Source organism: Patella vulgata, chromosome 1 (genome assembly GCF_932274485.2).
Source record: "Patella vulgata chromosome 1, xgPatVulg1.2, whole genome shotgun sequence".
NCBI classification, from domain to species: Eukaryota; Metazoa; Mollusca; class Gastropoda; family Patellidae; genus Patella; species Patella vulgata.
Window position 1 is genome coordinate 93,644,747 of NC_065879.2, and position 134,680 is coordinate 93,779,426.

A 134,680-nucleotide genomic window follows, 5' to 3' on the forward strand; every position below is an offset into this window, starting at 1 on the left:
CAGCACACTGTATGGCGTATGCCCGTCTTCATTAGCCCAGTTTAGGAGCAGACCGGTAGGACGTTGAACCCCATTTCATTTCATGATTTCACCTTGTTTTCTGTATGTAAGTTCTTTTATTCAATATCATTTATGCATGTTCAATTATAGTTAATTAGATAACTGTAGTGAACTGAATTAGTATATTAACTGAACATCGTGTTTATGGGAAACAATCACTAGTTCTATTCTGAAAGCACGACGTTTCGACAAGTATCCTCTTATCGTTATCAAATGAAATGAAATGTTGTTTAATGGCACGTCAGCTCCAACCGGGCTATATTGCGCCAAACATATGGTGAATCTAACGAGACAAATTAAAACAATATCACATAATTGAATTTATATATGTAAATAAAAACAAATATCACAGAAAATATATAATTAAAAATAAATATAACAAATCTTTTACATATATAAATATTTAAAACAATATACATGATTTAATATATACAATTAAAATTGAGAATAAAGGTTTGTCTCTTTTAAAAATGTTAGCACTTTATCATATAGCTCCGGTTGAGCAAATAGCTGACGTAATGACTGGCAACGGTAGTATTTAGATCTAATATACTAGAGATGTTTGCACTCAATCAAGATGTGACTCACTGTCAAAGTTATCGTTATCAAGCACAATGTTCTGTTAATTTGTTTCCCGATCGCTAAATGCCACTAAAAGATTGAATTAGTATAAATTGGCTTAGGTATATGACAGAGACGGGCTGTGGCTGTCCACTAGAGGAGCTGGGAAGCTCAAGGCAAAACGAGGGTGCACCACAATGGAGGCGAAGGTAAATTAGGACGATGGCCTAAGGACTACAATATGATATATGGTTGTTAGAATTATAGATGAAATATGTAATTATTAGTATGTGTTCCTGTACGTTAAAATCCACAGTCATCGTTAATAATAGATCCTTTGATACTATGTTACAATAATTGTGTTGCCGAATTCTTATTTTAATTGTACGCTAAATGAATGAATAGATATTATATTTTTATGCTGCATGTACTCCCCTCCCCCTAAATTACAATTCATACTTAAAGCTGAGGGTATTGCGAATACGCCTTTCTTTAGGACTCCAACGTGGGCTGTATCTCCCCCAAAGATTGATTTCGATCTTACGCAACATAAAAAGAGATATACTAGCTCTACGGTGTTTCAGTGTACGGTCTAAATATGGTGATTATGCTCCTATTTACACCGATGGTTTTAAAATTGGTGATCGGGTAGCTTCGGCTACCGTGACACCATCTGAGACTATATCTGTGCGACTTCCACCTGCTTCTTCCATATTTACTGCTGAACGCCAGACCATCTTTCAGGCTTTGGAGTTTATTCAATCATCGCATCTATTACAGCACATCTTTACAGGTTCCCCGTCCTCGCATCAAGCAATTAACAATAAACAGCTTGAACACCCATTAGTAGCGGCTACTATCTTATGTTCAACAGCAAAGACGTTGTCTTTTGCTGGCTCCCCAGTCACGTTGATATAAGGAGGAATGATGAAGCAGATTTTGCTGCTAAAGCCGCTTCAGATTTTCCCCAATCACCCTTTTTTAATACCATATCGCGATTTTAAATCATGTATAAATCATTTCATTTATGGCCGCTGGCAACGGCCTCTTGCAGACACAAATAAACTTCATCACATTAAGCCTCTCTTAGGAGACTGGCCAAGCTCCTATAGAACCAACAGGAGGGATGAAGTTGCCTTGTGTCGTTCTCGCATAGGTCATACTTTTTTTTAACTCATATTTTCATCTTGAAGCGAGAGCTTGTGAATGTGAACACTGTCAGGTTCTTTTGACAGTTAAGCACATTCTGATTGAGTGCAAGCATTTCAAGGATGTCAGATCCAAATACTTCCGTTTTCAGTCATTACAGAATTTATTTGCCCAACCGGGTCTATATTGTTAAGCGTAAGATTTTTTAAAAGACATTTTTATAGAAAGTTAATTTGTATATATACTGTTTTTCGATATTTTATTTTTTAAATATTTGATGTACATAAAATAATATTCATAAAATGATAATTAATTTTAATATGTGTTACTTGTTTTTTTATGATTATAAATATTTTGTGATGTCATTTAATGTCTCGTTAAATTCACCATATGTTTGGCGCAATATTACCAGGTTGGAGTTGACGTGCCATTAAACAATGCCTTTCGTTCTCTTTCGAGAGTTTGGATCTAAATATTGTGATTATGGTCACATTTACACAGATGGTTCCAAAGATAATGATAGGGTAGCTTCGGCTACCGTCACAACATCTTGAATCATTTCTGTTAAGACTTCCATCTGCAGCTTCCATATTTAATGCTGAGCCCCAGGCAATTTTTCAAGCTTTTGAGTTTATTCTGTTCTACCATGCCCTAAAAGAGAGAGGCCATTATCATTGTTTGGAAAGATTGTTTCAAAAAAGGAACAATTATGTTGGAATATAATTTAATGGTTTTTTTAAAAAAACCTGTACCTGTATGTAAAACAGATAAAGAGGGGCAGTATCATCCGTCCACAACAGCAGAACAGAAACAAATGCCCTCAATGTGAAAAGAATAACTCCAGTTTAATTTGAATAAACATATTTAATTTGAATAAACATATCAATCTTTCTAAAGACAGCAGCTTGCCTAATGCCGTCATAGATCGGACATCAAGCATATATTGGTTTCAACTGGACATGGGTGTGGTTGATCCCATTAATGTACAGGCTTCAACAACTGGCGAAAAGCAATATTTACATTGCTCAGAAGAAAAGTGCACTGCTACAGCTGATGCATTGTCTCGTGGTGGTATTGGAGAATTTGTGTTTTGCATTGTCTCGTGGTGGTATTGGAGAATTTGTGTTTTGAATGCTCCAAGTTTCCCACAATCTCAAAGACAAATCAACGTAGAAGACATTGAAACTTATCAGACAAAATGTCATTAAACGATCCAGTAGAGATGGTATTCTCGGTGAAATTCCATTGGCAGTTTGGTGGAATCCGTCTGTGTCCGTGCAATTAAGTGCATTTTGTTATATATCTGTTTTTACAGCAACAGAACTTTAATACTAATTTTCATAGTGTAATAGATTTAATGCAGAATCGGGACAATTTGATTGCCCTGGTTTACAAACGACCAAAGCCGATTGATCAGGGTGGGCCAATCTGACCTCCCGTCTAGGTGAACCATTGGCCAAAGTAATGTGTTGCAGACAAAGGAAGGAATGAATGAATTGTGGTTTTATGGTACGTCAGCTCCAACCGGGCTATATTGCGCCAAACATATGGATCCCCACTCAATTACCAGGACTCCGCCGACACGGGTCGCAACGCACGGGAAACACGTTGCCCCTATACTGGGGTCCTTTTACGACACGCAGAACATACGAAGAATTATTCCATTTTCTATAGGATGAAATTCTATAGTATTCTGCAGAATTTTGGGGGCCTGTAGACAATAATGGCTTCAAATATTCTGTAGTGCAAATCCCATAATTTTTCCTACAGATTTATGCTAAATTTCTAAAGGAAAGAATAAAGTATTCTATAGTGTTTTCTGTAGTAAATTATCTTTTTGTCTTTAATCAAGATTGTGAACCTACTGCAGTTAGTTTTCCCACTGTCTTCAGTTTTCCCACTGTCTTCAGTTTTTTGTTAATACCGGTACTAACTTCTATGAAGTTGTTGTACATGTACATGCAATTTAAAAATTTAAAATTCAGCTAATGCAGTCTTCTCTTGGATTAACTTTAACCAATCCGTTAGCTAACGGATATTGAAATTGACTTTCCACCAACAGAAATTTAACGCACCGTTAACAAACGACACTTTAGCAAGATAACGATCCGTTAATGGATCGTTACAATAACTTAAAACGTTTTGAGAGAGAGAGAAATGGGGTTAACGTCCACTCGACACAAACCAGGTCATTTCGGGACTAACGTATGGTTTAATTTTATTTCAAAAATTCGCTTGGGCGTAGGGATCTTTAACAGTGGGAGGACCCGGAGAAAACCCACGACGTTGGACAGGCGACCCTACTCCTTGCAACGTACAACCGGGGAATCGAAACCACGCCAGTTGACTCTGACAGACTTTATGATACAGCGTGCACACGCTAACCATTCAGCCATCCAACCCCCCACTTAGTTTTGAGCAACCGACTCTAGGTCTATAGGTGATCCAGTGGTAACAGATGATACTCTGATACATAGAGCTCTGACTTTCCAAAAGGTATGTTACAAAATGACATGTTACGCCCCCTGCCATCTTGACATGTGAAAGTAATTTGAATATCAAATCCACCTGCCGACCCCTGTAGATCTTGGTAGCATTATGTAACTTTAACTTGTTGATGGCATGTCTTATCTTACTTCTTTGTCTGATAAACTATACTGAACTTTAACTGATATGAAACATGATACATTATAGCAGATGCCTAATGAGATTCCTTTGTGTGTGGAAAGGTTTATAAACCCAGATTAAGAAACAAATAGACAGAGAGGTCCGGACAGGACACGAGAGCGCAGGCCATGAGCGCCTAGGCACGGGACGAGGCGGAATGAGGGAGAGCGTATACTGGAGTTGGCATGGCTCCCTCAATACAAGTTAGTTATGGAGTCTTTAAGTTTTATACATAATATGTTAGAAGAAGCAGAGAATAAAAGTATTATAAGATGTGAAACTAGTCTTGTCATCTGAACTTGATTAAAGTACAAATACTGTCACATATTAATTGGTGCCGTAGACTAGACCAACGTTTTGAAGTCCTACCACTAGATAGAAGATCACAGGCCACAGCAATTAGTATTCACAGGTAAGTCTTTTTCTGATCCTACCATGGCCACGGTTAATAACGACATTAGTGCTATGTATTATAATTTAACTGGGAAATCAGCAGTTTATCATCACGGGTCATTTAATATCATGGTGTAACTACTAAATTTAATATATTGCCTTTCAAGCTAGCAGTGGAAAATGACTAAAACAAAATTGTATATATATTGTTTGTTTTCCAACGAGTCATGTTGTTTTAGATTATAATTGTTTGTTTTTGAACACATAGTTTGGCATTCAAAATCGAGAACTAAAATGTTTCGTGAAATTTTTAACTAGAATCGAGTTAACAGTATGGTAATTTGGAATTTAACCCAATAACATTCACAAAGTATTAACGTGTTTCCTCTAAGTTTGTTGTTCTGTCTATATGTGTATATTACCCAAAATATTTAATGGGATTCCCGATATTTACGGGAGAGATTTTTATTTGTAATGCCCCACGATTTGATGGGATGCCCCGAAAGTTCGGGAGAGATTTTATGTATATTCCTCAAGAGAATTTGAGCCGCGCTGAAAGTAGAAGCGAATGTGAAGTTTTGTTTTGTGTTTTGTTTGAAACTTAGAGAAATAAACCGTTTTTAATTTTGCTAAATGTTTTCAAAAAAGGTCTTAGTCAAGATTTGAGAAATGTGTTCAGATCATTCCTTATTCTTTATCTTGAGATAAAACAATATGACACCCTAATTATAATTGTATCCATGTAAATAATAATGTAAAGATCGTTATCTAAAGTCAGTCTGTTCCACTTGCTAATTTGATTAACTATTAATTAAGTACACTCCATGATATGATAAACAGATGATAAAACTTGGGCGGGTGACAGTTATAATACTCCTCATAGCACATGTCATAACGCACCGTTCCGGCCAGACGGTATGGAAAACGAAAAGACTACCGATCAACAACAATGGTGGCAAATAATGCCAATAATGGGGCTACACTATGCAAGGAAAATATTGACCCCGCGCCATTACCGGAACCTCGAACGGAGGAAGAGGAATTAAAAGAAGAAGAAGGAAATCATTTGTACCCCTCCCTACAGTTAGCCACCAGAATAAAGTAGAGGATAAAGAAGAGGGTAATAATTCGTACCTCTCCCTACAGATGGCTTCAAGGATGGTATTTCGCGCTTCTCGAGTGTGTGCGAACATTAAAATAGTTTACAGTGTTTTTTTTTATAATTATAAGTAATTTAAATAACTTGCGTGTGTGGACGTTAAAGTAGTCTGTGACATATATGTATATATGTAATTTCATTGACTCGCTGGTGTGACCGATTGTGTGTGTGAACATAAGAATAGCTCTACAGTGGGGTTTTTTTGTTTATAATTATTAGTGATTCAAATAACTCGCGTGTGTGCAAAACAGAATAGTGTGCGTTATATGCGATTCCAGGAACTCGTGTGTGTGAACATTAAAATTATCTGCGACATAATGTATGAACATTCTAGTATATTTTCAACCAGTGTTTTATTCTTTGCCATTTACATTTTTATTTTTGTTTATTTAACTTTTAATCAGTATATTGTAATTTTTCGTATTTTTGTTTATATTTTAATTAGGGTGGTTATTCTCGACTCCATTTATATTTAAGTTTGTAACTGTCTTAAAATAAGTTATTTCATATAATTCATAACTTTATTGAAAAAAAGGGAAGGTATGTTACAAAATGACATGTTACGCCCCCTGCCATCTTGACATGTGAAAGTAATTTGAATATCAAATCCACCTGCCGACCCCTGTAGATCTTGGTAGCATTATGTAACTTTAAATTGTTGATGGCATGTCTTATCTTACTTCTTTGTCTGATAAACTATACTGAACTTTAACTGATATGAAACATGATACATTATAGCAGATGCCTAATGAGATTCCTTTGTGTGTGGAAAGGTTTATAAACCCAGATTAAGAAACAAATAGACAGAGAGGTCCGGACAGGACACGAGAGCGCAGGCCATGAGCGCCTAGGCACGGGACGAGGCGGAATGAGGGAGAGCGTATACTGGAGTTGGCATGGCTCCCTCAATACAAGTTAGTTATGGAGTCTTTAAGTTTTATACATAATATGTTAGAAGAAGCAGAGAATAAAAGTATTATAAGATGTGAAACTAATCAAGTTCAGATGACAAGACTAAAGTACAAATACTGTCACAGGTAGTAGATGGCACGCAACGGAAGGGAGTAATGTTGGTGGAAAGTAGTGGTTTTTCCTACACTTACTGGTCATGCAGTGTGAGGAACAGAAAAATGAAATGTGCTACTACTGTCCCAGAAAGGGGTAGCAACCACGTGCTTGGCTGTCACAGCCATATACACCCATGTTAACCTGGCTTGCTCCCTGCCACAATTGTCAACGCAGAGATCATTCGAAAGGCCATGGTTGATTTGTTTCGGTCGGCGTCGGCAATTGTCGGTGACGTGATGGCTGAGCACATTAGTGACACAACCCCTCTTTATTATATTCACCGTAAGTTTGGCGCAATATAGCCCGATTGGAGCTGACGTGCCATAAAACCACATTTCATTTCATCTCTCTACCTCTAACCCACACCATAAAAACCCAAAATGATAATACATGTTAGATCGCTTTTTAATCAGATAGGAGAAACACCAGACACTATTGTCACTGGTCTTCCCATGGCATATGAAGATGATATAATGTCTGTAGAAATTGGGGATGGGATCAACGAATATAGTCTGACTGCCGAAGACCCCACCGAAATAAACAATTACATCTTAAAGTAAAATACAACTAACCATTAAAAACAACCACGTATTAAAGTTCAAAGGTATGTTCACTTCAAATTGAAGATAACTGATCTATATTTTTTCTTTATACTTTCGATGGCCTCCGCACCATGAAGATAGGCGAGTTATTCGATTAACTAATTCGTGTGTGCCTAGTCCGCGGGGTCTACCGATATCTATTATTAGGGGTTGGGTAAGGGTTAAGGTGCACTAGTCCGCGGGTTCATTAGTCTGCCGATATTTATTATCAGGGCTTGGGCCCACGCCATTAAGAATTGACATCAATTATAACATCAAACAACGGGCAAGCGTATTATTGTTTCCCCAATGCTACACTGTTATAAACAACGAGCAAGGGTATTATTATTTCCCAGTGCTCCGTCTCGGAGAATTGCGGAAGCAAAGAAATGTACTGAATTGTCGGCGCTGACCGGCACTGTGATAGAGGTGAAACTTCATCTCGTGTGTCTCGATATTATTTCCTACGCCATTAACCGTGCAAGTCCATGCTCAACTACGAAAAAGGGGCAGATTATTTATTTTTCCTTGTCGTGTCTTAATGCTTCTTTTAAATAACTTGAATAATTCAACCTTTTCTTTTTTAGAGATCTCTTAAAAAAACAAAGCCACGAAAAAATAAAGTAGCTTTTCCATAATTATATGTTATAGTTTTCAAAATTTTCTAAACATTTTAGATATTTGGATAAGGTCACGTTCATGTCATTTCATAAACGTGGAAAAGTGTATCTCTAAAGACAGCAGCTTGCCTAATGCAGTCATAGATCCGACATCAAGCATATTTTGGTTTCAGCAAGACATGAATGGGGTGATATACCCCACCCATGTACATGTACAGGCTTCAAACACTGGCGAAAAGCAATATTTACATTGCTCAGAAGAAAAGTGCACTGCTACAGCTGATGCATTTTCTCATGGTGGTATTGGAGAATTTGTGTTTTGAATGCTCCAAGTTTCCCACAATCTCAAAGACAAATCAACGTAGAGGACATTGAAACTGTCAGACAAAATGTCATTAAACGATCCAGTAGAGCTGGTAGTCTCGATGTTATAACTAAATGTGGCGGTGACATTCCATTGGCAGTTTGGTGGAATCCGTCTGTGTCAGAGCAATGAAGTCCATTTTTAATAATGATTTTATTATATATCTGTTTTTACAGCAACGGACAAGTTTTATACTAATTTCCAACGTGTGATAGTGAGTTTTCAAGCCCTGGTTTAAAGTAGCCAAGTCTCTAACTCAATAACATCCAAATTATTAGTGATTTAGCTCCTTTAAAAAGGATATGTTCATAACTTAATATCCAAAAATTATGGCCTATATAGTGAATATTTTCTCCGAGCACGTGCTGCCAGTGTGCGCGAGCCTGTGTCGTCATCATTGAGAAATGCGTTTTTGCACAGTCAACACCTCTCCAGGTAAGACCAAAGAGGCTAAAATGGACTGCTCAGGGCACCCTACATATGTGTATTAACCGTCCAGATTTAATAACCGAGAAAGCTGTGAAACATGAGAAATCTGAAACCGATAAATATATACTTGAACACTCGGAATATAAAAAAAAAACAACAGAGAGAAATGGGGTTTAAGGTCCACTCGACACAAACTAGGTCATTTCGGGAGGAAACCGGAGGACCCGGAGCCAACCGACATTGAAGATTACCTAAATGAAGAAACTTGTGTTTTGTGGGGTACATTTGTTTCAGTAAAAGATATATAAAGCCAAGATCTATACAAGCCCGGATATTGTGGGGTACAATTGTTTCAGTACATACGAACAAAAGCCAAGATATATGATAGTCATCAAACTAAACAAGGTAATTCTACAGCCATGTTGTCGACCCCTGTATTATGATTGGTTTATTTGGGTCTACAGCACCAGTTGTAAAATTTGTGTGCACATTTGTTTATCATGCTTTAAAAAATAGGGAGTGATACATTGATCAGTGGGGGGAGGTAATATAAATTACTACTATACCATCTACCTTGTTTACAATATTGAAATGAAATATGAAATGGGGTTTAACGTCCTACTCCTATACTGGAGCTAATGAAGACGGGCATACGCCATACAGTGTGCTATGAGGGAAATTTTGCCCGGGCAGCGGCACTATCGTCTACTCTTATATCGAATTCCAACTACCAAGGGATCTTTTACGTGCATTCCAATGTATACACGGGACCTCGGTTTTTCGTCTCATCCGAAGGACTAGACAGCTGTCCTTGTCAGGCCCTCCGTTCTAAGATACATTATGGGAGATTAGATAAATGTTGACAGTTCTCACTGTAATAGTTCAAACTACATCATGTAAGGGGAATTTGCTGAAAATGTCCGTCAGATTGATCCACTATGAACCGAGAATTAAGCGATTGAAATTTCCGCCTAGCCTCGATCAGCATTACTAAAGTCGGTACAATAAAATGGATATTCGATATTCATTAAATCGTGAAGGGAATTATGCAGCAAATCGAACCATAATCCACTAAAGATCACAGGCTAGCGATGCCATCGAGAGTTGATTATGGTCTGGATAAAGTTAAAGATACATTATGGGAGATTAGATAACGAGTGGTCAGTTCTCACTATAATAGTTAAAAACTACATAATGTAAAGGCAACTTGCTGAAAATTTCAGTCAAATTGATCCACTATGAACCGAGAACTACGCGGATGCAAGTTCCGCTTAGCCTCGATCATCATTACTGAAGTCGATAAGACAAAACTAAGTCTTGATTATCCATTTAATCGTTAATCACCAAGGAAAGTTTTGCAGCAAATCGGACTGTAATCCAAAAAATATCGCAGGCAAGCCTTGACATCGAGAGCTGATTATGGTCTGGATATGCTAATTAATAGTTTTTATAACATTTCGGGCCTAAAGAAAGACCTACAATAGGCCGATTTTGCTCTTGCATAATGTATGTTTAATCAATGTCTAATTAATAATTGAGATAACATTTCAGGCCTAAAGAAAGGACTACAATATGCAGATTTAGCTCTTGCATAATGCATGTTTAACATCGCTGACTGCGAAAGAAGAGTCCTAGCACATGCCTATTATCCCCCTTGCTCCTAGCTTTATATATACGTATGTATATTTGTTGTATTGTATTGTATTAATGTCATTTTTGTAATTGTATGCTGCTCCCCGTGGGCGTTTTTATGCAATAAATGTACTTCACTTTATTTTACAGCTCGTAGATTGTGTTGGCAAGTAGGCCTTTGACAGGTGATAAATGAAATGTCCTACTTTGACAGGTAGTATGTTATACGCCCAAAATTCCCTGAAGAATTATGATTATTAAACCTTGTTTTACAAGATTTACTCCTTTCCCCTAAACCAGTGTGGCCAGCGCTAGTGTTTTAATACTAGATCTAGTGTTTTTGTCCGAATCTAGTGAATGTTTTCAAAAACTACAAATCTAGTGTTTTTATAATGGAAAGGTTTTTTTTTAATCTTCATTTCTATTTTTAAAAAAATTCAAGGGTAATAAATCATTTATGTTTGGCTATTTTAATTTTATTCTTAAATAGACCTATCTCTTTCTGATAAATTTATTTTGGATCGGGCAATCTAGTTTTTCCCCTCTTCTTCCTAGAAATGTTAACTAAGCAAGGAATTGGTTCAATCGCACGACGTCTTTCTTATCTAAATCCACTTAGCTAAATTATTTTAGTAGGATAGGCGATAGACGTTGACTAACGGCGGGGTTTAGGCCTACTATTTCAAGAAAATCGCCATTGTAACACAAACATGTAGCGTAGTGCATGTTACCTACCTTTTACATTACACCAAAGGTTATTATAATGCAGCAAAGTTTATTATAATGAAGAAAAAACCCACCATAATTTGTTAATTTTTTGTTTAACAAAAATGAGGATTTTTCGGGGGGGGGGGGGTGGAGGTATTGTTTTTATAGCTAAAATAGTGTTATTTTAACTCAGATCTTGTGTTATGGGAAAATTGTCACCCTGCCCTAAACACTATCTGCAGGTCAATAAATATACTATATTTCCCGTATTACAATGAAGGTTTTGATCTGTAGAAATATGGTAGTGTGAATCTACCAGTAACGGAGCAATTAAAAGTGTGGACTTCATCGTAATTAGTACATAATTTACACTGATTATAGTTACAAACATTTAAGACAAATTACAATATATTCGAATCAATTGAATTATTAGACATGATGTCACATTAAACGAAATTCCTCCCCACGCAGCCAATTCATCAGGGACCGGTTGCTCAAAGCTGGAAGTGTCGTGAAGTGTAAAACAGTACCGCGTTAAACCCCCATTTCATTTCGTTTTTTAACCAATCGTTATACGGCCGTGTTATAGTGTTCCTCAACTATAATTTATTCACAATAGCTCTGTTTATTCAGTCGTCCAATTATGTAAATAGGTCAACCTAGACTAAATTATACGACCTTAAACAAGGATAATATAATTTTACCGGCGTAAAACATTTGTGTTTTAAAAGAATAGAAAGGTTAAGATATATTTTAATATAAGAACTTGTATTATAATTTTTTTTTCCTTGTCTGCTAGCAGCAATCAATGTATAAGAATAAGGAGGTATTTTGGTCATATCACTCTCTCACTCGTCGGGAGAGGTCAACTGACACTTGCTAAACACAGGGTTGTGATAGGGATCACTTGTTGCAGCTATTTTGGTCATATCACTGACTCGTCGCGAGAGGTCAACTGACACTTGCTAAACACAGGATTGTGATGGTGTTCGCCCGTTGCATCTCATTACAAAGTAAATCTAATCGGTGTCCTTTATTTACCCCGATGTAGACACGTTAACCCTCGACTCAAAACATTATGCTATATTTTCTCATTTGCTTCCTCGGATGAATACCCAAAACCCAGATCGTCATAAAAAGCACGGAGTTTGTTGTTTTCTGTACCACAAATACCCAAGATACAATAAATACACACACTGTATGCCCGTCTCCATTTGCCCAGTCGGAGCAGAACAATAAGACGTTAAACGCCATTAATTTTAATTTTGAAGAACAGATGTGGACGATGGAATTATACATCTTTATATTTTAAGTTGTGTTAATGCAATGCAACTCCTTTATAGGTATATTGAGCTTTGCTCGGGCCTTGAGAAATCGTGTCATCACAGCAAATCAGATCAGCGCTCGTCTTCAAACAGACACTGGTGTGAGAGTGAGTGGCCAGACGATTCGGAATCGACTGCATAGGGGTCACCTTCGCGCCCGACGTCCTCGCGTGATCCCTTGTTTGAGAGATCATCACATTCAGGCAAGACGTCGTTGGTGTAGGGATCGTCAACACTGGGATAATCGACGCTGGAGCAATGTGATGTTTTCAGATAGGTTCACTGTTGATTTTTTGGACAGACGTAGGAGGGTGTGGCGTCGTCGAAACAAGCGCTTCCAAGCCATTAACGTCATCAGACATGATCGATTTGGGGGTGGTTCTGTTATGGTGTGGGGAGGCATCACTGTTGCTGGAAGAACGGCTTCACATGTTGTTGCAGGGCGTGTTACAGGCCAGTACTACCGGGACAACATCTTGGCAGTCCATGTTGTGCCGTTCGCACGACGTCATGGCCGCCGTTTCATCTTCCAGGATGACAACGCAAGATGTCACAGGTCCAGGATCGTTACAGGTTACCTCCAACAACAGAACATCACCACATTACCTTGGCCAGCACTGAGTCCCGACCTCTCCCCCATCGAGCATGTCTGGGACATGCTTGGACAGAGGTTACGTCAACGTCGACAACGTCCTGCGAATGTCCAAGAACTTGCTGCTGCGTTGCAACAGGAATGGGACAATCTGGACCAAAATGACCATAGACGTCTCATTAGGAGTATGCCACGTCGGATCAATGCTTGTTTGGCAAACAGAGGATGATTTACCCGTTACTGACTTGGTTGTGATGCTGTGGTAACTTTGCTGTTTGACCCCGGGTATCATTTTACCCTTATAATGGTCAGTCTGTGCCTTACTTAGTCTAACGATCATTTGGAATAAATCGATGAATGTGAACTTCATTTTGTCATTTGTTTCTTCGTCAGTTTCATTAGGTGACTTTAATAACACTTAAAAATCAAATATCCCCTACTTTTTTTGAATAGTATACAATGTACATGAAACAACTAGTCAAAATCATAGTAACAAAACCAAATGTGGGGGAACTACATGGCAGTTCAAAAACATATACAATGACATTAAATTAACATATTATACATATCAATTGGCATCTATTTCATAATTTGGTTTGATATATATAAATTAGAATAATTATTTTAATTAATTGTGATGATAGAAGGCGCAGTTCTCTTGCTGGACACTTCACGGGCATTGAAAATAAGCAGGATGAAAAACGCCTAGAAAGTCATAAACTTTATTACAAATAAATTTCAACGGAAGAACCATCCGCCGATGCATACTTTCACCAGGAATGACCCACGTTTCGCATTTCCTTTACACTACATTTAATAATATCGCAGTCCTCTACGCCATAGACAAGTTTTGACGATGTGGTCTAAACAAACACGTGATTGTTTTACACTCAGAGTATCATAGCAAGACGCACGTGTAAATACTACTCAGGTCGTCTCTCCACTGCGAAATCATTCTACCATGAAATGAAACGACTCGATAATAAATACTATTTTTCACATTATGCTTCACAATACTCGATAGAAATGTGATGTAAGTTACTTATTAGCACCTTTCCTCGGTGAATATCAGGACAGTTTTGGTCGGGAGCCGGGCCCCTCGACCAAAACTGTCCTGATATTCACCGATACACCTCGGAAAGTGTGCTAATAACTACTACTTACATCACGTTTGCCCAACCGGGTTTATATGGTAAAGTGTTACGTTTTAAAAGAGACAGAATTTTATCATTTTATTTTTACTTACTGAGATTGTGTTTTTATCACCATATCTTTGGTGCTGACGTGCCTTCAAACCATATTTCATTAATTATATTCGGGTCATATGCACTACAAATCCCGATTGACATCGTCCCAGTTCCAAACCATTATTAACATCTTTACCCCAATGGTTGTTTCAACAGGACATCGGTGGGGTATATCACCCCATTCATGTACAGGCTTTAACAACTGGCGAATGAATGAATGAATGAAATATGGTTTTATGGCACGTCAGCTCCAACCGGGCTATATTGCGCCAAACATATGGTGAATCTGAGACAAATTAAAACAATATCACATAAATGAATTTATATATGTAAATAAAAACAAATATCACAGAAAATATATTAATTAAAAATAAATATAACAAATCTTTTACATATATAAATATTTAAAACGATATACATGATTAAATATATACAATTAAAATTGATTATAAAAGTTTGTCTCTTTTAAAAATGTTAGCACTTTGTCATATAGCTCCGGTTGAGCAAATAGCTGACGTACTGACTGGCAACGGTAATATTTAGATCTAATGTTCTTGAGATGTTTGCACTCAATCAAGATGTGTTTCACTGTCAAAGGAACATGACAGTGAACACATTCCGGTTGAGGCTCTCGCTTCAAAATGAAAATATGAGTTAAAAAAGTATGACCAATGCGAGAGCGACACAAAACAACTTCATCCCTCCTGTTGGTTCTATAGGAGTTGGGCCAGTCTCCTAGGAGAGGCTTAATGTGATGAAGTTTATTTGTGCCTGCAAAATCCCAAGACCGTTGCCAGCGGTCATAAATAAAATGATTTATACACGAATTAAAATCTTTATATGGTATTAAAAAGGGTGATTGGGGAAGATCTAAAGCAGCTTTGGCAGCAAAATCTGCTTGATCATTCCCCCTTATATCTACGTGACTGGGGAGCCAGCAAAAGACGACGTCTTTACTGTTGAACTCGTATGATAATAGCAGATGATAAACATCTGCTACTAATGGGTGTCCAAGCTGTTTGTTGTTAATTGCTTGAAGCGAGGACAGAGAATCAGTAAAGATGATATACTTTAAAGATGAAGAGGATTGTATGAACTCCAAGGCCTGAAGAACAACTGGCGAAAAGCAATATTTACATTGCTCAGAAGAAAAGTGCACTGCTACAGCTGATGCATTTTCTCGTGGTGATATTGGAGGATTTGTGCTTTGAATGCTCCAAGTTTCCCACAATCTCAAAGACAAATCAACGTAGAGGACATTGAAACTGTTATCAGACAAAATGCGATTAAATGTGGCTGTGAAATTCCATTGGCAGTTTGGTGGAATCCGCCTGTGTCCGAGCAATGAAGTTCATTTTATTATATGTTTTTACAGCAACGGACAAGTTTCAACATGTGAGATTTGATTGCCCTGGTTTAAAGTAGCCAAGTCTCTTACTCAATAACATCCAAATATTAGTGGTTTAGATCCTTTAAAAAGGATGTCCAAAAATCATGGGTCTGTATAGTGAATATTTCCTCCGAGCACGTGCTCCCAGTGTGCGCGAGCCTGTTTCGTCATCATTGAGAAATTCGTTTTTGCAGTCAACACATCTCCAGGTAAGACCAAATTTCATAGAGGCTAAATTGGACTGCTCAGGGCACCCTACATATGTGTAGTAACCGTCCAGATTTAATAACCGAGAAAGCTGTGAAATCTGAAAATATATACTGGGACACAGGAAATATCGGAATATATAAAAAAAAATACCAACAGAGAGAAAGGGGGTTTAACGTCCACTCGCCACAAACTAGTTCATTTCGGGAGAAAACCAGAGGACCTGGGGACAGCCAACATTGAAGATTACCTGAAAGTAAACAAATGAAGAAACTTGTGTGTTTTGTGGGGTACAATTGTTTCAGTACAAACAACCAGCTATAGCTTCTGATATCTAAGACAAAATAAACATTTTACGATTGGTACACGAATCGTGTACCATAATGCGTTTCAGCGCAATCTGTAACAAGCGACTTGGAAGAACGAGGTTAGACATATTCCACAAGTCATGTCAAACGGTGACCCCCATATTCTTATCTGGAGAGCATGCGCAATAAATACTATCGGTGTAGACTGGAATAACCAGACGCTAGAGATTGCCATTTGATTGAGACCTCTGGCGTATTTCGCCGAACATAACTGCTTTGAAATTAGAGTGGAAACGATTGAATGTAAATCAGTTTTGTTACATACGTTGCGACCCATTTGCAGGTCCCAAATATTAGCTCTTTAGCTCCTTTTAAATTACTGCTTTACCAACTACCTTGTTTACAATATTTAAAGATACATTATGGGAGATTAGATAAATGTAGCAGTTCTCACTGTAATAGTTAAAACTACATGTAAGGGGAATTTGCTTAAAATATCAGTCAGATTGATCCACTATGAACCGATTGAAATTTCCGCCTAGCCTCGATCACCATTACTAAGGTCGGTACAATAAAATGGATATTCGAGACTATGCTTCTTTTTATTAAATCGTGAAGGAAATTATGCAGCAAATCGAACCATAATCCACTAAAGATCGCAGGCTAGTGATGCCACCGAGAGTTGATTATGGATAAATCAATGTCTAATTGAGATAACATTTCAGGCCTAAAAAAAGAGCTACAATAGGCAGATTTAGCTCTTGCATAATGCAGTTTAACATCGCTGACTGCGAAAGAAGAGTCCTAGCACATGCCTATTTATCCCCTTGCTACTTGGAACTAGCTTTATATATACGTTCATTTGTTATATACTCAGCCAAGTTAAAAACTTGACACTGATGAATTTCAAATTTTTTTTTCTACGATAGTAAGAAGCCTTTAATTTCATAAAATTGTAAGGTCACGTGACTTTTGAGCATATAAAGATGAAATACCTGAAAAACACTCGTGAGGTCAATCGATGCAAGTTTGCTTAAACTGCACACGTAACTAGAAAAACAAATTAAAATTGTTATTTTCATCTTTATTAGAAAATGCCGCGCCTTTCAAATGTAGAACGTCTACGTGCTATAGGTAGGCTCTATGCTGGCCAGTCTGTGGTCACGCCAGACAATAATTAATCTTAGAATGAGAGTGCTTCAAACTGGAACTATTGCCGACCGCCCAAGGGCGGGAGCGCCACGTGTGACGTCACTCCAGGAAGATCAAGAAATACGATTACGTCATCTTAGAAACAGATTTGTCACTGCAACCTCCACAAGTAGAGAGATGTTTGGTGGAAGGGTAACTGCACAAAATGTTCGAAATCGCTCGGAGGCCCTATAATGGACCAATATTGACACCTCTTCATCGCCGTAACCGACTTGTGTGGGCCACAAGACACATAAGATTTACTCAAAGACACTGGAATTCGGTTGTCTTTAGTGACGAATCTCGATTCACTTTGAGATTTGCCTATGTCAGGGTCCGAGTGTACCGCAGACGAGGTGAACGTCGGCAAGTGAATCCACCACTGACGTTGCAGGACTTTCAACATGCTCTTGCTGAGCAGTGGCGACGTCTTCCTCGGGTAGTGTTTACTAATGTTCTGAAATCCATGAGAAGACGTTGTGTGGCAGTACGAGACGCTAGGAGGCCACAACCGTTACTAAACACTATATTCCGATTGTTCTCCAAGTCTGTGAATTTCATTTTGGGGGGTACTGTGATATCACGAACGTTATCAATGTCAAGAACTTTTGGCGAGACGTATTTTTGCTTTCTGTTGATGTCAAGGTCGTCTGTGCACAACATAACACTAAAATAGTTGCCTTAAACCAAATATTAAAAATCTAGTCCCAAAAATCCCGAGTGCCAAGTTTTTAATTTGGCTGATATACAATAAAGGCACACACACTGTATGGCCGTCTCCATTTGCCCAGTTGGAGCAAAACAATAAGACGTTAAACCCCACACAATTAATTTTTTATTTGAAGAACAGACGTGGACGATGGCACTATACATCTTTATATTGCAAGTTGTGTTTAAAATTTAATGCAACGCCTTTATAGGTACATTGACCATTGCTTGGGCTGATGTGTTACATTCGGTTCCTATAAAACAAACAGGAGTGTGTCGCTCTCACATAGGTTATAATTTTCGAACTCATATGTTCATCTTAAAAACGAGAAATTCAACCAGAATGTGAACACTGTCATGTTCCTTTGACAGTTAAGCACATTTTGATTGAGTGCAAGCATCTCAAGGATATTAGATAGCATTCTTACCATTGTCAGTCATTACATCACGTTTGCCTATCCGGGTTTATATGGTAAAGAGTAGTTAGGGCCTGCCTACAGCGCCTTTGGCGCGCAGAAGCCCTAGCAACAGTGTTGCGCATGCCACTTCCGGTGATGAAGTCACTTCCGTTTCCGGCAATGACATCATACTTGGCAGCGATCATTTCCGGTGATGATGGCGTGACGTCATAGGGATTTCCCTGGGGTGATTCCCCTTTTCTTTCGTTCGAGTTAAATTTTCTCGCCCTTTCTCGGGAGTTCCCCTCCCTTTCTCGGGGATTCCCTTGGTCATCCCTGTTGGGCTTTCCCTGTTGAGTTTTCGTGTGGACCTTCCGTGTTTGCCCGCTAGTATATCTATTTAAGGTTGGATTTAGCGAAAATTCCCAACTAGTGTGGTATAGTATAATAATTAATCTATAATAGAATCAACTAGGAACAGTAGTAAATCTATTATTTTATACTAGAGACATCTATTATTCTATACTAAGGGTGTTCCTTGCTAAGGGGGATATAGGGGAACAATCTACATTGATGTAGGAGACAAGTTCTAGGTTCTTATAAAGATATAGAATATGAAAACTCTTTCTGAATGATTTGATGGCACTGAAAAGGGCCGTTGGTGGTTACTGTCTAGCCGAGACGGCTATGCTTGATGACGGGGAACGTCGTCCTGGTCGATCTTTCTCTTATGAGGTGTTGATGGTGGCGTGGCTGAGTCTGGCTGGTACCAGCTCTTTAACATTTCAATGCTGGCAAATGGCTCGAAAATATCTCGTGGTGGGGTGGTGGCTCTAGCTGGTGTAGAGGAAACGTTCGGCCTGGACGTCTCCTCATACATTCAACTATACATGTCATCAGCCATTTCGGCCAGGAATGGGTCTGATATCAGCCATTCTTCGTCCCCAAACATCCCCAAAAAACCAACAAAAAAAACCGGAAGAAATAATACCATACGAGCGACCTATTCTAAAAAAAACGGAAGAAATAATTCCATACTAGCGACATATCCTACCCAGACGCATTGGAAAAAATATTAGTGAGATCATTACAATTAAAAGTTTGTATCCCAATTGATCGCGTTCTGTCGGTACTCCCGGCGGACCTGAAAAAAAAAAGAAGAAAAATTGATTCCCGGTGCACAAAACTTCGGATCCTAATTAATCACATTATGGTTCCCGGGAAGCGTCGATTATTTGGTCCGGTTGCGTTCTGTCGGTACTCCATCCGAACCTGAAAAGAAAATTAGAATTTTCAAATTATTTGACAGGAGAGACGAACCCTACTCCACGTAGGACGGAGTCGTCTACTCCACAGACTGGGCACGCTTTTAAAAAAGCGGCTTGTGACTCACTGTCATTATATACTATTCAAAAAAAGTAGGGGATATTTGATTTTTAAGTGTTATTAAACTCACCTAATGAAACTGACGAAGAAACAAATGACAAAATGAAATGAAGTTCACATTCATCGATTTATTCCAAATGATCGTTAGACTAAGTAAGGCACAGACTGACCATTATAAGGGTAAAATGATACCCGGGGTCAAACAGCAAAGTTACCACAGCATCACAACCAAGTCAGTAACGGGTAAATCCTCCTCTGTTTGCCAAACAAGCATTGATCCGACGTGGCATACTCCTAATGAGACGTCTAAGGTCATTTTGGTCCAGATTGTCCCATTCCTGTTGCAACGCAGCAGCAAGTTCTTGGACATTGGCAGGACGTTGTTGACGTAACCTCTGTCCAAGCATGTCCCAGACATGCTCGATGGGGGAGAGGTCGGGACTCAGTGCTGGCCAAGGTGATGTTCGGTTGTTGGAGGTAACCTGTAACGATCCTGGCCCTGTGACATCTTGCGTTGTCATCCTGGAAGATGAAACGGCGGCCATGACGTCGTGCGAACGGCACAACATGGACTGCCAAGATGTTGTCCCGGTAGTACTGGCCTGCAACACGCCCTGCAACAACATGTAAAGCCGTTCTTCCAGCAACAGTGATGCCTCTCCACACCATAACAGAACCACCCCCAAATCGATCATGTCTGATGACGTTAACGTCTTGGAAGCGCTCGTTTCGACGACGCCACACCCTCCTACGTCTGTCCAAAAAATCAACAGTGAACCTTGACTCATCTGAAAACATCACATTGCTCCAGCGTCGATTATCCCAGTGTTGACGATCCCTACACCAACGACGTCTTGCCTGAATGTGATGATCTCTCAAACAAGGGATCACGCGAGGACGTCGGGCGCGAAGGTGACCCCTATGCAGTCGATTCCGAATCGTCTGGCCACTCACTCTCACACCAGTGTCTGTTTGAAGACGAGCGCTGATCTGATTTGCTGTGATGACACGATTTCTCAAGGCCAAGGTACGGATAAATCGATCCTGGGCTTGAGTTGTCGCCCTTGGTCGACCTGAGCGTGGTCTGTCCTGTACAGATTGTGTATCACGGTATCTGGACCATAGCCTGCTTATGACAGACTGAGAAACATTCATCGTCCGCGCCACAGCCGCCTGTGTTGTGCCGATCTGTAGCATGCCAAGGGCACGTAACCTTCATTTTGGGTAAGCCGACGCATATCAAAATTTGTTTTCTGGTCACTAAAACAATTAAACTGATGTTTCCACCCTGGAATTCAATGCCACAATGACTAACATTCAGAGTCGTGCAAATCTTGGGTTGGACCCCCATGATGATCCCAAGCATCACCTGCATTCCATGCGGTAGCTATTGGTGCGTTTGGGCGTCACATGTAACTGGAAATGTTTCTTCTGTTAGGTTCTATAGTGACTTTTTTCGTAGTCATTTGCATATTTTAGTATTATGCCCCCAAAATCAAATATCCCCTACTTTTTTTGAATAGTATATATTGCTATGAGGAAAATTTTGCCCGGACCGCGGCAGCTACACAGTCCTCTCTTCATTTCGAATTCCGATCTTCAAGGGATCTTTTACGTGCACTAGAATGAATGTGTATATTTTGTCTCGAATAATTCACCATGTTTGGCGCAATATAGCCCAGTTGAAGCTGATGTGCCATAAAACCACATTTCATTCATTCATTGAATGTGTATACGGGACCTCGGTTTTTGGTATATAAAAGAAAAAAAACCGTATAGATCTGCAATTTAAGACTGTTTATCAGTTGTATTCAATTTGAAGACTTTGAGCTGTAATATCTGGGGGGTTTTAACCGTAAGCTGTAATTTCTTGTTTCTTAAAATAAAGTTTTCCACTTCTTTGGGGTCATCGGTGATTAATTTATATTCATTGATCATGTCCCCAATCTCTAGGCACAAGATGTTATCTTCATATGCTACTGGCAACCCAGTTACTATCGTTTCCGGGGTCTCTGCGATCTGCATAAAAAACGAAATAAACAGGTATTATCATATTGTTTTTTTTATGGTGTAGGTTAAAGGTTGTTTTTTAAAATAAAGGTTTCCACCTCTTTGGGGTCATCATCTTCATTGATAATGTCCCCAATCTCTAGGCATAAGATGTTTTCTTCATATGCTACTGGCAACCCATTTCCGGGGTCTCTGCGATCTGCATAAAAAAAAAAAAAAAAAAAATGTATTATCATTTTGGGTTTTTATGGTGTGGGTTAAGTGTAGAGACATTAACGTCTTGGCCGGAGGGCCTGACTAGGACAGCTGTCTAGTCCTTCGGATGGCACGAAAAACCGAGGTCCCGTGTATACATTGGAATGCACGAAAAGATCCCTTGACAGTTGGAATTCGATATAAGAGTAGGCCGTAGTGCCGCTGTCCGGGCAAAATTTCCCTCATAGCACACTGTATGGCGTATGCCCGTCTTCATTAGCCCAGGTTAGGAGCAGAACAGTAGGACGTTAAACTCCATTTCATTTTTGCCCAAGTAAATCAAACTGCTTCTCTGTGGCGAAGCCTAGGTGTTGGCCCTCTCTCTGGAAAGTCATGCCAGCATTGCAAGTTCTGTGCTGCCATCGTTCACATCCGTCGCCCTGAACAGCCTCCTGTCTTGGGCGAACAACTGACTCACAAACTATACAGCTATCAGACATTTTGAAAAATGATACTGAAATATTTTGTTATTGTTATTTTTAAGAAGTAAATTGAAATAGGATTTAACATCCTGTTTTTCCGCTAGGACTGAATTGACTCAAGAAGAAGACGAACGTACGCTTTTGGGGAAAATTTGCCCGGACAACGCGCTACTCTTATATCGATTTGGAATGGCAAGGGTTCTTGTACTCGCCAGCCCTCCAACTTCATCTTCATCACTGACACAAACTGTCATTTCTGTACAAACACGTTTCATCAATCCGCTTGTTCGTACGGATCTTTATTAGTGGGATGAACTGGAGAAAACCCACGAGGTTGGACAGGCACGCCTTTCTTTGTGACAAACACGCTTGACATGAATATATTTGAAAGGACCTGAATTGGTAAAGTTGGATATTGAATCAATTTTTTACCCGTTGTTAAATATTTGATATTGGTCTTGGAGGACATTTTCCATTAGATAATTTATACAAATATTTGTGACTTGTCGTTTGTCTGTTTGGGGTTGGCGGCTACACTAGGTCTGCCCCGAGTCTGAAATTTGGGGTATAGGGGTAGCTCGGACCGGGGAGTAACATAGGCCAGGTGGCGTTAGTCTACCACTTCCGATTTCGGAGTTATGACCCCCGAGCGAAGCCGGGTATCCTGCTAGTTCATTAATAAGTATGTTTAATTTATTTGTGGTTTGTCTGCAGAATATAATTGTATGCAATCCAATTGATCACATATTGCATATTGCCATTGGTGTTTTAATCTTCCGTCTATGGCTTTATCGAGGTCACGGTGGGTAAGATGCTAGCCTGGGGGTCGGGTGTTCGATCCCTGCATTGGCCGAGAAAGTTCATCCAGATTTTCCAGCGTGGTGCTCCCTTGTCAGTGGCAAGAACAGCTGTCTAGTCGTTCGGATGGGCCGTGTACACATTGTCGTACACGTAAAAAATCCCTTGACAGTTGGAATTCGATATAAGAGTAGGCCACAGTGCCCGTCTTCATTAGCCCAGTTCGGGGCAGAACAGTAGAACGTTAAACCACCATTTCATTTTCTATGGTTTTATCATAAAGTACAGTAAATTTAATTGATCTCCCAACAGGAGAAGCCTTAAGTTGTAATAGATCATTTAGTCTTATCAACGTCATTTAAAGAAGGAATAAAATGGTAAGGCCATTTCCTTATATAGGTGGTTTCCAACGTGCATTACGAAATAATTTCAACCCGAAATACATGTAATAGTCAGGTCAAAATACCGTTTAACCCCCAAACAATTGCTACAAATTCTGTCAGGGTTTAGTGTACTTTATAACATACACGGAAAAGTGTTGTTTTTTTTTCAAGATGGCGTTTCGGTGGCCATCTTGAAAAAAACACTTTTCCGGGGGTCCTACTTTGGTAAACTTTTAGTATGTTATAAAGCACAGAAAACCCTGCCAGAATCAGTTGAGAAACCTTTTGTAGCAATGTTGAGGGGGTATTTTCCATATATTGACCGGACTATGATGCGATTGTTACCCTGGCGTTTGATAAATTACTACGGTGGCACAAATGCGGCATATGTCAAGTGCACGATTCCACTCTTTATATATTTTTTTCGTGAACGATCCCCACTCTTGCATATAATTATTGCGTTTATGAGTTTACCAACCTCTATGACTATCTTGTCTGTGTCCTCGTCAGGTCTTTCTGTAACTCCAGATATTCTTATGCCCTCTTTTCCCTTGTTAGTGGTGCAGAACGGAGGGTCTGACAAGGACAGCTGTCTAGTCCTTCGGATGAGACGAAAAACCGAGGTCCTGTGTATACATTGGAATGCACGTAAAAGATCCCTTGGCAGTTGGAATTCGATATAAGAGTAGGCGATAGTGCCGCTGCCCGGGCAAAATTTCCCTCATAGCACACTGTATGGCGTATGCCCGTCTTCATTAGCCCAGTATAGGAGCAGAACAGAAGGACGTTAAACCCCCATTTCATTTCTTATGCCCTACACAGTATACGTTACAATCTGAATGAACTTCCAATGATATTTGGCCGAAGTGTCACTACATTCAGGGACAGGACATAGCATCCCCCGCCCAAGGGATGATATCAAATATCACCATCTGATGACGTCACTCTGTAATGAAAAAGGACACAAGTTCTTTCTTTTAACATTTTATTCACTTTAATTGCAAAATTCTACTTGAAAATAATGTTGAATTATTATAAATGTGTGTCAGCTGTGGCAAGGAATGGTTCCTTTGGCAAACAAAGAAGAATCACGGTGAAAAATAGTCGATAAGGAATCCAAAATAGTCCTAGAACAGCGATATTTTCATATTGCAGCTATATAGGAAGGGAGGGGATCAGAGGCAGTTCTGGGAGGAACTTCAGTCGTAAGATCCACGAAAATGTCCGAGTTTCTAAAAAAACAAAAGTTCAAGAAATCTTCAAAAATCCCTCTTCAGTTTTTATACGTCCACAGTATATTGCCGTCGCCCCTGTGTGTGGTTCGACTACTGGTCGCAATTCTTACAAATTTACACACCTGTTCCTTTTACCCTAAGGATGAACCCGTGATGGGATTTCAAAATTTTCCCAGTCGGACATTTTGCCGAAAATAACGTTATTTAAGCAGGTGGGTTCAGACCACAAATAACAATCACGTGTCAACATCGGCGGTGTTCCATTCCTCTGATGCACTAATTTCTCTTGTGTATTTCACATGCATATGTTACCATTTTGTCTTTCTCTGAGAAATAACTACAAAATATACATATTACTTTGTATTTTTTTGGCTGATAGATCCCTCAAATATTCTCCGATTTTTAATGACATTGGGGTCGAAGTCTTCGAGAGCCGGTCCTTGTAACGATATTCTAATAAGTTCTTCCAGTGTAGTAGCGGGGGGCGGGGGCATCTCACTGTGCCCCCTGCTATTGTTCTCATGGGGGTATTAATCAAGCAAGGGGATTATGGAATACAATGGTGTTAAAAGTATAGTCTGTTTTTTAAACTACTACATGTATGTTTAAACTAATTAACAACTTTATTCACAATAAATTTCATAAAAGTAAAAACAAATACATGTATCAAACATAAACCCTACTAAATGTGATATGGCGTCAGTATATTCAATTGCACTTTTTACTCCATTTAACAGTTCGATTTTTAGATCATTAATAGATTCTTCTACTCTTTTATATTTTCGACTTTTAGGGGGCAATCGTCCCCCTTTATCCAATTGAACTATTGTATTTTCAGTAAAAGTCTGCTTTTTCAACGCAATGTTTATAAACGTTGTCTATATCACATAATCTCACAAATGGGAGGGTGGAAGCCCGACGCACAAGTAAAATCACAGCTGGACTGTCTGCGAAAGCTCTTTGTAGTCCAAATATCTGTGTGTTTCGCCAAATTGCTTGGCGAAAATGAAACAGGCAACCTTTCAGCTCGCACTGGAATATTTCAATAGCTGCGTTTTGTGCTGCTATTTCAAAATCTGTGAAGATGGTCACAGGTGATAAATAGATATTTCTCTGCTGCGTTTTGCTTTAAAACTTGAAAAAAAGATCTGTATGTGGCCTGCTTTTTGTCTGGTAGTAACGCATAAACCAAAGGAAACATTTTATTGTCGATAAAGGCGTGAATCGTGTACAATTGAAAAAATAGTTTCGGGTACATTTCGAAAGTTCCGTCACAAAAATACGTTTCGGCAAGAGATAAATGTCTCAAATTGTCTGTTGTTGAAAAAATCAGCATGTTGTCATCTTGGTGCAGAAGAAACCTGTCACCTCTGGAAGTATGGCTGTAGGCATGTGGCAGTTCAATATCTGAGCGCTGACTTGGAAGTCGGGGTAGATTTTTGGATCTGGCTCTGTACAACGATGCATGTAGGCTATATGTAGCAGGAGTTTTGACGGACAGACAGACTATCCGGCAGTCCAGGTCGTGGGTAAAGTTGTATAGACTAGTTGACTCCAATTAACAATACAACAGTATATTTCAGGACAAAATACACTTCATACACATAACAAAAACACTGAAAAGATACAAAATGATTATTTACAAAAGTGAACTATTAAATACGGTATCTCTGTTATAATATAAGTACTATATTATTATGCATTAAAATGAAAAGACTATCTATTTACATTGAACCATTCTAACAAAGATTCAAGATATAAATACATATTTCAAACATACCCTAAGACAGGTGGTTTTTTTCCAGGAAAATAAAGATGATTTCTAAAGTTATACACTTTATAGTCAACACAATACGAAACACTATAAAACAAATAGATATCACAATTAAAAGACTTTACACATGAGGGAAAAATATATTTAATCAACATTTACTTATGAAATATAAGGTTATTTAATTTCTATATATACTATTCAAAAAAAGTAGGGGATATTTGATTTTTAAGTGTTATTAAAGTCACCTAATGAAACTGACGAAGAAACAAATGACAAAATGAAATGAAGTTCACATTCATCGATTTATTCCAAATGATCGTTAGACTAAGTAAGGCACAGACTGACCATTATAAGGGTAAAATGATACCCGGGGTCAAACAGCAAAGTTACCACAGCATCACAACCAAGTCAGTAACGGGTAAATCCTCCTCTGTTTGCCAAACAAGCATTGATCCGACGTGGCATACTCTTAATGAGACGTCTAAGGTCATTTTGGTCCAGATTGTCCCATTCCTGTTGCAACGCAGCAGCAAGTTCTTGGACATTGGCAGGACGTCGTTGACGTAACCTCTGTCCAAGCATGTCCCAGACATATATATAATATATATATTATTATTAACTTGCTAATATTTACTTTAATAGTTTGGAATTATTTATATAGTTTAAAATGTCTAGTCCAGTCAAACAAATACAAAACCTACCTTGAAATAAATGATTAATTTGTGCTGTAATTAAGAAGAACTGTTTAAAGATGGGTAGAAAATAGAAGAGTGAAGTTAGTAACCAAAATCAACAAAGCAGGTTTCCAAGGGAATGAAATCTACTCACTACCTTATAACAATAGCATTTTTAAACTTTAAACTAAAGTAAATATCACCACTGGAAAGAAAAGGCTAGCTGGATACTCAAGACAATAGAGACTGACTGAAATAGTTAAAGTGGCTATAACACCCTACTAAAATATTTAAAGGGGCTAAAACACCCTACTACACTATCCCCCCAGCACAAGAATTGGCGTCCCGACACGAACAGACTTAACCAGCCTATACTCCACTTTAAAAAAAAAACAACACACACACATATATATATATACATAATGAACCAACCCACAAAACCAAAATCATTATCCATAAACAAATCCAAGTCGTCATCAACTAAAAACTATTATAGCAACTACATTTATTTCTACTTTAACCGAACTAATAATGCAAAAATGGGACAATTATAAAAGTAGATATAATCAATGAAAATCAAACCCAAACAGTATTCCCTAACCCAAGCATCGGATTTCATCCATCCCGGTGGTTTTCGTTGACGTTTTCCATGAACATGATCCTCTGACGAATTAGAATCAAGCTGTGAAAAAGAACTGTCTGACCCACTTGGACCAGAAGAAATATCCAGTGGTAAAATATCTGGAGCTTTATGCCAAGAACTATCAGTAGAACAGCGATCATCAGAAACCAAATTACTATCATTAATTTAACCCCAGACCCATTTGCATCAGAAGACTGAAAAACAACACTACCTGCATCAGAAAGAGGAATGACTTCCCTAATTACATCACTCGCACTAACCTGGCTTAAAGATTCGTCAGAAATACTGCACACAGTTGACAAAGTAGTATCTTGTGACACTTTCGATCGGGGAGCTGGAATAGGATGCCCTGAAGAACAAATAGGTAAGAGAAGATTTCTGTGAAGGGTGCGTCTTTCGGAAGTGCCATCTTTTTGAACAATATACACTGGAATGTTGAAATCAGGCTGTGAAATTACAGTGTAACAAATATTCTCCCAGTTATCAGCCAATTTATTTTTCCCTCGAATTTGCACGTTTCTTACCAAAACAATATCTCCAACATGAACAATCAAAAACACACTTTTATGGATAACAATTACTATGGTTTATTTCACTGCGACGTTTCAACAAGGTTTCACAAGTCGTTATCAAGCATATATACAAATAGATAAAAAATGAGAAAGATATGAATATAAATACAAACATCAGTCCGAACTATCCAATGGAATGCAAGGTGAGTGAGCATGATTAGCTATAAAAGTCACTATTTCTACATCTCATTAAGAAGGTCACACTGTTGCTTGCACGTATAAACTTATCCTCACATTTACTTATTTGAATAATAAGGTTGACAGCCACATCTCCATATTGATGTCTAATATATTCTTTGAATGGCATTTAGTAATTGGAACATAATCAAAAACACACTTTTATGGATAACAATTACTATGGTTTATTTCACTGCGACGTTTCAACAAGGTTTCACAAGTCGTTATCAAGCATATATACAAATAGATAAAAAATGAGAAAGATATGAATATAAATACAAACATCAGTCCAACATGAAGGTTAGCGCCTTTAACTTTAGTATCATAGTGAAACTTCTGTCTATGTTGAGCCTTTTCTATGTTCTGTCTTGCAATTTCATTAACCAAATTGAATTTATCTTGTAGCTGAGAAGCAAATTGTGTATATGAAGAATTAGTATCAGAAGAATAATTGTCACCAAGAATTATATCCACAGGAAGTTTCGGATCTCTGCCAAACATTAGATAAAAAGGAGAATAAGAAGTGGACTCGTGTTTTGTAGAGTTATATACATATACTAAAAATGAAACAATCTTTCCAGCGAATCTTCTGATCTTCAGTGAGTGTACCAAGCATATTTAATAAAGTTCTGTTAAAACGCTCACATAACCCATTACCCATGGGGTGATAAGGTGTTGTTCTAGATTTATTTATTCCCAAGATACTGCATACTTCTTTAATAATATTAGATTCAAAATTTCGACCCTGATCGGAATGAAGTCGTGCAGGAATGCCATATGGTAAGAAAAAATGTTGAATTAAGATTTTAGCGGTTGTTTTCGCGGTCTGGTTTCTTGTTGGTACTGCTACAGCAAATTTTGTGAAATGATCAGTTATGATTAAAATATTCTCAATACCACCTTTAGATGGTTCCAAAGAAAGAAAATCAGTACAAACAAGTTGTAATGGTTCCGAAGTTTGAATACTGACTAAAGGCGCTCTAATATTCTGCTGAGGAGACTTTCGGTGAATACATCTGTCGCAGGATCTGACATACTTCGACATTGAAGGCCAGAAGAAGCGTGATTTGACCAAGTCCAACGTGCGATCGTGACCCATGTTGTCATGCAGTAATGATAATACATGTTGACGAAGAGAAACAGGTAAAACAATTTGAAACACGGTATCAGATGAAGGTGAAGGTAAGTATTTCCTATATAAAATATCATCTTTTAAAATTAAATTATCCCAGGAACGAAGTATAGCAGCTGTATCCTTATCTACACTATGAAAATCTGTAGGTTTACATCCATTTCTAACAGCTTGAATTATGTACTGAATTCCAATACAATCTTGTTGAGCCTTGAAAACTCTTGACTTATCCATTAAATTTGAATATTCCACAGGAAAACCAACAATAGAAGAAACAACACAATCTAGAACATTAACATTCTGACTAAAAGAAAAAGTTTCAATTTTACCAAGATCAACGTCAGTGAAATTAATTATAGCAGATACAACATATATATCAAGATTTGAAACAGGGAGTCTTGACAAAGCATCAGCTGCAACATTATGAATACCAGGTAAATATTCTAAAGAAAAATCATAAGCTGAAAGATCGGCTAACCATCTATGCCCAGTAGCATCCAATTTAGCTGAAGAAAGTACATATGTCAATGGGTTGTTGTCTGTCTTTACTATGAATTTGTTGCCATATAAATAATCGTGAAATTTCTTGGTCACTGCCCATTTTAATGCCAGGAATTCAAGTTTATGTGCTGGATAATGTCTTTCAGATTTAGATAATGTACGGCTAGCATAAGCAATAACACGTCTTCTTCCATCTTGAACTTGATACAAAATTGCACCTAAACCATGAGAACTGGCATCCGTGAAAAGTTCGAAAGGTAATGAAAAATCGGCATAAGCTAAAACTGGTGCTGAGGTTAACATGAAATTAAAGTATCGAAAGCTTCCTGATGTTCTGGTAACCACTGAAAAGAATTAACAGATGATTTTGAATATTTCTTGGAAGTAGGCTCACCAACAAGTAAATCAGTTAATGGTTTAGCTATTTTTGAGTAATCTTTAATATATCTTCTAAAATACCCACAGAAACCTAAAAAACTACGGATTTCAGAAACGTTAGAAGGAATCGGTCAGTTTTTAAGTGTAGAAATTTTGTCAGGGTCAGCCTTTACACACTCTTCTGTAATAATATGTCCCAAATATTTTAATGAAGGTTGTAGAAATTCACACTTCGATGGTTTTAATTTCAGATTATGCTTCCTGAGACGAGAAAATACAGATTCCAAACGAACAAGATGTTCTTCGAAAGTTTTGGAAAAAACAATAATATCATCTATATATATAAGGCAATGAAATAAATGAATATCAGCCATACACCGCACCAAACACCGCTGAAAAGAACTAGGCGCGTTGGTTAACCCGAAAGGCATAGCATTAAACTCCCAAAAGCCTAAATTACCAGTTGTAAATGCTGTCTTGGGTTTATCTTCTTCAGCCATTTCTATCTGCTAGTACCCACTTTTTAAATCTAATGAAGAAAAATATTTAAAACCATGAAGTGAATCAAGAGTTTCTTCTATCCTGGGAAGTGCGTAAGAATCGTGAACTGTTCTTGAATTTAATTTTCTGTAGTCCACACAAAAACGAAGGGAACCATCTTTTTTACGAACAAGAACTATTGGAGAAGCAAAAGGGCTATTTGAAGGACGAATTACATCTGCTTTTATCATATCATTAATGTGATCTTTCACTTCCTGAAACATTGAAGGTGGTATTCTGCGATGTCGTTGTTTAAAGGGAGTATCATCAGTTAGTTGAATTCTGTGTTTAATAATATCTGTTCTACCAAAATCTGTATCGGATAGACTGAAAACATCTTTATAACTATGTAAAAGAGCTTTAAGTTGATTAGCTTCTTCTTCTGTACACTTTGAATGAATAGATTGAAAATTAAATAAATCATCGAACGGCTTTTCTGAAGAACTATTTGACGATAAAAATGGAGAATTATTTACGATGTCTACTTGCTGAAGTTGACAAAGAACTGCTTTACCAGGAATAGTGATGGGTCTGTCTGACGAATTTGTAATGTTAATTCTCACTTTATTAGAAGGCTGTGTAAAATTACATGTAACTATACCAGGAACAACATGAAGAGAACCAGGAAGTGATACATCATCTAACGCCATACCACATTTCATTCATTCATTCATTCAGGTAATGGTTTAACTAATTTTGAAGTACCAGCTACAAGCATTGACGAATTTGCAGGAATCTTAACCGAATTTGAGCTTGACTTTAAAAAACAAGGAATTTTACTGGATTGAACTTGTGAAGTGAAAATGTGGAATTCCACACAGTGGATTTAGTCTGAACATTACACAATCTAGATAAAATATTTGTACCGATTAAAAATGGAACCTTTAAATTGAAAGAACACGAAGGAACAATTAAAACTAAGGCTTGCAAATCCTCTGAAGTATCTGGAATACGAACTGGAACTGAAATGTACCCAAGATATGAAACCGGAACACCACCTGCAGCACGAACATCTAATAAATCGTTCAACGGATAAATCTGAAAATTGGATAAAAAACGACGATGAAAATCAGTAGAAATTGTCGAAACCATGGACCCAGAATCTAATAATGCAGAACATAAAATATCATTAATTAAAATCTGGGCAACGTTGGATGAACCAACTAAATCTGAAATAAAAGATGAGGCATTCTGTTGACATGAAACATCAGGACTTACCGACCGCCCCGTGGAATAAGTCCTTGGGAGTTTAAAGGACACTCTCGATCCCCTCTTCTGTGACCAGGTTGTTGACAAGCGTAACAAATAGGAATCACCCTAGGACGATAATCACCTATATTTGAAAATTGATTGGGTGGTCGAAATGCAGGATTGAATAAAGGAGGAGGAAAAGGAGGAACGTAAACTTGACGAGGTGGATCTCTCATATTTGAAGAATTAAACTGTGTAGGTGGCTGTCTATAGTACCTCTGTCGTGGTTGCTGCATCTGATATTCCATATCAGTTATACGAGAATTTACTGTCTTCATTTGCTCTGACAATCCGGAAATCTGTTGAATTTTATTTTGAAAAGTGTCTGAAGAACTTGAAGTTGTAGATATTACGTGAAATGATGAACTAGGGAGATTAGGAGTGGCTGAAAAAAATATGCATCTCTTCTTCAGCTTTCCTAACAGCAGTCATTAAAACTGAAAATGATACATCAGCATCAAGAATATGCGTAGTATTAGATTTAACTTGTGAATTGCTCAGGCCATGCCAAAATCTGTCCTTCAATATTTTATTTGAAGCAGGTTCAACTAGAATACCAGCATTAATTAACTTTGAAACAATATGTTTGATGTTACATGCCCATGAAGAAATGGATTCATTTTCCTGCTGCTTTGCTGTATATAATTTATTCATCAAAACCTCTACTGATAAAATATCACCAAATAATGGGTCAAAGTGCATAAATACCTCATTAATTGTTTGCGGATTAATTCCAATTAAAAATTCAGCAGCTGTGCCTCGCGCAGCTCTGCGAATGGTGTTAATTATAACAGACACAGAATGTGTACCTTCTTGCTGTAGACCAATAATTTCTAACGGCCATTGATTATATAAAACATCCCCCTTATTCCCATCCCCAGAAAAAGTTGATAATCTCGGTGAAGATGTAGAAGGTGAATACGAAACAGTCGGCGTTTCAAATCTGGATGCTGAAGATAATCTTTGAAATGTAGAAGTGGGGTTAATTTGAGCAGATGAAGTATAGGGTATGAAAACAGGAGAAGATGTCTGAACTGGAGGGTTTAACTGAATTGCAGCTGCTGGATAACTCTGCAATGGGGTTCTATTCGGTAAATCTGATGGTGTGTTAACATAAAAAGTCTCATTACGTAATCTTGAGGTTTTTCGTGAAGTAGCATCTGTAATAGTAGAAGTCGAAAAAGCACTGACCGTTGATCGAGGGCAATACACAGGAATACTTGGGGTTGACATTGGGCATGACAAAGATGAAGATTGGCCATATCCTAATACATCCCTACACACTGCATGTTGCATATCTAAATTTAATTGGGACATCACCACTTTTAATTCATTAATAATTTTACGAGTTGTGTCTTCATTTGCATTTGCTTCTGCCATTGCGTTAACTAAGCACAGATGTAACAAAATATTAATGAAAAAATACCACATAAATGACAAATAAAAAATTTGGAAATTCAAAATTACACACCATGTAGATGAAAATATCTAAGTGAAAATCAAAATCAAACAAAATTCTCGGACTGGAATGTGGAATTCAATACCGAAAACAATCTACAAAGTTGAAGTCACAACTACAAAACCAGAATATATATGAAGATTTATAACAAAAAATCCAAGTCCCCCAAAAAATACCCAACTGAAACTTGTCAAAACTCTTCAAAAATGAAAATACGAAAATGCAAGAAAAACAATCATCAAATACTGGAACGCTAATGTTAAATAAAAATCAAACAAAGTCACGAGCAATCAATTTCCCTTTATTAATTCAAGACGAGTTACAAGGAAAGAAAAACTGAGAAATAGAAAGTTAAGTGCAAGTGTTTTGCTGATGTTAAGCTATGAAACTATGTTGAATGTAAACAAATAAAAAATGGCTGTCAATGTCACTAGGTCAATGTCACCTATCACCTATAAGAGAAATTTAAAGCTAACCTAATTATAAAATAAATATGTCTGTTTTACACAGGATCTAATATTATAATGTTATGTAATTAATAGCACCTTAATTATTTTTAAATATTGATGTAATGTTGATATCTGTAATGTTAAAGATGTATTTTACCAAAAAACTATTTAATGATTGTACTAATATGTTAAATGAATATTTTTACTACATAAATGTATAATGTAAGATGTACTATGAACAATTATTTATAAAATATGTACTTATATACAAGTAGAGTAACAGTAAAATAACCAGTGTTTATTTTATTTATACACAACCAGGGACTTAGAATCAGTTTAGGAGCATTTCGTACATCTCCAGTGGACAGTTTAAACGTCGAGGCGCATGAGCCCTCACTACACAACAGACGTGATAAACTGGCCCTGCAGTATGCTACGAAAATTGCATCACTTCCAAACCATATTTCATTTAACACCATATTTAGACCTCTTCATGAACATTTGTATCTTGTTAAGACTAACGCCATTCCATCTTTCGGTATTCGTATTCAACCCCTTTTGTCTGAGGCTGGTATCAGTCTTGACAGTATCGCGAATACCCCTCTCTTTGAGACTCCACCATGGGCTGTATCTCCCCCAAAGATCGATTTCGATCTTTCGCAACATAAAAAGAGAGATACTAGCTCGACGGTGTTTCAGTCTCTCTTTCGAGAGCTAAGGTCTAAATATGGTGATTATGCTCCAATATATACAGATGGTTCGAAAGATGATGATCGGGTAGCTTCAGCTACTGTGACACCATCTGAGACAATTTCTGTCCGCCTTCCACCTGCTTCTTCCATCTTTACAGCTGAACTTCAGGCCATTCTACAGGCTTTGGAGTTCTTTCAATCATCATCTATATTAAAATATATAATCTTTACTGATTCTTTGTCCTCACTACAAGCAATAAACAACAAACAGCTTGATCACCCATTAGTGGCAGACATTTATCGTCTGCTACTATCATACGAGTTAATCAGCAAAGACATTGTCCTTTGCTGGCTCCCCAGTCACATGGATATTAAAGGGAATGATCAAGCAGATTTGGCTGCCAAGTCTGCTCTAGATCTTCCCTTATCCTATTTTTTAATACCATTCACAGATTTTAAATCTGTTATTAACAAATTTATTTATGACCGCTGGCAACGGTCTTGGGATCTGGCAGGCACAAACAAACTTCATCACATCAAGCCTCTCTTAGGAGATTGGCCCAACTCCTACAGAACCAACAGGAGGGATGAAGTTGTTTTGTGTCGCTCTCGCATAGGTCATACTTTTTTAACACATTTTTTCATCTTAAAGCGAGAGCCTCAACCAGAATGTGAACATTGTCATGTTCCTTTGACAGTGAAGCACATTTTGATTGAGTGCAAGCATCTCAAAGATACAAGATTACGGCATTACCGTTGCCAGTCACTTCATCAGTTGTTTGCCCAACCGGGTATATACAGTAAAGCGCTAGATTTTTTAAAAGAGACAAATTTTTATCGAAAATTTTAATTGTATATATTTGATTTTCACCTTCATGTTTTAAATATATATACATAAAGTTTATATTTAGTTTTATTTGATATTTACTGTGATATTTGTTTTTATTTATGTATATATAGATAATGTGATTATTTGTTTCTAGTTTGTCTCGTAACATCATCATATGTTTGGCGCAATATAGCCCGGTTGGAGCTGACGTGCCATTAAACAACATTTCATTCATTCATTCCAGTGTTTATTTTATGCTTTAGTCACCTTGATTATTTATAATAATCTAGCTGTCTAAATTACGATACGTGTATTTTACTTTGTAATTTATATACATGTACCTTAACACTAAGAACAAATATTATACGCTATAAGTACAAGATAAAGACAGATAATCTAGGCGTCCCCAGATATACATACACATTCACACCCTCAATAATAAATTACACAATATTACAATTAATACAAGTATAATAATATATTTATTGAAACAAAATGTTTACTTGGCCAAGTATAAGAAAAACAATTTACAGAGCTCTTTCGCAGAAATCCAGAAAAATCCAAGAATTCAACACAAAAACACAAATCAAGCAAGAGTTCACAAAACACAGGAATCAACTGTCTCTATATCACGTTGGGCGCCATTTTGAAGCAGGAGTTTTGACGGACAGACAGACTATCCGGCAGTCCAGTTCGTGGGTAAAGTTGTATAGACTAGTTGACTCCAATTAACAATACAACAGTTTATTTCAGGACAAAATACACTTCATACACATAACAAAAACACTGAAAAGATACAAAATGATTATTTACAAAAGTGAACTATTAAATACGGTATCTGTGTTATAATATAAGTACTATATTATTATGCATTAAAATTTAAAGACTATCTATTTACATTGAACCATTCTAACAAAGATTCAAGATATAAATACATATTTCAAACATACCCTAAGACAGGTGGTTTTTTTCCAGGAAAATAAAGATGATTTCTAAAGTTATACACTTTATAGTCAACACAATACGAAACACTATAAAACAAATAGATATCACAATTAAAAGACTTTACACATGAGGGAAAAATATATTTAATCAACATTTACTTATGAAATATAAGGTTATTTAATTTCTATATATATATTATTATTAACTTGCTAATATTTACTTTAATAGTTTGGAATTATTTATATAGTTTAAAATGTCTAGTCCAGTCAAACAAATACAAAACCTACCTTGAAATAAATGATTAATTTGTGCTGTAATTAAGAAGAGCTGTTTAAAGATGGGTAGAAAATAGAAGAGTGTTGTTAGTAACCAAAATCAACAAAGCAGGTTTCCAAGGGAATGAAATCTACTCACTACCTTATAACAATAGCATTTTTAAACTTTAAACTAAAGTAAATATCACCACTGAAATAGTTAAAGTGGCTATAACACCCTACTACATATAGTATGTCGGAACATGTTTGATTATATCTTCAGCTTCGCGTCGGAAATCTGGAAAATAAAAACCAACAAATACACAATAAATTCAAATGATAAAAATGAAATCTCCATAAATGAACATGGTTAATAACAGACATAAAAGTAAAAAGAATGATTTAGATAAAACATGCAATACTAAATATTAATATAATAATGTTACATAATTATTTGTTAAGTTAAAAAGAGTAAAATTACCAGATAAACATTCGGTATAAATGGAAGGAATTGGCTGACAAGTATGTTCAAGTTTGGCGTTCATTGAGGTAATGAACTCTTTTACACTAATAGCATTCTCCTCGGATGGATGGTTGTGGTTCTGACCGTAGCTTCTTACCATACCATTTGATGGGTTGATCGTTGCGGGACAAGTCGTTTTGCAACATCGCCAATGGGTGCTATTGGGTTTCGTATTTTTTACTCTGTACTTATACCCCAAATTAACTAAATTTGACCTCCTTGAGAATTAGGAATAAACCGTATGCGAACTTGAGCCATTTTAAAAGATATAATGTAATTGGGGGTGACAACTATCCTTATATAATGATACTGGGTTTCTATGTCACAATCAAATATCATATTTTTTCTTTTACATCCGAATTTATAAATATTTATGTTCACATCCTATTTGTCTGAGTTTGATCCCCCAAACTCAATTTTAATTGTCTAAGCTGTATCCCCCAAACTCATCTTGATTGTCAACTGCATCTGAGGCATGCAACATGTGCACAATATGGCTATATAAGCAGATGTGGATGGCACATCAGAGTCAGTCAGTCAGTCTTTTAGTAAGGTTCGTTCAGGCCGAATCGGATCGATTATGTAGGAGGGGGCCAATTTAACCTTTCTTCTTTGAATACATAACTGTAGTGAATATCGGACCATGTTTAATTAAATCAGAGGTACATTGGAACTGGGCCACGTTTGATTACGCCCAGTAGGTGAAACTTTTATGTGTGTAGATTATTGTTGGGCAACGTTTGATATGGAGCGGCGTTGGGGCCAAGTTTAGCCGTAGCTGATATCGTGAACAGAACATTTGAGATGATCCCAGAATAGGATCCACAGGCCTATAATTATCTCAACTGTGTTGTGGAGAACTGTGCGGTGTTTAAATGTTTTACGAATAACTTAAATCAGAATAGGTATTGCAGGCCTATGTTTAATGTTTTCGTTGGACGAATAATGTTTTTGTGAATTGATGGTTTGATTCCCACCGGAAGTGACCTATGGACATACTGAACTCTGAAAATTGATTGTTTTACTGATCTGATATAAATATATAAAGTATTAAATTATACTATTAATGCCATTTCGTTTTCTTTATGATTTTGAAGACGCGGCTGGGGGGGGGGGGGGTAGTTTGCACGAGTGGCAATTGGTCAGGTGCCAAATCGTGACAATTGGGGGCTTGTCCGGGATATTCAATTTTAATAAACTAATGACCCAAATGGTCTTCAAAACATAAAGTCAACTTGTCGCTTTAATAGGTTAAGTTTAAGTATTAACTTGTACTTGTGAGACAGACATTGGTGAATTTATATTTGGTAATCTGAACTTAGTTACACTACTATGGATGAACTAAAAGAATTAAAAGATTTCGGTGAAAGTTTAGGTTTCAAAGACGAGGAGCTTAGAAACTTTGTTCGCGAACAACAAGACAAACAGCGTGATGAGAGGAAACTACAACGTGAGATGCAGCAACGTGAAGCGGATTTACTACAACGCGAAAAGGATATAAAATTGAAACTAGAAGTTATGGAAAGGGAGCATAAACAAAATCTAGAAACTATGGAAACGGAATATAAACTTTACGGTGAGAGTTCTTTCAATAAACGTTCTGGTGATAATTTTATAAAGGGACCAAAATTGCCTCCATTTGATGAAGACCGAGACGATATTGATTCTTATTTACGAAGATTTGAACGGTATGTTACAGCACAAGGTTTAGACGCATCGCAGTGGGTACAGATACATACTTACCATAATAGATTACGCTACCAGATATCCTGAAGCTATACCATTACGTACCATAGAGACCGAAAGAGTTGCAGAAGCATTAATAGATGTATTTAGTCGTGTTGGGGTTCCTAAGGAAATGTTGAGTGACATGGGTAAACAGTTCACGTCGGATTTGATGTCGGAGATTAGCAGGTTATTGTCATTGCGTCAGCTAACGACTACACCGTACCATCCAATATGTAATGGATTAGTGGAGAAATTTAACGGCACTTTAAAGCAGATGTTAAAGAAGATGTGTATGGAGAAGCCCAGAGATTGGGATAAGTATATTAATGCAGTTTTATTCGCGTACAGAGAAGTACCACAAGAAAGTACCGGTTTTTCGCCATTCGAACTTTTGTATGGAAGGTCAGTGAGGGGACCAATGTCAATATTAAAAGAATTGTGGGTTAACGAAGAGGAACAACCCGATGTTAAAACTACCTACCAATATGTTCTAGACCTCCGAAACAAGATGGAAGAAACTTGTAATTTACCTCAAGAAAATTTGAAGGAAATGTCGGCCAAATATATAAAGTATTATAATAAAAAGGCTAAACCAAAAGCATTAGAAGCAGGTGACAAAGTATTAGTACTACTACCAACCAATCATAATAAGCTATTGATGCAGTGGCAAGGACCTTTTTCTGTGGAGAAAAAGATAGGTCTACTTGATTACAGAATCCTAATGAAGGGTAAATCTAAGATATTTCATGCCAATATGTTGAAACGGTTTGTAGAAAGGAACTCTAAAGACCAAACCTGTACAGATTTATTGTCATCGGTATGATTATCGATTTAGATGAAGATGGGGACGCTGTAGAATTAGCGATTATCTGGGCTGTAAGAAAATTTGAGCGTTACTTATACGGACGAGAATTTATTTTAGAAACAGATCACCAACCTCTACTGTATTTAAATAAAACTAAAGTTGCTAACGCAAGACTTATGAGATGGGCACTTTTGTTGCAACCCTTTAGATTTCGGATTTGTGCCATCAAAGGAAGTGAGAATATTGGTGCTGATTATTTGAGTAGGTCACAATAATTTGATATTTAAGGTTATGATGTCTATTTATAATGATTGTGTATTTTGAAAACATTTTTTAAAAAATATATTTTTCTATGGAAGGGAGGTATTGTCACAATCAAATATCATATTTTTTCTTTTACATCCGAATTTATAAATATTTATGTTCACATCCTATTTGTCTGAGTTTGATCCCCCAAACTCAATTTTAATTGTCTAAGCTGTATCCCCCAAACTCATCTTGATTGTCAACTGCATCTGAGGCATGCAACATGTGCACAATATGGCTATATAAGCAGATGTGGATGGCACATCAGAGTCAGTCAGTCAGTCTTTTAGTAAGGTTCGTTCAGGCCGAATCGGATCGATTATGTAGGAGGGGGCCAATTTAACCTTTCTTCTTTGAATACATAACTGTAGTGAATATCGGACCATGTTTAATTAAATCAGAGGTACATTGGAACTGGGCCACGTTTGATTACGCCCAGTAGGTGCAACTTTTATGTGTGTAGATTATTGTTGGGCAACGTTTGATATGGAGCGGCGTTGGGGCCAAGTTTAGCCGTAGCTGATATCGTGAACAGAACATTTGAGATGATCCCAGAATAGGATCCACAGGCCTATAATTATCTCAACTGTGTTGTGGAGAACTGTGCGGTGTTTAAATGTTTTACGAATAACTTAAATCAGAATATGTATTGCAGGCCTATGTTTAATGTTTTCGTTGGACGAATAATGTTTTTGTGAATTGATGGTTTGATTCCCACCGGAAGTGACCTATGGACATACTGAACTCTGAAAATTGATTGTTTTACTGATCTGATATAAATATATAAAGTATTAAATTATACTATTAATGCCATTTCGTTTTCTTTATGATTTTGAAGACGCAGCTGGGGGGGTACATGTAGTTTGCACGAGTGGCAATTGGTCAGGTGCCAAATCGTGACATTCTAATCACTGACAAGGGAGAACCACGCCGGAAAATCTGGATGAACTTTCTCGGCCAATGCAGGGATCGAACACCCGACCTCCAGGCTAGCGAGCTAGCGTCTTACCCACTTAGCCACGTGATCCCCTCCTGAAAATAGAAGTATTAGATTAAAATAAATATTAAACTGGAACCTGGCAAAACATTTTCTGCAAAGCATTGTCGTAACGCAACCAAGAAAAACTTGAAGACCATTTCGGATTAAATTTCCTGCTTATCTTGGGTGACGGCACAGGACTTGAAACTGAACTTGCGGTCAGGGGTGTTTCATCGTCGCCACGTTTTCGCTTGGAAGAAGACTGGGTGGTAGATCAGTTATAATAACTGTCTATTGATCTGGGGTGTTATATACTCTTACAATATGTGACATCTATGACTAGTTTATACATATTGTCGGCTCACATCAATGCGATTAATATGTCCGACAATGCAGAAACCACTTGTTTAACACGAAGATTAAAATTATAATGGATTGATGAATAGTCCGACCAAGGGGAAACAACGACTTCTGTTTAAGATTAGATTGATGAATTGTCCGACAAAGGATGAAGTCAGTCATACATGGCGGATTAAGTAGTTAATCAAGGTAGGTTTATAGACCGTATAACACGATAAATACGTTGATCTCTTAATTATCTAATCAATCCAGCCTATTATCGACGATAATCGGGTTGAATGGTAGTTATACACTCGGTAAACTATATTAATTTCGGAATTTTGAATATTATTCACCATGTCTTGATGTCCGATTGGGCATAATCACAGTCGGACAATTTTGGGCGTTTGGAAAAAAGATTCGGACAAGTCCGGGCTGTATGCGGGCAAAATCCCCTCCGATAAACCCTATTGTTTTTGGTGCATGCCCGACCCCCAGGGACAGAGCCACACCCATGATTTCTTTGTGTGTGTGCGTGTCTGTGTATTGCATACAAGCCACAATTGTTAATGGATCGTCTTGGGACTTGGCATAAATATTCCTTATAGCCTAAGAACGGCAACTATTGACTTTGGAGCGTGTCCCGACTCCCAGGGACAGAGCCACGCCCAATTTTTATGTTTATCGTATAAAGGCCGCAATTCTGAATGGATCAGCTTGGAACTTGGCATATGTATTCCTTATAGCCTAAGGGTGGCAACTTTATGATTTGGGTGCATACCCTGACCCCCAGGGGCAGATCCACGCCCAATTTATGTGTTTAGCGCCCGAAGGCCACAATTCTGAATGGATTATTTTTGAACTTGGTATACTTTTTCCTTATACCCTAAGGACGGCGTCCACTGTTTTTGGAGCATGATTCCCCCCCCCCCAACCTTTGGGCTGTGTCACCCACTTTTTGTTAATATTTTGCGTGTAAATGATATAGGCTGCAATTAACAGAATGGATCCAATTCGTAATGATCCATCATAGGGTTGTCCATATCCAACCCCCAGGGGCAGAGCCACGCCCAATTTGTGTGTTTTTTGTCTACAGGCTCGAATTCAGAATGAATCATCTTGGAACTTCGCATATTTATTCCTGACATGTCCTGACCCCCAGGTGTGTGGTACCACAGCCACTTTTTTGTCTGTAAATACTCTACAGGTTGGAACAATTAACAGATTTTGTTCAAATTGAGTATATTAATCATTTCAACAACAGGGTGGTACCTATTTATATTGTTCCATATCCACTCCCAGGGGCAGAGCCAGGCCCAATTTTTGTATTTATCTGCAATTCTGAATGGATGATCTTGGAACTTTGCATATTTATTCCTTAATTTTTTTGTTAATATTTAGTCTCTAAGTTTGGCAAAACAAACCCAACACCTATCCTTCTTTGCCTCTTGTTCTTGTCATATTACAGCTATTTCATACTTCAATCTCTTCATTTTAAAGATAGGTTGCCAGGCAACGAAACATACGCCCACAGCAGCTAAATCGTCCGAGCGGTCGACAAGGGTTGTCACATATATATTCCTTTGTGGGTTTTTCGGGGCCTTTACAAGACAGTTCCATACAGATCAGATTATAAATTTTGTAGTTTGAGGATTTACAAGGTTCTACAAATTGAAACAAGGGTCTCAACTTTGGAAGTAATCTACAGAAATTGTTGAAATTTGACAGGCTTTTTCGTTTTACTAATTTAAATAATGCATATAAATTTCATACAGATCACATGATCACTTTTGTCATTCAAACGTTCACAAGGTTCACAAATCGCCATAACTCTAGAAATTATTGACGGAAATTGCTGAAATTCAATAGACCTCTGTTTCACAAATTTAAATGATGCATATAAATTTCATACATATCGGATGATAACTTTCATCAATCGAGCATTAACAAGGTTTAACAAAGTGAAACAAGGGCCATAACTCTAGAAGTAATTATTGTAAATTGCTGAAATTCAATAGGCTTCGTATTTTCACTAATTTAAATAATGCATATAAATTTCACAAAGATCCGATGATAACTTTCGGCGTTGGAGCGTTCACAAGTTTCAATAAAGTGAAAAAGAGCCATAATTCTAGACATAATAAACGGAAATTGCCGAAATTCAATAGGATTGTTCGTTTCACTAACTTAAATATTGCATATACATTTCACAAAGATCGTATGTTAACTTTTGGCATTAGAGCGTTCACAAGGTTCAACAAGGGCCATAACTCTAGAAGTAATAAATGGAATATGCTGAAATTCAATAGGATTCTTCTCTTGACTAATTTAAATGACACATGTAAATTTTACACAGAGCGTTCCCATGGTGCAACAAAGTGAAACAAGGGCCATAACTCTAGATGTAAACAAAAATTGCTGAAATTCAATAGGATTCTTCGTTTCACTCATTTAAATAATGCATATAAATTTCACAAAGATTGGGTGATAACTTTTGGCGTTAACAGCATTCAAGTGAAACAAGGGCCATAACTCTAGACGTAATAAACGGAAATTGCTGAAATTCAATAGGCTTCTTCGTTTCACTAACTTAAATATTGCATATAAATTTCACAAAGATCAGATGTTAACTTTTGGCATTAGAGCGTTCACAAGGTTCAACAAGGTGAAACAAGGGCCATAACTCTAGACGTAATAAACGGAAATTATTGAAAATAAATAGATTTCTGCATCTCACTAATTTAAACAACATATATCAATTTTAAAACAATTGGATGAAAACTTTTGGCATTAGAGCGTTCACAAGAAATTGTGGACAATGGGCGGACCGATGGACGGGCTGACAGGCGGGGGCGATGGCAATATACGTCCACATCGGTGTATAAAAAGTACCATATCAATGAAAGCAAGGAGTGGACGTATATTGCAGTGTTATCGAGGGTCTAATCTTTATGACTCAATCATCAGCCCCAGTTTTCTTCCTTCATGAGTCATTTCCCATTGATTCGAGAACGTTCATGTCGTGGAGTTGGATTCCAAATTAATTATGACGGAAAAACAAAACTAAAGGAAGTTGTAAATACTTTGGCACAAGACGTAATAGAACAATATTCAAGCATTTGGGCCTCAACAAAAATATTTACATATACATGTAATTTAAAATTGTCCATCCAACACTTTTAAAAATAACACACTATTCAAAACAATTCATACTTCTGTCAGACTGGTAAATAGATAATCTCCTACCAGTCTTTTTTGATATCAAAAAAGACGATTGGTTGAATGTCAGCTGGTGTAGGACACGCTGAACCAACAACCAAAGACCACTCGGACCAAGATAGAAGACCGATCGGACCAAGATTAAAAGATCAGTCGGACCAAGATAGAAGACAGGTCAGAACAAGATTAAAAAACCAGTCTGACCAAGATAGAAGACAGGTCGGAACAAGATTAAAAGACCAGTCACGCCACAATTTTTGTGTTTGTTTAAGTACATGTACATGGGCCAAGATATAAAGAACACTCATAGGAGACCACTCAGACCACAACAGTTGCGTTGGTTTTATTACATGGGCCGACATATAAGAACTTTTGGACCAAAGTAAAATAATACTTAATATATTGTTTTTATTTTATTATCATTATTTATTAAATTAATCTGGATAACATGAACAACAATAACATTAAACTAGAACTGCTGTGATGCCAGGTTTTACCGGTACTACATAACCCTTGAACTGACATCACTTCCCATATCAATGGAAACGTTGAACATGTTTCCACATGGGCACTGCACACCTTTTATAAAGCCTTAAAATACAGATGCGACGTCATCTTTTGATGTTGGCGTCCCATTTTTTCAAATAATTATTTTTAAATAATGGTACGAGCAACTTGCCAATCGTACATTATCTATACTAGATGAAATATTGGACTCGCATGTCTTATTTTATTGAAAAGCACGTGCAGGATAGTGTCTGTATTTTAAGTTGTTTAATGGCCTCGAGCTTAAGACATCGTGTGATATATTGAAACAACTATCGGCTAATGCCTTCTGCAGTATCAATATACTACTTAATGCCTCGTTCTCCACCATTAAACCATACATATTAAACTGTGAAAAATGTTACGTTTCTGACAAAAGTGGTTATTATACTCGGTGTCTGTCGGTGTCTGTGATTCTCCTAAAACGGCGAACGGCAAAAAAATAGGGATAATGCGACTTGATGATCGGAAATTCACAACGAAATGAAGAAATGCCATGTGTTGATAATACGAGAAGGTGTATATTTTAAATGCCATTTCAAGACAAAGAAACATTGCTGATCAGTGGCGATAGCCAAAGTGTCTAGCCCAACCGGGTCTATATGGGAAAGTGTTAGACTTTTTAAAAGAGACAGGTTTTTATCATAAATTTTAATTTGTATTTATATATCATTTCATTTTTGTATTTTAGATAGTTATATGCATAAAAGATTGATTTTATTTTTAATGTTACTTACTGTGATATTGTTTTTATTTATGCATGTAATTTGTTCTGTGATATAATTTAGCCTGTCTCGAAATAATCACCATATGTTTGGCGCAATATAGCCCAGTTGGAGCTGACATGTCATAAAACCACATTTCATTTCATTTCCAAAGTGTCTAGGCCAATACCCCCCTCACCCCCCCCCCTTTTAAAACTTTAAAGCTATATTACCCTAGCTCCTATAAAACTTTAAAGCTATATTACCCCAGCTCCTATCAAACTTTAAAGCTATATTACCCCAGCTCCTATCAAACTTTAATGCGAACTTACCCCAGCTTCTATAAAACTTTAAAGTGAAATTACCCCAGCTCCTATAAATCTTTAAAGCGAAATTACCCCAGCTCCTATAAAACTTTAAAGCGAAATAACCCGAGCTCCTATAAATGAAATGAAATGAAATGGAGTTTAACGTCCTACTGTTCTGCTCCTAACCTGGGCTAATGAAGACGAGCATACGCCATACAGTGTGCTATGAGGGAAATTTTGCCCGGACAGCGGCACTACGGCCTACTCTTATATCGAATTCCGACTGCCAAGGGATCTTTTACGTGCACGCCAATGTGTACACGGGACCTCGGTTTTTCGTCCCATCCGAACGATTAGACAGCTTTCCTTGTCAGCCCCTCCGTCCTGCATCACTGACAAGGGAGAACCACGCCGGAAAATCTGGATGAACTTTCTCGGCCAATGCAGGGATTGAACACCCGACCTCCAGGCTAGCGACCGAGCTCCTATAAAACTTTAAAGCTATATTACCTGAGCTCCTATAAAACATTAAAGCGAAATTACCCTAGCTCCTATAAAAATTTAAAGCTATATTACCCGAGCTCCTATAAAACTTTAAAGCTATATTACCCGAGCTCCTATAAAACATTAAAGCTATATTACCCTAGATCCTAAAAAACTTTAAAACCATATTACCCCAGCTCCTGCAAAATATTAAAGTGAAATTACCCCAGCTCCTATAAATCTTTAAAGTGAAATTACCCCAGCTCCTACAAAACATTAAAGTGAAATTACCCCAGCTCCTATAAAACTTTAAAGCTATATTGTCCCAGCTCCTATAAAACTTTAAAGCTATATTACCCCAGCTCCTATAAAACTTTAAAGTGAAATTACCCCAGCTCCTATAAAACTTTAAAGCGAAATTACTCTAGCTCCTTTAAAGATATGTTCCCGTGTACAAAAACATATTCAAACTAATCAATCTATCAAAATTCTGCTTCAAATCCTTTTCAAAACACTGCAAAAAAATCAATTAAAAGAGGCCATGTTTGTGTCATGTGACTTCACTGACAAACTACCTAGCAACGGGTGTGAAGTCGGAGGAGAATTCATTACAAACACAAGACGATGTTGTCTTTAATCGCTATCCTTTTATCATGTATATCGAAGCCTAATTAAATTCTTGGATTATCCACTGCCCGCATCTTTTTCCGTGATTGTTATCTCCGTGTTGTATGTCTAACTCTTCATAAAGTTTATCAAGATGTACATCAAGCACTCAATCTCTGCGTGCAACCTTTGACGTCATACGAGTAGACATTCCTAATCGTCATGCTGCCAATTAGGGAAACCCTTACATTTTTGTCCTGTATGCGCTCCAGGGAATCCAGTATTTTTCTGGTAAGATTGGATATTTCTACTTTCCATATATACCAAAATTGCCATACTTTTATTGGAAATAACCACTCGATAAATACTTTTCTGGGAACGTATCTTTAAAGAGAGAGAAGGAAATGAGGTTTAAAAAGTCCACTCGACACAAATTAGGTCATTTCAGGACTAACATATGGTTTAATTTTATTTCAATAATTCGCTTGCGCGTAGGGGTCTTTTAGCAGTTGGAGGACCCAGAGAAAACCCACGAGGTTGGACAGGCGACCCTACTCCTTGTCGCGTACAACCGGGGATTCGAAACCACGCCATTTGACTCAATGACAGTCCTTATGATACAGCACGCATGTGCTAATCATTCGGCCATTCCCCCCCCCCACCCACACCGTATCTTTAAATCTTGCCAGTATGAGTTTTCATGTGTCTTTTCAGATAACCACGTGCAGTAAATGATTTATCACAAACATCACATTTAACAAATCTTTCCCTTGAATGAGTTTTCATGTGTTTCTGTAGATTAGTATTGGTACTAGATGATTGACCACAAACATCACATTTATAGGGTTTTTCACCCGTATGAACCATCATGTGAGATCGTAGACAGCTACGAGTAAAAAAATGTTTTCTACAAACATCACATTGAAAAGGCTTTACGCCAGTGTGACGTCTCATGTGCGTTTTTAGAATAGTACTGGTAACAAAAAGGCTACTACAAAGATCACATTTAAATGGTTTCACTTTAGTATGCGTTCTCATGTGTCTCTGTTGATGCCATTGCTGAGTAAAGGATCTATCACAAACATTACATGTAAAAGGCTTTTCGCCGGTATGAATTCTCATGTGCGTTCGTAAACCAGCGTGGAGAGTAAAAAGTTTACCACACACATCACAATTATAAGGTTTTTCCCCAGTATGAATTCGGTTGTGTTTTCTGAGATCGTTAGACGTACTGAATGATTTACTACAAACATCACATTTATAAGGTTTCTTGCCTGTATGTATATTCTGGTGAGTCCGCAGATAGCTCTTGCTAGTAAATGATTTACTACAAACATCACATTTATAGGGTCTCTCACCCGTATGAATTCTCATGTGTTCATCTAACTTTCCCCTATAAGTAAATGATTTATCACAAACATCACATTTATACACCTTCTCTCCAGGGTGAATTTTTATATGAATCTGCAAGTCTGAATGGTTAACAAAAGATTCCTGACAAACACAACATGAAAATGGTTTTTCGCCAGTATGAATGGACATGTGTTGCTGTAGACTACAACTCTGGTTAAATGACTGGCCACAAACATGACATTCACATGATTTTTCTCCCGTATGAATTCTCATGTGAATTTGAAGGCAATAGTTTTTAATAAAAGATTTACCACAAACATCACATTTATATAAATTTTGTATTTCTGTTTCATTGATCTGACCAAAAGTTTTCTCAAAAATTTTACCATGCTGTAAAACTGTATGTATTTCACAGTGTTTTTCTAAATCTGTTTCTGATTTAAATTCTTCAGCACATAAATTACACTGATAAACAGTTTCAACATCTTCAGTTTTTTCTTCTTTGACATGACAATATTCATCTGCATCGTGAGTTTTCTCTGCTTTAACATTAAATTGAACATGACAATATCCATCTACATCATCAGTTTTCTCTTCTTTAACATGTATTTTATTGTGTTTTTCTAAATCATCATATTGTTGAAAAATCTCATCACATACAAAACACTGGTGAAATGTTTCAACATCATTAGTTTCCTGTAATATATAAAAGTTATAACATCATTAGCTTCCTGTAATACATGTATATATAAGTTATAACATCATTAGTTTCCTGTAATATACAAAAGTTATAACATCATTAGTTTCCTGTAATATATAAAAGTTATAACATCATCACATGTAGTTTCCTGTAATATATAAAAGTTATATATGTTTGATCATGTAAGGACAAGCTTTTTTTGCTATAATTGTTCAAAAATAGATCCTGAAAATTGAATGTATTTACGATTTCATTCCAATTACTTTATTCTGAGCGAAGTTATGGATGTTGGAAGATGTGAAATGAAATGAAATTGGATTTAACGTCCTTCTGTTTTGCTCCGAACTGGACTAATGAAGACGGGCATACGCCATACAGTGTGCTATGAGGGAAATTTTGGCCTACTCTTATGTCGAATTCCAACTGTCAAAGGTTTTTTTAAGTGCACACCAATATTGTGTACACGGTTTTTCGTGCCATCCAAATGACTAGACAGTTGCACATACTGACTCTAGCAAGGTAAGCATTGCAAGATCTTATTTTCTCACTAAAATGTTCATTTACATTGTACAGGCGTTTGCAGGGACTGACACACGACTGTTTAGCAGTGAAAAGTTGGCCAGTAAAATTGACTGGGAAGCAAAAGTGTTTCGAATAGATTCAATAGGACGATTCCTGAACGTACAGGGCAAGTGTAATGAGACCTACGTTCAGAGCTGAACTAATAATGAAGATGATAATATGAGATAATATTTTACATACTAGACGACACATATTCTATTCGGGGATCAGGTGGCTAAGTGGGTAAGACGCTGGCTCGCTAGCCTGGAGGTCGGGTGTTCGATCCCTGCACTGGCCGAGAAAGTTCATTCCAATTTTCCGGCGTGGTTTCCCCTTGTCAGTGATGCAGGACGGATGATACGAAAAACCGAGGTCCCGTGTATACATTGAAATGCACGTAAAAGACCCCTTGGCAGTTGGAATTTGATATGAGTAGGCGATAGTGCCACTACACGGGCAAAATTTCCCTCATAGCACACTGTATGGCGTATGCCCGTCTTCATTAGCCCACTATAGGAGCAGAACAGTAAGACGTTAAACCCCATTTCATTTCATATTCTATTCACTTTTTTATTTTATTGATTAAATAAATATTCCCCCTATCTTTCTTTGTTTTCTATCTATTTCAGGAATGTAACCTCGATAATACAGCAAGACGTATGGCCATGGTATCCATATAAACGCAAAGGCCCTGAGCTCGATAGGAAATTTGAAGTCAGGGTCAAAGTCAAGGTCACAGCGATATTCACACGTAAAGACCAATCCAACTGGTCAACGCCAAATAGTCGTTTATAGAAATTGGTGGTTTAGCACAAAAATTTAAATATACGGAAATTATTGTTATTGTCATGAACTGCAGTGTTAGGCAGGAAGCGCAGTGTGTTGGAACCCGTCTTAGTGTCTTATTATTCGAGTCTAAATAGTCAACAAACAAAATGGCGTCAAAATCAGATAAACTGTTCTCTCGGCAGAAGCTAAACTATGGTAAAAAAAGGTTATTGACCGATTTGGCTGAAATTTGGTGTGAGGTCATGGCTAGTCCCCTTGAACATTTCCTGAAAATTTCAAGTCTCTACGATCACGGGAACTGGTAGAGGTACGTTACTGAAATAGTCTTGATTTGTTTAATAAGAGCAAGTTAAAGTGACACCATCTTGTTGCAAACTAGTCTCGACACCAACATGGCTAAACATTTTATTTCCAAACACAGAATAGTGGCCCTTGGATACAAAAGTCCAAAATAAATTCTATAAGTCGCCATGATGTACGGGTGCCAGTCAAGTTGTCCACAAGCAAAGTCGTCCACAATGAAGTCGTCCATACCCGTTGGATGAGTCGTCCACAAGGCATTGGTGATATCGTCCACAGCTATTGGTGATGTCGTCCACAACTAAGAATGCTTCCATGTTGATCCATGTACATATATTTTGTATAAAACTATTCATACGTATCTTCGAGCAAATACTGTTCATGTATAATTCTATTCCTACCTTTCATAGTGTAAATATTTTCACATTTATCAAACAGCACATCTAATATATTTATTATCATTATGTAAAACATTTGTTCCGGATTTTATGCATGTTTGATGTTGTTAAAAGGGCAAAATGTAAAAAAGGCCCCAGGCCTAATTTTCTACCATTTTGAAATAAAGTGATTATTATTATTATTATTAATCGTATGGAAGAAATAGCTAATACACGTTGTCTGTTTTTTTACTTGATTTCAGATCGAATCACCAATGTTTTTGTAATAAAGTTAATCGTATTGTTTGATTATTGTATTGTATGATCATTGTTTTGATGTTAGATCGGCATTATGATTTTAGTTTGATTTGTTATTTTGTTGTTCACCGATGTTTTTGCAATGAAGTATACTAGTATTGTTTGTTATTTGGCGTTATGATTTTAGCATTTTTAATTGTTTGATTAGTATTAGCGATGTTTTTGTAATAACGTGTTCCAAAAACGGGTGTGGGCGACTTAACCTGGTGGCTGTTTTTTTTTTATGTCGACGACTTGACTAAGTTGACTGGCATTCTGATGTACGGACAGTACGGTATTGATTTGTTAATTCAAAATAGCCTACCATTATTTTGTTAAGAATTTCTGTTGTTAATTTGTGAAGCTGTTGTGCGAATGAATGTTTATAATAAAAACACAACACCAGATTGCTGATCTGTCTCTTCTACAACTGCAAGTCAAGAAAATAGGTATTCATTCAGTAATAGTAAACAACTCTTCGGTAAAGAACAAAGCAACGCCATCTTCCGGAAGGTTAGAGGCTACGTCACGGAAAACAATCATTTCCGGTGTCAGGTTGTATATTTAAAAAAGTATGGGATCTTTTTCAACCCGAATAACTCACAATCAAATGTAATTCAGGGCATTCAGAAAAACAAAGAATGAAATTGTCTATGACGCGCTGTGTACCCAAGTCTACCCAGATCCGAGATCTTTGTGTTATAAACATACATTTCAAAGCTCATCAAATGGGAAAAAATAGTGACCTCTAGAGTGTCTACAACGTTGGAATTACATACATTGTACATTTACACAGTGTGCATATGAGGAGCGGCCATTTTGTCAGGCAGTCTAGGTCCGATTTTTAGGAAATTCAAACTCAACTGTCATTATGATGTAACGGTGGTATATTTGAACGTATTTTAAAATCGAAAAAAATTGTGACTTCTGAAGGCCCCAGAAGCTACAAATGCGATTTGTCTTACATTCGGAAGCCATAATCTCTGGAACGAGGTGTCAGGCGCGGATTTAAGCAGGGGTGGGGGTGGGTAAAGTAGGAAATTAACCCCAAAGGATAATTCTCGGATTTGGGGGGGGGGGGGGTAGGGGGTCGAGTCGCGTGTTTCCCCATACAATCCTCTCGGATTCACAAGGTTACATATCATTTTTTCAATGCACGGATCCCTGCATTGGCCGAGATAGTGCAACCAGATTTTTCGGTGTGGTTCCGCCTTGTAAGTGATGCAGGATGGAAGGTCTGTCAAGGTTAGCTGTCTAGTCGTTTGGATCCTGTGTACACATTGGTGTGCTCGTAAAAGATCTCTTGACAGTTTGAATTCGATATATAAAAGCGGGCCGTAGTGCCGCTGTATTTCCCTCATAGCACACTGTATGCCCGTCTTCATTAGCCCAGTTTGGAGCAGAATAGTAGGAAGTTAAACTCCATTTCATTTCATTTCATTACTTTTAACCTTTCAATGTAAAATGTCAAATTGCGATTTGATTAAAGGAGATAATTTCAGTTAATGATAGAGATAATATACCAAGCTATTTTAAAAAGTTATTGTGTCAAATCTGTAATTAAAATCTGGTGGGGTTTTTTATCCTACAGATATTGAAAACATCTAATATTTTTAATAATTTATTGCGTCAAAAAGTTAATATTAATCTGTACATTTTTTATTCACAAGATATTAATTGTTTTTTAGTAACGTTCTTGTATTTTTTTAGCTCAGAAATGTTAATAAAACCTAAGTTGTCATGTTTCATATATCAGGTTGTTATTCTGCTCATATGAATTATCATTAATAAAACACAAGTTGTCATGTTTCATGGAGAGAATATTATCTGAACTGTATTCATTCTATATTGGTTATATACAGGTTGTCATGGATACTATATTGGCAAATACATTTCTGTACCATCCAGTCTAATGATGACAGCATATGCCATGTACTGTGGTATGAGGGAGTTTTGATGCTTTTTTATTGAATTGTTTTTCGTCCAACACCTTGCCATACCCTGCGTCATGTACCACACCTTGCCATTCCCTCCGTCCTCTACCACACCTTGCCATACCCCCAACTCCACCCCACCCCCGTCGTGTACCACACCTTGCCATACCCTCCATCTTGTACCACACCTTGCCATACCCTCCGTCCTCCACCACACCTTGCCATACCCCCACCCCACCCCCGTCGTGTACCACACCTTGCCATACCCTCCATCTTGTACCACACCTTGCCATACCCTCCGTCATGTACCACACCTTGCCATACCCTCCATCTTGTACCACACCTTGCCATACCCTCCGTCATGTACCACACCTTGCCATACCCTCATCATGTACCACACCTTGCCATACCCTCATCATGTACCACACCTTGCCATACCCTCCGTCGTGTACCACACCTTGCCATACCCTCCGTCATTTACCATTAACAAGTGGAAACAAGGCTAGAAAGTGCTGCCGAATGTTCTAAGCCAAGGCCGGTATTGGACCCCCGGAATCTTGATGCTTTTGCCCCGAGGACAAGACACACAATATGCGTACACTAAAATCAATAAATGCACCATGGGTGAAATCTTGCCTGGGCAGCGACCTCCATCAAATTCCATTCGCCAAGGGTCTTTAACGTGCACACAACTTTTGCATCTATACCCATCCCCACGACTTGACATTGTTCCTTGCCAGGTCCCCATCCTTCACTGCTGACAAGGGGAGACCACTCAGTCTTTCACCATTGCCACAGAGAGACCACTTCGTCCGTCACCATCGACAAGGCGAGACCACTCCATCCTTCGCCGCTGACAAGGGGAGACCACTCATCTGAAGTCTACCACATTGAAAATACAAATTATTTGTCAATTTAAATCAACATTATTGTTGAGATCTTACCAGGAAAAGATGGGCTTCATATATCTAATATTTTACACAAAATAATGTACCATGTCAAACGGTGACCCCATATTTTTATCTGGAGAGCATGCACAATAGTCTGGAATAATCAGACGCTTGAGATTGCCATTTGATTGAGACTTCTGGCGTATTCCGCCGAACATAACTGATTTCAGATTAGAGTAAAAAATGGAAACGATTGAATGTAAATCAGTTTATATACATTCATATTACATTATTATATGTTTTGCGACCCAGTTGTGTCCATTTCTAGGTGCCAAAGAATAGCTAGAAATCAATTCTATCAGAAAATAATATTTTAGTTAATGAAAAAGTTAAGGTTAAAATACGACTTCGAAATATAAAACATGTGACCTCTTTCTTTTCTTCCGATGTCAGGCCCTCCCCCAACAAATACATACCAACAAAAATTGCACCAACTAACACACACCAACAAACACACACCACACACGCATCAAAAAACACGCACCACAAACATGCACCAACAAACACGCACAACACACACATGCATCAACAAACACGCACCACAAACATGCACCAACAAACATACACCAACAAACATGCACCACAAACACACATGACTGACGGGAATAAACCATGCTCAACAATCCCGACAAACATTCTTCGCCAACACCGGGATCGTTCATTAGATTTCCTGGTCGGTAAAGCTTAGTTCACACCCAGTCGTAGTGCTACCATGGGCAGTCTACGACGGAAATTTTAGTAAACCCTGCGCGAGACTTACGACTTACGCGTCAATAGCGTGTGTTCAGCACCGTAGAAGATCATAGACTTTTGGTCCAACACATACAAAGCTTTCACCTGTATGTGAGCTACCTGACCCTACGACCTGTGCCTGTCGAAACACGTATGGCAGGATGTGAGCTAGGCTTTAGCCTGTTCACTCTGTATGGAATTAAACTAGTTTTCATGACAAAAAGCTTTTTTTAATTCATAGACTTAAGGCATAAATAAATCACAGGTAGGGCAAAATTTCATAATGTGCTTCATTTTGAGATAATTATAATACACTAAATACATTGATCATTATAGTACACTAAATACACTGATAATCATAATAAACTGATAATTATAATAAATACACTGATAATTATAATATACTAATTGCAATGATAATTATAATAAATACACTGATCATTATAATAGACTAAATAGAATTCAAATTAAAATAAACAGTGGACTCTTGTCACATCCGACATCTGAATACTATGGCATTCTGTGAAATCCGACATCATTTTCATGTCCCGATTTATTTCCTTATTACTTCAGCCCAAAAAGCTCTGAGTAATCAGTATTCTGAATATTCCGAATTACGACATCAATCAGCTGTCCCGTCGCACGATTTCCATTGAATCAACATTGTATAATCAGACCTTCAATCGGTAGGTGTGAAGCCACAAAAACTTAACAGGCAATCACCCATCAATTATTGGCAAGATTAAAACGCGCTTGTGTAGGTCTTTGTTGATTACTTTGATAATTTTATAATCTCTTGTAAGAGAGCGCTTGGTACTTGATTTACCTGTCAGTCAATTGATCAACCAATCGTAAGGCTTGTATGACAAGTGTTATTTATTCTGATTGGCTCAAACAACTCAACCGTCAAATGACAGATTATCAATGAACACATGACGACAACCAGAACATAGAACGACCGATTATCAATGAGCATGGGACAGCAAAAACAGGTGTGCAATCAATTAAAGACGGAGACGATGAAGAATATAAATTAATGACCGACTTTAAATGGTTATATGAATATAAAATAAATTGTAAATCTGTAAATATGCATTGTTATTGTTAGATATTATAATGTTATAAAATTTTGAATGTACAGACAGGTTTATCATTTTTAAAGGGAATAACGTTCTGGGGTTTTGAAGCCACATTATAATAATACTTCCAGTTTTGAGAAAACTGAGTATTCGGACAATCTGCGTAATCCGACATATTATGACAATCCCATATGATGTCGGATTGGACAGAGTCCACTGTACTAATTACATTGATAATTATAATATACTAAATACATTGAATAGAAAGATAAATATAAATGAAATGAAATGGAGTTTAACGTCCTATTGTTCTGCTCCGAACTGGGCTAATGAAGACGGGCATGCGGCACACAAGTGTGCATTTACGGACATTTAGCCTGGACAGTGGCGCTAAGGCCTACTCTTATAAAGGGATCTTTACGTGCACGTAAATGTGTAATGAGGGAAATTTTGCCTGGATAGCAGGACTACGGCCTACTCTTATATCGAATTCCAACTGTCATGTGTACATCCGAATGACTAGACAGCTGTCCTTGTCAGACCCTCCATCCTGCATCACTGACAAGCGGGAACCACGCCGGAAAATCTGGATAAACTTTCTCGGCCAATGCAGGGATCGAACACTGATTATTATAATACATAAACTAAATCTGAAAGGTTTCCGGACATAATGAGTTTCACAATGTTATTATAAATGGTGGCTCTCAGTAAATTATTTACCACAATGGGCTCAACACAAACTAGGTCATTTTGGGACATACATAATAATATGGTGCCATTTTATTTCAATAATCCGCTGGTGTGTAGGGGTCTTTAAACAAACGACCCTACGGTACCTTTTTTCCTTTTATTTACTAAAGCCTTTAGAGTGTCCACAAGATTTTTCAAAGTAATCAAGGGCCATAACTCTGGCAGTAATTATCGGAAATCTTTGAAAATGAATAGGATTCTTTGTCTCATGACCTTAAAAACTGTGTATAACTTTCCAATACCTATCTTATTAAGACTTTACACACTTGTTTCATGTGGAAAATAAATGAAATGAAATGAGGTTTAACGTCCTAAAGTTCTGCTCCGACTGGGCTAATGAAGACATTAAAACCCATTTCATTGCATTTTTTTTGTGTGAATTTTCATGTGAGTCTGTAGATTACAATTCTGGGTAAATGAAATGAAATCGGGTTGAAAGTCCTACTGTTCTGCTCCGACTGGGCTAATGAAGACATTAAGGCCATATCATTTCATTTTTTTGGTATGAATTTTCATGTGAGTCTGTAGATTACAATTCTGGGTAAATGATTTAAAACAAATATCACATCTGAAAGCCTTTCTCCTATCTCCCATATGAATATTCATATGAACAACCAGGTAACTCTTCCGTTTAAATGATTTTCCACAAACATCACATTCATACGGTTTTTCTTCTGTGTGTGTGGTCATGTGTTGCTGTAAGATTTCAATTCGACTAAATGATTTATTACAAACATCACATTTGAATTGCCTTTCACCTGTATGTGTTTTGACATGTCGCTGTTGGTTACCCTTGTCACGAAACGACTTATCACAAAAACCACATTCATATGGCTTTTCACCTGTATGCGTTCTAGTGTGTCGTTGTAGATGAACATTTTGAGTAAATGATTTACCGCAAACATCACATATATAAGGTTTTTCGCCGGTATGAATTCTCACATGTTTCTCCAGCATACAACGCGTATTAAATAATTTACCACAAACATCACATTTAAAACACGTCTGGCCTGGAATCTTATTACCATCTTTAAATTGATGTAGAATATTTTCTAGGATCTCCTCGACCTTACCATGTATTTTACAATGTTTTTCTAAATCTACGTCAGATTTAAATTTCTCATCACATACATTACACTGATGAACAGTTTCAATTTCATCAGTTTTCTCTTCCTTAAATTGTACATGACAATATTCATCTACGTCATCGGTTTTCTCTTCTTTAATACGACAATATTCATCTACATCATCAGTTTTCTTTTCTTTAACTTGACAACATTCATCTACATCATCATCAATTTTTTCTTTTTTAACATGTATTTTATTGTGATTTTCTAAATCATCATATTGTTGAAAAATCTCATTGCATACAACACACTGATGGAATGTGATAGAATCATTAACTTCCTGTAATATATAAAAGTTATAACATCATTAATTTCTTATAATATATAAAAGTTATAACATTATTAGTTTCCTGTAATATATAAAAGTTATAACATCATTAATTTCTTATAATATATAAAAGTTATAACATTATTAGTTTCCTGTAATATATAAAAGTTATAACATCATTAATTTCTTATAATATATAAAAGTTATAACATTACTAGTTTCCTGTAATATAAAAAAGTTTTAACATCATTAGTTTCCTTATAATATGATTAGTTTCCTGTAATATATAAAATTATAACATCATTAGTTTACTGTAATATATAAAAGTTATAACATCATTAGTCTCCTGTAATTTATAAAAGTTATAACATCATTAGTTTACTGTAATATATAAAATTATAACATCATTAGTATCCTGTAATATATAAAAGTTATAACATCATTAGTTTCCTGTAATATATAAAAGTTATAACATCATTAGTTTCTAGTAATATATAAAAGTTTTAACATCATTAGTCTCCTGTAATATATTAAAGTTGTAACATCATTAGTTTCCTTATAATATGATTAGTTTCCTGTAATATATAAAAGTTATAACATCATTAGTATCCTGTAATATATAAAAGTTATAACATCATTAGTTTCTAGTAATATATAAAATTATAACATCATTAGTCTCCTGTAATATATAAAAGTTATAACATCATTAGTTTACTGTAATATATAAAATTATAACATCATTAGTATCCTGTAATATATAAAAAAGTTATAACATCATTAGTATCCTGTAATATATAAAAGTTATAACATCATTAGTATCCTGTAATATATAAAAGTTATAACATCATTAGTATCCTGTAATATATAAAAGTTATAACACCATTAGTATCCTATAATTTATAAAAGTTATAACATAATTAGTTTCCCAAGCTTGTAATGTCCAGGCTTCACTCAGCTGAATGTCATTTCTTGATGGTAGCAGTCTGCCACTTGATGTTGTAAGCTAAAATTTAAAAAAAATAACAATAACAAGGGTGATATTCTGGTTAGAATTTGGAAAACTCTAAACAAAAAATAAAATGAACAACGTAGGAATAGAAATAATGAATGAAATCAAACGTATCTAATCAAGTGAATGGATTTGGTGCCCAGCCATACAATCCCGGTCCTTCAGGGATACAGGATTCGCTCAAAATGCAAAAAAATAGGGTTTACAAGCAAGTTGACGTCATGAGTTGGAACGTCAAACATTTGTCCCAGGGAGAGAGAGAAGTTAGGGTTTAACGTCCACTCAACACAAACTAGGTCAATTCGGGACAAAAAAATGGTTCAATTTTATTTCAATAATTCACTTGCACGTTGGGGTCTTTAGCAGTTGGAGGAAAACGGAGGACCGAGAGAAAACCCAACAGCGGGGAAATAGAAACCACGCCACTTGATTCAATGACAAGACCCAATGATGCAACACGCACGCATTAACAATTCCACCCCACCCTGCCAAATTGTCCCAGACCTGTAAATGACAAATAATCAACGTGCACTAACCAATCAACATATAATTAATCAAAAAAACACAACACAGTTTATATGGAAATACAATCACTCGTTTACAGGCATAGCACGATGGTTCGACAAGTATTCTCTTATCGTTATCAAGCACAAATGTGTTGTGTTGTTAATGTGTTCAATCGCTAAATGCCACTCAAGGATTATATAATTAATTGTGTTACTTATCGATATTATTACGATCCGCCAGCATTATTCTTCAGTTATTAAACATACATTATGCAAGAGCTAAATCTGCCTATTGCAGGTCTTTCTTTTTTGTATTCCTGATTTTTTTTTTAAATTCGAGTGAAGTCTGACACCACAGGCCCGGGACTGTACAGCGCAGTGGAAGCTTACGGCTGGCCCCCGGATCCATTCACTTGATTTGATATTTGTTTATTTGGTGCAATGTCTATTTTCTGTCTTGTCAGCAGGTTTATCTTGTAGATTTTTGTTTTACGTGTAGTGCGGTCCTCCTGCACTTACTATTTAAGTCTGAAATGTTTTCTAAATTATTAATTAGACATTAATTAACTTATCCAGGCCATAATCAACTCTCGATGGCATCAGATTTCTCTGATATTAAATAGATTAGAAAGGTTCAGTCATATTTTGATTTAAGCTAAAAAAGGAGGAGCGAGACTTAGCTTCGAACAACCAGTACGGTGGTTAAAATTATTGCACACGTCTTGTCAAACCTTCAAAGGCTAAATCTTTAATGCAATAGAGTAATTTGAATGAAATTTTCAAATTATTCATTTTACATTATCTATTTTCAAACAATTATAGCAAGAATGACAAGCTCTTTATCTAAATCTTACATAATGTATCTTTAATGTTGTCATGGTGACTAAATATGATGTATTTTTGTCTAATGACAGTGAAGGGATCAGGTATTTTTGATCATTTCAGAGCGGAAAATGTGGGAACAGAACAAGAATTTCTAGTTGTAATGGACGTAGCGCATGACCTTATATAGGTATCAGACAATTCTGACTCTCATAGTGACCATCGCATTCTGCTGTGACATGTTACGTAATGAGCCGATCGTATTCAGGGGCTCTCTGGTTTCTAATTGCTTTTTTGTTGGCTATTTTTAGAATATTCCATAAGAGGAAAAAATCCTGTATAGCCTCGTTTTCAAAAAAAAATGTCAGAAATTTTTACAACGATAAACGACTGAATTGAAAATTTGGCTTGCTTTCAAATCACCTAAAATATAGGATGAAACGAAAGGAATTCTTTCTAAAATAACCATTAATCTTTATATTGTTGAAGTTTTGAGGAAATCTGATGTTCAGAAAGTAGTTTTTGAACGCCTGGTAGATTAGACATTCTTTTAAAATTACAAAAGAGGGCAGCAAGAACTATTCTTGATGCACCGATTGAAACTCTGTCCACCTCTTTAATTACTAAACTCGGTTGGCTTACCCTTACACAGAGGATTCTTTACAATAAAATTGTCTTATCATTCAAAATTATTACATTTAATACTCCACTTTATCTAAATTCCTATTTTATTTGAAAAATCTCTTGTTTCCAAAACGGATATCTTGCTCTGTTCACAGACCAGTAAATCTCTTTTTCTTCAAAAATGCAAAACGGAATCCATGAAACGTACTTTTCATTATTCTGCATGTCTTTTATGGAACAATCTGCCTTTTGATATAAAGATGTGTAAAAATGTTGAAAATTTTAAGATTAAACTGAAAACTCATTTATTTTGCACACTGAAAGAACCATAATATTCAACTGATGACATACTTATTATTTTTAACTTGCAACTGCATTCTTCTATTTTATTTTGTGTGTAATTATAGTGTTCTTCCTATATTCTACTTGTATAATGTATATGTTTTGTAGTTTGGGAGTTTGGGAGTGACTTATCAAACTTCCAACTTTAAAATGCTATTGCATTTCTAATGATTTTAAATTTATCCTGATATTACATGTATATATGTCTTTGTAGCTTAGGAGGGACCTATGGAAGATTAGTTTTTTTGCAAACTAAATACTTTGCCTCATTAAATAAAGTTTTTATTATTATCGATGGTTCATAGTTTGGGGCATCATGGCCGATGAAATTGATCTGATTAAACCGTTATTTGAAAATAAATGGTGTGTATTCTAATTCTAGTCAACTCTTATTTTACTTTTTTTATGTCTTACAGTTATTCTATTCGACCAATGGTTCTGGATTTAGGACAGGTTTGTTACGAGTGAAGTTCACCATTCGATTGCAATCTAGGTCAATTGACCAAAATACGGGTCACAAATAATTTTATAAATAAACTTAATGCAACAGGAAAAATTATTTTGACTTTCAGCGACTAAAATTGCCATAACGTTTTGATTCCATGAACGATTTTGACTATTTTGCTATCATTTTGGGGGTTTTTCCACGATACACCCATACATGTAGGCCTATATAGTTCAGCTCCTAACGTAGGTCTCATTACACTCACCCTGTACACTTACACTTACAGTCCCTGTGAGCGCCTGAACAATGTAACTGAACATCTTAGTGAGAAAATAAGACCTTGCTCACCTCGCTAGAACCAGTATGAGCGACACAACACGCTGTTAAAAAATATGTCCTTAATAGAAGAGTCCCTGAACGTACAGGGTGAGTGTAATGAGACCTACAAGTCATGTCAAACGGTGATATCATGTTCTTATTTGGAGAGCATGCGCAATAAATAATATCGGTGTTGACTGGAATAACCAGACACTAGAAACTGTCTTGCGGTTGAGACTTCTGACGTATTTCACCGAACATAACTGATGACAATTCCCAGTAAAACGGACACGATTGAATGTAAAACAGTTTATATAAATTCATATTACATTATTATATGTGTTGCGACCCATTTGACGTGCCAATCTAGGTCAGAGAGAGAGAAAATGAAAATGGGGTTTAACGTGCACTCGACACAAACTAGGTCATTTTGGGACTAACATATGGTTTAACTTTATTTCAATAATTCGCTTGCGCATAGGGGTCTTTAGCAGTGGGAGGAAACCGGAGGACCCGGAGAAAACCCACGAGGTTGGACAGGCCACCCTACTCCTTGTCACATACAACCGGGGATTCGAAACCAAAATCTAGGTCAGAAATATTAGCAATTTAGCTCCTTTAACACTGACCAATATATAAACTTCTATCACACCGATAAAAGATCAATCTCTAAAGCATGTAGTGGAGACAGTAATCTATTAGAATGGAGAATGAATTAATAAAATTATCTCACCATTTTACAACAGCAGTCCCGATATTATTATAACAAAACAAGCAATAACACACTTCCGGTACTAAGAATAAATTTATTTTGGACATGGACTAGGCCGACACGAACGGTTCTGAATTGGCGACGTTGAGTGACCGAATGGTTTGATTTGTGCGTGCGCGTGGTTTCGATAATTTCCACACTTGTACGTGAAAAGTTCAACCTCGTGCACCCCCCCACCCATGCTAAACTGGTAGACTTATGACCGGGATTCACTTATAAACAAAACAAATCTCACTTCGTCCTCGACAATTGTGAGAGAGAGAGAGAGAGAGAGAGAGAGAGAAATGGGGTTTAACTAACGTCCACTCAACACAAACTAGGTCATTTCGGGACTAACATATGGTTCAATTTTATTTCCATAATTCGCTTGCGCGTAGGGGTCTTTAGCAGTGGTGGGGGGGGGGGGTGGCGGAGGACCCGGGGAAAACCCACGAGGTTGGACAGGCGACGCTACTCCTTGTCACGTACAACTGGGGAATTGAAACCACGCCAGTCGACTCAATGACTGACCGTATGATACAGCGCGCATGTGCTAACCATTCAGCCATCCAACCCCCCTCGACAATTGTGTTTAGTTATATTTTGCACTAATATTAATATTAGATTGTATATCCATTGAAAACAATTGTAATTTTAAAATGTCCCTCAAAAATAAAATAAAACCATGTACGTCAGGGGTCGTACGAGCGGCTTTCGACCCTACGACGTTAGAGATTGATTAATCAATCAGCGTTGATGTTTCTAGTGGTTTACTTACAGTTCCGCGCGTCGCACACCAAGAATTCGCCTTAATTCTGGAATTCACTACCTCAAACTGTCAAACATGCGTTGTCATGTTTTATCTTCAAAAAGGAGTTAGTAAAACACGTTAAATCTTTGAACCCTTGTTAATTATTGTTGACCTCTGAATATATGTTTATTTGCCATTTTATTCTTTCTTGTTTGTTTGATATTTCTTTTTAGAGAGGGAGAGAGAGAGAGAAATGGGATTTAACGTCCACTCGACACAAACTAGGTCATTTCGGGACTAACACATGGTTCAATTTTATTTCAATAATTCGCTTGCGCGTAGAGGTCTTTAGCAGTGGCAGGAAACCGTAGGACGCGGAGAAAACCCACGAGGTTGTATCTTTATTATAAGCTTATATAATATGATATATATGCACTTTGTAAATATTATTACTGTGTAGTTGCTAGTTTTATACTGTGTAATTTGCTAGTTTTATACGGGGGGTTGGATGGCCGAATGGTTAGCACGTGCGTGCTGTATCATAAAGCCTGTCATTGAGTCAACTGGCGTGGTTTCGAATCCCCGGTTGTACGTGACAAGGAGTAGGGTCGCCTGTCCAACCTCGTGGGTTTTCTCCGGGTCCTCCGGTTTCCCCCCACTGCTAAAGACCCCTACGCGCAAGCGAATTATTGAAATAAAATTAAACCATATGTTAGTCCCGAAATGTCCTAGTTTGTGTCGAATGGACGTTAATCCGCATTTCTCTCTCTCGCTAGTTTTATAGAGTAGGAGGGGCATGTTGAAAATTAGAACTCATGTACTAAATATGTTCCCTGAGAAAATAAAGTCATTATTATTATTATTATTATTATTTATCGGGTATTGATTAAAACTATATGGTTTAACGCCTCGGTAACACGCGTTAATTTACATCATGATTCTACACGGGATATTGATTGGTTCTGTCGTCTATATAATATCACTGTTAAAACAGAAATAGTCCATTGTGTCGTCTATATTAAATACATAACATTTAGAACAACAGAAACTAGTGCTTGTAATACCGCTAATATCACAGTTACAACAACAGAAGCCAGTTCCTAATATCACAGAACAACAGAACTAGTTCATTGTGAGTAGAATCTAGTAATTCTATAATTGATATAAACTAGTTATTGGTGATACAGCTAATTAGGACAACGTTAGTAGAACATAGTAATTGTTTATTAATGTAAACTAGCCCCAGGTAATACAGCTAATTAGGACAACGTTAGTATAACATAGTAATTGTTTATTTAATGTAAATTAGCCCCAGGTAATACAGCTAATTAAGACAACGTTAGTATAACATAGTAACTGTTTATTTAATGTAAACTAGCCCCAGGTAATACCGTTAATTAGAACATCGTCATTCTTTAATATGTGTGTACCTCGTGGGTTTTCTCCGGGTCCTCCGGTTTCCTCCCACTGCTAAAAACCCCTACGCGCAAGCGAATTATCGAAATAAAATTAAACCATATGTTAGTCCCGAAATGACCTAGTTTGTGTCGAGTGGACGTTAAACCCCATTTCTCTCTCTCTCTTTACCATGTGTGTAAACTAGCTCCAGGTAATACAGCTAATTAGAATGACTTTAGTATCATATAGTAATTGTTTAATTGATGTAAACTTGTTTCTTGTAATACAGCTATAGAACCAGTAAGTATGATATAGTAATTCTCTAATTGATGTCTATTCGTCAACGTCCAACCGCGTGGGTTTTCTCCTGGCCTTCCGGTTTCCTCCCACTGCTAAAGACCCCTATGCGCAAGCGAATTATTGAAATAAAAATTAAACCATATGTTAGTTCCGAAATGACATAGTTGTGTCGAGTGGACGTTAAACCCCATCTCTCTCTCTCTCTCTCTTTCTCTCTCTCTCTCTCTAATTTCATAAGTTATTGTGTCAAAAAAGGTGATAATAAAACAATATGGGATTTCCCGTCTGGATGTTCATCATCAGCCTTCATCATCAGTGAATTTAGAATAACACAAACTAGTACCTGGTTATACAGCCAATTAGAACAACATTAGTATCAATACAGTAATTCTTTAATTGATGTAAACTAGTTCCTTGTAATACAGCTTATCAGAGACAGTTAAACATACATTATGCAAGAGCTAAATCTACCTATTGCAAGTCTATCTTTAGGCCTAAAATGTTATCTAAATTATCAATTAGACATTAATTAACTTATCCAGACCATAATCAACTCTCGATGGCATCGCTAGCCTGCGATATTTTCTGGATTAGAATCTTATCTGCTGCTTAATGCGCATTGATAATTAAATCAAAAAATGGATAATCGAGACTATGTTTTTTTGTCGTACCGACTTTAGTAGTAATGAACGAGGCTAGGCCGAAAATTCTCAATTGCTTATATCTTGGTTCATAGTGGATCAATTTGACTGAAATTTAAAGCAAACTGCCTTAACATTATCTAGTTTTTAACTATTATATTGAGAACTGTCCGCTCTTTATCTAATCTCCCATAATGTATGTTTAAGTATAATATAATAATTCTTTGATTAATGTAATTTACTAATGTGATCTGTGAATAAAACGAAACCAACAATTTATTTGATCAGTGTAAAAAGAAATCGGAGGGCCTGTCATTAAGGCAAGTGGCGTGGCTTGGATTCCGCGCTTGTACGGGTGTGTGTGTGTGTGTGTGTGGGGGGGAGGCTAGTGGTTTCGATTCCACGTTTGAACGTGACAAGAAGTAGAGTCCCCAGTTTAAAACATGTCCATTGATGAGATTTCAACATTAGGATACATGGCCCTGTTTCTCGAAATCTTAGTAGATACTTCAATTTTGATTGGCTAAGCACTAAAATTAATCTAATATTATCCAATCAAATTACTAAAATTTGGATTTTATCTTAGTTAAAATTTCGTGAAACAGGCCCCCGGTCTTCACCCCTACACCCGGAGTATTGGGTGCCCTTTACTGAGCCAGACTTGGGAATCTCAGACTCCACCCCACTCCCCCTCCCCCGCATGTGGATGAAAGAATTAGGTGATATCTTATGCCACGGTGTAAAGGACGTATATCTATTTCAGATTATGGCGACCATGTTGATGTTAGTGAAATCATCTTTTGTTGTGTTCATGGTGATGAATTCGGGTAGTTTATTACAATTTTACTTATATTCTCTTCAAAGCCGGGGTGGATCAGGGCGTAAGACACTGACTCACTAATAGGAGGTGCGGAGTTCAATCTCTGCATTGGCCGAGAAAGTTCATCCAGATTTTCCGGCGTGGTTTCCCCTTGACAGTGATGCAGGATGGACAGCCCGACAAGAACAGCTGTCTAGTCGTTTGGATGGGACAAAAAAACTGAGGTCCCGTGTACACATTGGCGTGCACGTAAAAGATCCCTGGATATTTGGAATTCGATATAAGAGTAGGCCGTAGTGCTGCTGTCCGGGCAAAAATTGCCTCATAGCACACTGTATGGCGTATGCCCGTCTTCATTAGCCCAGTACGGAGCAGAACAGTAGGACGTTAAACCCCATTTCATTTCATTTCATTTCGAAGCCACGGTGGATCAGTGCGTAAGACACTGACTCACTAATGGGAGGTACAGAGTTCGATCCTGATGTTAGTATTTCGGGATTTCCAACGTGGTATCCCCTCGCCAGTGGTGTAGGATAACCACAACGTCTATCGTAAGTTTCCCCTCGTCAGTGGTGTAGGCACTCGGCAAACCTCAACAGATTCCAGTACCCTACATCTTATCTCGGATGTATGACAAAGTCCGCCATTAGAACTACTTTCAAGTTCCCGGATTACAATGGCGTTGTCCATGACGACCAATGACGTGATTGATGACGACGTATTTGAAGAATGTTTTATCTTACAAAATTTTCAAAGTTTGAAGCTGTCTTTCTTTCAAGTTTATCCGATTTTCTTTAGACAGGGACAAATTTGCACTGAAAATTCTACACACTCTTCGAACGACGCAATTTTGAGAACTTCTTTCTAAACGCGTGCAAGTTTCCCTTATAAGTAAACCGGTGCCGCATCGCAAATGTATAGGCGTAGGTACATATCACTTACTGTCATACAGCCGAGGTTTGCCGAGTGTGGTGTAGGGCAACCAAAACGTCTATCATTCGTTTCCCCTCGTCAGTGGTGTAGGGCAACTAAAACGTCTATCGTTCGTTACCCCTCGCCAGTGGTGTAGGACGGAGCGCTTGCCAAACACAACGTCTATCGTTCGGTTGGTGTACGCGTACAATCAACCTTGACATTAGGGATTCGAAAAATGAGTAGCAAAATTTCTCTCATAGCACACTGAATAGTAAACGTCCGTCTTCATTAGCCCTTTTGGAGCAGCTCTGGAAGAGTTGTTATATAATTCGCTTTCTGGATGATGTGAGGGATTGGCCAATAAAACGGCCTGTTGCGGCGAGTTTTTGTGGGTGAGGTGCGTCGAACTTTGGGTAAACCACTAGAAACGTCAACGTTGATTGATTAATCAATGTCTGACGTCATAGGGTCAAAAGCCGCTTGTATGACCCCTGACGCGACATCCTACTACAACTGGTCAGATCTTCATGTAGTGTAGGCCATCGAAAGTATAAAAAAAACGAAACGCAATATAGATCTGTATTTAAATCAGATTGGTTGATATTGAGTTAGAGGCTTGCCTCCTTTAAAACTCATATGACCTCTGACACGACCTTTTATTACAGCCGGTCAGATCTTCATGTAGTGTAGGCCATCGAAAGTATAATAAAAAATGAAACGATATATAGATCTGGGCCCAGTTTCTCGAAATCTTAACTATAGATAACATCCAAATTTTAGTAGATACTTCAATTTTGATTGGCTAGGCACTAAAATCAACCTAATATTATCCAATTAAATTACTAAAATTTGGATTTTATCTTAGTTAAAATTTCGTGAAACAGGCGCCTGTTTTTGAATCAGGGCCCTTATTCACAAAATTTTAACTAAAGATAAAATCCAAATTTTAGTGGATACCTCAATTTTGAATGGCTAAGCACTAAAATGTTATCCAATCAAATTACTAAAATTTAGATTTTACCTTAGTTAAAATTTCGTGAAACAGGCGCCTGTTTTTGAATCGGGGCCCTTATTCACGAAAACTTAAACTAAGATAAAATCGAAATTTTAAGAAATACTGCAATTCGATTGGCTGACCAGTAAAATCAATTTGCATATATCCAATGAAGTTGCAGTATCTCTTAAAATTTGGATTTTATCTTAGTTTAAGTTTTCGTGAATAAGGGCCCCGATTACTTATTGTCATCACATTCTAATTTTATTATAGTAATGATGGTACTATGCCTAGTGGAGAAACAACTCGGCTGTTATCACCCAACAGACTCGTCATGTTCTATTCATACCCTAACTTGTCCTGAAGATAGACGCCTCAGCATCTACAGCCTGTATTACTATACGCATCCATCAACTACCACATGTCCTCTAGAACAAGATGAATGTGAAACTAGTCCATGCTGTACCTGGAGTAATGGTGATACATTACAACCTTACAATGATCAGGATAGTTTAGATGTTTATAAAACCTGTTCTATTCAACAATCATGTTCCATCACCTCTCCTTACAATCATACAACAGGTTATCATTACGTAGAGTATGGTTACGAGTGTGAACCTGGTACGTAAACTATCAACTGGTATATCTTTAAAGGGACAATAACCAGGGGCGGATCTAGGAATTTTGAAAAGGGGGGCGCTGCAAAATGAAGGCATTGACCGCGGAGACGGGGCACGCCGCTGTGTGTGTGTGGGGGGGGGGGGCCCAAGAAAATTATCCGTCATTTCCTTGCATCTGTTTGAGTCATTTGGGATCCCTACAACGGGTTGGGAACGGACATATTTGAGTCTGAGAAAAGGCACTTTCAGCAGTAAAAAAGGGCACTGTCGAAAATTAGGGGGGGGGGGGCGCCCCTCGCGCCCCCCATTGAATCCGCCTCTGATAACACTCTTGCCGGCTTGACAGCTCCAGAAAATAAAAAATAGCCTTATTTTAAGTACTAGATGTGTTAGCGTCTTGCCTGTTGTGTAAATTATCCATTAAATCCTATTTTACTTGTCCAGAGGGTTCAAAAATATTTTTAAATCCAAGTCACATTTGAAAAGCTTTACGTCAGGCTTTTCAAATCATTTAGTTGAATTTTTCCAATTTTTTAAATTAGGTGTGTTACGATGAAATTTGTATCACCAATTAAACATGCATTATGCAAGAGCAAAATCTGCTTATTACAAGTCTTTCTTTAGGCCTGAAATGTTATCTAAATTATTAATTAGACATTAATTAACTTATCTAGACCATAATAAACTCTCGATGTCAAGGCTAGCCTTCGATGTTGGCTGGATTAGATTCCTATATGCCGCTAACGGCCGTTGATAATTAAATCAGAAAAAGTGGATAATCGAGACTATGCTGTTTATATTAATGATTTTAGTAATGATGACCGAGACTATGCAAAAATTTCACCCGCTTCTTTCTCGGCTCATAGTGGATCAATTTGACTGAAATTAACAGTATCTTTAGTTGAAATATTGTAAAATAGTACAATTTGTTGACCAGAATAAAGATTGGGACGTATTATTCAGTTACAACAAGAGTGGTATTGATCAGCCTTTAGCATGTTTTACATATGTTTTACATATTGAAGTACTAATACGTTATATAAATTAAATCAAAATATGGCTGAACCGTTCTAATCTATTTAATATAATACAATGATACGACAGGTTATCATTATGTAGAATATGGCTACGAGTGCGAACCTGGTAAGTTATATATATATATATGTTTACTAGGTCAGCTGTTATATCTTTAACGTGTTTTACTATAACAGCCCTGGGGCCTTATTCACAAAAACATAAATTTCTTAAAATCGACTGTAACTTAAAATTTGACCTCAACTTAAAGATACATTATGCGAGATTCGATAACGATTTGGCAGTTCTCACTATAATAGTTAAAAACTAGATACTGTAAAGGCAATTTGCTGAAATTTTAGTCAAATTGGTCCACTATGAACCGTGAATTAAGCGGTTGAAAGTTCCGCCTAGCCTCGATCATCATTACTAAAGTCGATAGAATAAAAAACATAGTCACGATTATCCATTTCATGATTTAATTATGAATGGAAATTGGAAACCAATCCAATAAATATCGCAGGCTGGTGATGCCATCAGGAGTTGATTATGGTCTGCATAAGTTGATTAATGTCTAATTAATAATTTAGATAACATTTCAGGCCTAAAGAAAGACCTGCAATAGGCACATTTAGGATAAGCCATAATCACTAAACTCATTTTGGTTTAAAGCGGAAATTGCAAATTTTCAAGTTATATTTTTAAAATGTATTAAAATAAAGCCTAAAAATAGATGGTATCCATAAACAGTCCTACCTTGTTAAAGAATAATCCTATTAATCCTATAATTCGCTATTGCCAGCTGAGAAATTGGCAAAAATATCATTTTTAACTTCAAATTCCAACGTTGGAACTGTCTCTTATTCAACCTCTTGTAAGTGGAAAACTAAATTGCCATCGCATATATAATTATGTTAATAATAATATTAAATGAATAGATACAAACATATTTTAATACCATATTAAATATGTATCTCTCTTTCATCTTTTAAAGTTCTACAGGACAATGTATACATGTTTCATATATTTTATAAATATGTGGTACTCTCTCTCTCTCTCTCTCTCTCTCTCTCCCTTTCTCTCTCTCTCTTTCTAAGATTTTTTTATTTCAATTTTTAACATATATTACAGAGTATTATATCCATGATATCATGACAACTGAAAGAATATCATTCAGAGGCGGCCATTTCTCCCTGTATTACAGTGGTAAAGATTCACCAGCTAAAGGTTTGACATGTTCCTGTGTTCTACCTAAAGGTGATTTTACCCTGAAGATGCAGCTATTGTACATCTACCTGAGTGGTGAATCATGTACCAGAGTAACGGTAACAGGTGACGATACACCTGAGTACACCTGTAACGATGATGGGGTATTTATCAGTAAACAGAACAATGTGCACATCAATGATATATATAGAATAACATTTAATAACCTGACCTCCAGTAATGATGATGTAATATGGATCGAGTTCACCGGTAAGAGAAGGGGGGGGGGGTGAGAGGGAGAGAGACTAACAGAGAGAGAAATGAAATGAAATGAAATGGGGTTTAACGTCCTACTGTTCTGCTCCTATACTGGGTTAATGAAGTAGGGGATACGCAATACATTGTGCTATGAGGGAAATTTTGCCCGGACAGTGGCGCTATCGCCTACTCTTATATCGAATTCCAACTGCCAAGGGATCTTTTACGTGTACGCCAATATGTACACGGGACCTCGGTTTTTCGTCCCATCCAGCAATGACCCGAGAAATCCCTCTCTGGCCATTGCTAGATTGGCTTCTGATACTTGAGCTTTTGAGGGAGTGCGTCTATTCTTCCCGTTCAATCAAATCTATCCCAAATACAGTGACATGACAGCCTTTCGTTTAATCTGGGGTCTTCCCTAAAACTTTGGATAGTGATTTAAGGTATTAAAAACGGCAAAATTATTGTTCGTCTCGAAACAGTATTGTGTTTACATTGTAGTCGTTTTGATAGTCTCGTTTGTCACGCAATTAGTTTTTCTGCAATATTATGCTATGCACTTGTTAATTGGGCGTAAAAAAATTCGTGAGTCATGACGTAACGTTATGTAAATATATTTGGAGCTATCTTTAAACCCGAATGATATTGTTACACTGTTAGATATTGGTTGTTAATCGGCCTATTGACCAGTCATAATTTGGAACAGAAATTTGCTTTCAATACGGCAGTGTTGAGTGGGATTAGGTCTAATCAAACGAAACACTGCGAGGAGTATGGGAGTATGCCCGTCTTCATTAGCCCAGTCGGAGCATAACAGTAGGACATTAAACCTCTTTGTATTACACTTCTATTTGTAGGTCGACCAGAGAACGCGTCATGTGATTGTAAAGCACAGTTTGAAGGTATGAAATATTTAAATATGAATTATGTAAAATTACACGGTTAGGTCTATTTGATAAGGCCAACTTCGAGATTGATCAAAGGTCACGAGATGTAAACAGGGCTAGCGCTAATACCAACCCTAATTCTAACCCTGGACCTAGCCATAGCGCTTATTCTAACCCTAACCTACATTCTCGCCAACAATCAAGTGCCCTATCCTTATTCACATCTCAGCGACCTTGACGAAATATCAGGTTGGCCTGATGAAATAGATTTAACCATGTTAATGTTATGATATCCCCAGGGGCTAGTGGGGTAGAACCATCTTCAATAGAAGGCTTGATCTCGCTGTAACTATGTACATCTTATCAAGGCCTTCAAGTAATACCCTGCATATTTCGGCACTAATTTCGATTGGGTACAAGCCCAGCTTGTGCGCCTATCAGATTCCTCGATCGTCGCGAATACCAAGTCTCGCGCTTTCAAGCTAAAATGTCTACCTGTGATAATCGAGTTGCAAAAGTTCAAGGTTCATTCAATGTCAAGGTTTCCGTTGAGGTCGCGATGTCACAACCTCTGATTGGACGCTACTGCTCACGTGTCTGTATATAACGCAGCTATAAGTTCGAGAAATGTGAAGTAAACAAGCAACGTCTAGATGTTGTAAAACTCGCAGTCGTTGCTACAGGAACATGGGGTAGAACCGGATTGATATCATTGGGGATACCGAAGATAAAGTTAACCCCTACATTTAATTAAACATACATTATACAAGAGGTAAATCTGCCTATTGCAGGGCATTTCTTTAGGCCTGAAATGTTTTCTGAATTAGTAATTAGACATTAAGTAACTTATCCAGGCCATAATCAACTTTCTATGGCATCGGATTTCTCCGATATTAAATAGATTAGAAGAGTTCAGCCATATTTTGATTTAAGCGAAAAATGCAGTAGCGAGACTGAGCTTTGAACAACCAGTACGGTGGTTGAAATTATTGCACACGTCTTGTCAACCATCAAAGGCCAATATCTTCGCTCGCAATAGGGTAATTTGAATGAAATTTTCAAATTATTCATTTTACATGATCTATTTTCAAACTATTATAGCAAGGATGGTCAGCGCTTTATCTAAATGGGGTTTAACATCCACTCGACACAAACTAGGTCATTTCGGGACTAACATATGGTTTAATTTTATTTACATAATTCGCTTGCGCGTAGGGGTCTTTAGCAGTGGGAGGAAACCGGAGGACCCGGAGAAAACCCACGAGGTTGAACAGGCGACCCTACTCCTTGCCACGTACAACCGGGGATTCGAAACCACACCAGTCGACTCAATGACAGACTTTATGATACAGCGCGCGCACGCTAACAATTCACCCATCCAACCCCCCTCGTCCCATTCAAACGACTAGACAACTTGATAACGATAAGAGAATACTTGGGATACCGAGGATAAAGTTAACCCCTACATTTAATTCATATCCGTACAGACCGTATATACAAGTGAAATGAAATGGGGTTTAACGTTCTACTGTTCTGCTCCTAACCTGGGCTAATGAAGACGAGCATACGCCATACAGTGTGCTATGAAGGAAATTTTGCCCAGACAGCGGCGCTATGTCCTACTCTTATATTGAATTCCAGCTGTCAAGGGATCTTTTCTATATACATACAAAACATTAGGGGTGGCTAAGTGGGTAAGAGGCTGGCTCGCTAGCGTGGAGGTCAGGTGTTCGATCCCTGCATTGGCCGGCGTGATGCCCCCTTGTCAGTGATGCAGGACGGAGGCCCTGACAAGGACAGCTGTCTAGTCGTTCGGATGGGATGAAAAACTGAGGTCCCGTGTACAAATTGGCGTGCATGTAAAAGATCCCTTGACAGTTGGAATTCGATATAAAAGTAGGCCGTAGTGCCACTGTCCGGACAAAAATTTCCCTCATAGCACACTGTATGGCGTATGCCCGTCTTCATTAGCCCAGATTAGGAGTAAAACAGTTTATAATAATGATCACTTATATGATTTAATGACTATCAGGTCCAGATTCATTAGTCAACGGTATCAGCTTACCAGTGAAAGATTACATGGCGGAAATAATTTAATATTACTAACATCGGTGCCCGCGGCGGAGCCAAGGCGGGGAATGGGTCGACACTTTTAAGAAATATGGGACGGGGCTCCGCCGTCAATACAATCCACCAATCAGGCCCCCCTCCCCACTCACACACTTTTTAATCTTGACTCTGCTACAATAAAATAAACAATACAGGTAATATTTACTGTTACAGTGAGGAATGGTAGCTGGAGTAATTGGTCTCTATACAGCGCCTGTTCTGTTACATGTGGTGGATGTAACAAGACCAGGACAAGGAAGTGTAATAATCCAACACCAGCTAATGGTGGGACTAAATGTTCTGGTAAAACTATGATGTATTCTCGATGCAATGAACAGCTGTGCCCAGGTTTGTAATTTTATAATTACTTAAATATAAATTATGGGATACCAGATAAAGAGCTGGCAGTTCTCACTATAATAGTTAAAAACAAGATAATGTAAAGGGAATTTGCTGAAAATGCCAGTAAAATTGATCCACTCTGAACCAAGAATTTAGCAATTGAATTTTAGGCCTAGTCTCGATCATCATTACTAAAGTCGGTGTGATAACAAACATAGTCTCGTTTATCCATATTTGGATTTAATCACCGATGAGCGTTGAGCAGCAGATCAGATTCAAATACAGTAAATATCACAGGCTAGCGATGACCTCGAGAGTTGATTATGGTCTGGATAAGTTAATTAATGTCTAATTAATAATTTAGATAACATTTCAGGCCTAAAGAAAGACCTGCAATAGGCAGATTTAGCTTTTGCATAATGCATGTTTAACCATAATATAGCCATGACAATGCACACAGTGATCGTATTCATTTATTTTCCGGCGTGGTTTCCACCATGTATAGTCGTTCGGATGGAGAGAGAGAGAGAGAAATTGGGTTTAACGTCCACTCGACACAAACTAGGTCATTTTGGGACTAACATATGGTTTTATTTTATTTCAATAATTCGCTTGCGCATAGGGGTCTTTAGCAGTGGGAGGAAACCGGAGGACCCGGAGAAAACCCACGAGGTTGGACAGGCGACCCTCGTTCGGATGGTACGAAAACCTGAGATCCCATGAACGTAGAAGAACCCTTGACCATTAATGCAGTGTTGGTATTGAATTATTGGCATTAGGAAACTGGGATGTATTCTGTGAACACCACAATTAACGGTCGCTCGCTACTAAATTATATGACTCAGATGGGTTTAAGTGCCCGTCTTCATTAGCCCAGTTCGGAACAAAACAGTAGGACGTTAAACCCCATTTCATTTCATTTTGGGTTTAAGTGTTATAACGAAGTTGATAAATCCAAGATGAAACAAATCATACCTCGTGAGCGCTCTTGAAACATTACTTTTTATTTTCGTTATAAAGTGTCGCATGTGTACATTACTACCCATCTTCCATTAGCACAGTCAGAACAGAACAGTAGGACGTTAAACCCCATTTTATTTCATTTTCTCAATTGATCGACTTCAGATTTTATACACATACACACCTTGAGAAAAGATAATATAAAAAAAATATTAGGTAAAAATACAACAAAAATGTATAATGTTAGGTAAATATATATATAAATATTTGTTGTATTTTTACCTAATATTTTTTTTATAATCTATTGTCAAGGTGTATATTTATATCCAAACTTATTAGTACAACCGTAAAGCTGCACTACTTTGTTTCACGGTAAACGATGAAAAGATAAAAGGTATGCCTACACAAACTGATTTCAACACTGGTTTAATAACATTTTAACATTTTAATGTATATAAATTACAATGGAAGAGGACAGTAAATTTTGGTGGAATGGTCAAATGTGGATTGGAATTGGTGTTGGAACTGGTGTTTTGGTTTTGGTCATTCTGATATTCGTTATTACATGGTACAGTACACATTCTTATTGTTATATAATATAATTATTAAAGATACATTATGTAAGATTTAAATAAAGAGTTGACAGTTCTTACTATAATAGCTCGGGGATCACGTAGCTAAGTGGGTAAGAAACGCTGACTCGCTAGCCTGGAGGTCGGGTGATCGATCCCTGCATTGGCCGAGAAAGTTCATCCAGATTTTCCGGCGTGGTTCCCCCTTGTCAGTGATGCAGGGCGGAGGGCCTGACAAGGACAGCTGTCGAGTCCTTCGGATGAGACGAAAAACCAAGGTCCTGTGTATACATTGGAATGCACGTAAAAGATCCATAGGTAGTTGGAATTCGATATAAGAGTAGGCGATAGTGCCGCTGCCCGGCCAAAATGTCCCTCATAGCACACTGTATGGCGTAAGCCCGTCTTCATTAGCCCAGTATAGGAGCAGAACAGTAGGACGTTAAACCCCATTTCATTTCATTTTTGCTATCATAGCTCAAAAATAGATAATGTAAAAGGAAAATATTGAAAATTTCTTAAGAAACACTTGTCTGCGATATCACCCTAGGAGGTAGTGGACGTTAAACCCTAGGAAAGAACGAAGGCGTAGCGTCTAGCCATTCGGATGGGACGAAAAACCGAGGTGCCGTGTACCTTGTATGGCACATGCTCATCTTCATTAGCCTGGTAGATGCAGATTCATTCATGTATTCTATTACACGTGTACAATATGTAAATTATTATTCAATATTTTTATTGCCAGGTTTGTAAGACGAAAGAGAAATAGTAACATCTCCTCCACATCAGACCAAAATCAACCAACGGTTTGTACTGGAAAAAAATCGGAAGAGGAAGCTGCTGGTTATCTGCAGTTGTGCGATGCAGTGGATGCAGGCCCGTAACTTTTTTTTTTGGGGGGGGGGGGGGTCGGGGGAGGGGGGTGGCTGTGAAAATATTTTCGACCATAAAAAAATAGATATACATTGTCCGTCAATATTACAGCCCCCCTAAGAACACTTCCCGCCCCGCTTGTTGCTCTGAGCTAGTTACGGCCCTGAGTGGGTGACAAACCAAAACGATATGTCACAGACAGAAAAAACGTACTATCTCCCCCTGTTCATTATCTTCACCTATACCAAGCAGTGGGTGACCATACAACACGACATACATGTATTACAGCCAGAAAAAAAGGAGTAAAGACTGACATTTGTTTTGAAGAGTTATCTCCCCACACCCAGTTAATTATCTTCACCTGTACCAAGCAGTTGGTGACCATACATGTATTACAGCCAGAAAAAAAGGAGTAAAGATTGACATTTGTTTTGAAGAGTTATCTCCCCACACCTCAGTTGACTATCTTCACCTGCCCCAAGTAGTTGGTGACCATATGGTCTATAATATCATGTATTTTATATATCAGACATTCAATTTGTAATAAACAACAAACTTAATTTCGTATGGAGTAATATCTACTGTAAAATTTAATAAAGAGAGAGAGAGAAGGAGAGAGAGAAAGAAATGGGGTTTAACGTCCACTCGACACAAACTAGGTCATTTTGGGACTAACAAATGGTTTAATTTTTTATTTCAATAATTCGCTTGCGCGTAGGGGTCTTTAGCAGTGGAGGGGTAGGGCGGAGGACCCAGAGGAAACCCACGAGGTAATTTGTAATAAACAACAAACAATAGTACAGTCAAATAATTTCGAATGGAAAATGGAATTCTTTCATCTCTTGTTCTAACGAATTTGTTTTATTTCTTAACGGCTGGTTTATATCTCTTGAACAAGAATTGTTTTAACGTATTCGATAACATTGCCTTTACGTTTTAAAATTGCTATCTTTGAAATATTCTCACTAAAATTAGGCTTTAAATGACAGTGCTCAACGGGATACTGATAAAAGACATAAAAGATAATATTAAAATAAATGCACTACCTTAACAAAGCAAGGGGATCGCGGAGCCTAAGTGGGTAAGACGTTGGCTCGCTAGCATTGGCCGAAAAAGTTCATCCAGATTTTCTGGCGTGGTTTACTGGTCCCCCCCTTGTCAGTGATGCAGGACCGAGGGCCAGACAAGGACAACTGTCTAGTCATTCGGATGGGACGAAAAGCCGAGGTCCCGTGTACACATTGGCATCCACGTAAAAGATCACTTGACAGTTGGAATTCGATATAAGAGTAGGCCGTAGTGCCGCTGTCCGGGCAAAATTTCCCTCCTAGCACACTGTATGGCGTATGCCCGTCTTCATTAGCCCAGTTCGGAGCAGAGCCCCATTTCACTTCATTTCATTTAACAAAGCTTTAGCAAGAAGAATTGTTAAGGATCTTCAATTATGCTAAACCCCACATGAAAATTGATGGAGAACACACCATAATCACACTGGAATTAACTACTTTTTGTTCATTATCAACAAATATAAACTTATCGGAGAAACTTTGTATTTTAGAAATACATGTAATTAATAATAAACATAATGCTAACGTTTGATGTTTGTATTTTAATACTTTTAATCTCTTCCATCTAAAATATAAAATTTGATTGGTTTGTTTTGTTGATAAAGCTGCCAATGTTGCATTTCAAATCAAGAGTCTATGGTTGAGGCGATGTTCGTAACTCCAGTAAAGGCGAAGCTCGAAACTCTGGTAAAGACGATACCCGTAACTCCGGTAAAGGCCATGCCCGTAACCCCGGTAAAGGCCATGCCCGTAACCCCAGAAAAGGCCATGCTCATAACATGGTTAACGGCGATGCCCGTAACTTCGGTAAAGGCGATGCCCGTAACTCGAGTAAAGGCGATGCCCGTAACTCGAGTAAAGGCGATGCCCGTAACTCGGGGTAAAGGCGATGCCCTTAACTCGGTTAAAAGCGATGCCCGTAAAGGAGAAAGCGGAATATATCCGAGTAAATAATAACCAACGTACACTTTCTATGGAGCCGCTGTGGCTCGGTGATTAAGACTCTTGCTCGCGTACCTGACACCTTGGCGATTAGAATTTGATATACGCCACTTAGATGAGAAGTCTTAATTTAGCCAGGCAGTGCATAAGAGTAGGATGATAAACCCCATTCCATTTCATTTAAGGGGGAGGAGGCGAATGATTAACGAGTGCGCGTTTGATTATAAGGTCTGTCCCTGAGTCAACTGGCGTGGTTTCGATTCCCCGCTTATACGTGAAAAGTAGTAGGGTTGCCTGTACAACCTCGTGGGTTTTCTCCGGGTCCTCCGGTTTCCTTCCACTGCTAAAGACACCTACGCGAAATGGCCTATTTTGTGTTGAGTGGATGTTAAACCCCACCTCTCTCTCTCTCTCTCTCTCTCTCTCTCTCTCTCTCTCTCAGATTTCACCAATATATAGGACAGTTTGATATGAGATCAGATAATATTTTATATATGAAGCATCATGACAACATGTTTTTGGTATTAATGTTAATAAGGTTATATTAGCTGAACATGTGTTCAATATCTGTGGAATCAAATATAAAATTCTATATAACATGAAACATGACAACTTGGTTTTTATTAAACTTAATACGGTTATATGAGCTGAACAATATGATTTATTTTCAATATCCAGAGAATATAATATTTATTTGAAACATAAGTCTTCAATTACATATGAATGTACAATAACTAAACATATGGATATTAACTTTTGTATACGATAACTAATCAACTATTTTTAATCTCAGAGCCACGGTGGCGCAGTAGGTAGACGCTGGCTCGCTAACCTGGAGGTCACGTGTTAGATCCCTGCATTGGCCGAGAAAGTTCATCGGGATGTACCAACATGGTTTCCCCTTGTCAATGGTGCAAAACGGACAAGGACAACTGTCTAGTTGTTCGGATGGGACGAAAACCTGAGTCCCGTGTATAGATTGGCGTGCACGTAAAAGATCCCTTGGCAGTTGGAATTTGATATTTGAGTAGGCCGTAGTGCTAGGCGTGTACGTAAAAGATCCCTTGGCAGTTGGAATTCGATATAAGAGTAGGCCGTAGCGCCGCTGCCCGGGCAAAATGTCCCTCATAGCACACTGTATGGCGTATGCCCGTCTTTATTGGCCCAGTCAGAGCAGAACAGTAGGACGTTAAACCCCATTTCATTTCATTTTTAACCTCATCTGATTATTTTTTTGCAATAATTAAAATATTATCTCCTAATAAAATCAAACATACATTATGTAAGAGCTACATCTGCCTAGTGCAGGTCTTTCTTAAGGCCTGAAATGTTTTCTAAATTATAAATTAGACATGAATTAACTTATCCAGATCATAATCAACTCTCGATGCCATCGCTAGTCTGCGATATTTAGTGGATTGGAATACATTTTTGAAAAATAATTAAATGTAAAATTGGATAATCGAGACTTTGGTTTTTTTTTTATCGTACCGACTTTATGATTGACGATCGAGGCTAGGCCTAAAATTCAGTCGTTAATATATCGATTCGGAGTAGAGCAATACGACTGAAATTTTCAGCATCTATTTACGTTCAGGGGCGGATCTAGAGTGGTGGGGGCAAACCCCGCCCTGCCCAGCTACATAAAAAATGTAAAACAACACTTTATGAGAAAAGTGTAACGATCACGTGCTTTATCCTTTATCATTAGATGGTGGAATGGGATGGGCATCCAAAGCGCGAGATAATGATATAGACATGTGTGATATAACAATTAATGCTTTGCATCAATGAAATTAAATCACAATATGATCCTATTAATTCATAATAAAACAGGATGTTGGATTTCTCTCTTTAAAAAGCTCAGTGTGTATGTATGCCTGCGTAATTTAAAGAAGATGGTGGCATCAAGCATTGTCAACTGTCAAATTTTCTTAATAGAAGTCTGGCAAACCTCCTCCTGCAAAAATTCCTGGATCCGCACGGATGCTAATATCTATAACTATTATAGCGAAAACTGTCAACTTTTTATCTAATCTCCCATAATGCCTCTTTAATTCCTGTTCTTTTTAAATCAAACGACAATGTTTTTTAATATCTGTAAAATAATATAGTTATTTCAAACACCAGTCTTAAATTACTGGTGGATATTAACTTTTAAAACAATCTCTTGTGATAAATCAATAGTTGTTTTAATGTCGCCCGTTTCATTAAATGAAATTTATCTCCTAACAAAATTAATTTCTGTTCTCTTTTTTAATCAAATCACAACGTGTAACTTATTCTAATAGGACGCTAAACCCCATTTCATTTCAAACAATATCGTTAATATTTCAAACAATGTCGTTAACATTTCAAACATCGTCAACATTTCAAACAACATCATCAACATTTCAAACAACATCGTCAACATTTCGACCACTCTGCGCATAAAATATCTACTTCACGTCTTGGCTAATGTCTTCAATATACCCTGTAGTTCTAGTCTAGGGTAATATCTTCAATATACCCTGTAGTTCTAGTCTAGGGTAATATCTTCAATATATCTTGTAGTGTCAGTATTGGGTAATGTCGTCAATATACCCTGTAGTTCTAGTTATGCCCGTCTTCATTAGCCCAGTATAGGAGCAGAACAGTAGGACGTTAAACCCCATTTCATTTCATTTAATAAATTTGTTACTTGGGGGGGGGGGGGGTGGATGGCTGAATGGTTAGCGTGCGCGCGCTGTATCATAAAGTCTGTCATTGAGTCGACTGGCGTGGTTTCGAATCCCCGGTTGTACGTGACAAGGAGTAGGGTCGCCTGTCCAACCTCGTGGGTTTTCTCCGGGTCCTCCGGTTTCCTCCCACTGCTAAAGACCCCTATGCGCAAGCGAATTATTGAAATAAAATTAAACCATATGTTGGTCCCGAAATGACCTAGTTTGTGTCGAGTGGACGTTAAACCCCATTTCTCTCTCTCTCTCTGTTACTTTTGGCATTCCACTTAAGATGGGGAATATGGAAATATACTCTTAAACATACTTTTAGATCGCAACCAGTTACATAACAGAATATTAATTATAAATAAATTTGAAATATACATATATTTACAACACAATTATACCCGACTATTTAAGGACAATATTGGTGTCAGTCATTATCACATATGTGATAGAACTCATTAAACACGTTCCATATTTAATTTTAACACAGAGATCATTGCTACGATAGATGCGTAATGAAGGTTTCAACGTCGGAAGTGACTAACGCAAAGGAAAACACGAGTTATCCATCTATATAACAAACTGAAGTGACGAGTGATAACAGAAACACGGGAGAATTTCTGATCACTAATAATTCCTTCGAAGGCCAAAAGTTATATGTGAGACTGTAAGAGGTTATCTGACAATTCAAAAAAAGGATTGGATGTCACTAGGTAAGGAAAAACGAGAAAATTAGAAATAGTCCATACAATCCCTTGTTTTAATTCATTCTATAACTTTTAAGCAGAACGGATGATAATCGTTATCGCTAGATTCATAACTTTAGTGGTAATTAACTGAAATTATTGAACTTCAATAAGATTCTGTAGTTTATTACCCCTTATCAGTAGTGCAGGACAGAAGGCCTGGCGAGGGACAACGTATTGGCGTTCAGATGGGACGAAAATCCGAGGTCCTGTGTACACTTTGATGTGCACGTAAGGGATCCCTTAGTAGTTGGATTTATATATAAGATTAGGCGTATGCCCGTCTTCATTAGCCCAGTCGAAGCAGAACAGTGCGATGCCTATCCAACCTACTGGGGTTTCTCTGGGTCCTCCGGTTTTCTTCCACTGCTAAGAGACCCTACACGCAAACGAATAATTAATATAAAATAGAAGCATATGTTAGTCCCGAAATGATCTGAGTTTGTGTCGAGTGGACGTTGAACCCCATCCCTCACCCGTGAAGAAATTAAAACACAATTTGGTAAATTGTGAAATGGATTTTAAACGAACAAATTGGTTTGTTTATTCGGGAGATTTAAAGGACAATATTGGTGTCAGTCATTATCACATATGTGATAGAACTCGTTAAACACGTTCCAAATATAATTTTAACACAGAGATCATTCCTACGATACATGAGTAATGAAGGTTTCTACAAAAGGAAGTGACGAACACAAAAGAAAACACGAGTTATTCTTCTATATAACTGACTGAAGTGGCGAGTGATAACATTACACGGACGAATTTCTGCTCACTAACAATTCCTTCGAATCACCAACTGAGAAGGAAATAATTCAACCAAACCACTATGCACCAAACTTCAGCTATCATATAGTTGTTTATTCTTCTCCTGCAAAATTTCCAAATCTCCAGTCTTATTTTCTGTGTCCATGGAATGGTCGGCGGTGTTATAAACGGTAGAAGAACCATTGCAGAAAAATACATCATTTGTGAGTTTCTCGTGTTGACTGGATCCAAGTCCAAACTCTATATACAACGACATCTCTGACGTACCGGAAATCAATTTATTATAAAGAAGAAAAGACTTCCGTTACGTCTTTTTGTTATCTGTCACTTATATTTCCAATTTATCATTGTAATATACGTTTTATTATGAACAATACGTTTGATTTTTAAAACAATAGAGGATATCTTTAAAACAAAAAGTACACGCTGATATCGAAATAATGGTGAGTAATAATTTGGGCCTAAATAGGCTGTGTGTTAGAATTTAGCTACGATTGGATGACTTTGAAGTAGCTAAGTCCGTAACTCAATATCATCCAAAATCTTCGACATTGAAAAGACGAATTTTTTTGCAATTTAAATCAGCATTGGTGTTGTGGTCTTACTTGGAAAAGATGGGCTTCTGATATCCAATATTTAAGACAAAATAAACATTTTACCATTGGTACCGTGTACCATAATGCGTTTCAGCTCCATTTGTAACAAGGTGCTTAAAGAATGGGGCTAGACATATTCTACAAGTCATGCCAAACGGTGATGCCATATTCTTATTTGGAGAGCATGCACAATATATACTATCGGTGTTGACTAGAATAACCAGACGCTAGAAACTGTCTTTCGGTTGAGACTTCTGGCATATTTCGCCGAACATAACTGATGACAATTCACAGTAAAACGGAAACGATTGAATGTAAAACAGTTTATATAAATTCATATTACATTATTATATGTGTTGCGACTCATTTGTGCCAATTTCTGGGCCCAAAATATTAGCGATTTAGCTCCTTTAACGGAGCTTGCGCTGTATCATAAAGTCTGTCTTGGAATCGTCTGGCGTGGTTTCGAATCCCTGGTTGTACGTGACAAGGAGTAGGGTCGCCTGTCCAACCTCGTGTGTTTTCTCCGGGTCCTCCGGTTTCCCCCCACTGCTAAAGACCCCTACGCGCAAGCGAATTATTGAAATAAAATTAAAAACCATGTGTTAGTCCCGAAATGACCTAGTTTGTGTCGAGTGGACATTATAACCCATTTCTCCCTCTCTCTATTCATGCTTAGTATCAAATATACTAATTGTTTACTTAACTATTGATCCGACTGGTCTTTTAAACACAGGTACCTGTGATTTAGTAAAGATATTACAGGAAACTAATGATGTTATAACTTTTATATATTACAGGAAACTAATGATGTTATAACTTTTATATATTACTGGAAACTAATGATGTTATAACTTTTATATATTACGGGAAACTAATGATGTTATAACTTTTATATATTACAGGAAACCAAAGATGATATAACTTTTATATATTACAGGAAACTAATGATGTTAAAACATTTATATATTACAGGAAACTAATGATGATATAACTTTTATATATTACAGGAAACTAATGATGTACATGTAGATGGATATTTTCAAGTTAAAGAAGAGAAAACTGAAGATATTGAAACTGTTTGCCAGTGTAATTTATGTGATGAAGTATTTAAATTAGAGAATGATTTAGAAAAACACTCTGAAGTTCATGTTAAAGAAGAGGGGTCTGTTTTACAGCATGGTAAAAGTTTGGAGAAAGGTTTTAGCCAAAATAACGAAACAGAGACAGGTTCTAATACATGTGATGTTTGTAGCAAATCATTCCGCAACAAATATGACCTCCAAAGACACAGAAAGACTCATACAGGGGAAAATAATTTTGAATGTGACGTCTGCATGAAAACATTTTCCCGTAGAGACAGTCTCCGGATGCACACGAGAATTCACAATGGAGAAAGGCCTTATAACTGTGATGTTTGTAGTAAATCATTTACTCAAAATGGTAATCTACAAACACACATAAAATCGCATACAGGTGAAAAATCATATAAATGTAATGTTTGTAGTAAATCATTTACTCACAACAGTATTCTACAGAGACATATGCGAACTCACAGTGATGAGAGACCTTATAAATGTGATGTTTGTGGTAAATCATTTACAGATACGAGTAATCGGACTAAACATATCAAAACACATACGGGCGAGAAACCCTATAAATGTGGTGTTTGTGAGAAGTCGTTTATTCAGAATATTCAGCTTCAGAGACATGTCGGTGTTCATACGAAGGAGCGACCCTATCAGTGCGGGGTGTGTGGAAAATCTTTCACTTTAAACAATAATTTGCTGATTCATATTAAAATTCATACCCGTGAAAAAAAGGTTTAAAGATGAACACTAAAAACTATTCATGGAATTTAATTACTGGTTTATTTAAAATAATAAAGTTTATTTGCAAATACATACATACATGTATATGAGAGAGGGAGAGAGAGAGAGAGAGAGAGATGGGGTTTAAAGCCCTTTCGACACAAACTAGGCATACAAGGACAGCTGTCTAGTCGTTCGGCTGGACAAAAAATCAAGGTCCAGTGTACACATTGGCGTGCATGTAAAAGATCCCTTGGGAGTTGAAATTCGATATAAGAGTAGGCTCAAGCACCGCTGCCCGGGCAAAATTCACGTCATAGCACACTGTATGCCTGTCTTGGTTAGCCCAGTAGGAGTAGTAGAACGTTAAATCCAATTTCATTTCACTGTATATAAAATCATGGGAGCTACGGTGGTTCGGTGTTTGAGACGTTATACTAGATGAAATATTGGACCCGTGTGCTGATTTCACGTGACAGTGGTGCAAGATGGAGGGTTTGGGGTGTCAGTGGTGCAGGATGGAGGGCCTTGGGTATCAGTGGTGCAACATGGAGGGCCTGGGGTGTCAGTGGTGCAACATGGAGGCCTGGGGTGTCAGTGGTGCAACATGGAGGGGCCGGGGTGTCACTGGTGCAACATGGAGGGCCCGGGGTGTCAATGGTGCAACATGGAGGGCCCGGGGTGTCAGTGGTGCAACATGGAGGGCCTGGGGTGTCACTGGTGCAACATGGAGGCCTGGGGTGTCACTGGTGCAACATGGAGGCCTGGGGTGTCAGTGGTACAACATGGAGGGCCTGGGGTGTCAGTGTTGCAACATGGAGGGCCTGGGGAGTCACTGGTGCAACATGGAGGCCTGGGGTGTCGGTGGTGCAACATGGTGGACCTGGGGAGTCAGAGGTAAATGAACAGTAAGTGGAAACAGCATTATGTAAAAGAGGGGGGAGGGGCAGAGAGAGAGAGAGATGGGTTTAAGTCCACTTGACACAAATTAGTTCATTTAGGGACTTACATATGGTTTAATTTTATTTCAATAATTCGCTTGCACATAGAGTTCTTTAGCAGTGGGAGGAAACCGGAAAAAACCCACGAGGTTGGACATGCAACCCTACTCCTTGTCATGTACAACAGGCTAATTGCCAATCATGCCAGTTGACCAGCTAAACTATTTTTAAAGTAGGCCATTGACTGGAGGTGGTAGTACAAGTTTTATGGGGGTGGCAACAGAAACACATGAGGAGTGAAGAGACATGGTTATTACCCGATTTAAAACCATGAATACTGATAAGAAAATCAGGATGCTAAACCCTATTTGAATACCGACAACTGTACACTACATGTATTTCACTACAGTGGCAGCCTCCCCCCATAAATCTGTCTTCCCTCTGTTTGCCCCCCCCCCCCTCAATAATTTTAGAAAAACAATACCTTCTTCAATGATTAAATCCCACATTCCCACTCAGTCATGGACTTGCATGTTGCATGAGTGATTTCTTACAAAGCCCATTTGACACTTTCCTCTCTCGGGTCGGATAAACTTGCTTGTAGGGGTCATTAGCAGGGGGAGAAAACCGAATGACTCGGAGAAAACCCAGGAGGTCCGAGAGAAAACCAAGGAGGTTTAACAGGGGACACTGGTCCTTGTCATGTACAACCTGGGATTCGAAACCACGTCAGACATCCTGAATAAAAATATTGTTTATAAAAAAAAAAATGCAATTTCGAGGTCAGTAGATAGGTTTATTTGGCACAAACATTAAAATGACATATTTCTTTATGGTACAAATTATTTTGGTGTGGAGGGTGGGGGGGTCCCACCCGTCACTCGTACACACTGATCCCCTGTCTATTCTACTGGGCGTTTTAAAATATGTGAGGACTAAAACGATTGCAGTTATTATTTGTGAGTATTTAGTGTTGGACAGATCCACGTCCATATTCAATAATTATAAATACTACCGGAAATCAATCCAAACATGACGTACAGTGGTTTCCGGTTCAGAACTCATGTTCGCTGATTTCGTTGACTGTTTGGGTTTTCGAATAGTTACCGGATTGAGGTCGTGTTGAAATGGATTCATCAAGGTTAATAATCATTTTATTTATATAAAATAAATTCCACTTAATGCAAGCCACCATTTTGTTTCCAAGTTGAATGTATCATTTATAGGCCACAATAATCAATTAATGAAAACTTTTAATGGGTGTTTCAGAAACTGCCATGATGGTGGGTAAGAAGCAGGCTTGCTAGCCTGGAGAGGGAGAGAGAGAGATGGGGTTTAATGTCCGTTCGACACAAACTAGGTCATTTCGGCACTAACATATGGTTTAATTTTATTTCAATAATTCGCTTGCGCGTGTAGGGGTCTTTAGTAGTGGGAGGAAACCGGTTGGACAGGCGACCCTACTCCTTGTCACGTACAACCGGGGATTCGAAACCACGTCAGTTGACTCAATGACAGGCCGTATGCTACAGCGCGCAAGTGCTAACCATTTGGCCATCATCCCCGCTATCCTGGACGTCGCATGTTCGATCCTTGCATTGGCTGAGAAAGTTCATCAGGATATTCCGACATGGTTTCCCGTTGTCAGTGGTGCTGGACGGAAAGCCTGACATGTGTACATTAGCGTGCACATAAAAGCTTCCTTGGCAGTTGGAATTCGATATAAGAGTAGTTCCGGGCTAAATGTCCCTCATAGCACACTGTATGGCGTATGCCCCTCTTTATTAGCCCAGTCGGAGCAGAACAGTAGGACGTTAAACCCCATTTCATTTCATTTCATTTTAGAAATTGATAGAAATGTATTATTGTAAACACTGTTAATATGTGCCATCTTAGTTGTTTATAATATTTCATGACAAGAATTCAACTTTCATTTAGATTATGGCTGAAAATAAAAGCGTTACAGTACCTGTTGAAGACTTGACAAACAGCTCCCCAACATTTGAAAATGAAAGTGTTACAGTACCCGTCGAAGACGTGTCTAACAGCCCACCGGTATTTGAAAATGAAAGTGTTACAGTACCTGTCAAAGACTTAACTAACAATCCACCAACATTTGACCTACGTACTGAGGTAAGTTACAGAGGTTTTATCGTTTCTAAATTAGCACATAACATGACATTATGTAAGAGCTAAATCTGCCTATTGCAGGTCTTTCTTTAGACCTAAAATGTTATATAAACTTTTAATTAGACATTTATTAACATGAAAAGAACTTAATCAACTCTCGATGCCATTTTATGTGTTCGTTTTTCGCTTAATAATTTTGGAATAATGCCAAAGTCGTAGACACGGTGTGAATTTTCACTTATGAGATCCTTTTTTTAAACAATTCACCTTTTTTGGACAATTAGCCAATATAACATTGTTTTTCATTGGGTGTTTTATTTTTATTACAATCTTTGTAATTGGATGGTTTATTTTTATCATCCAATCAACATTATTTTAAGAAATAAATTCAAAAGAAAAGAGTTAATTGATGTCGCGTTTTTGTTCGCTAAGGCTGATGCCAGGTATGATTAGTTGGCGCTTTGATACGCTACCGTCTAATGACAGGGTGCGAACTGATTCGCTCTCGGCAAAGATAAGTTAAGTAATACATGAAATATAAAACAATAAAATAAATATAATCTTTGAAAAAGAAAGCATCAGAAAAATAATATGAGTAAACCTGCATCGTCAGGTGACCAACGTTTGAATTGCTGACTTATTTGATGAACTGGCGACTTGAACAGGATTCAGGCTTTGTGAAAACTTGGGACTCGATTCGGTGCTTAAGTCATTGATTTGGGATTTGACTCAAACTGGAGGTCCTGTAACTTGCTTCCACAACTAATGTAGATGGGCTATGAGGGAAATTTTGCCTGGACATTAGCGATATGGCCTACTCTTATATGAAATTCTAACTCCCATGGGATCTTTTATGTGCATGTCAATGTGAACACAGGCAGGACCTTGGTTTTTCGTATCTGCCAAATGACTATACATTGTGCCTTGTCAGACCCTCTGTCCTGCATCACTGACAAGGCGGAACCATGCCGGAAAATCCAGATGCACTTTCTCTCAGCCATCACAGGGATCAAATACGGAACCTCAAGGTTAGAAAGCAAGGAAACTATTGATGTTATAACTATTATATGTTACAGGAAGCTAATGATGTTATAACTTTTATATATTACAGGAAACTGATGATGTTGTAACTTTAATATCTAACAGGAAACTAATGATGTTATAACTTTTATATATTACAGGAAACTAATGATGTTATAACTTTTAGATGTTATAACTTTTATATATTACAGGAAACTAATGATGTTATAACTTTTATATATTACAGGCAACTAATGATGTTATAAAATTACTGGAAACTAATGATGTTGTAACTTTTATATATTACAGGAAACTAATGATGTTAAAACATTTATATATTACAGGAAACTAATGATGTTAAAACATTTATATATTACAGGAAACTAATGGTGTTATAACTTTTATATATTACAGGCAACTAATGATGTAAAAATGCTTCATCAATGTGTTGTATGTGATGAGATTTTTCAACAATATGATGATTTAGAACAACACACTAAAATACATGTTAAAGAAGAGAAAACAGATGATATAGATGAATATTGTCATGTTAAAGAAGAGAAAACTGATGATAATATTGAAACTGTTTATCAGTGTAAAATGTGTTATAAAGTATTTGATTTAGAAACTGATTTAGAAAAACACTGTGAAATACATATTGAAAAAGAGGAGTCTGTTTTACAGCATGGTAAAAGTTTGGAGAAAGGTTTTAGCCAAAATAATGAAACAGAGATACCCAATCAGACAGGTTCTAACACATGTGATAAAACAGAGATACCCAATCAGACAGGTTCTAACACATGTGATGAAACAGAGATACCCAATCAGACAGGTTCTAATACATGTGATGAAAGGGAGATACCCAATCAGACAGGTTCTAACACATGTGATGAAAGGGAGATACCCAATCAGACAGGTTCTAACACATGTGATGAAAGGGAGATACCCAATCAGACAGGTTCTAACACATGTGATAAAACAGAGATACCCAATCAGACAGGTTCTAACACATGTGATGAAACAGAGATACCCAATCAGACAGGTTCTAAAACATGTGATGAAACAGAGATACCCAATCAGACAGGTTCTAATACATGTGATGTTTGTAGCAAATCATTCCGTCTCAAATCTGACTTACAAAGACACAGAAAAACTCATACAGGGGAAAATAATTTTGAATGTGACGTCTGCATGAAAACATTTTCCCGTAGAGACAGTCTCCGGATGCGCACGAGAATTCACAATGGAGAAAGGCCTTATAAATGTGATGTTTGTAGTAAATCATTTACTCAAAATGGTAATCTACAAACACACATAAAATCCCATACAGGTAAAAAATCATATAAATGTAATGTTTGTAGTAAATCATTTACTCACAACAGTATTCTACAGAGACACATCAAAACTCACAGCCAAGAGAAGCCTTATAAATGTGATGTTTGTAGTAAATCATTCACCGATTATAGTAGTGGTCTACAGAGACATCTCAGAATACATACAGGATTTAAACCTTATAAATGTGATGTTTGTGGTAAATCATTTACTGATACGAGTAACCTGCGTAAACATATCAAAACACATACAGATACAGAAGAGACAACTGACGAATATTGTCTTGTTAAAGATGAGAAAACTGCTGATTTTGGAACATGCTATCAGTGTAACAAATGTGATGAAGAGTTTAAATTAGAATCTGATTTAGAAAAACACTGTAAAATACATGTTAAAGAAAAGAAAACTGATGATGTAGATGAATATTGTCATGTTAAAGAAGAGAAAACTGATGATGTAGATGATTATTGCCATGTTAAAAAAGAGAAAACTGACGATGTAGATGGATATTGTCATGTTAAAGAAGAGAAAACTGATGATACTGAAACTGTTTATCAGTGTAATTTATGTGATAAAGGATTTAAATTAGAAACAGATTTAGAAAAGCACTGTGAAGAACATGTTAAAGTAGAGGATTCTGTTTTACAATATGGCAAAAATTGGGAGAACAGTTTTAGCCAGTATAATAAAACAGAGACTCGAGATGAAACAGGTTCCAAAACAAGTCATAAATGTGGTGTTTGCAGTAAATCATTTCTTAAGAATTGTAACTTTCAGGCACACATGAGAATTCATACAGGTGAAAAACTTTATAAATGTGATGTTTGTAGTAAATCATTTCGTCAGAGAGTTCATCTGAGATCTCACGCGATTATTCATTCGGGCGAGAAAGCTTATAATAATAAGAACAATTGATTTATATTGTGCCAACAATTCAACTCTGGTAGCTGCTCTTGGGCCCTTTATGTGATGTTAGTAGTAAATCATTCACTCGGAATTTATACTGGAGAGACCCCTTTTTGGTTACCAGATTTCGACTTTAGACCCATGTCATTGTCACAAGTTTTTTTTTACTTTTACTTTATCGACGAGTGTTGATATTTTTTTATATCAAAAAAGACAAGTAGGATATTATATTTATCTCCCAATACCTTCTTACATGCACAAATAAATAAATATAATTCTTTGCTATAGATTTCACTTTTACTGAACCTGATTACATTACGGCGTACTGATACATCATTTTTTGACAGCAATTCAACCATTGCAAAGTCCTTTATATTGACCCAGTGTTTCCATCAAGGTCAATTAAATACAAATTGTTTATTTTTAATATAAAAAAGGTTACTTTTAATAAAAAATGAAAAAAAAAAAAGTAGTTCCTTTTTATCTGACCAATCATGAAATTTATCACAAAAGCGATATCTACTGTAGAATGTATTATTGGGTGATAAAAAACATTTACTTGTTAGATTTGTAATAAATCATTTATACAAAAAATCCAGCATCAGAAGCATATGGAGAGAGAGAGAGAAATGGGGTTTAACGTCCACTCGACACAAACTAGGTCATTTCGGGACTAACATATGGTTTAATTTTATTTACATAATTCGCTTACGCATAGGAGTCTTTAGCAGTGGGAGGAAACCGGAGAAAACCCACGAGGATGGACAGGTGACCCTACTCCTTGCCACGTACAACCGGGGATTCAAAACCACGCCAGTCGACTCAATGACAGACTTTATGATACAGCGCGAGCACGTTAACCATTCAGCCATCCAACCCCCCCCAGAAGCATATGAAAAAAACCACTTTAAATGTGATGATTGTAGTAAATCATTTCATAACCGAGGTCCTCTACAGAGGGGGGGGGGGGAAGATCATATAAATATGATGTTTGTGACAAATCTTACCCCATCCATGGTTACCTACACAGGCATGTCAGAAATAATCTTGTAATAATTAAAATATAAGTTTATATAAATCAGGCCTTCATCAAAGTGCATCTATGTTTCTTTATTATTCAAAATATAAATGAAATGGAGTTATTGCCCATGATCTCTCTGTGGACTGTTTGAACTTGAAAAGGGGTTTAACGTCCACTCGACACAAACTAGGTCATTTCGGGACTAATAGTAAGATATGAAGAAGCATGTTACATTTCTAGAGTTATTGCTCTTGCACAATTTGTAGAATACGTTGTCCAACAAACTGGCAGCGACTATCTCTGTTCACATGAAACTTGGACCTGGCCCAGATTTAGCAGAGAATTCTCAGACTTAAAGTAGCTAAGTCTTTAACTCGGTATTATCCACTGTCTTCGACATTGCAAACACGACTTATTGGTCAATTTAAATCAACATTGATGTTGTTATCTTACGGAGAAAAGATGGGCTTCTGATTTCCTATATTTTAATACACAATGAAAATTTTAAACTTGGGAAACGAATCGTGTGCCAGAATGCTTTCAGGCGCCATTTGTAATGAGCGACTCGGTGAACAAGGCTAAACATATCCCATAAGGGAAGACTACCTGAATAGACTGGAATAACCGAACGCCAAATTCAATATGCAATTATTCCACAGAATTTATACATATATACCAAACCTTAAGTTTCTCACATTTATAGTCATTAAATAAACGGTCAGTTATAACCATTTAACATCAATACAAATTAGACACAATTAGTACATGATGTCGTGCACGACAATGGATATATCTGGTTTGAGTGCCATTTGTAATAAACAAAGAAAAACATCCCAGAAGACAATGCAGAATGGCTGATTCAAAAACAACTATATATTAATAAAAAATACCTAGGGTGTAGAATGGATAAAGGCATATACGACCGTTGTTAATTTGCACAGTTCGCGTATACATGTTCCCCAAGTATGATAAAAAAAAATAATTTCTTTATAAACATTTGTACGACCCTTGACGCGACCTTCCAGAACAACTTGTCAGATCTTCATGAATCAAGTGGTGTAGGCCATCGAAAGTATAAAAAAAACAAAACGAAATATAGATCTGTATTTTAATCAGATTGGGGAAAAGCATCGACATTAAACCGTGCATTACTGGAAAAAACATTTGAAACTCAAGGTGAAGATTGAATGATGACACATGATGTTGGATGAAGTTGGGAGAAAAAAAAATAAAGATACACTATGTAGGATTTAAAATACAGATGTGACATCATCCTTTGATGTTGGCGTACCATTTTTTCAAATGACTTGCCAATTGTACATTTATACTAGATGAAATATTGGACTCCAGGCTCGAGTGACAATTTGCTGGATAGCGTCTTTATTTTAAGTGAGATTTTAGCCTGGATAGTGTTTTTATTTTTAAGTGCGATTCTAGTCTTTACATTGCTGGATAGTGTTGATATTTTAAAGATCACCGGAAAAGCTTCATAAATCTTTTAAATAATGCAAGTAATTATATTTTCCATAAGTATAACACAAACCTGAATGTCAATATTACCTGCAATAAGTTGTTTAATTTCTTCGTGTTATATCATTACTTAATGGCTCGCTCTCAACCATTACACCACACCTAGATAAAGAGCTGACAGTTCTCATTATAACATTTCAAAAACAGATAATGAAAAATATATAGAGTAGTCTAGACAGAAATGAAATGAAATGAAGTGGGGTTTAACGTTCTACTGTTCTGCTCCGAACTGGGCTAATGAAGACGGGCATAAGCCATTCAGTGTGCTATGAGTATGAGGGAAATTTTGCCCGGACAGCGGCACTACGGCCTACTCTTATATCGAATACCAACTGTCAAGGGATCTTTTACCTGCACGCCAATGTGTACACGGGACCTCGGTTTTCCGTCCCATCCAAAAGACTAGACAGCTGTCCTTGTCAGGTCCTCCGTCCTGCATCACTGACAAGGGAGAACCACACCGGAAAATCTGGATGAACTTTCTCGGCCAATGCTGGGATCGAACACCCGACCTCCAGGCTAGCGAGCCAGCGTCTTACCCACTTAGCCATGTGATCCCCTAGTCTAGACAGTCTTTACATATATTATAGGGAGCCTATAACGGGACTGTCTTTTGCAGCTCGCCAAAGAGCTCAGAGCAATCCTAGTGGGTTCAACTCTATATAACTAGCATTCGAGCAAAAGAAATGACACAAGGCATTCATAAAAAATCAACATGCACAAGTTTTATTAATAAAATATATTTCAAGGATACCACAGATATGATAATAATATTAATAATATTAATAATATTTAGTTATATAACAATAGGGGGATCACGTGGCTAAGTGGGTAAGACGCTGGCTCGCTAGCCTGGAGGTCGGGTGTTCGATCCCTGCATTGGCCGAGAAGGTTCATCCAGATTTTCCGGCGTGGTTCCCCCTTGTCAGTGATGCAGGATGGAGGGCCTGACAAGGACAGCTGTCTAGTTCTTCGGATGACATGGAAAAACGAGGTCCCGTGTATATATTGGAATGCATGTAAAAGATCCCCATGGCAGTTGGAATTTGATATAAGAGTAGGCAATAGTGCCGCTGTCCGGGCAAAATTTCCCCCATAGCACACTGTATGGCGTATGCCGTCTTCATTAGCCCAGTATAGGAGCAGAACAGTAGGACATTAATTCCATTTCATTTCATTTATATGACAATAGTAGTAGTAGTATAGAATTTTATTCAAGTTTATTTTCATGCATCATAATATGTTCCTTTGTCTTGGGACTAATTCAAAAACATGGCTAAGTCAGCTTAGTGTTAGTCTAAGTGGCTAAATAGTCGGAATAGGACTAGGCTAGCGCAGTAATCGGTAGATTAGATTCGAAGCGCCGCGAATAATAATTAAACGGCTATAATATATAATTTATAAGTTGACTTAATATTCAGGGCCCTGTTTCACGAAATTTTAACTAAAGATAATATCCAAATTTTAGTAGATATTTCAATTTTGATTGGCTTAGCACTAAAATTAAAATCAATCTAATATATTATCCAATCAAATTACTAAAATTTGGATTTTATCTTAGTTAAAATTTCGTGAAACTGGCCCCAGACTGACTCGTTTCTTACCATTAAATCTTCCATGGTTTAGTTATAATAATAAGTCTTATAATATCAAATAAGACTACGGTAAGTAGAACTAAACGTTGATCACTGTCTAGGTTAGGCCTATAGCAGACGTGAAACTGAGCCACGGCATAGAGCGTAGACACAACTGAACGCGGTTGCTTTATTGCGTTCCATAGGTATCACGTGACGATATTATCCAATCCCTGCATGGGATTTCCTGTCGTCCAATGCGAACGCTTGAAATGGCACGCGCTCGTCTTCTAACAGTTAACGTAGCGGTAAATGGAAGCGGAGAATCTTAAGCTGTATCTACTAAATATGTAAGTAAAATGAACTATAATGTAAGTTTTAAAAGTAATTCATGTACAAGGAATTCTTTACAGACATTACAAATTACTGACAATATATACTTATGGTGAAAATAAGCTAAATTCCACCAGGGAAGTGAACTTCCGGTTTAACGTGACAACGAGACCGGCGAAAGCTCTAGATGTAAACAAAGCGATTGAAATGACAGCTAGCTGTCTAAACAATTCGTCACAGGCCACAGTGGCCCAGAGAGGTTCCCCTTTATCACTGGTGCAAGGTGGAGGGCCTGGGGAGTCAGAATTCAAGAAAAAGTAAGTGTATTTCCGTGGAGGCCTGGAGCTAGTATTTCTGTCGACTGGAGGTCTGTCTTTGAGTTTGATTTTGAATCAGCTGCACTATTTTTGAAGCTGGCCATGTGACTGGAGGTGGTAGCACAAGTTTTCTGAGGCTGACAATGAAAACACGCCAAGAGAATCGAAGAGACTTGGTTATTATGTGTTTTAAAACATTGGATACAGGAGTATGCTTGCTTTACAAATGAAGTTTCAATGAGGTGCTAGTCTTCTGATGTAGGAAGTCTTCTGATGTACAGATAAGAACATCAGGAAGGTATACCCCATTTGAATACCGACAACTGTACACTATTTCATTATCTTACACCAGGAAGTCGTACAGATGCTTGGGGGTAGGTGGGAGAGGTACGTAGTGAGGGTTTGGGTTGCCGTGTGGTTAACACATGCGCATTGAATCATAAAGTCTGTCATTGAGTCAACTGGCACGGTTTCGATTCTCCGGTAGTACGGGACAAGGAGTAGGGTCGCCAGTCCAACCTCGTGGGTTTTCTCCAGGTCCTCTAGTTTCCTCCCACTGCTAAAGACCCCTACGCGCAAGCGAATTATTGAAATAAAAAATTAAACCATGTTAGTCCCGAAATGATCTAGTTTGTGTTCAGTGGACCTTAAACCCCATCTCTCTCTCTCTCTCTCTCTCTCTCTCTCTCTCTCTCTCTTGCTAAACCACAACTGTACACTATCTTACATCAGGAAGTCGTAAAGATGATTGAGGTGGGGGGGGGGGGCGAATGGTGAACATGTTTGTGTTGAATCATAAGGTCTGTCTTTTAGTAAAGTGTAGGGATTTTGATTCATCCACTTGTACATGAAGGAGTAGGGTTGTCTGTTAAACCTACCTGCTAAAGACCCATGTGTGCAACTTTTGGTCTTCGAAGGAATTATTAGTGAGCAGAAATTCGCCCATGTATCTGTTATCACCCATCACTTCAGTCAGTTATATAGAAGGATAACTCGTGTTTTCCTTTTGCGATCGTCACTTCCGATTGTTGAAACATTGATTACGCATCTATCGTAGCAATGATCTCTGTGACAAATAATATTTGGAACTGTTTAACCAGTTCTATTACATATATGATAATGACTGGCACCAATATTGTCCTTTAAAATATGTGAGGACTAAAACGATTGCAGTTATTATTTGTGAGTACTTCGCGTTGGACAGATCCACGTCCATATTCAATAATAACCTCTGCTACCGGAAACGGAAATCAATCTGAACACGCGACATACAATGGTTTCTGGTTCATTGTTTACATTACTCGCGCTCGCTAATTTCGCTTGTTGTTTGGGTTTTCAACTAGTTAGCGGGTTGAGGTCGTGTTGAAATGGATTCACCGAGGTTCAAATATTCTACGGGAAAATTATGCGTTGCTGCCGGCTGTTCAAACACCAATAACGACGGCTGTTCCATGCACGCTTTTCCGAAAAGAAATGACTCAGTTCGTCGGACATGGATCAACTTTGTAAAGACCAAACGAGCTCATTGGAAAGGCCCATCAATACATTCACACTTGTGTTCAGCACATTTTACGGCTGATTCCTTTCCCTTCCGAACCAGATTCGAAATGAATGTAATGGGGGTGAAACCGCCAAAGATGACACTTGTGAAAGGTTCTTACCCAACCATTCACAGTCCGTCTACCAATGTGCCATCTGATAGTACTAATGCTAATATTGCTAGCCGCACACTGTCTCCTGTTAAAAAGAGAAAAGCTTTCTTAAAAAGAGAAGTTGCCAGGGTAGGTACAAAGTGGCCACCGTATTTTTATGAATATCATGTAGACTATTTTTACAGAACTGTATTTTACGGCACTTCCCTTCGCGCCTGCAAATCAGGAAAATACAGGATTTAGATTTTTGTCTTCAGCACTGCTGTAGATTTTCGCCTACATCACGCACATATGACTACACTATTTTAATTTTAATTTACGTGAGTAAAATTCTCTTAAGTCCAAGGGGGTTTGGATGACCGAATGGTTAGCATGTGCACCCTGTATATACGGTCTGTCATTAATTCAACTGGCGGGGTTTCGATTCCCCCGTTGTACGTGACAAGGAATAGGGTCACCTGTCCAACCTCGTGAGTTTTCTCTGAGTCCTCTGGTTTCCTTGCACTGCTAAAGACCCCTACGCGCATGGGAATTATTGAAATAAAATTGAACCATGTGTTAGTACCGAAATGACCTAGTTTCTGTTGAGTGGACGTTAAACCCCATGTCTCTCTCTTTCTCATAAGTCCAATATTTTACCTGGTGTGCATGAACAACTGGAAGTGCCGTAAAAATAGCCGACTAATGTTTAATTCATTAAATAGCCATATCTATAAATGTATTTTTGTTTTAATATTTCCCCAAGTTTGTTTTAGTAGACTACTAGAGCTGGCAATCGATATCCATTTTAAATATCGATATCGGCAACCATTTCGGCAATATCGATATTGATATATCGGAAAATTTGAAGTTGAAAGAAATAACTGTTTGTATGCTAATAATGCATTTAAATGTGTTATTGATCAAATAAAAAAAAAATATGATCCTCAAACTATGTTTTCTGTTTGTTTCGTTCACAACTTATCGGATGGGGTTATTAACAAAATAGTATTCGCAGCTTTGCGCTGGCCATCAATCGCTGTTGACAATTTCCCTCGGCTGCTTATAGCAATAAATAAATTTCTATTAAAATCTGGTAATTCCCCTTGAACAATTAATTAATGGGGTTTTTTTTGTCATTGTTGTAAACAACCACAAAAATTACCCGCGCGGTGGATGTACCTTAGTGTGTGTATTTTTGTTTTAACATGTTTTGAATGATATGACAGTGATTATTTGACACAAAACATTCCGTTAATTTCATTTTATTGAAGCTTCTTTATTTTTTATGCGAGTATCAATATCAAGAACTGAATATCGATATTTTCCATAGTCGCCGGCGATTATTGGCTATATCGATATATTTTCCCAAGTTTGCTTTAGTAGGCTACTGGTACTGTACCTATTTTTGTTTTTTTCTAAAATGAACCTGTATCATTAAATAAAGTGGAGCCACGGTGGCTAGGTGGGTAAAACGCTGGCTTGCTAGCCTGGAGGTCGGATGTTCGATCCCTGCATTGGCCGAGAAAGTTTGTCCCGATTTTCCGACCTGTTTTCTCCTTGTCGGTGATGCAGGACGGAGGGCCTGATAAGGACAGCTGTCTAGTCCTTCGGATGAGACGAAAAACCGAGGTCCCGTGTATACATTAGAATGCACATAAAAGATCCCTTGGCAGTTGGAATTCAATATAAGAGTAGGCCATAGCGCCGCTGCCCGGGCAAAATTTCCCTCATAGCACACTGTATGGCGTATGCGCGTCTTCATTAGCCCAGTATAGACGCAGAACAGTAGGACGTTAAACCCCATTTCATTTCATTAAATAAAGTGGGTCACAAACAAAAAGGGTTGTTTCAGACACTTATAGAAATGTAAGCATGGTAAACATGTGCAAGTTTTTAGGGTTTTTTTTATAGGAGTAGGCCCGGGCAAAATTTACCTCTTAGCACACTCTAAGGCGTATGCCCATCAAGGAAGTGTGAAGCAAACAGCGAGACGTTCAACCCCACTTCATTTTATTTTGTTTCAGAAACTTATTTTAAACACTTTAAGTACGTACAAGTTTTTAGTCTTTTATAATATTTCATGACAAGAATTCAACTTTCATTTAGATTATGTCTGAAAATGAAAGTGTTGTGGTACCCGTTGAAGACGTGACTAACAGCCCACCGGCATTTGAAAATGAAAGTGTTCCGGTACCCGTAGAAGACTTAACTAACAATCCACCAACTGAGGTAAGTTACACAGCTTTTATCATTTCTAAATTAGGACATATCTGTTAACCTGGTGGAGGGTTGAATAGTTAGCGTATGCGCGCTGTATCATAAAGTCTGACATTGTTCTGCTCCTATACTGGGCTAATGAAGACGGGCATACGCCATACAGTGTGCTATGAGGGAAATTTTGCCCTGATAGCGGCACTATCGCCTACTCTTATATCGAATTCCAACTGCCAAGGGATCTTTTACGTGCATTCCAATGTATACAGGGGACTTTGGTTTTTCGTCTTATCTGAAGGACTAGACAGCTGTCCTTGTCAGGCCCTTCGTTCTGCACCACTGACAAGGGGAAACCACGTCGGAAAATCTAGATGAACTTTCTCGGCCAATGCAGGGATCGAACACCCGACCTCCAGGCTAGCGAGCCAGCGTCTTAACCACCTAGCCACCGTGACTCCAGGTTTTTAACACATAAAAGACCAAATAAGAACAAGCTTGGTTACAGATTTATACATGCCAGTACATAAACAATAAAATGTAGAGTATAATGGCAGTAGGGTACATGTATAAAGACAATAGAAACCATGATTCGGAAGTAGAAATGTAGAGTATAAAGGCAGTAGAAACCATGATTTGGTAGTAGAATTAGACAAGAAATGTGTAAATTAACACTTCCAAGGGCCCAAATTTTATTAAACATTTAATAAGCTTAATAAACTGGACTGTTTATTGTAATTACAATATTGTACCGGTAAATTCATAATTTCTAAACTGAAAAAATAAAAAATGTTTTTAGATTTGAATTTCTTTGTCGGTTATGATTTTAAAGCAATTTACAATCACTCTTAAGAACATGAAAAAAGAAATACTCATTTTTCTAAAAACAAAGATATGTAGCATTTTGGAACAAAACTCTTCATATATTACAGGAAATTCATGATGTTATAACTTTTATATATTACAGGGAATTAATGACACTATAACTTTTATATATTACAGTAAACTAATGATGTTATAACTTTTATATATTACAGTAAACAAATGATGTTATAACTTTTATATATTACAGGAAACTAATAATGTAAAAATACTCCACAAGTGTGTTGTGTGTGACTCGATTTTTCAGCAATTTGATGATTTAGAACAACACAGTAAAATACATGTCAAAGAAGAGAAAACTGATGATGTAGATGAATATTGTCGTATTAAAGAAAAGAAAACTGATAATGTAGATGAATATTGTCATGTCAAAGAAGAGAAAACTGAAGATATTGAAACTGTTTATCAGTGTAAATTGTGTGATGAAGAATTTAGATTAGAAACTGATTTAGAAAAACACTGTGAAATACATGTTAAAGGCGAGGATTCTGTTTTACAACATGGTAAAAATTGGGAGACAAGTTTTAGCCAGTATAATGAAACAGGTTGTGGAACAAGTTATAAATGTGATATTTGTAGTAAATCATTTATTAAGAAACATAATCTTCTGGCACACGTGAGAATTCATACTGGTGAAAAACCATTCAGATGTGATGGTTGTAGTAAATCATTTAGTCAGAAAGGTCATTTGATATCTCACGCGATTATTCATTCGAGCGAGAAAGCTTATAGATGTGATGTTTGTAGTAAACCATTTACTCGTAGTGGTGATCTAAAGTCACACATGAAGACCCATTCTGGTGAAATACCCTATAAATGTGATGTTTGTAGTAGATCATTTCTTAAGATTGGTAACTTACAATCACACATGAGAATTCATACTGGCGAAATACCTTATCAATGTGATGTTTGTAGTAAATCCTTTACTACCGGTAGTAATCTACAATCACACATGAGAATTCATACTGGCGAAATACCTTATAAATGTGATGTTTGTAGTAGATCATTTCTTAAGAATGGTAACTTTCAGGCACACATGAGAATTCACACTGGTGAAAAACTTTTTAAGTGTGATATTTGTGGTAAAACATTTAGTCAGAAAGGTCATTTGATATCTCACGTGATTATTCATTCGGTTGAGAAAGCTTATAGATGTGATGTTTGTAGTAAACCATTTACTCGTAGTGGTAATCTGAAATCACACATGAGAATTCATACTGGTGAAATACCCTATAAATGTGATGTTTGTGGTGAATGTTTCACTAGCAGATATCAACTTAAGACCCATGTCATTATTCATACAGAGAGGATTCATGGGGGATCACGGTGGCTAAGACGCTAGCTCGCTAGCCTGGAGGTCGGGTGTTCGATCCCTGCATTGGCCGAGAAAGTTCATCCAGATTTTCCGGCGTGGTTCTCCCTTGTCAGTGATGCAGGACGGAGGGGCTGACAAGGAAAGCTGTCTAGTCGTTCGGATGGGACGAAAAACCAAGGTCCCGTGTACACATTGGCGTGCACGTAAAAGATCCCTTGGCAGTTGGAATTCGATATAAGAGTAGGTGATAGTGCCGCTGCCCGGGCAAAATTTCCCTCATAGCACACTGTATGGCGTATGCCCATCTTCATTAGCCCAGGTTAGGAGCAGAACAGTAGGACGTTAAACTCCATTCATTTCATTTCATTTCATTTCAGGAGGATTCATACACTAGAGAAACCATGAACTTGTGAGATTTGTAATAAATGATTTTTACAAAAAATATGAGAACTCATACTAGTAAAAAAAACCCAAAAAACACTTTAAAGGTCACCGGAAAAGCATCAATTTTTTTTTAAATAATACAAGTAATTATGTCAACATATCCTTTCCATAAGTATAACCCGAGCCCGAACGTCAATATTATCTGCAACAGGTAAATTTCAACATTAGTAATTTCCGCCGTTCTCCGTCGGTAGTCGGAACTTTCCGTCAATAAGCAATCCGTGACGTCATTTTAGTCCTTCTGCACATAGAAATATAGACTAGAATATGAGCAGAGGGACTAAAATGACGTCACATTTATGGAAAGTTACGACTACCCACGGAGAATGGCGGAAATTGCTAACGTTGAAATTTACCTGTTGCAGGTAATACTGACATTCGGGTTCGTGTTATACTTATGGAAAGGATATGTTGACATAATTACTTGCATTATTTAAAAAATTTATGAACCTTTTCCGGTGACCTTTAAATGTGATGTTTGTAGTAAATCATTTAATATCCGAGCTCCTCTGCAGAAACATTCGACTTCATTCAGGAGAAAGATCTTATAATGTGACGGTCCGTGGTAAATCTTACACCATCCGTGGTAACCTACAAAGACAAGTCAAAAATCATACGAGCAAAAAAAAAAAGTCTTATAATAATTAAAATAAATCAGGCATTCATCAAGGTGCTTCTATGTTTCTTTATTATTCTGTCAAAATGGCTGCTCAAACTAAATCAACCATCATAATTGTTTTTATCTGGGTAATTTGTGTAGGGACTGAAATTAACTTTTCTGTGAAGAGTTTTACATTTGGCGTGCTTGGCACGGTTTCGAGACGGATTATTTTAGAGTAATGTAAACGGGTCAATATCTTGAAATTTATCGCGGCCTGTTATCGTGACCAGAACGACACACTTATCGCGGCCAAGGGGCTTATAGAACATGGTCCTATACTATACCCTCTATTGAGTCTATAGAACAAGGCCCTATAATATACCCTCTATGTCAGTGAAATGGGTTTTAAACTTCTGCTCCAACTGGGCTAAAGAAAACAGAAAATATAAAAAACACACAGTGTTTTATTCATCGAAAATAGAGCATCAGGCTAGGGTGTTAATTGGGCACCATCTGGTAAAGTTATGTAGGTTTTTTTGCTGATGCTGCCGCCATGTTTTTAAGGCAAAAATGATACAGTCCCCCACCCCACCCGGAAAATCGGCCCGTACACCTATGTATAAATGCACATTCTAAGAACGTGTGAATATATTAGTTATGTTTGTGTGTGGGGTTAGTTGGTCTTGCATCCGCTCACCATGTAACTTTTTGGTCTTGTGAAAGCCTCTAGTGTTGCCGTTACATTATTGGGTTTTCAAGTCAGGTTCTTGATTACAACACTGGTTTAACTTCAAACGTTACTTTTATTATTCTTCAAACTTTTTATTGTTAAAGACTCCGGTATAAGCTTGTGTTGAGGGAGCCATGGTCCTAGCTTGGTTTGGCACAGGCCAAATCCCGACTAACTTACGTGGCCTCTGTCTGGTCTTAACTCGGGACACCCTTGCCTGGTCTATCTACTTTTCATTCCTGCTTATAAACTCTTTCTAGACAAAGGATGAAGGAAGAGATTATGCAGTTGGCTATTTATTGCATCATAACTCAGGCCAGGGGTAGTAACTAATGACTCCCACGAGGCCTTTGGCCGTGTCAGACCAGTGTCAATAGCCCCGTTTAGACTTGACCGCAATAAGCGTGCCGTTCTGGGCACGGAACCAGACCGCGATAAATTTCAAGAAATCGACCTGTTTACATTACCCAGATGAAAACAATTATGATGGTTGATTTAGTTTGAGCAGCCATTTTGACAGAACTGTCAAAGTTTGTGGGGAAAAAAGGTCAAGGTTCGTTTCGCGCATGCGCAGTTATCCGTACTGAAACCGTGCTCAGACCGGATAGCGTATACACTAAGAAAATTTAACTGCGCCGCGCCTGGTACCGTGCCGAGACCATCTCATATATTTCAGTGGGCCAGATTTGCAGGGTACTCAGTACGGCACGCTTATGTTTGACCCGTTGACACTACAAAAAAATTAACCGTGCTTTGCCAGGTACCTCTGGCACGCTTAAAATTTGTAATGTAAACGGGGTTTATGTCGACCATGTGTTGGTCATAATCAGATAAGGTTAATCGATTACATGTATGGAAGGTGTTTATTGACATTTTACTACATAATCTCCAGTTATGTAACATTCCTCCCATCCTTGAAGAAAAAGTTACAAAATAACTTTTTAAAGCCATTACAAACTTAAAATACAAGTGGAGTCGACAGTAACTACCCTAATTAAAATACAAAAAAAACAATGAAAAATTAAACACTGGTTAAATGTCTTATGAAGAAACACTAATTTAAGAGTTATATATTCACAAAGTTTTTTTTTTTTTCACACCACAATGTCGCACATAATCACATAATACAAATTTGTCTAATGGTCATACACGCGAGTTATTGAAATGACATATAATACAAATTTTTCTAATGTTCACACATGCGAGTAGAAACGCGAAGTATTATCGTTGAAGCTGAGAGTGTTTTTTTTTATCCGTTATTTCCTTGCATCTGTAGCCATTCCAAGAGCTATTTGGCTGATATTTTCGTCTAAGTATACGTTCGGAACATTCGGAAATCGTTGAAAAAGAGCCTTAAAATCGAGCAAAAAAGCCAGTTGAACATGCGACTCGAAAATTATCAAGGCGAGCGAGGCATTATGATGGGAAAAAAGACGAATCTATTCCCTAGCCACTTCACTATTTAAGCCTTGTTACGTGTACTGTGTACTGTCCACACATGAAACAATGCTACAATCAAGTTGCACTCATGGGCGTCGGTGATGGGCACGAGTGTTTACGCCGCCGATTCCACAAGATGCTGTCATTGATGTCTGTCTAGAGGCTAAAGTTAATATCCGATTGACTTTAAATTTATACACAGTGTTTAAGGTCGCAAGACAGAAGCCCAGTGATTTTCACCGATTTCCAATAATTACTACAAGAGTTATGGCCCTTGATAACTTTGAAAAATCTTGTGGACGCTCTAGAAACCAAAGTTATCATCCGATTGACTTTAGATCGATAAACAGAGTTTAAGGTCTTGAGACGAACAAGTATATTGATTTTCAATGACTTTCTAATGGTTTCCTGATAATTACTTAATAAGTTTTTACTCTAAATCAGATTTTAGTGTATTATAAATGTTTCATTATGGACAATAGAAAAATATGCGACAACTCTTGTTGACTGTTGAACGACTTAGCTGCTGTGGGCTTATGTTTCATAGCTTGGCAACCTATCTTTATTATTCTGTGCAATATTACTTTTGACATAATACTTAGATTTGATTAATTCTTGAATTGGTAAAAAGAATGTTTTATAACCCCATTGAACTTTCGTTGGTGGTTCTTTTGACTTAACTACATGTACCATGATTAATCTACATGGGATTGTTGCAAACACAGCTTCTGTAAACGTTCACTGACAACCGACATAGGTTAGATTCCCGGGTAATTTTAGATTCACGGAAGTCTTTTTCTTATACGTAAACCATATTCCCAGGGATTTTTCTATTGATCTAATTCACTAATATATATGAAAGTAAACTGTTATCACAGAGAATTAAATAATTGCTGTATGCGTTTACATGAGTCCACTATCAAACAAACCAACACTTTATTAAATGAAGCTTTTATCAGCTTTGATCTGTTCATGGCAAGTCCGCTATCAAACAAACCAACACTTTATTGAATGAAGCTTTTGTCAACTTTGATCTATTCATGGTAAGAGTATTGTGAATCATTATAAAAAAAATCATTCAAATAAAAATACCCTACATTAAATGATTATTATGGGATTTGTTTTATCTACCGGATGTATTTCGTTTATTTGTGGCCCGTCGTCATTAGTCCAGATTAGGAGCAGAACAGTAGGACGTTAAACCCCATTTCATTTCATTTCATTTCGTTTATTTGTACCCGATCCAAATAGCAAATGTAAAATTCACTTTGTAGTGTACCGATATTCCCTTTAACACAACAATTAAGCCCTTTGTTCCCATGAAATGAAATGGGGTTTAACGTCCTACTGTTCTGCTCCTATGCTGGGCTAATGAAGACGGACATACGCCATACAGTGTGCTATGAGGGAAATTTTGCCCGGGCAGCGGCGCTATCGCCTACTCTTATATCTAATATATATTGGCGTGCACGTAAAAGATCCCTTAACAGTGAGAATTCGAAATACGAGTAGGTCTTAGCGCCACTGTCTGGGTAAAATTGCACACTGCCCGTGTTCATTAGCCCAGTATGAAGTTAAACCCCATTTCATTTCATTTATAGTTTTAGATATAAGGCTTGAAGAATATTTACTCATTTGTATGAACATCAAACGAAGTATGCATCAACAGATTACTCACATTGCTTTATTTTTACTAACATAAAGGACCAGATGCATATTTCCTTTGAAGTCATGTGGAGGTTGTACACAGATCATATGTAGTTTGTGCATGACATATGGGATAAATTACATGTTTAATTAGAACGTGACTAAACAGAAGTATATACAGAGTTGAAAAGTCAATATATATTATCAAAACCCAACTGGGGTCAATAAGTTCTAAGCACCTAAATGATCGATCAATTTGAGAAAAGTTATAGAGCACTCATAGGCGTACGGGTTCGATGACAGGTGGGGGGGGGGCAGAACCCGAAATCATTTCGGGTTACAGGCGACGGCGCCGGTCTTCTGTGAGAGCGGAGCTTACAGTGTAGCCCCCCCCCCCCCACACAATTTTGGAACATTTGACGGCCGCAAACGCATTTCCTGCTATTCTAGCCCGTGAATACAGCAACTTCAAAGTGGTGAAATAATATTTTTTTGTTCACTTTACCCGTCTGCCCGAAAAGTCAGATTGCCCGAAAGTTAGGGGGGCAGCTGCGTTATTGCGACATTTATACAGACAAAAAATAACTTTATTGAAAAATGATTTGTCAACTTTGATCTTTTTATAAAAAGGAAATAAATTGTATTCATGGTTAAGTTGTTGACGTATGTGAATACATGGCTTTATTGGTGTATGAGTTGTTTGTGTTTATCAATAGTAAATTGTCAATCTGTTTCACAGAGGATTACGAAAATCTTCTAATATGGCTATAAAAGATGACTACCTTTAACATGTGACGTCTCATCACGCGGCGTCAATCATTGGCTCAATGGCGCGTGCATTGTTTACATAAGACGTTCTAGGTTCTAGTTTGCTCTAAATTGTCCGAGAAAGTTCACCCAGATTTTCCGGCGTGGTTTCCCCTTGTCAGTGATGCAGGATGGAGGGCCTGACAAGGACAGCTGTCTAGTTGTTCGGATGGGACGAAAAACCGAGGTCCCGTGTACACATTGGCGTGCACGTAAAAGATCCCTTGGCAGTTGGAATTCGATATAAGAGTAGGCTGTAGCGCCGCTGCCCGGGCAAAATTTCCCTCATAGCACACTGTATTAGCCCAGGTTAGGAGCAGAACAGTAGGATGTTAAACCCCATTTCATTTCATTTCATTTCTAAATTGGAAATAATTTTTACCTACAAATACGTCAAACGCCTTTATTATTTTTTTCGAATAAATAAAAACAAATGTTTTAGAATTTAATTTGTCGCAGGAAAAAAGTTAATATTTCTGGCTCATTAAGTCGCATCGATGTCATCCTTATCAGTGATTGTTATAGACTGTACAACCTGCTCTAAATGAAGTCAGACTGGTTCCTACGTCACTGCGGCTGGTTCCTACGTCACTGCGCTATTCTGACTTCAAGTCAGAAAATTTGTGACGTAAAAGCGAGTCTGGCGTATTAGAGCAGGTTATCCAGTCTATGATTGTTACGGCCTAGTGAATATTCACTGCTGATCAGTGTGGTAAATTGGGCATTAATTAACTTATCCAGACCATAATCAACTCTCGATGCCATCTTATGTGTCGGATTTTCACTGGATTTGAATCCGATCTGCTGCTCGGATAATCGAGAATATGTTTTTTATCGTACCGATGATCGAAGCTAGGTTTAAAATTCAAAAGCTAATATCTCGGTTCTTAGTGGAGCAATTTGGCTGAAATTTTCAACATATTTTATTTACATGTACGTTATCTATTTTTTTAACTATTATAGCGAGAACAGTCAGCTCTTTATCTAATCTCCCACAATTCCCCTTTAATTTTCAGCAAATAAAAACAACACTAAGTTATTAGTTTAAAAACAAAGATAGATTATTTAAAACAAATCATCGTTTTAAATTCAAAAACAGTAATATGTATGTATATACAGAATATCAATTGCGAATAAAAAATGAGGGCAGCTCATGGATCCCTATTGCACAAAAACCTCTGACTAGCAAAGTAACAACACTAAGTTATTAGTTTAAAAACAAAGATAGATTATTTAAAACAAATCATCGTTTTAAATTCAAAAACAGTAATATGTATGTATATACAGAATATCAATTGCGAATAAAAAATGAGGGCAGCTCATGGATCCCTATTGCACAAAAACCTCTGACTAGCAAAGTAACAATATATCAATTATATACACCAAACAATGCAGTTTTTTTTTATTAAAAACAAGATTGAACCAGCGGATATTTTAAAACACGAATAATTCATATTAAAACAATCAGCAAATACATATTTTAACTATATATGTAAAAAATAATAAATTTGATACAAAGCAAACAAAAATATTAAAATTCAAAAATCTGCCCCTAACAGTAAAGCAAATAACAATTTTTACAACAAATAAACATTCATTATGTATAACATAATAGTTTATCCTTAATGAAAACATAAATCAATGGCTTAAAATCAAAGCATAACAGAATATATAAATTCTGTAAAACAAATAATAACACACTGTCTTGTTAAATTATAGAGATCATTCGTTCGCCCATTAGTTGTAGATTAGCCCAGGCATGGACGAGGGCCTGGTCCGAGACAGATGAGATGGAGGAGGCCCTGACCCGAGATAGATGAGATGGACGATTAAGTCAAATGGAAAATCAGAAACAATCGTGTTAATATGTTCTATTAGTTATTTGGGGGTTGGGTGGCCGAATGGTTAGCGCGTGCGCGTTGTATCATAAGGTCTGTCATTGAGTCAACTGGCGTGGTTTCGAATCCCCGGTTGTACTTGACAAGGAGTAGGGTCGCCTGTCCAACCTCTTGGGTTTTCTCCAGGTCCTCCGGTTTCCTCCCACTGCTAAAGACCCCTACGCGCAAGCGAATTATTGAAATAAAATTAAACCACATGTTAGTCCCGAAATGACCTAGTTTGTGTCGAGCAAGCGAATTATTAAAATAAAATTGAACCACATGTTAGTCCCGAAATGACCTAGTTTGTGTCGAGCAAGCGAATTATTAAAATAAAACTGAACCTTATGTTAGTCCCGAAATGACCTAGTTTGTGTCGAGTGGACGTCAAACCCTATCTTTCCCTCTCTGTTATTAAACGTAGAATAGGGCAAGACACACAATCTAAACAGGCATTGCAAGAAATCTGGGGCCAGAGTCCACATGTGAAAACCTCGTACTCTATGGCATGTTAGAAGTTAAATAAATAAAAAAAACTAAAACTAAATAAACACATGTCTTTTCAAAGATGGTCTAAATAAATGCATAATATATGATTTAATTTGAGAATCAAATCTAAATCGTTGAGGGTCTTTTTTTCACAGTCATTACGCCATCTACTATACTGGAATTACGCAAAAGGTCATTCGTCCCATAGTCGGGTCTCGTACCAGGTGGTAGCGATATATAACTGTGTATATCACTGTTCATGGTGTATTTGTTCAGAGCATTGTAAGGGTTAGAGTCAAGTGTCGATGTATCATCACCTTCATCAGCTGTCTGGACATCATCTATATTGGTTACATCATCATCATCATCATCATCATCATCGGCTGTCGATGTATCATCACCTTCATCAGCTGTCTGGACATCATCTATATTGGTTACATCATCATCATCATCATCATCGGCTGTCTGGACATCAACTATACTGGTTACTGAATTGCTATTAACATTTGTTTCTTGGACATCCTCCAATTCGTTAATGTTACTTGTTCCAGGATTCTGTAGAGACATATAAAAGCTTTTACTGGTATCAATACCATCTCTGTTGATTGGATCGTAAGGATTAGCATATGCACCTGTGTCGTTAGATGCAATAGACTCTGTATTGGTTGCAGTAGAATCACGGTTTGCATGGAATATAACAACACTGTTTAATGAAATGTAGGAATGTCTAATATTATTCACTGGATTGCTGCTGGTATTTACCACTCTTTTAGCTTTACGTTTATAACCTGTAATAAAATAGTTGATAATATAAGTTGTTTTCGTATCGTATCGTGGAGCTGCCATTAGTTTGTGTAAACTGGGGGCCATATCTTAATATAAATGGATAAATATATCTTAATGTAAATGGATAAATATATCTTAATGTAAATGGATAAATATATACTATTCAAAAAAAGTAGGGGATATTTGATTTTGGGGGCATAATACTAAAATATGCAAATGACTACGAAAAAAGTCACTATAGAACCTAACAGAAGAAACATTTCCAGTTACATGTGACGCCCAAACGCACCAATAGCTACCGCATGGAATGCAGGTGATGCTTGGAATCATCATGGGGGTCCAACCCAAGATTTGCACGACTCTGACTTTGAATGTTACAGTCATTGTGGCATTGAATTCCAGGGTGGAAACATCAGTTTAATTGTTTTAGTGACCAGAAAACAAATTTTGATATGCGTCGGCTTACCCAAAATGAAAGGTTACGTGCCCTTGGCATGCTACAGATCGGCACAACACAGGCGGTTGTGGCGCGGACGATGAATGTTTCTCAGTCTGTCATAAGCAGGCTATGGTCCAGATACCGTGATACACAATCTGTACAGGACAGACCACGCTCAGGTCGACCAAGGGCGACAACTCAATCCCAGGATCGATTTATCCGTACCTTGGCCTTGAGAAATCGTGTCATCACAGCAAATCAGATCAGCGCTCGTCTTCAAACAGACATTGGTGTGAGAGTGAGTGGCCAGACGATTCGGAATCGACTGCATAGGGGTCATCTTCGCGCCCGACGTCCTCGCGTGATCCCTTGTTTGAGAGATCATCACATTCAGGCAAGACGTCGTTGGTGTAGGGATCGTCAACACTGGGATAATCGACGCTGGAGCAATGTGATGTTTTCAGATGAGTCAAGGTTCACTGTTGATTTTTTTGACAGATGTAGGAGGGTGTGGCGTCGTCGAAACGAGCGCTTCCAAGACGTTAACGTCATCAGACATGATCGATTTGGGGGTGGTTCTGTTATGGTGTGGGGAGGCATCACTGTTGCTGGAAGAACGGCTTTACATATTGTTGCAGGGCGTGTTACAGGCCAGTACTACTGGGACAACATCTTGGCAGTCCATGTTGTGCCGTTCGCACGACGTCATGGCCGCCGTTTCATCTTCCAGGATGACAACGCAAGATGTCACAGGGCCAGGATCGTTACAGGTTACCTCCAACAACAGAACATCACCACATTACCTTGGCCAGCACTGAGTCCCGATCTCTCCCCAATCGAGCATGTCTGGGACATGCTTGGACAGAGGTTACGTCAACGTCAACAACGTCCTGCCAATGTCCAAGAACTTGCTGCTGCGTTGCAACAGGAATGGGACAATCTGGACCAAAATGACCTTAGACGTCTCATTAGGAGTATGCCACGTCGGATCAATGCTTGTTTGGCAAACAGAGGAGGATTTACCCGTTACTGACTTGGTTGTGATGCTGTGGTAACTTTGCTGTTTGACCCCGGGTATCATTTTACCCTTATAATGGTCAGTCTGTGTCTTACTTAGTCTAACGATCATTTGGAATAAATCGATGAATGTGAACTTCATTTCATTTTGTCATTTGTTTCTTCGTCAGTTTCATTAGGTGACTTTAATAACACTTAAAAATCAAATATCCCCTACTTTTTTTGAATAGTATATATTAATATAAATGGATAAATATATCTTAATATAAATGGATAAATATATCTTAATATAAATGGATAAATATATGTAAATGGATAAATATATCTTAATATAATTGGATAAATATATCTTAATATAATTGGATAAATATATCTTAATATAAATGGATAAATATATCTTAATGTAAACTGAAGAATATATCTTTATGTAAATAAAAGAAATATTTTTTATGTAATACATGTCCATTTGAGTGGAAAGCAGGAACAGATTACTAATTGTTATCAAGCATGTGTTAAAGTATGCTCTGGTAGAGAATGGACAACAAACTTTATTTGAGCACTTACCATAAATACCTAATCCTACAAGGGCACCAATCAATACGGTTAATATGGGCAACACGGTCATCATCACCAACGATCCACTCTCTATAGTCACTACAATAATAATACAATCAAATATAGAACCATCCATTAATACAAGAAATAAATTTGCGTTCCCATGCCAAAGTAGGCGATTACTAGCTGTTTAGATCAATAAACAGTCTAAAATGCATGTTAGTAGTGCGATTGTTTGCTTTTTTTTTTCAAAACCCGAAAAATCAAACGAATGATACATTTTAAAAGGCAGTACCTTTAATTAAACAATTATGGTAACTCAGTACCCACTATTGGATACCAAATCGGGTGGGTTTTAAAGTCTCGTCAACACATTACCTACTATTGGATACCAAATCGATTTTAAAGCCTACTCAACACATTACTCTCATTATTTTGAGACTAACTGTCGTGTTGTTATAATTAAGTGTGTAATTCAATGTGGAGGATTATCCACCTTCTGCCATGGGTCATTTTACATACACTAAAATATACATGGTTGGACCTTGGTGTTTCGTCAATTCCTCACCAGAGAAGTCAGAACTGGGATTGAAATATCTCGAAGGTTCTTCTTGGCCCATGTCAGGATGCCATCCCGGGACATTTGAATATATTCTTCAAAGGCAACCTGCATTCACATCGTAGTGTAAAAAGCAGATTCAGTTACACTAACCTGACTGTAAACATAAACAGATTCAGTTACACTAACCTGACTGTAAACTTAAACGAATCTCTATCGCGACATGTTGTTGGTTTTTGAAAAGGACACTAAATATATAGGTACTATAATCTGTGAAAGTTGTATTTAGTATATCTAGAGTTATCTGTGCACCGTCTAATATTGGCTGTTTATGAAAGACCAATCTGTCGTCATCTATAACAGGATTATACCCGGATTCCGTCCAATATCCCACCTTTTGGTACTGCAGAGAGAAAGAGAGAGATATGGGGTTTAACGTCCACTCGACACAAACTAGGTCATTTCGAGACTAACATATGGTTTAATTTTATTTCAATAATTCGCTTGCGCGTATTAAATTATTGCAATTTAATAACAATTAAAGATACATTATGGGAGATTTTTATAGAGAGTTGGCCATTCTTGCTATAACAGTTCAAAAGTAGATGATGAAAGAAGAATACATTGAAAAATTCAGTCAAATTACTTTATTCTGAACATAGTTATCATCGTTGTAATATTTGCCTAGAAATGGTAGCGAATTGGGTCTTCACCTTCGCTGATCGTTTGATTGACAGGCGTTAACTCCACCTACATATCTCGATTATCAAGTAAAGTTTTCAATGGCATACGGAAACGCTTTACAGCGGCCTCGCTAAGTACACTCTATCATTTAGCCTCGATCTAACTGACGTATTTTCATCAGGTTATCCCTTATTTGATTTAATCAATTAGTGAAATCCTATTTAAATCCGAGCTGTAGCCGAGCCATCCGTGGGTCTACAGAGTTGATTTTGGTCTTGTTGTTTAAATAAAGATCTAATTTATAATTTCTATAACATCTGAAGCCTAAATTAAGACTTGCAATAATCAGATTTAGCTCTTGCATAATGCATGTTTAATTTACTGTGAAATTTGTATAATGTTCTGTGATTTACTGATCTTTTGGGTTTTTTTATTTCAATTTTGAAATATACATATATACATCTTAAGAATCCATTTATTCGGTCTCGAAAAATTCACCATATGTCTGGTTGGTGCTGACGTGCCATTAAACAATAATTCATTTCATTTATGCTTAATTCTTTGGGTCGTCCATCGATATAGTTACGTCATAATACTATATTACATTAATTTTTCATGCTGATAAATATACATTATTGATTTTCTTTTAAGAATTGCTGGCACCATTTATATGTGCGTGTTGGGGGTGGGGTGGGGTGGAAAGGGCAATCATAATTAGTCTCAAACTGTCCGGACAGTGATGTTAAGCTCCGTTAATTTCCTTTTATTGTGACTAATATGTTCAAATATTTTCATACACATGTACATAATTTTAGAAATATGTAAAATATAAAAATAAAACAACATAATATATTTTATCTTACGTTTAATTTCGGACTATTGTCACGAATCACGTTAATGCTGATAGCTGGAAATCTGTAGTAATATCTAAATATTAATTTCACAGTGTTACCAATTGTGCCTTGGATATATTTGTTAGGCACATCCATCCTAGGCCCTATAAAAGCAATGACAGTCCTTATGATACAGCGCACACGTGCTAACCATTCGGCCATCCAATCCCCCCTCCCTATAAAATTGATTATCGCTCTGCTTACCATAAGCCGAAAATGCTCATTATCGAACTTAGTCAATGTATTGATGTAATGAAACTATACACCAAGGATCCAAGTTTCGTCACTCTCACTTAATTAGAACTAAAGTTATCGTGTCCCAACTCATCAACCAATCAAATTCAATATCTCTGCTTATCCCATTCTAGCTCAATTAGAAGAAGAGTTATTGTGTCCCAAAAAGTGTGACGGACAGACAGACAGACAAAAACATTTTAATAGTCCCCTGCTTTTTTCGAAAGGCGGGTGGCAAAAAAAAATGAAGTGGTAAAATATCAAAGATGGGCCTTTCATCATTGACATACACGTGTACAAGCAATATTTCCCAAAAGTTTCATATTTTTTCATGGAAGTCCCCTATACATACAGGTATGTAGTCAAAGCTAATTTTACAAGAAACCGACACAGATATGGCTTTAATAGTAAGTGCAGGAGGGCCGCACTACCTGTAAAACAAAAATCTACAAGATAAACCTGCGGACAAGACAAAAAATAGACATTGCACCAAATAAACAAATATCAAATCAAGTGAATGGATCCGGGGGGCAGCCGTAAGCGTCCACTGCGCTGTACTAATGTTTGTTCAAACAATACCCATTGTTACATTATACATGTGATCAGTAACAACTTCTAAAATAGTGTAGTAAAATTTCTACAGTGTATCGAATTATTGATGTAATTTGGTTAGGCACAATTATCAATCTGTGGCATTTAAGGCACTCCATACACAGTTCACGGTGCTTGTTCTGTAAAATTTGATGGTGAATTCTTAATCTATATAACATTCTCTAACAAACCCAAAAATGTCAGACAGACTAGAAGGAATAAAATCAGGGGCCTGTTTCACGAAATTTTAACTAAGATAAAATCCAAATTTTAGTAATTTGATTGGATAATATTAGATTGATTTTAGTGCTTAGCCAATCAAAATTGAAGTATCTACTAAAATTTGGATTTTATCTCTTGTTACAATTTCGTGAAACAGGGTCCAGAACATCAAAATCGAATTATCGAATAGTAGGCTCAAAACTTGCGAATGGATACCCCGTGTCAAAAGGTCATCTCAGTCAATATTAATGCCAGAGTCATATAACATTGCGGCTTAACATATATTTTTTTCATAATATTCTGAGGGTGTCACCCGACCAGCACTAGCCCACTTGACACGGAATGACTCAGATAATGAAAAGGGAATTTTTGGACATTTTAGTCAAATTATGTCATTCTGTGTGGAGTTATGGTCGTTTAAAGACTCGACTGTCATTGATACCGTTGTTACCATTATCCATTGTTTTTAATTAAAACAAACCAACAGTGAAGCTGATATCCCCCGCCGAAATCCCCAAATAAATAGATGACACATATTAATTAATCGCACATCTATTTTTTTTTCAAAAGTATCGAGCAATCAAACTGATTATCAACTATACACTAAGTTTCATCACTCTCTATCAGATAGAATCAAAGTTATCTTGTCCCAAAGCATCGACCAAGGAAATTGCTTATCTCTGCTTAGCTTTAGCTCGATATGTTAATCATTGAACTCAGTCAAGACGAACATCTACATCAAGTTTAAACATTCTACCTCAATTAGAAGCAGAGTTGTTATGTTCCAAAGTTTTGACCAATCAAAATGCTTATTGCTCCTTAGCCTAAGCAGACAATTCTCATCATCGAACTTAGTCAGGGTATTGATGTAATGAAACTATACACCAAGTTTCATCACTCTCACTTACATGTAATTAGAACTAAAGTTATCGTGTCCCAAAGCATAAACCAATCAAATTGCTTATCTCTGCTTATCCTAAGCAGAAAATGCTCATCTTCGGACTCCATCAAGGCATTGACCTAATAAACACCTACACCAAGTTTGAACATTCTAGGTCAATTAGAAGGAGAGTTATTGTGTCCCAAAAAGTGTGAAGGACGGACAGACAGACTGACGGACGAACCCATTTTAATAGTCCCCTGTTTTCTTCGAAAGGCGGGGGACAAAAAACGTTAACTGACGATCGTGTTTTAATCCGTTGAAAATCACAACCATCCGATGGTTTAGAGATTAGATTATAGTTTATATAACATTTAAGGCCAAAAATATCTGCAATATTTAGATTTAGCTCGAACATAATGCATTTTTAAGTGTCACCTTATTAAGGCAATAACTTACCCTCAGGTAAAGTTAAAAGAATTGGTTTGCTGATGATGGAGCAACTATCACTATGTCTGAATTCTATGAAGTAATTATAGTCTACATCCTCCTCCGTTACTTTACGTAAAGTAAAAAGCACTGTTGTTGTGCCTTTGTCATCTGTATTCAGAGTTACTGTAACTCTATCATCATCACCCTCCATTGCCATATTTTTTATTTCCAACTGAACAAGATCCTGCTGAATAAAACAATAGGTCAAAGCATTATTAGATGTTAGTGAGAAACAGTACTTAAATCGGAAAGCTCGGCATAGGTAAGTGGATAATTTAGTTTGATCTGTTCTTCATACGTTATATGTGTGACTTACTTATTACACATGTTACACCGGTTCTACTGTATATTTAGTCCGTCTGAAAACCCCACTGTTTGCAATGTGTTTGCAGTAGGGTTGACCTTATCACCTGTCTCAAATTTGCGGCACCTAGGGACAGATTTGAGTTTTGGAAGAGCTAGATCTGGAGAGTAGGCTTGGTGTGGAAGGATCTTGAAGCTACAGTCCTTTGCAGCGATCTCTGCCAATTTGAGGGTGTGAATTGGAACATATTTCTGGAGCAACGAGACACCTCCTCAGGGAAGTTTAACTCGGCGCTTTTTTGATTTCATCAACCAAACTGCGCAATTCATAGCACCATTTATGATGGAACCCGTCTTTAGATAATCTATCATGATTAAGCTCTCTGAGCCCCAGAAAACAGGAGAACGTGACCTTGCCGACGTTTTTTTTTTATCTTTTGGGGCGCTGGTAGGTCCACGTGCTTTCACCGCATACCTTGCCTCTTGGCTCAAGGATAAACAATGATTCAAGAAGGCACGTGGATCTCTCCAATTGTCCCTGAGAAGTTGTAACTACCCATGACTCTCTGACGTTTTCTTTTATTGGCTTCTCTCCATTGTGAGAGCAAATGAGAGGGTCATGCTGTTTGACAGATTGTAGGAAATGGGAGGTTGGTGGCCGAACAGTTAGCACGTGCGACCTGTATCATAAGGTTTGTCATTGAGTCACTGGCGGGGTTTCGATTCCCCGGTTGTACGTGACAAGGAGTAGGGTCGCCTGTCCAACCTCGTGGGTTTTCTCCGGGTTTACCACCCTACACATCTGGCCTCAAATGCCAATTGCAACAGTATTCTGAAATTGAATTTAATATCTTATTAGAGGTGCAGACATTTTTATGATGTTGCAAAAGTACTTACTCTCCTGGACTTTTCATCAAACGGCGATATTCTATAAACCAAAATATATTCAGATACAGCCTTAGTTATATATTCCCAATCCATGGTGACATCTCCACCAACTTCTATAGACTTGCTATCAGTCTTCCATGTGAAATCTGGAAGAGTATCATCTATATATATGTACCATAACATAAGATTTATTTCCAACATAAACTGATCATTAGCAACTGTAAGGTGCAATGATGAATTGAAAGTTGCTGCATATCAGCTAAACACTTCTTGTTTCGTATTTTAGAGAGGTGATATTGTGTAACATACATGTCCCGAGACCATTCGGACCAATGATTCATTGAACTTATTTAACAAACCGTTTAAATGCTATTTCACAAGAGCTTTAATTCACATTGAAAAAATTGGGCCTGGCTGTTCAAAGTTTGATGGGTATTTATTACCACATTTTGAATGCGATGACTTGTTTACGTTTTACTGTGTTGTTCGACGGTATCAGGCCTCGAATTCTAATCTTTTTAGGGCCCTGCCATTTTGGCCTCGGGTTTTGGGCAAATTTAGGGGCACCAAGGCCAATGATGGGGGCATCAAGGCCAAAAAAGTACTCTTTTGGAAGAATCAATTAGTAGTAGTTTTTGGGTAGACGGACACCTTGGGGTATAACTAAATGTGGATTATAAATGAAACAAATTGTTTATCCATTTCAAAAATATTAATTTTTAATTTTCTTATAGTCATCAAAATAAACAATAACAGCCTGCATCATTATGCATTTTTATATTTATATGTTGTTTTATATATGTAGGATTGTTATGAATTTAATAAATACATGAACAGACATAAAAACTAAATTACGGATTAAAATTGTCCTTCAGTGCTTCACACTCTCCGAAAATTAACAGAAAATATTGGGCATTTAAATAAAATGAAACTGGCTTTTAAGGTCCTACCAGACATAGATTAATACGTCTTACATGTCAATAAACCTGTTAAATTTACTGTCCCGTAGCAACAATCATTTGATTCGTTTTACTCATCGTGACGTATGGAACTGTGAAATGAAAGACCGTGACCTCTTTCAAAATGAAAGTAACCTATCAGTGCTGTTTGGCGGACGAGACATCATTTTTTATCATTTATAAACTGACCTGATGTCACACGTTGGGATAGCCCATATTTATCAAACAATAAACTCTTTGTTATTATTCATCCTATGACATATTGTACGTGCCTGTTTTCGAAGACTTGGGTCTCCATTACGGTAGTGAAATCTTCATTAACGAAATAGACTTGATAATCAAGTCTGCTATGAAATCACGAGATTTAGAAAGAATGGCGGGAAAAGCCATTCGTTTCTCGCTGGAATTATATTGTTACCGGAGAACCGTGAGTTAGCCTTCGGTACGAGGAGCGTTGTTTATAAAATTCGGGTGCGTCTAAAAAATATGTACCTTGTTTTAACTTTAGGTGCGTGGTAGGTGCGCGAGCGCTTTCGCGCGCCTTTCGTTTCGAGCCCATTGTAATGTTAATTAGTATGGCGATGTGAACGGGGGACGAAAAGGATATGTAACTGACCAGATATGTGGCTCAGGTAGACTTTTTATTTACTGGATCAGAAAAGGGCATCCCTGCTAAAATGGCCGGCAACCGCGGCCACAAGTGGCCGTGGACAAAGTGAAGATTTTAAGGGCACGGCGGCCAATTGAAAAGGGCACCGCGGCAATGGCCGCGGTTAATTTCGAGGCCTGCGGTATTCATTTTAGTTTTAAGAATCACTTTAATCATAAGTAGTAGGAAGGCTTTATGAAACTGGTACTTCACACATGTAAACAACCGGCGATGTCTTTATTTTTTATTTTGCGAGGTGTTTATACTGCTTGAAACATACCCTTTAGTGTTATATTGTATGTGTAGGATAAAGCATGAGGGCGAGGTTATGCTGGGGAAGAAAGACTGAAGAAAATAACCCGAGAAAAAGAAAAACCGAGGCCAGTAGGCCGAGGTTTTTCTGTCGGGTGTTTTTTCTGAAGTCGAGGACTTTATCTTGCTTTTAAACCGTCTATGTTTACAGGTACGCAAAATGAGAATATCCCAGAATTCCCAAAAGAAAAACCTTAGATCATGTTTTCTTATGGAACAAAAATCTACCCTGGAAGAATAACCCGGCACAGGTTTAAAGAAAAACTTTGAGAAGAATAACCACAAATTCCCCTGTATATATCCAAAGCCGCCCTCGACTTTCAGACCGCAAGTTATTCCGGGGATAGAATTTGCCCCAAAGATGAAAGAGATTTACCGCTACAGGTTTATAAAAAAGTATAGAAGTATTATACTCACCATCTAATAACACACTATTTATGGATTACAATTACGATGGTTTAATTTCACTTCGACGTTTCAACAAGATTTCACAAGTCGTGGAAATGTCGCAGTGAAAATAAACCATAGTAATTGTTATCTATAAATAGTGTGTTATTCGATTATGTTCCAGGGAGGTTGGATGGCCGAATGATTAGCACGTGCGTGCTGTAGCATAAGGTCTGTCATTAAGTCAACTGGTGGGGTTTCGATTCCCCGGTTGTACGTGACAAGGAGTAGGGTCGCCTGTCCAACCTCGTGGATTTTCTCCGGGTCCTCCGGTTTCCTCCCACTATTAAAGACCCCTACGCGCAAGCGAATTATTGAAATAAAATTAAACCATATGTTAGTCCCGAAATGACCTAGTTTGTGTCGAGTGGACGTTAAACCCTCTCTCTCTCTCTGGATTATGTTCCAATTACTAAATGTCATTCAAAGAATATAGTATACTCACCCATAATTGTGAGAGTTATATCTTTGTACATCGATTCATATTCAATTACACACCTGTATACACCAGAATCATTTACTGTAACATGCGGTATATTCATATAAATATTAAATCCCTCTTCTGTCTGTTTATTGTAGATCTTATACCTCTTTATATCGTTCAATATTAGATTTTCCTTCTTCAGAGAAAACCAAATCTAAAAAAAGAGCAAAGCATTTCATTTCTTTGGGGTATAAAACACGACATAACAGATTTATTGACACTATCTGTACATGCTTCTTTGAATAGTCGAATATATTAGCTGGGCATATGGAAACCTTTTCATTGCCATGTAGTAATTAACTTGTTATATATTTTAACTATATATTTATGGGGGGATTATCTAGCCTTTTTCTTTATCGAGATGCTCGAAATTTAATTCCAAAGCAAACAAACATATACATACCGAAATTTCGTCGCTTTGGATCTGAGGACCATCGCCGTATCGCTAGCGGATTTTATGATAAGGACGAATCCACGATACCAATGTCACATGCACCCCCCCCCCCCCCCGAATTATTTACGAAGTGGTGCCAGGAACTTTTGAGAACATCGTTCATTAAGATTAGTTAATTCCTCTACAATGATGTCATGTAATACTCTCTAATAATTAGTACAGTGGTCATCGCCGTTCGCCACCGTTCTGTGAAGAATAGCGATAAACCATCAGTGTGTATCAACATTGTTTCTTTTAGATTGAATCGGGGGGGGGGGGGGGGGGGGGTAGCACGGTGCGCGCTGTACCATACGGTCTGTCATTGAGTCAACTGGCGGGTTTTCGATTCCCCGGTTGTACGTGACAAGGAGTAGAGTCGCCTGTCCAACCTCGTGGGTTTTCTTCGGGTCCTCCGGTTTCCTCCCTCTGCTAAAGACCCCTACGCGCAAGCGAATTATTGAAATAAAATTAAACCATATGTTAGTCCCAAAATGATTAGTTTGTGTCGAGAGGACGTTTATCTCCATCTCTCCCTCTCCCTCTCATTGAATCAATGACAAAGATTAGGGTCGCCTGCCTACCTCTGGGGCCTCCGGTTTCCTCCCACTGCAATCCCTACCCGCAAGCGAATATTTAAAATACAATTGTACAATGTGTTAGTATCGAAAAGACTTTGATTTTGTCGAAGATGGTGGTTTTTTAAAGGTACGAGTGTCGTTAATATTTTCTGACACATATTGGAGTTCCTCAGGGAAGTATTTTATCTCCAACATTTTTTGCAATTAAAATGAACACCAGCATGTCTTAAACCAGGTACTAATGGCTCTCTTCATGTTGATGACTTTCAGATGTGCTAGGGTTCTACACACATGCGAATAAACCACTTCAACTATAAACAACCGAAATAAAATTTCGTTTTTCGAAATCCAAGACTCTTTGTATGCATTTCTGTCAATGTTTCTTTATTCAGTTATATACAGTTTAAAACGGTTAATTGATTTTCCAGATTCTCCCAAGGTCATTTCGGGACTAACATATGGTTTGATTTTATTTCAATAATTCGCTTGCGCCTAGGGGTCTTTAGCAGTGGGAGAAAACCGGAGAACCCGGAGAAAACCCACGAGGGTCGACAAGCGACCCTACTCCTTGTCACGTACAAGCGGAAAATCGAAACCACGCCAGTTGACTCAATGACAGACCTTATGATACAGCGCGCAGGTGCTAACCATTCGGCTATCCCACCCAGCCCCCAAGATATAGAAATCTTGCTGTTCCTTTCAGTTATCTGAATAAATATTGTTTATATAAAAAAAAGATAGAGATCTTCCCCATATAACAGTATTTCGTTTCGTTACCTTGATTGAAGTTTTGAAGTAAGGTATCTGTAAATTCCATTGAAGTTGGATGTTACAGCCAATCAAGCCAACAACTGTATCATTGCCAGGGGTAAACCAGCCAAGTGCTTTAGCTCCAAAACCTAACATATAAATGTACAAATTATTATATTAGCATGTGTTATGTGTGATTTAATGGTCGGGGCCGAGACATTAAAGATACCTTATGGGAGATAAGATAAAGAGCTGTCAGTTATCACTGTAATAGTTAAAAACTAAATAATGTAAAGGAAATTTGCTGAAAATTTCAATCAAATTTATCCAACCTGAACCGAGTATTTAGTGATTGAATTTTGGGCCTAGCCTCGATCATCATTACTAATGTCGGTACGATAGCAGCAGACTTGGTTCTAATCCAGTAAATATCGCAGAAATTTGTTGTATTTGGTACTCTACTTTATATTCATGACTAATGATGTGGTAGGGTGAATAAACAAGCAATGGAATTGGGTTAAAAGAGAGAGAGAGAAATGGAGTTTAACGTCCACTCGACACAAAGTAGGTCATTTCTGGACTAATATATGGTTTAATTTTATTTCAATAATTCGCTTGCGCATAGGGGTCTTTAGCAGTGGGAGGAAACCGGAGGACCCGGAAAAAACCCACGAGGAGGTCCCATAGGCGACCCTACTCCTTGTCATGTACAACCGGGGATTCGAAACCACTCCAGTCGACTCAATGCCAGGCTTTATGATACAGCGCGCGCACGCTAACCATTTAGCCATCCAACCCCCCACGGGTTAAACAGGAATAAACTTTGCCAAGAGAAAATACGGAATATATACCAAATTGTTAGTAGAATACCAGAACATAAATACTGTGTGAAAAGTAAAGTATTCAAATCTCGCAATAGTCAAGCAGCTTAGGAGCAGATTTAAGATGGATGTGAACGTTTTCATTTTTGTGACAGGCACCACTTCCTCTAAATATGTTACGGTGATCCTAATTGGTAGATATTTGGTAGATATATGTATAATATATTTGGAGGATGTGGTACCTTATCCAAAATGAAAGCTAAGGCAATGGGTAGTATCTGGAAAAAAGTGGTGCTTTTGTCGGAATCGTCCACCCCAACTTTACAACTATCCAAACTACATTTTTAGGTAAAATTTGACGCCATTAAGTTCACGTTTTACATTATCCTTGAAATCTTCTAGTAAGTTTGGTTGAAAGCAAATGTCCAATTCATAAACGTTTTCATCATATTTCCAGGATAACGAAAACCCCAAATTATACATTTATTATCCGCCATTCACCGACTGTACTATCATCTAGTACTTGCTTCACCATGATGCGTTTACATTGACAAACGCATTTACATAAACATGCACTATGCAAGAGCTAAATCTGCCTATTGCAGTACTTTCTTTGGGCCTGAAATGTTATATAAATTATTAATTAGACATTAATTAACTTATCCAGACCATAATCAACTCTCGATGTCATCGCTAGCCTGTGGTCTTTAGTGGATTATGAGCCGATTTACCGAATCTCCGAAAATGTACCTTTAATCTAAAGTATATGGTTATTTAGTTTGATGCATATAATAGCGTACAATATACTTTTAACTGAATTCTTTCCCTGGCTTTGAGGATCATTCATTTAACCCATAAGAAAAAACCATAAATTTAAAGTTATACACTGTTGCCATCAACCATTATTAGCTATTTAAAGGGCGTTATGGCTCTATTTTTGAAACCTTGAAATAGACAAAAATCGGTCTAAAAGAACACACTAATGTAATATTTATGTATGTAAAGTGATTCATATTCAATTTTTGAAAACAAATATTGTAATTTCTAATCAATTATGTTCGGTGAAAGACGTGAACAGTTCAAATTAAACGGCAGTCGTTTACGCCTCCTTAGTGCATTCTACACGTTTTTTAAAATTATTATTTTGTCGTTTTTGAACCAGCCTTTATTAATTACTTCCACATTGTGTTGTAGGATATGGTTTTTTTGTCCATTACAAAATGGCAACCGAAATCATAGGGTACACGACTCGTGTACTGATTATAAAATGTTAATTGTGTCTTAAGTAGTAGTTATTAGCACCCTTTCCTCGGTGTATCGGTGAATATCAGGACAGTTTTGGTTGAGGGCCCAGCCGAGGCGAAGCCGAGGCGGCCCCCGACCAAAACTGTCCTGATTTTCACCGATACACCGAGGAAAGGTGCTAATAAGTTACTTACATCACATTTCTATCGAGTATTGTGAACCAACATGTGAAAAATAGTATTTATCATCGAGTCGTTTCAACCGAAAAGTGACAAATACTTTCTGCTCTTTCATTATTTATCCCTTTCTGAGCCTCACGTTACATTTCATGGTAGAATGATTTCGCTGTGGAGAGACGACCTGAGTAGTATTTACACGTGCGTCTTGCTATGATACTCTGAGCGTAAAACAATCACGTGTTTGTTTAGACCACACCGTCAAAACATCTTATCTATGGCGTAGAGGACTGCGATGTTATTAAATGTAGTGTAAAGGAAATGCGAAACGTGGGTCATTCCTGGTGAAAGTATGCATCGGCGGATGGTTCTTCCGTTGAAATTTATTTGTAATAAAGTTTATGACTTTCTAGGCGTTTTTTTCATCCTGCTTATTATCAATGCCTGTGAAGTGTCCAGCAAGAGAACTGCGCCTTCTATCATCACAATTAATTAAAATAATTATTCAATATTCTAATATACATATTTTGCATATTAATATAAATCAAACCAAATTATAAAATAGATGCCAATTGATATGTATAATAATTGATTTTTGTAATATGTTGTTATGTTAATTTAATGTCATTGTATATGTTTTTGAACTGCCATGTAGTTCCCCCCATTTTGTTTTGTTACTATGATTTTGACTAGTTGTTTCATGTACATTGGATAGAGCCATCGTCTTCATTTGCGATCTGGATCGGACCAAACGTCCGCTACTGATTGCTTGATAGGTATCTAAAACGGTTTAAAAGTATCCGTGTATCAGAAATGAACAGTACTCTTTCTGAACATTACTGATACACGGATACTTTTAAGCATGTATTGCGATTAAACAGGACAGTTATATCAAAGGTTACCAGTGGCAACGAGTAGAAGTGGGATGTAAATATTGGATATTAGGATCCTTTAGTTTCACAAGATAACAACATCAATATTGATTGAAATTGAATATTGAATTCTAATTCGTGTTTTTAATTTCAAATATTATGGGAAATATTGAGTTAGAGACTTAGCTCCTTTAACATCAATCATTTTTATTATAACAGGAAATAAATGAGAAAGGCAGTGCTGATTTACGTGATCTAAAAAACCATGTTCAAAAGTGTAAGCTATCATCACAGAAATTAATTGTATCAAGACTAATATACTATTCAAAAAAAGTAGGGGATATATGATTTTTAAGTGTTATTAAAGTCACCTAATGAAACTGACGAAGAAACAAATGACAAAATGAAATGAAGTTCACATTCATCGATTTATTCCAAATGATCGTTAGACTAAGTAAGGCACAGACTGACCATTATAAGGATAAAATGATACCCGGGGTCAAACAGCAAAGTTACCACAGCATCACAACCAAGTCAGTAACGGGTAAATCCTCCTTTGTTTGCCAAACAAGCATTGATCCGACGTGGCATACTCCTAATGAGACGTCTAAGGTCATTTTGGTCCAGATTGTCCCATTCCTGTTGCAACGCAGCAGCAAGTTCTTGGACATTGGCAGGACGTTGTTGACGTTGACGTAACCTCTGTCCAAGCATGTCCCAGACATGCTCGATGGGGGAGAGGTCGGGACTCAGTGCTGGCCAAGGTAATGTGGTGATGTTCTGTTGTTGGAGGTAACCTGTAACGATCCTGGCCCTGTGACATTTTGCGTTGTCATCCTAGAAGATGAAACGGCGACCATGACGTCGTGCGAACGGCACAACATGGACTGCCAAGATGTTGTCCCGGTAGTACTGGCCTGTAACACGCCCTGCAACAACATGTAAAGCCGTTCTTCCAGCAACAGTGATGCCTCCCCACACCATAACAGAACCACCCCCAAATCGATCATGTCTGATGACGTTAACGTCTTGGAAGCGCTCGTTTCGACGACGCCACACCCTCCTACGTCTGTCCAAAAAATCAACAGTGAACCTTGACTCATCTGAAAACATCACATTGCTCCAGCGTCGATTATCCCAGTGTTGACGATCCCTACACCAACGACGTCTTGCCTGAATGTGATGATCTCTCAAACAAGGGATCACGCGAGGACGTCGGGCGCGAAGGTGACCCCTATGCAGTCGATTCCGAATCGTCTGGCCACTCACTCTCACACCAGTGTCTGTTTGAAGACGAGCGCTGATCTGATTTGCTGTGATGACACGATTTCGCAAGGCCAAGGTACGGATAAATCGATCCTGGGCTTGAGTTGTCGCCCTTGGTCGACCTGAGCGTGGTCTGTCCTGTACAGATTGTGTATCACGGTATCTGGACCATAGCCTGCTTATGACAGACTGAGAAACATTCATCGTCCGCGCCACAACCGCCTGTGTTGTGCCGATCTGTAGCATGCAAAGGGCACGTAACCTTTCATTTTGGGTAAGCCGACGCATATCAAAATTTGTTTTCTGGTCACTAAAACAATTAAACTGATGTTTCCACCCTGGAATTCAATGCCACAATGACTGTGCAAATCTTGGGTTGGACCCCCATGATGATCCCAAGCATCACCTGCATTCCATGCGGTAGCTATTGGTGCGTTTGGGCGTCACATGTAACTGGAAATGTTTCTTCTGTTAGGTTCTATAGTGACTTTTTTCGTAGTCATTTGCATATTTTAGTATTATGCCCCCAAAATCAAATATCCCCTACTTTTTTTGAATAGTATATATTGCCTGTCTAATATCTTGACGGCCCGAACTACGACGCGATTCTGTGGGAAGTAGTAACAGAACGGGATACAGCATGTTGAAGACGATAACCATGTGTATGAGCCCTATCAGCTGGAGGGGGTGAGGGGCATAAACGACATGCCCGAACAAATTCCGGTACCGGCATGCGTAGCCGGTCGCCAGAGAGCTCTAAAGCACGCCTTCGCGGGGTATGGGGGGGGGGGGGGAGGGTCCCCAATACATTTTGTAAATTAGACGGCCGCAAATGCGTTTTCATACAATTCTGACTTGTGAGTATAACAATCATTTAGGGGAAAATATTACATTCATTTGTTAAATTATTTGCAAAAATGCACTATATTATATGTCTCACTTGTCCATAATTTTAGTATTTTTATGTTGAAAAACTGTCAACAAGCACTAAATAGACGTCACTTGGCAAGCTGTCAAACAATCCACGTAATCTTAACAATTAGCTGTGTGTACTAAACGTGAAAAAAAGGTGTGTTCCCACTTAGCCGGCAGACTGTTAATCCTTTGATTGATCTTAAAACTATAGTCTGTTTAAAAGTAGTCACTCAAGAACTGTTCACTAGTGTTCAGCGTTAATGAGCTCTTAATCTCTCCTAATATTTACAAGATATTATTTGGTGGTACCAAAAGGCCTCGAGTTAAGAAATATCGACAACTTAATACAAGAATTGAACATTTGAAAACACAGTTATTAAATGGCTCTTTAAGTGTAAATCGGTATGGAACAAATATTTCCTATTTAGTGGGGCTGTAAAATGATTGTTATGTTGTAAGGCATTTATTTATAAATTATATAATGCTATTTAATAAAAGGTAAATTGTAATGCATTTTTATATGTGTAAATCATTTAATGTTATTTAATAAATATTAAATTTGTTAAAATCAATATATTTGTATATGTGTAAGCTATTTAATGTTATTTAATAAAAGTTAAATTTGTTATACAGTTTTAGTCTTAAAAAAGATATGGACTATAGTTTATAACACCATTTTTCTAGGATAAACTCTGGATTAGCGGCAAAATTTGACATCAAAGCCTGCCGGCTAAGTGGGAACACCCCGAAAAAAAAACCATAAATTCGTGTTAATAATAACCGAATAAACAGCCTATTTGATCAAACTTTTGGGCAAACGACGACGTTGAAAATCGTTGGTCTTCCCCGTTAAGTAAAAAATAAACCGTTGACTTAAATGCTTTTAAAATATATTTTTCCTTTTCACAATATAACTTGGTGTACTATCTTTTGATCAACAAATGATTTTATCGACTTCCTGAGTACTTGTTTTATGTGATGACGATAACGCAAGGATATTAATACACCCTTTTCTTTAAGTGTGACATCACCATCCATTTGAACGAGTGACAGCGATAGTCAAGAAATGGGGACACCGAACTTTCGGCTATATCGTTCAATTTTCGAAGCTATGTTCCCCCATATTTTATACGTGCTTGGTCTTTCGGAACGGACTGCTAACAAGCTGAACCCATAAATATACACAATGTTAAACATACATTATGCAAGAGCTAAATCTGCCTATTGTAAGTCTTTATTTAGGCTTCAGATGTTATAAAATTATTAATTAAACCTTTATTTACATGACAAGCTTAAAATCTACTCTGTAGACCCTCGGATGGCTTGGATACAGCTTGGATTTAAACAGTTGTCCATTTAATAATTAAATCAATAAATGGCTGATCAAGCTTACGTTTAACGTTAGTCGGGGACGTCACCACCGGAAACTGGTGATGAGAGGCCTGCCAAGCGAGAATACCATTGCCATTGAGAATGTTACTTGATAATCGAGAATATGTGGGTGGAGTTATCGTCTGTCAATCAAACGATGAGCAATATTCGGAGACGGTGCAGACACAGTTGATGCCTATTTCTAGTCCAAACTTCCAACAGTGACAACTCCGTTCAGAATAAAGGAATTTGACTGAAATATATATTCTGTTTTTGAACTATTATAACAAGAATGACCAACTCTTTATTAAATTCTTAACTAATGTATCCTTAAATAAGATTGGATAATGAGGAATACACACATTGCACACCCATTGATTTTGAAATATGACTACTGCCGATATAATTCTAATTAAAGTAGCTAAGTCTCTAACTCAAGATCATCCAAAGTCTTCGACATTGAAAACACAAATTATTTGTCAAATTAAATCAACATTCATGTTGTTATGTTACCGGAAAAGATGGGCTTCTGATATCCAACATTTAAGACAAAATAAACATTTTACCATTGGTTCACGATAATGCGTTTCAGTGCCATTTGAAACAAAGGAATCGAAGAACGAGGCTAGACATATTCCACAAGTCATGTCAAACGGTAACGTCATATTCGTATCTGGAGAGCATGCACAATAAATATTATCGCTGCAGAATTGAATAACCAGACGCTAGAGCTTGCTATTCGATCGAGACTTCTAGCATATTTAGCTGAACATAAATGGTATGAATTTAGAGTAAAAACGGAAACGATTGAATATAAATCAGTTTATATATGTTCATAGTACATTATTACATGCATTGCAACCAATTTGTGTCAATTTCTAGGTCCCAAATATTAGCGATTTAGCTCCTTTAATTAAAGGTGTAGCACATATTATGTGTGTGTGTGTGTGGGTGGGGGTGTGGGTGGGGGTGTGTGTGCGTGTTGAAATGGCAAGATGGGTATGAAAGAAAAGGTTTCCTATCCGAATTCCCCAAACCATATCAGAAAATGAGGCGATATTATTTGCATTTGAGAAGCAAATGGATATCAATTAACATTGGCGTAGTGGTTTAATCACAATTTAAAATTCAATGATTTCAAAAGATACAGAGAGAGAGAGAGAGAGAGAGAGAGTTTAACGTCCACTCGACACAAACTAGGTAATTTCGGGACTAACATATGGTTTAACTTTATTTCAATAATTCGCTTGCGCGTAGGGGTCTTTAGCAGTGGGGGGAAACCGGAGGACCCTACTCCTTGTCATGTACAACCGGGGATTAGAAACCACGCCAGTTGACTAAATGACAGGCTTTATGATACAGCGCGCACATGCTAACTCTTCGACCACCCCCCCACCCCCTAAAAAAAAAATAGAACTCACCGATGATCTGCATAAAGCAAACAATAGCACGCTGTATCTTCATCTTGATAACGACTGAACTATACTAATTACTAATTGTTTATTTCTGTATCTTATTATGACGATATTTCCCTTCATTTCGATTGTTGTTCGTTAACATCCGTTAAAGCAATTTGATCAATGTAAAAACTTTATTCATACACTGTTTGTATTTTGTATTACGGGTTGAAAGGCGCTTGGATAGGCCACTTGATATAAGAATGCATTCTGTTTTACAGAGGATTACGAAAGTCTTCTAATAACTCTGTAAAAGATGAATGCTTTCAACACATGACGTCACATCACGCGGCGTCAATCATTGGCTCAATGGCGCGTGCATGGTCCGGGCAAAACGATGCATTTTACTCATTTAATACCCATTTACACTAAATATGACATATTTTTTACTTACATATACTTCGAACACCTTTATTTATTTTTCTAAACGCTTAAAAAAAATGGTCTAGAATTTAATTTGCAGAATGAAAAAAGTTAATAGTGGGGGCTCATTAAGCTTTATCAATGACATATCAGTGATTGTAGCGGCCTAGCGAATATTCACTGCTGATCAGTATGATAAGAATGAATGAATGATATGGAGGTTACTATTATGGGCAGCTCCAACCCAGCGGGCACACAACGTTGTGACAACATTGTTCAGGGGTTGTATCACAACGTCTGAAATAGGTCAGCTGTAGGTTGTTTTGCAACAAACTCTTACGTTGTGACAACGTTGTACGGACGTCAAAGCAACATTGTCACAACGTTGTGTGGTGGTTGACGAAAAGTTGTGACAACGTTGTACGGACGCCAAAGCAACATTGTCACAACGTTGTGTGGTGGTT

The 134,680-nt window shown here is 37.5% G+C and overlaps 6 protein-coding genes and 1 long non-coding RNA gene across 9 annotated transcripts; 4 read left to right on the top strand and 3 right to left on the bottom strand.

Moving 5' to 3' along the window:
* Nucleotides 1-48,504: 48,504 nt before the first annotated feature.
* LOC126817908 (zinc finger protein 664) lies at nucleotides 48,505-52,933 on the bottom strand. Its single transcript, XM_050545083.2, has 2 exons — nucleotides 52,765-52,933; nucleotides 48,505-50,111 (listed from the first exon to the last, which is right to left on the bottom strand). The coding sequence occupies exons 1-2, from the start codon at nucleotides 52,765-52,767 to the stop codon at nucleotides 48,738-48,740; spliced, it is 1,377 nt and encodes a 458-aa protein (XP_050401040.1). The 5' UTR covers nucleotides 52,768-52,933; the 3' UTR covers nucleotides 48,505-48,737.
* A 2,592-nt stretch (nucleotides 52,934-55,525) lies between these two features.
* On the bottom strand, nucleotides 55,526-64,100 carry LOC126818781 (gastrula zinc finger protein XlCGF7.1-like). The gene is made up of 2 exons (XM_050546347.2): nucleotides 64,079-64,100; nucleotides 55,526-59,291 (listed from the first exon to the last, which is right to left on the bottom strand). Exons 1-2 carry the CDS (start codon nucleotides 64,079-64,081, stop codon nucleotides 58,371-58,373), a joined length of 924 nt encoding a protein of 307 aa, XP_050402304.1. The 5' UTR covers nucleotides 64,082-64,100; the 3' UTR covers nucleotides 55,526-58,370.
* Nucleotides 64,101-65,803: 1,703 nt separating this feature from the next.
* Nucleotides 65,804-76,368, top strand: LOC126830271 (uncharacterized). Its single transcript, XM_050560667.2, has 6 exons — nucleotides 65,804-65,979; nucleotides 67,950-68,013; nucleotides 70,189-70,536; nucleotides 72,681-73,025; nucleotides 73,874-73,918; nucleotides 76,187-76,368. Exons 2-6 carry the CDS (start codon nucleotides 67,953-67,955, stop codon nucleotides 76,366-76,368), a joined length of 981 nt encoding a protein of 326 aa, XP_050416624.1. The 5' UTR covers nucleotides 65,804-65,979; nucleotides 67,950-67,952.
* Nucleotides 76,369-77,776: 1,408 nt separating this feature from the next.
* LOC126818975 (uncharacterized) lies at nucleotides 77,777-78,682 on the top strand. Its single transcript, XR_007679434.2, has 2 exons — nucleotides 77,777-77,882; nucleotides 78,632-78,682. It is a non-coding gene; the product is annotated as an uncharacterized LOC126818975 (long non-coding RNA).
* Nucleotides 78,683-89,375: 10,693 nt separating this feature from the next.
* Nucleotides 89,376-94,109, top strand: LOC130010316 (zinc finger protein 436-like). Its single transcript, XM_050543921.2, has 3 exons — nucleotides 89,376-89,476; nucleotides 90,274-90,468; nucleotides 91,900-94,109. Exons 2-3 carry the CDS (start codon nucleotides 90,277-90,279, stop codon nucleotides 93,730-93,732), a joined length of 2,025 nt encoding a protein of 674 aa, XP_050399878.1. The 5' UTR covers nucleotides 89,376-89,476; nucleotides 90,274-90,276; the 3' UTR covers nucleotides 93,733-94,109.
* A 5,659-nt stretch (nucleotides 94,110-99,768) lies between these two features.
* LOC126817105 (gastrula zinc finger protein XlCGF57.1) lies at nucleotides 99,769-105,027 on the top strand. Of its 2 annotated transcripts, XM_050543982.2 has the most exons (4): nucleotides 99,769-100,279; nucleotides 102,239-102,361; nucleotides 103,416-103,770; nucleotides 104,918-105,027. In XM_050543982.2, the coding sequence occupies exons 1-4, from the start codon at nucleotides 99,866-99,868 to the stop codon at nucleotides 104,932-104,934; spliced, it is 909 nt and encodes a 302-aa protein (XP_050399939.1). In that variant the 5' UTR covers nucleotides 99,769-99,865; the 3' UTR covers nucleotides 104,935-105,027. The 2 variants fall into 2 exon arrangements, with proteins under 2 accessions (XP_050399939.1, XP_050399915.1); XM_050543958.2 differs by lacking the exon at nucleotides 104,918-105,027 and having other exon boundaries at nucleotides 103,416-104,910.
* Nucleotides 105,028-111,322: 6,295 nt separating this feature from the next.
* Nucleotides 111,323-121,259, bottom strand: LOC126817863 (uncharacterized). 2 transcript variants are annotated; one of them, XM_050545043.2, is made up of 6 exons: nucleotides 121,128-121,259; nucleotides 119,895-120,111; nucleotides 117,479-117,612; nucleotides 116,121-116,334; nucleotides 115,382-115,471; nucleotides 111,323-113,363 (listed from the first exon to the last, which is right to left on the bottom strand). In XM_050545043.2, exons 1-6 carry the CDS (start codon nucleotides 121,209-121,211, stop codon nucleotides 112,702-112,704), a joined length of 1,401 nt encoding a protein of 466 aa, XP_050401000.1. In that variant the 5' UTR covers nucleotides 121,212-121,259; the 3' UTR covers nucleotides 111,323-112,701. The 2 variants fall into 2 exon arrangements, with proteins under 2 accessions (XP_050401000.1, XP_050400993.1); XM_050545036.2 differs by having other exon boundaries at nucleotides 119,895-120,114.
* Nucleotides 121,260-134,680: the final 13,421 nt, after the last annotated feature.

Excerpts from the sequence above, each read along its gene's own strand:
- LOC126830271 (XM_050560667.2), top strand. The coding sequence starts at position 67,953 with ATGGCGACCATGTTGATGTTAGTGAAATCATCTTTTGTTGTGTTCATG. Across the intron at positions 68,014-70,188 it reads GTTCATGGTGATGAATTCGG|TAATGATGGTACTATGCCTA; the intron begins GTAGTTTATTAC and ends ATTTTATTATAG. Across the intron at positions 73,026-73,873 it reads AATATGGATCGAGTTCACCG|GTCGACCAGAGAACGCGTCA; the intron begins GTAAGAGAAGGG and ends TTCTATTTGTAG.
- LOC130010316 (XM_050543921.2), top strand. The coding sequence starts at position 90,277 with ATGGCTGAAAATAAAAGCGTTACAGTACCTGTTGAAGACTTGACAAAC. Across the intron at positions 90,469-91,899 it reads CATTTGACCTACGTACTGAG|GCAACTAATGATGTAAAAAT; the intron begins GTAAGTTACAGA and ends TATATATTACAG.
- LOC126817105 (XM_050543958.2), top strand. The coding sequence starts at position 99,866 with ATGGATTCACCGAGGTTCAAATATTCTACGGGAAAATTATGCGTTGCT. Across the intron at positions 100,280-102,238 it reads TAAAAAGAGAAGTTGCCAGG|ATTATGTCTGAAAATGAAAG; the intron begins GTAGGTACAAAG and ends ACTTTCATTTAG. Across the intron at positions 102,362-103,415 it reads CTAACAATCCACCAACTGAG|GAAACTAATAATGTAAAAAT; the intron begins GTAAGTTACACA and ends TATATATTACAG.
- LOC126817863 (XM_050545036.2), bottom strand. The coding sequence starts at position 121,211 with ATGGATTGGGAATATATAACTAAGGCTGTATCTGAATATATTTTGGTT. Across the intron at positions 116,335-117,478 it reads ACAATAGTCCGAAATTAAAC|TACCAAAAGGTGGGATATTG; the intron begins GTAAGATAAAAT and ends TTCTCTCTGCAG. Across the intron at positions 115,472-116,120 it reads TCGTTTAAGTTTACAGTCAG|TGACTATAGAGAGTGGATCG; the intron begins GTTAGTGTAACT and ends TTATTATTGTAG.